A 144179-nucleotide genomic window follows, 5' to 3' on the forward strand; every position below is an offset into this window, starting at 1 on the left:
ATTAATAGTAAAGCAGCAACAATAATACTAATAACAATAATAATAGATGAGCACTCTTTAGGTTTGGGTTGGTTTCCCTTTTAACTATTCTAGGGGAAATACTGGTGAACGCTCAGAGCGCCTGATTTTTTCATCAAGGCATCTTTCCTGGTAAAATGGTTCATGTGTGAGAGGAGCTGTGGGGGAGGAGAGAAGACAAAGACTGGGGAGGTAATGAATATAGAAAATAAAAGTATGGTTGTTACAAACAAACAAACAAACATAGACTTCAAATCCAGAATGAGCTGTGACCCAAGCCCAAATTTAAATGTGTGAGAATTGGCATCATAGAAAAATGCTCTCTTGTGAGTTGTGGGCAGGCTGAATCCCCCCTCCCCCAGCCAAATACTGTATCAAAGAGCTGAAAAAAGAAATGTACAGGAAAAAGCACAAACACGCCTAAAGCTGCAAACTTCAGGTAACTACTTTAAATTACAAATGATGAAAAATGGAATGTTTGGAGGATCTGGTAAGATCGCCATTTAGAAATGGGGGAAAAGGTGAGTACAGGTGTCATAAAAAACAAACAAACATTTACAAAGAAATAGGCATTAACTGGGAGCCCAGTGGTAGTCTCTGAAAATCAAATGTTTGAGTCACTTGGAAGGACACATGTTATCTTAGAAAGAACACAGCAAAGGCACCCCATGCTTCTCTTGGTAATGAGAGGATTAAGGAGTCCAGAATCAAATCAGGGTTTTGTGTCCCAATTATATAAAGGTAAATATGAATGAATCAATAAATGCAATTATCCCTAATTTATTTATATATGTTTACTTTTCTTTTTAAAAGATTTAGACTTTCCCAATTTTTAAAAACTTTGATTCTAATTTCCATGACTGCTTCCTACATTCTTTAGTTCTTGCCTGAGAAATCCAATGCTGAGTTCTTTTTTGCTAACAAATCAAAGAGGGAGAATTAGGACTTTCAAGTATCCATGAAGGCAGAAACTATTTCTGGATCCCCATGGTAATCATGATGGGGACTGTTCACAAAGCAAGATGTTCACCAGATCCTGATTCATTGCTGTGGTGGAGAGCGATAAGTCAGTCTGTCAGTTACAGCACATAACACTGAGCCCAAAATCAAATCATCAGATTGAGAAAGGCACTAGCCATGTGTTTCCTGGGTGACTCTGGGTGGTGGAACATGTGCTAACTGTCCAACATTTAGCCTGTTAGCCATGATATAACTAATCACAGTTTCCTCTTTCCTGAAACAACTCAGTATTTAAGCCTAGAGAGCATTTGGTGTTCAATCAATATCAGAACAAAGCTGAAACATTGCTGAAGAAGAATCAAACAAGACTCGGGAGGTAGCTCAGCTGATAAAGTGTTTGTCGTGCAAGCACAAGGACCCAAGTTCACTCTACACCACCCACGTTTTAAAAGCCAGGCATAACACTGGGTAAGTGGAGACAGCCAGATCCCTGGAACTCACTGGCTACTCAGCCTAATTTATTTGGAGAGTTCCAGGTCAAGGATGACCCCTAGTCTGGGGGTTGGGGAAATAAAATCTGTACAGTCCCAGAGGAATGGTGCTCAAGGTTGTTCTCCTAAACCCATGCATACATGTCTTCATCTGCAAACATGCCTGTGCACACATGCACTTGCACACACGTATGAAAGTCAAACAAGGAAGAGGCTGCAGATGTAGAGGAAGGAGAGCATGCCTTGTTTGGACTGCTACAGATATCATGAGAAGGCAGGAAAAAACTGTACAATGGAGTCTTTTTATCAGGGTTGAGTGAATGAGCCAAATCAGCTACCACATGGCTGACAGGTTTGGACTCTTTATATCTGTTACAGTAGTAGGGTTAGCCAGGAATGAGAGGTGCAGACTAATTCCATTTGACCTTTAATCTTTCAAATATCATTCATGGCATCTGGCTTTGAACTTAATCTTTGTGTTCATGATGACAGGAATAGACGGTGGTCAGCAGCAGTTGGGGTACAGTAAATAAGACGATTTATATTTAGACCTCAAAACAATGGATATTAATCAGTGCTTGATAACCATTTGTCAAAGTTGGTATTCTGGTGATCCTGTAGCTGCTCCACCATTCTCTGCAGAGCATTGAGTTCCTTGCATGTGGGTAAGAGAGGCCGGAGGCATGCTTAATCTTTCCAGCATGTGAGGACTCTGAGGCCCCCAGTGAGATGCTACTGAATGACTCTGCTTTGTGCAAACTTCAGTTCATCCGAGTTAAAATGAGCAATGTAGCAGGGGACTGGCTGTTCCCTTCTCCTCAGCAGCATTCTCTAACCAAGATCACAATCAATATTCCTTATCTCAGAATGACCTATCAATAACTGAAATGGAAAAAAAAATAGTTTGTTTCTGACTTGTCTTTCAAGCACCCATCCCAGAACTGGGGATCATGATATCGAAGAGGAGTAAACATTCTTGCTGTGGTGAGACTGTAAGAAGACAAACACCGCTCTTTTTCAGTCTGTTAGGAGGGAAAACAAAAGCCTGTTGCAGAAGCAATATGTCTGTGCAATCCTTTCTGATCATTTCCACCAGGGTCTGCTCAGCTTAAAAGGCATGCCACTTAAAAAGAAAGAAGGAGGGGCAGGAGCAGTCCTGCGGATAATGTGAGCATGCAAAGGGAAGGGCGCGGGAGAATAAGTCGGAGAGATAGCGTTAAAGCCCCTTTCACACTCGACACAGAAGAAGCCTTATCTTCCAAAGCAGAAAAAAAAAAATGCCTGATGAATACATGAGCTGCTAATGCTACCAGAGCTGAGATCTTGGAGGCAAGAGGAATGATCTCATCGCGATGCTTTGAAAAAAAAGCCTCCGGAGAGTAGAGAGCAACTGTCCTCACTCTAAGATGAGCCAGAGTGATACCTCACTCCGAGCTATCTCCGTTAACGGCTCTCAAAGCATCTTAGAGTTTTAAGGGGTCTGACAGAAACAGTAGCTTCTAGAGATTGCAAGCTTGTGCTTGTTCTTTTCATAAACCCGTTTGAATTTTTAAAAAATATGAAGATGTTACCTCTCTCGGAAAATGGTTAGCTATTTTGAGTGAGTAGTCAAAGCCATGTCATGATGATCAGGGAAGAGTGAAGGAAGACAGACTCCTGAAAAGTCTGGATCTATTGTTTAATTAGCCATCGTTGACCCATCATAAATGATTAAGCTGGAAACTGTTCCATTTGCATCAAACTAACTTGAATACAACTCCTTAAAAATAGTTCAGTGGGGTCTTGGGTAAAGGTTCAGTGAAGCATTTGCTGCTCAAGCCTGTAATAAGATGGAAAGAGAGAACTAACCCTACAGAATTGTCCTGTGAACTCCACACACTCACTGAGCACTCTAGCATATGTACACTCCCCCCTCAGTCTCTCTCTCTCTCTGTCTCTCTCTTTCTCTCGCTCTCTCTCTCACACACACACATGTTAAGAATCCATACAAAACAAAGATCCTTGATCCCACAAGAAAGTATCAGTGCAGTGAAATGTGCCGACTACCTCTCACTTAGATACCTTGACATCTCCCTTGCCTAGTTTCTGCACTATTTATGCTTGGGGTTTGATGATTCCTTGTTGTTGAGAAGAGGGACTAACTTGAACAGAATGGAGTGCTCACAACCATTTCCAAAGACTTAACCACTAGCAATTTGATGTCACTACCCACACACCTTATGATAAAGATGTCACAAAGATGTCTCTAGAGTTGTCTATGTTTTCCAGAGACAGGGATATATATATAAAATCAATCCTAGTTCAGAACCATTGAGGCTCCAACCACTTTCCACTGAGCAGCAAACTACTCTCTACAGTGCTGGTAACACCACTAATTTTTCTAGTATCTCAGGACTTACTTCCAGTGGGCCAACTCACCTTTTCCCTAGCTCGTGACTCTACTCATTGAGTCCCCTTAAATGGACCATGTTCAAACCACTTCTGTTTTCTTAAGCATATGACTGACAACTCCAGTACCATCCTTTGAGCTTTGGTGTCTCTCCCGGAATTCACAGGTTGAAACCTAACTCAATGGTATGAGTGCGTGTCCAGGAAATGGTAAATGGTGTGTGCACATGTTTCTGCAGGTACCCACAAAGGACAGAAGAAAGGGTTTCATCCCCTGAGACTGGAGATAAAGGTGGTTGTATCCTCTCAGACGTGGGTACTAGGGATCAAACTCAGGTCTTGTGAGAGTGGCGAGTGCTATTACCTGCTGATCCATCTCTCCAGTCTCTCCTTCTCTGACATTTTTTTAAGTCTGAAAACAATATCTTAGATGGAATAATCACAATATCCTACAGTAACATTGCTGATTAATTGAGGTCAGGAGACACTAAGTTCATGAGAAATGGAAGCATGTTGCTTACAGTTTAAGGTTTAAACAAAGGTCCATTTTGAGAGCATTTGATGAACTAGGATGGGAATCAAAATCATCACAGCTGAGAAGTGAAGAGTGGTCAGGAAAAGTAAACAAACTCAGACTACCTGGGCATCTGCAGGCAGCTTAGTAGTTATACTGAGGGCTGAAGATACTGCTCTGGGATTAAGAGAATATATTGATCTTACAAAGGACCAGAGTTTGGATCCCAGAAACCAAGTTAGATGTTTCAGAACAGTTTATAACTCCAAGTCCTAGAGATGTGCTTCCCTCTCCTGGTTTCCATACATACTTGCATTCACAGACACATATATATATATGCATGTATATTTACACATTCATGTACATATGCACATACACATACATGCACACATGAACATACACATAAGCACTCATACATATACATACAAATAATTCAAAAATTAATTTAAAGATTACAAGGGTCTGACTCAGAAAACAAAAAAATATATATCAATGTGCAAGGATGAAAATCTAAGTGGCCAAATTGAAAGTCATGAGCTCCAGATAGATGCAAATTAATCACACAGTAGATTGGCGGTCAACCTTTCTCTGTTTCATTGTTTCCCGGCTAAGTATTTTCACCTCATTGATTTTCTCACTAGTTTTTAATTGTTTATGTGTTTGTGAAAGAACTCTCCATTTCCATTACATGCGTGCTGATTGGCCCGCCATTTCAGAATCAGAGTACACTATTGAAATCTCACCTTTCCATTGCATCTATCATTGTAACACATGAAAAAGAGAAGACGCTTAGAGACAACTCTTCACTGCATGAAAAGCCCATGTCATCAAAGGAGAATAAGTATTAAAAACTAGTTTAAAGAATTAGATTTCCCAAAATATGCATCTTGCATCATTAATCTCATTTACAAAGTACAATTCTTTATGTCTGCAATAGTAAACACTTAAAGTAAGAAGGTGAAATTTGATAAGCACCTTAGCCAGTGTGTCCGTTTAACATGGTATGAGTATGAAATTTGTTATTTAACTGGGGCTTGAGGTAGTAGGCCAACATATGCTTTTACCGTAACAATGGTCGTGAAAAAGATTATTGTATGGCATCGGAATTATAAAGAATTAGCTGACAAGTGAGTTTCTCTCTCTCATGCATACCTAATACAAGCACTATTAGACCAGGCTTCCGTGAGGAGTGTTGGGGAAATTAAAGCAGACAGCCATCTCTTTAAAGCACTTGGTACAATTTAGTTTGACTTAATAGGATCTTTCTCTGGGAGTTTGTGTGGCCACAGAAACAGTTTCACTGAGCTTCAGCACAGGTTAGAGTGAGAAATGTTGGCTGTTCTGGTCCACGCAGGCTGCTGGGATGCTGAATTTGCCTTGGCATGAGGCTGCACTCTTACCTGGCAATGTTACATTTCTCTATTCATAAGGGCTCCCGAGTTTGGAAACTGAGTCCTGGTTTCAACAAATCGGTATCTGACAGTGACTTCCTCTGTTGGTGCTTCGCTGCTCACTTCTCTTCCACAGTTCTTCCTCTCCTGGGCATCTCTGTATGTATCCCACAATACCCACTGTTAGGTGTCACTCTGTTTCCAAACACCTACAGAAGAGATCTCATCCCTATAAAAATTCTGCGATTGGCTCAACGTCTTTGATATCTCAGTAGAGTAGAAACCCTGTGCTTTCTGTTTCAAAGGCCACCATCACTTTAAATGTTAGGAATTGTAATGGTTTTCATTTTTGCTGGATTGTCTATTCCATTTTGAAAACAGATGAGGGTGCATATACAAACTGTAGGATGCTCCATGACAACAAGATATAGGGGAAGATATGGCTTTCTTTTTCATTTTCTAGGATAAGTGGCCATGAGATACTTTGATGCTTGTGCTTTAATGCATTCCTGTGCATTTAAACACTCAGAAGACATACCTCTCAAACCTTCTCAAAACCTCTAAGTAAGTGATTTCTACTTAAGTGTTGTAATTTGAATTATCAGTGTTAAATATTAAATTTTACGGAGGCAAATTACTTTTTTATAATGTGCTAGCATGAGGCATGGAATTCATTTATTTTTACAAAATTTTAGAGGTAGACATAGAGAAGTTATGTGGTTAATGAAGGAACTTGGTCACACAGGCAGAGTTGTGTGACTCCAGACTGTCAACCATAGAAGAACTTTGGTGAAGAGGAAAGCAACTGTATATCTGTATATGCACAAACATGGTACCATTGTTAGTGCTGAGTAACCCCTTAGAGTAAGAGGAAGATGTGCAACTGTGAAAATCCCAGAGATCATTGCTTTGCTGTTGGTGATAATGATGTTAATGATATCTCCATGTTCCTGGACATTTTATCTCCCACGGACCTAACTGACTGCCCAGCTTCAGTGAAGGAATCACTTTAGGATTCAAAACTACTAAGCTATTGGCAGGAGTTTGCTAGTTTCAACATTATAACCATGAAAGCTAGACTCAACTTTTTTTTTTATCTTCTGGAGGTTTTTTGTTTGTTCGTTTTTAAGTTTTTGCAAAATAGTTTATGGATAATGATTTTTTTATTTTTCAACACTAAATATTGACATTAAGGTCATATACATGTTAAACAGGTGCTCAGTCTGCCACCGAGCTACATCTCAGTCTTTGGACTTTTGAAATAAAATCATGTTATAAAACTCAATGTACTGGCCTTGAACTTGTAACCAACCTAGCCTACACTGGCCTCAGATTCGCATCCTTTTGTCTCATCCTCATAAGTGTCAGGATTGCAGGCATGCACCACTATGCCCCACCCCAGAATATACTGTTAAAGGAGTTACATTCATGATCCAGGAAAAGAGAATAAATACACCCTTGTTTCTAATACTGTAAAGAAAAATAAATTGTGTCTTTCGAATATAGGAACTAATAAAAGCATTTGAACGTGGTACCATGGAAATCTGGCATTAATATTCACTGTTTGCATAAATGCATACCTTCAAGAACCATTGCTTATGTCATTCTGGCTTGCTTTAGGAAAGGTGCCTATTACATATTTGATGGTATTCTCTTACCTTGTGCTGTTCGTGTTATTTTGTTTTGTAAAGGAAGAACCACTAAAGTAGGACATTCTCTTCCTGTTGCTTTCAAAGCATCTATTAAAGACTGACAGAGGCTCTGGGGAGAAGGGTGGCTTAGTAAGGTGCTTGCTATGCAAGCATGAATACCTGAGCTCGGAGCTCCAGAAACCTTGTAAAAACCTGGGCATGGCTGCATGTGCCTGCAACCGTAGTGCTAGGGAAGGAGGCACAAAAGGATGCCTTAAGCTCATTGGCCAAGCAGCCTAGCTGAACCGATCAGATTCAGTGAGACACCCTGCCTCAAAACTAAAGGTTCTGAGCACCAGACCCATAACACCAACATTTGGAAGATTGAGCAAGAGGATCTGGATTTCAAGACTGACTTCAGCCATAAAAAGAGCCCGAGGCCAGCCTGGGCTACATATATGAGACTGTGTCTCAAAAAACAAACTACCATAAGATAAATGTGAGTGGTAACTGAAGAAAGCCCCCATCCCCTGTGTCAGCCTCTGGTGTCTACATACCCACATGCACATGTGTGCACACCAACTCTAGGAGTGTGCATATACACACAAACTGGATGAAAGCAAAAATATATATAACATGTCTAATGTACAGTAAGTTAAAAAATTAAAACTTTGTGTCCATCATCCAGGATAAAAAAGTATTCTGGGTACCACTGGCAGTAACCGAGGCATCTTTTGGTGTATATGATAATAGGATATCACTTGCCTCTGCACTGTGGCATACCTGTCCTCCACAGAAGAAAGCACTGCTCTGAATTTTGGTCTGTTGTTCTCCTGTAGCTTGGTGCAAATGTTGGCTGATTTCAGTTGACATAAATGGAACCACTGTTTGAATTCTTCTGCAACTTGATCTTTTTTTTCACACAATACTGTTTCCTGTTTCCTGACATGCGGCCACTAATGATGTGTGTAGCTTTTTTTTTTTATTATTATTGTTTTGTAGTATTTTTGCTGTCTTAAATGTTTGTGTGTGTGTGTGCGCGCGCGAGCCTTTGTGCTTACATGTGCTTGGACATGTGTGCCAGTGTGGTATCTGCGGGTATGTGTGCATGTGTGTGTATGTGCCTGCGTGTGTGATGAGCTGGTTTCTCCTTGAACCTTTACATGGGCTCTAGGTGTTGAACTCAGGTCCCTGGGCCTCACAGCCAGTGCTTTTCACACTGAGCTATCTTTCCGGCCCATATAGTTACACTTCTATTTTAAGAAAGGAGATTTAATTAAATCAATGGGACATGTGCTCAAAGAGAGAGCACATGAAGTTAGGAGAGGATGAGGAGTGAGTAGTTCATCTGGGTGGGGTCAGGGGAAAAGCAGAGGATGAAACATTGTACAGACACATGAAATTCTCAGAACAGTAAAAAGAGTCTTTTATTTTTAAAGAAAGAAAGAATATTTTAAAGAAGAGAGATTGGCTGACTCTTTATTGCTGTTTCAGGAAATCTCCAGCTTCACTTGTTTTCACTTTAGCTTCTGATTTCATTCCATGCTCTCCCTAGAAAACCCAATGGTGTGCTGATTATTATCATTGAAACGGAATCTGAGGATACTTTTGCTCATTCATTTCCCACGTGTGTGAGCAAATGGCTGTCCTGATCCTTGAAGGAATTTGGAGAAGGTTCTAGAGCAAACAAACCTTGGAGTATCTACAAGCCCCCACTTCACATGACCTCAAAGGGAAGAAGAGGTCACCCTCTGCCACTCTCTGGGACCTTCTTTATTTCTCAGGAACAGCTAAGAGAAGAGCCTTGTGCAGGCTCATGTCAAAGTCACTTTGGCCCCAAGTTCTTAAGATGAAAAAAAAATTCACAAGAAACTTTATTGCACGATGAATTTTTATGCTTTTGATTAGTTACTTTGTCCTTGCTCTTGTAGATTTCCAATGTTTGCTTTCTCCCATTTGCTCAGAGAGAAACAAGTTGTAAAAGCATGTTAAAGGAAGAAAAGTAGAATCTCTCCAGCCTAGGTTTGTCTGAGAATCTCCTAGAAATCCAGAGTTGGAAATCAGACCTCCTGAGAGAGTGACACTTTTAAACAACTTGATGATAGAGGGGAACCACTTGTTCAGCCACCTCCTTGGAGAAAATGTACAAAGAAAATAAAATTACTTTGTAAATTGTGTGGGGAACTGAAGTCCAAGAATGGTCTTTAGAAGCTGTGAGTAGGACTTTAAAAAAAAAAAAAAAAAAAACAAGTCAAAGTATTCTTGTACTTGCTTGTAATCTTGGCACTTATGAGACTAAGGAATGAATACTGAGAGTTCAGGACTAGCCTGCTCTACATAATGAATTCAAAGCCATCCCGAATTATATGTCTAGGTGCCATCTCAACTAAAATGAAGGAGGAGAGGGTGTGGGCTAGAGTGAGAAAATGGGGGGGGGGTGCAGAGTAAGGGTGAAGAGCAAAAGAGGAGTCGAGAGAGAAAAAGGGGGGAAAGAAAATAAAGAATTTTTAACGGAAGCAATTACAGATATAGCTCAGTGGCTAATAACACTTAACTGTTCTTCCATAGCACTCAAATTTGGTTCCTAGAATCTCCATCTGGTAGCTCATAACCACCAGCTCCACGGGAACCCAAGCCCTCTGCCCTCCATGGGCACTGATATTTACATACACATACCCAGTATTACCACACATAATTAATAATAAAATTAAAACTTTTAATAAAAGAGTAGGAGAAATGTACTCCCAAAGCAAGACTGAAATGATATTAAAAGCATGTGTACTGAGGATAGAAAACAGAAAACATCATAAAAATGTAAAACATCATGTTTACGATGGTAACAAACTAATGTCTTCTGGTGAGAGTGGTAAAAGAAAGTTATTCAATACCCAAATGCAAACCAATAGCTCACAATAACTCACAATTCTATTTTTTTTAATGTGGATGACTACAGGAGAGTTGTCTTGTCACCTTGATTTGACTTGGTTTTGAATACCCAGCATCTAGACCCTTTCTTGTGTTTGGGCAGTATTCAGTCATTAGGGATTGGTGTGACTCCAAGTCTACCTCTTACTACTGAAGTGAAAATGGCAAATACTTGACTTCACAGCCTCCCTTGCAACTAGGCATCGGTTCTATGCATCTTTCATCTGCCAGTACATAAAATCTTAATTAGAATTGAAATTATTGTTATTCCAGAAACAATAATGACTGAGTTGAAGAACACATATAAAAATGCAAAATCAGTGAATTCACAAGACAAAAGTCTCCAAGCTTTCATTTGTAACTGTGGGACACATCACATGAAACCACAGGGACAGTACCCTTAGGAACGTAAGTCAGAATACAAACCTAAGCATCAAAAGGAATGCTCAGCACTGATGAGGCGTGTAATTTCTCAATGAAAGAATACTTCAAGGGATCAAGAAGTCAATTTTCTCTTTGTATTTATCTAGTTGTTGCTAAAATTCTGTCTGTCCCTGGAAGCCCTTGTCCATCTCTTGGGTTGGCAAGGATGCTTCCCATAGATATCCACAGTGTTAGCTCTTGTCTTTTGCTTTCTCTCAAAGACACGGAGCAAGAGAGATAGAGAGGTGTTTTCCTGGAGCTTGGATGAGTTTGTCTCTGAAACAGATGCTTTGGATTATATCAAATGATGCCAGCACTAGGGCCAGATTCTAAATATCAAACATGGCCCAGTGTGTATGTATGTAGGTCTTCTAAAAGGGCAGGACCCTGGCCTCGACTGAAGAGTATCAGAAGGCAACTTGTCTCAGAAACATCCGTGGCAACAATGCCTGCTCCAAACGAGTGAAGAAGTTCAGATACTCTGTGGTCTTCCTTCTGTTTCTCTATCATCTTCCTCCTGTTCTCCTGACTACTGGATGTTTTTCCATGTTAATGGATGCTTTACTACTTAAATTCATTACAGTTTTACACAGTCAAGTTCCTTAACAATCTTTGCACAACACAGGTCCTATAGACATGACTAAGCAGCTAAACTGTGAAGCTTAAATGACAGGATTATTAGATTAAAACTTAGATTGTCTACAAAATTTCTCTTTCTTTCTCTTGAATAGTTTGAAATTGTCTGTGTTTTTATATAAACTCTTCACCCCATGGTTATTTCTGTCCCACTTTGCAATCCATCAAAAGCCTATTTCTAGATGACAGAGGAAAGCACAGTTAGATAAAGAGTACTGTGTACTTTGCATTCTAGAAGCAAAGGTTTGAAAGCTTGGCACCCTTTCCTCTAGATTAGTATTCCTCTAGATAAACCTCCACCAGCAGGTACAAAGTTCTTCTGAACATCCTTGCTAATTTGTTAACTATAAACTTTTGATTAGGGAGAAAACAGTTTTTATTTCAACTCTTATTGATGAATACCTTTGTGAAATGCATTTTTGTAGTTTTCATATGAAATGCCCCTTAAAGGTTCATATGTTTGGTCCCCAGCTGTTGGGATGCTCCTGGATGGCATTGGCTGTGTCTTCACATGATGGAAGGGCCGAGCTAACATTCTGTGGTTTCTTTTATAAAAGCACTAAATCTCGATAGAAGGGTCCCTTGTGACCTAATCACATTTAAAAGTCCCCACCAGTGTATGTGATTGGGCACATCATGAAGAAATGTTTAGTGCTTGAATTTCTGTGTGACACAAATATTCACAGCATAAAAATTTGCAAATATCTTGGTGTGAGCATATGTATGATCACGGGGGAGTTATGCATCTGCAAATATCACAGAATGAGTCCTGAGGCCATGATTGCACATAAGCACTTGGGTGTGGACTTTCTTCCTTTCTTTTTTCCTTCCTTCCTTCCTTCCTCCTTCCCTCCCTCCCTCCCTCCCTCCCTCCCTCCCTCCCTTCCTTCCTTCCTTGCTTTCTTCCTTTCTTTTATCAAAATACCTTGCTTTGAAGAAATAAGGAATTTTGCTTTGTTTGAGCAAATATTGAAAAATACTATTTATAGGTGTGCAGAGGAAAAGCAAGGAGTACTGTTGAGCACTGAGCTCCAAAGCAGCAATGTTGAGTAGGTTACAAGACATCTCACCATGAGGCTGGAGTGGTAGCTTAGCAGCTAAGAGCACCAGGAGCCTCATGGTGGCTCACAACCATCTTCAAATGCAATTGCAGGGGATCTAGCATTTGTGTGGTACACAGACAAACATGTACACAAACCGCCCATATACATAAACTAACTTAAACTTTTTAAGTAATCTTTACAGTGAGGGACGAGTATATAATAGAGATTCCCAAGTATGTGCTTGAAAATCACAAAAAAAAAGACCAAAATAAAGGTAAAGGCATGAATGGGAGTCAGTAAAGGCAATTTTTATTCATGAAAATCTTTTGCCTTTGAACAACCTAGCCAGAAGAAAATACTATTTCTTATTTCAGTGAGCCATTACAGAGATGTTGAAGAATACCGTCTAACACCCAACACACTATGACTCTCCAAATGTGTTCATTTGGTGTGTGTGTGTGTGTGTGTGTGTCTGTGTGTCTGTGTGTCTGTGTCTGTGTCTGTGTCTGTGTCTGTGTCTGTGTCTGTGTCTGTGTCTGTGTCTGTGTCTGTGTCTGTGTCTGTGTCTGTGTCTGTGTCTGTGTGTGTGTTGTGTGAGCATACATGTGCAGGTGTGCACCCCTTGCATGCACAGGTAGAAGCCGGAAGCCGGAACAGGATGATCAGTATCTTCCATTAAATACTCTACATTTATGACATTAAGACAGGACAGGGTCTCTCGGTGGACTGAAAACTTGCTAATTTTTGTCCTGGCAGACCAGCTGCTGCAGACTCTTGTCCTCCCCACATCCTCATGCTAGGGTTGCAGGTACACACAGCCAGGCCTGATTTTTTAAGCAGCTGCTTGGGAACCAGAACTCATGCACGCAGAGCAGGTGCTCTTCAGCACTGAGCTATGTTTTCAGCCCCCTTCCCCCCCCCCCCATCAAACCTTCTTTCCAGAAAACAGATTAAGTTTTGTGGTTTTCAAAACCACTGCTCAAATGCACACAAGATTAAATTCTCTACTCTGATTTTACACCTATAATGAGTGTTTGAAGATTTTTTTTTCCTTTGAGTAGCTTCCAAAGCAGCCCCGCCACAGACTATTAATTTGTTCTGTTAAGGAGAGCTTCAGTCAAGACTGAATGCATATGTACAAATAACCACTGTAATTTTAAAAATTAAATGTGTTGGCTTTAAGCATTTAGGGGTTCACTTGATGCTGAGAACACTCGGAGCATCCGCTCTCACTATAATGGGAGCGGTGATGGGTTTGCTTGGGTGGGCAGCGCATCATGTCAGCACTGAGATTCAACAAAGCCTCCATATGTATTTGTGCTTTTAAATCACATCCCTTTCTGACTGAAGGGGCAATAGGTCCCGATTTAATCAATTTTCTTTTCTTTTCTTTTTCTTTCTTTTTTTTTTTTTGGCTTTAGTTTTCTTCTTCCCACGTACAGTCATGTTTTCTACTCTAACACTCACATTCAAGGAAATATTTCACAATAAGTTTCTACTACCTGTCAAAAGGTGCAATCTGCCCCTTAGATGACGCATTAAAACATTTGTACCTTATCAAGTGTTAATTAACACGACAGCTTGCAACTTTTTCTTCTTCTTCTTCTTTTATTTATTTATTTTTTTTTTATAATTTACTGAAGCTACTGGTTTCTGGGCTTAGGTTAAAAGCCTGGGCTGACACAGTCATTATTCTTTTACACTTACTCCATGTTCTCTAGATGCTGACAGAAATCTTATTTATGCTGATAAGTCAGGCTGTCCTGTTATCTGAAAGAGGAAAGGAGGCAAGTGAAAAGTTGGGGAAATGAACATTTCCAGGAGTCTACCCTTGCCAAAAGGAAATAATAACCCTATTACAGAGGGGTCTTTTTGAAATCTTACTATTGCAAATTACTGAACTTTGTCTTGTCCCAGTGTTCAGAAGTGTTCTATTTACTCTAATTAATGGCATGAGTGGAAGGAGCTGGTCTTTTCTAATATACCCTGATTTTCTCAAACTGCATCTTTCCAACCTGTTTGCTTTTCTATCTGCACCCTGTCTCCACTGGTGAAGAAGGCATATTTAGATAGTGCCTTCTGAGGGTCCTGAACCTGAACAAGAATTCCTCAGTTCACGTGTGAGCACAGATTATGCATGAACAATAAACAGACATGTAATGTCTCCATGAAGCTCTGAGCAGGAGCCTATGCTTAAGCAAGGCAGAGACTTTTCTCCATCCTGCTGGTCAGGTAGAAGAATGTGGTGGCTACTCTTTTGCTAGCACATGGCTGCTTCAAAGCACAGTGTTCCCTGTTGGGGAAGACATAGTGCAGCCACCTGGATCTTCACTCGGAGAACTCTGCCAGTGTTGTCCCTGGGACTCTGAGTCTAGAACACACACTCAGAGGCAGAGAAAGATGTGTCAAATTTAAGCTGAAAAATCAGAGTCAACATTACTTTCAGACCCTGGATGTTAAAACCCTTGTCCACTCAAAATAGTAAACAGGTTATGTAACATTGTTGTCTTTATTGAGTTAATTAGGAGAGGGACGGGCAAAGGCAGCACTTCCTTATGTCATTCCTTTATTAAGTTCATTCCTTTCCACTGTCTGGCAACGCCGCACACCTTCTTATCATGAAATACAATTGGCTCTATCAGGTCTCTAGTACCCGCGACTGAGGTTAACCCATTTCCTTTGGAGAACTCAAGCCCTACGCAGATGGAGGACCTGATAACCACAGGCTTCCTTGCATTCCACAGGGTTAACAAAGGTCATAAAGACCATGTGACAATGTCATCTCAGTTATATTTTTTACATGTATGAAAAATGCTATTAGTTGATGCGTATGTCTGTGTGTGTCCATGTATGTGGGTAACAAACCACTATACTTAGAAGACTAGAGAAGGGTGATTGGTGTCCTGTCTAATGACTCTTTTATTTGCTTCCTGGAAACAATCTCTTATTGAACCTGGAGCCAGGCTGATGTGTTTGGGGGGGTGAGGGGTTATTGTTTGTCTGGTTGGTTGGTTGGTTGGTTTTTGTCAGCTTGACTCAAGATAGTCATTTGAGCAGAAGGAACATCAACTGAGAAAATGCTCAAAATCAGATTAGCCCGTGGGGTAGTTTCTTGATTGATGTGGACGGGCCCTTTGTGCTGTCCATGGTGCTACCCCTAAGCAAGATGCCCTGAAATGTATAAGAAAGCAAATTGAGCAAGCCAGGAGGAGCAAACCAGTTAGCAGTGTTTCTCCATGTCTCTGTTTCCATTCCTGGCTCCAGGTTCCTGCCTTCAATTCCTGCCCTGACTTCCCTCCATGGTGGACTGTAGGTTGTAAGATAAAGTAAACCCCTTCCACCACAAGTTAATTTCAGTCATGGTTTTTAGCACAGTGATAGAAATTGGACTATGACAGCTAGTGATTAGCAGGCCCCAGATCCTCCTGACTCTGTCCCCCACAGTTCTGGGGTTACAGATCATGTTTAGTGGCTGTACCTGAGAATTTCATCCCAGGTCTCTATGCTGACAGGCCAAGTGCTCTCACCCACTGAATCATCTCCCATTAATCTATTTTAAAGAGAAGCTAAATATGAGCAAGATGATGCTAAAGACTACACAGTTGCTGTCATTCTGCTGCTTTACTTTCTAATGGCAGCAATTTTCTCCTTCATACAGGCACATGGTAAGGGGTGTGGAAGTGCCTGAAGTGCAGAGATGTCTTTAAGCATCATAAAAGAACGCTCTTCCTGTAAGGGCGAAAGGTGACCCGTGAAGATGGTTCGCTACTCTCTTGACCCAGAAAACCCCACGAAATCTTGTAAATCATGAGGCTCAAACCTTCGTGTTCACTTTAAGAACTCGCGGGAAACTGCTCAGGCAATCAAGGGCATGCACATCCGCAAAGCTACCAAGTACCTGAAGGATGTCACTTTAAAAAAGCAGTGTGTGCCCTTCCGTCGGTATAATGGTGGAGTTGGTAGGTGCGCCCAGGCGAAACAGTGGGGCTGGACACAGGGACGGTGGCCGAAGAAGAGTGCAGAGTTTTTGCTGCACATGCTTAAAAACGCAGAGAGTAATGCTGAGCTTAAGGGTTTAGATGTAGATTCTCTAGTCATTGAACACATCCAGGTGAACAAGGCACCTAAGATGCGCCGACGAACCTACAGAGCTCATGGCCGGATTAATCCATACATGAGCTCCCCCTGCCACAGTGAGATGATCCTCACTGAGAAGGAGCAGATTGTTCCAAAGCCAGAAGAGGAGGTTGCACAGAAGAAAAAGATATCCCAGAAGAAACTGAAGAAACAAAAGCTCATGGCACGGGAATAAATTCAGCATAAAATAAATGCAGATAAAAGTAAAAAAACAAACAAAAAACCAAAAACAACAACAACAACAAAAAGAACAATTGACACTGTGCTCATAAGAGTTATCACCTCCCGTGGCAAGTGTAGAGTGGGGACAAGAGCAGAGTGAGGCAGGCCACGGGTGTCAGTGATATCAATGAGATTAGCAGAAGTTTCATGTCACTACTGGACTTTGTAACACACTTACTAAGCATTTGATATATTCTTCTGTATCATATCAAACATAGGATTGTCCAATAATTAGAGGTGATTGGCTATCAAAGCATTCATATACTTATATGTCTTATATTAAAACAAACAGTACTTTATGAAAATTCCCAAACCATCCTCACATTAAATTACTATCTAAATATTACAATAGCAAACAAACAAAACAAACAAACAGAACACACACACACACACACACATTTGTTTAAAAGTGGTTTAAAGAATCTTCAGAAAAAATAACATTAAAATCTTTCAGTTTTCCTAGCACTCTGGTTACTATTGACAGACATGCTAAGTTCACTCTTGATTACAAAGTGCCTTCTGGCTCATCCTGCTTCTCCAAGATCAACGCCTTTTGCTGAGGCTCCAGACTCCTTGAGCTAAAAGTCCTGTAGAGTCTGCCTTAGTTGTTTTGTTTGTTTTGTTTTGTTTTAAATCCCAAAGATGTTTTTTGCCTTCTGCCATGAGGAGAAGATCAGATACTAGAGGTTTTTGTTGTTGTTGTTTGGTTGGTTGGTTGGTTTTGGTTTTGGTTTTGGTTTTTAATCTTCTGGCTCTAAAAGTGACCAATTCTGAAACAATCAAGGAAAGTGTTAGAAATATTAGAGTGTTAGTGCCTTCCCAACATCTTTGTTGTTGAAGCCTCCAGATTCTGCTCTACAGTATTGAAGAGGAAGAAGAATGCTTTTGATGCTAAAATTGCTTGGCTACTTGACTCCTCAATTCTGTAATGTGAGTCAACCTTCCTTTTTTGTTTTGTTTTTTATTTTGTTTTTGCTTTTGTTTTTGTATTTTTTTTTGGGGGGGGGGGGGGACATGGTTTCTCTGTATAGCCCTGGCTGTCCTGGAGCTCACTCTGTAGACCAGGCTGGCCTCAAACTCAGAAATCTGCCTGCCTCTGCTTCCCAAGTGCTGGGGTTAAATGCATGTGCCACCACTGCCTGGCTGAGTCAACCTTTCTTACTCCTCATCTCCCTGCTTCCTCTACACACCCGGTACCTCACAAACTGTGTATCAAGAGCCTGACCTCACTGTGTCTCCAGCTTAACTCTTACCTTGCTTCTGGCCTTCTCTACCAGATATTCAAACCCTTGTCTAAATAATAGCATATTTTTAGTAAACCCTCTGCTGTGCACTGTACTGAACACATTACTAGAATTGCTGACTAGCTCTTGGAGTTTTAACTGTAGCTTCAGCAAATCCTACATTGAAACCTCAATTTAATTACAAGATTTTAAAGCAAAAAAAAGTTCACATCTCTGAGAATCTGAAAAAGACAAGTCTTAATAGTAGTTGTGAGATACCCACAAAGGCTATGGTTTTTAGAATAGGGAGTGGCATACAGACAGCCAATAAATTATATTTTTGTTACTGTCATTGTCATTATGCAAATGCCACTGCACTGAAAACATGTTGGCCAGTATTCCTAAACCCTTACACCTGTATTCTTGGTCTAGAATCTGTAATTTCTCTGTGTATGGTCCAGGGGTCAGACCCCTTCTCATGTGTCTTGGACCCTGGGCTTCTGTCTGGTGCTCCTTGCATGGTATTTTCTTGGAATGCTGTATCCCAAGGATGGCCCACTTGCTCCTCTTATGCAACCCTGCTTGATCTTTTCAACTTCTCTAAATTTAAATTGTAATTACCCTACTTATTTACCAGACCTCAGAATATAGACCTGAAGATTCTGGATAAGTTGCTTGCATACAGCTTATCACTTAATTTATGCACCAATCTTTAATGGGATAAGCTCTTGTCCAGCTTCACCATGTAAAGTTTCTCTGTTGCCCCAGGCAGCTTCTTAGATTCTCATCATCTCCCCTGAGCTGGAGCACACATTAAATCTTTCTCATTGTGTGGCATGGCCAGGTCTAAATGGACAAAGGCTGGGAAATAGAATCTTTAACTGAGTGGTCATGAACTCCACTGTATTATGATAGAACAGAAGAATGAATCTGAATGACAACCAGAAATTGTCCCAAATGACTTAATAATACTTCCATTTTATAAGGTTATTAGGAATTTGGGGAGTCTCAGAAGAGTTAAAACACTTTATTGGGGAAATTGCTGTCCCTTCTTTGGGTTCTTAATTTCATTAATAAAGGAATTTGAGAAAAGATTCACAAGAAAGTTCTAAGACAATTTTATTAGAGTTTAAAAGGAAAACTCCATGGCAGACAATTGATAAATCTCTGCAGCTACCTAGAGAAGGAAGATGGAGAAGAGAATGTAAAAAAGGTCCGGTTGTTGAGTTAAGCCAACATGGAGTTTATCCACATGGCAGACAAGCAGCTGAAAGGTGGGAGGAATGCATTATCCAAAGGATGGAAAAGTTCAAATATGGAATCTCTGGCCAGCACATAAGAGAAAAAGACAGAAGAGAAGAATAAAAAGTTACACCTTTCTGTGTCAGGATTCAGGAAGGAAGAGGGGCCCTGTAGAGCTTCTGAAGCAACTTTACTGACGGTGCATATTTGCTGATACAAATATTAATTATTCCTTCCAGTTTGTTCTCACATTTTAAGGTGAACCTGCTTTCCTGAGGCGTGGTCCCTTTGCCAGGTAACTGACTGGTCCAGGCCCAACTCCCTTAACTTTAAATAGGAAACAATAATGTGTCTACTTCTAGAGGTGGATTCTATTCTTAACTGTAACATTATGAGGGTACTATATCAAGAAAAGGTAAGGTCCTACAGCAAGCAAATAGAGGAGCCAGGCATTGAAACCAGGTTCTGCCAAGTGTGGCACCATCTGTAAATGGGCCACATAGTACTGTATGAGTCCCTGCATTCACCAAGAATGTAGCTGCCTCCAACACAACCTTCCAAATGAGAGGTTATGACTTTCCACTTTCTGCTATAAATCAAAGCAAACTCTTTAGTTATTTTAGCTATAAATTATTTTCCTGTACTCTGTAGAGGAATTTTAATCCAGCAATAAAGCTACTCTGGGAAAAAATTACATCCAAAGACCCCCATCCAAAGACCCTCTAGGTCTATATGATTGGGTTGTGGGCTCAAATGACACACATTTAATCCCTCTCCATGGAATAAAGATACTCCCTTAGTACACACCGTTAATCCCAAACTATGAATGTTAAGTTAGTTAGTAAAAGGAAGCAAAGCCATGTTTGAAAATGAAGTCTCCTTGAGGAGCAAAGTGACAAATCAGAGAAAGATTTGACAGAATGAGTCAGAGGTTAGATACTCCCAACTCTCATAAGATAGACAGGAAAGAGAGGCTACTTAAGAGAAGCGAGGAGTGAGTGAGGGGTGATGGGCAGTTCAGTTGAGTTCAGGCAATGCAGTGAAGTTCAACTGAGCTCAATTGCATTAGACTTCACTTTCAAACACGGCTTTGCTTCCTAACTAACTTAACCTTCATAATTTGGGATTAAAAGTATATACTAAGTATATAGTATATATACTATATACTAAGGGCATGCCAATATTCTAGCCAGAGGGACTAAAGGTGTGTCATTCTGGCCCAATCACACAGACCTAGAAGGTCTTTGGATGTTGAGTTCAGTTTAATAAAGTGTGGTGCAGTTCAGTTGAATGCAGTTGAGTTCAGTTGAATTCATACAGTTCTGTTCAGTTCCATTCATTCCGTACAGTCAGTGTAGTCAGTACAGTTCAGTTCATGGAATCTAGAGACAGTTTTTACAAGTAGAGCAATTTCGTGAAAAGCCAAGAGAAATCAGTTTGAATCAGTCAGCTTGGAGAGGAGTTTTGAGCCAGAACAGCTGAATTGAACCAGCCAGCCAGAGTTCAGAAAGAACTAGAAAGGGTGAACTTATTTAGCAGTAAGCCTCTGAGATGACAATTGTATCTGGTGAATAAAAGCTACTTTTACAATGCCCCATTATTACTCTTAATAATATTAACTAGGTAAGCAATATAGACAACTGCAATGGAAGGTCAGGAATGTAACACAGTGTAAGGAAGAGATAGAGAAATGAGTAGTGATCACATAGTCATATAATAAAACTACATCATTCTTACAAACTCCAAAAGGAGTTTTCAGACAAAAACATCTAAATCCATCTAATCTAATTAACAAACATATTTTTAAATAATGAGACATGATTTAAAATTATGGTCTTTAAACTACATACTTTAAATTTGTATGTGTATAACTGTTTACCTGTTAGAAAGTGTGTACACTAAAAGCCTGTATTGCTTTCAGAGACTAGAAAAAGGTATCAAATCGTTTGTAACTAGAGTTGTAAATTTCCATGTGCATGCTGGGTATAGAACACAGGTGTTCTATAAGAATAGTGCATGTTCAACTGCTGAACTACCTCTCTACCCCTAAAAAAGACCTTTTATTTGACACCAGAAGAAAGAGACAAGTGAGGGGAGGTTTTCTAATTAATAGGTTATCTACAAACAACCATTTAAGGTCAAATATGCTTGCTGAAACAAAATAATATTTCCTCACTTTAGCCTTTTAAAGTGTAATTCAGAGGCATAGAGAATAATCATGCTGCTGAGAAGCTAAGATCATTGCTCATCTCTCTGAGTATCTCACCATTCAAACTGAAACTCTATACCCAATAAGTAATTTCTCCTCTTCTGTCCCTTTTCTCCTATTACCTGGCAACCACCATCCTACCTTCTATTCCTATGAATTTAAGTATTCCAAGTAAATCATTCATGCAACATTATATAGTATCTGTCTTTGTGAATCTAGCTTATTTCATCTTGGATAATATTTTATGCTTCAATGTTTAACCTAAGGGTTAATGATATTCCACTATGTGTACACTCCAGTTTGCTATCCACTATGTGCACAAACCAGTGTGCTTATCTGCCCACCTGTCAGTGGACAGTATAGTTACTTTCTTACTTTTAGAGATTATGAATAATGATACCATGGACATGGATTATAAATATCTGCATCAGGTCTTATTTCACCCATTGGATATTGTCTTGTGAGGATTTCTATTGTTGCAAAATGCCATGACCTGAAAACAAGTTGGAGGGAAAGAGTTTATTTGGACTATGCTTCCACACTGCTGGTCATCACTGAAGGAAGTCAGGACAGGAACTCAAACAAGACAGGATCTTTGAGGCAGGAGTTGATGTAGAGGCCCTAGAAGGGTGTTGCTTACTGGTTTGCTTCTCAAGGATAGCTCAATCTGCTTCCTTATAGAACTCAGGATTATCAGCCCAGAGATAGAATCACCCACCATGAGCTGGGTCCTCCCCTATTGATCACCAGTGGAGAAAATGCCTTATACCTGAACTTCATGAAGGCATTTCCTCAACTGAGACTTCTTCCTAACTGATGACCCTAGCTCTGATGACACAAAATCACCCAGTACAGATATATACCATGAAGAGAAATTGCTGGATCATATAGTAATTTTGCTTCTTTTCTTTCTTTTTTAAGGAACTTTTTCACAATAGGGTGTGGTTTGGTTTTCCAATGCGGCCCTGGCTTACCTCAAAATCACTTGTGATTCTCTTTGCCTTGGCCTCTTGAGTGCTGGGATTATATGCATGATTGACATGCCTGGCTGTGCCAAAATATCTTTTAATACAAACTGGCACTGATCCCTAAGAAAAGTTGTCTAATTACCTATAGATATTCTGCTCAGTAAAAATTTCACTCGACTGGAAGATTATATGTTTTCAATTTAATTTTTAATAGCCAAAATGATTTTAATTTATTTTTCCATTATTCCATTATTATGATTATTATTATTTGAAGTGGTGGTGATTGAAATTCAGGATCCTGCACACACAAGCCTTACTTCATTATGAAATAGGAAGATAAAATATGTTAAATACTTACTTTGGGGGAGGTTATATAATGAATAGAAATTGAACATAAAAATTACATGCTGAGAGTTTGGGTCTGGTCCTTTTATGCATTGGTCGCCAGTAAGTTTCCTAAAAATGATGGGACTGGTTCACATGGTTCACCACACTATGATCAAAACTAAGAACTTCTCAAGCCATCGTAGATGCGAATGCCTAATTAACAATTAAGCTCTACAGTAACAGATTTACAGCAGATGTGTTTTAGCTTGGCTGTGTTCCCATTCCTCATCTTCCTGATACTTTTCTTGATTACCCTAGGTTTTGCCTTCTAGAGTGTTTCTAGAAACCGTTTGTGTACATAATTAAAACAACACACCAGGTTTGTGAAAAACCTGGGTATTTCTTGCATGTTAACCCAAAACAGCAAGGGGCTATGAAGGTCTGGGTTTGATTTCATCCTCTCCCTCTCTCTGCCAATTTAGCATGGCTGAGTACTGGTATGGTTGAAATTCAAAGACACAGTGAGAGCAGAAAGCAAACCCTGTAGAAATGAGAATGTGTTTGAACTAAATCCTTAACTGGGAGATTGATTCAAAAACCTTTGGTTCCTTAATAATGTGAGTTTTTTAAACTTCAGTGTTTCATCAGGGGCATTGTTACCCCAGGGTTCAAACATATCTCCAAGGGAAGTTTCCCCCCAGTATAATACTAAATACTGAAGAGAAACCCAAGCTAATGTGAGGTTACTATTGAGTGTTGAACAGTACAGCACTTCCCTGGTTGTTATTCTTGTTTCGTTATATACTAAGCTAATAGGTTCTGAGGTCACCAAAAAAGAGTTTTGGTTTTTAATTCCACATTATTAAAAAGGTTCAGGATAGCTTCTGTGACATAGCATCTTTTACACATGCAAGGAAGTAGCACTCAACCATAAAATGTCACCAACATGGCTGCCTAAACAAGACCCGATAATGACATTACCAAGGGTCCAGGTGGGTGTGAGCATTCTCACATGGTCCTACTCATAGGTGAAACATTCAAATGAATGGATATTGAGAGAGGAAGAACTGGTCTTTTCAGGAAAGAGATCCCAAACAATTGATGCATGCCAAGTGGTCATCCCTACACACATGTATGAGTGAGACCAAGTGAACTTTAGCAGGTTGTATTTATGATGTATATGTATATATGACAATAATAATTAAAGACTCAGAAGCCATGGATTTGAGAAGAAAAGGGGAGTACATGGGTGAAGTTGTAGGAAGAACAAGACAAGGGAAATAATGTAAATGTAATACTTATCTATGAAATCATAATAAATAACCGTCTTATTACTTACACATATATGTCTGTATGTGGGCCTGCAAGTGTTAGTACAGGTGCCTAAGGAAGCCAGAGAATGATGTTGGAGCCTCTGGGACTGGAGTTCCATGAAGTTGTGAGCTGCCCAACCTGGGTGCTGGAAACTGAACTGGGGTCCTCTACAAGAGCAATAGTTGAGTCATCTCTCCAGCCACTATTTTATTTATTTTTAAACTTCGATGGTATATGTTATTTAACTAGCAGCAGCATACAAATGACTTACAATAACGCATCAAGACAACAATATACAGTCAGACCCAACATGCTAGAGTGTTTCCACAGTTGTCTCGGGTCTCACTTTGCTGGGGGAAGGGGTATTTAAGTATAAATAAATAGTTTACATATTAATTTGCAATTGCATGGGAGCCATTTCCCTCAACGAAAAAGAAAGCCTGTGGTCATTTTGCTTTAACATGATCCCTTTAAAGTGTAAAAGCCACCGAAATAAGAGTCTGCATGTGAAATCTGAATGCTGCTCAATGGATTTAATGGGGGCAGTGGACAACGTCATAATTTCCATAAAGGAAAAACTGAAGTCAGTTTCTAACATGAACCTTGTGCATAATTTCATCCCTGGCAGCATGGACTGCTAAAATATGGAACATTATAAATAATGGACTCTTAGGCCTCTTTTTAAAAAACCATTGTCAGGTCCACATTTATGCGGCTTCATGGTTACTGTGTGCACAATGAACAGTGGTAGCCAACACTGAAATCACTGCAGAAGCCCCCTTCTACCCATCTATTCATTATACAGTCTCAGTGTGAACCCCACTATAGGAGCAATATTCAAGTCTCCCGGTACTCGTAGGCAAGACTAACTCATGCGAGGGCATTCTGCCCTTCCGAACTATCAGACATTTATTCTTGTCTCTCTTAGTTTGAAGCCCTATCTTTATTCTAGGATTTGCCTAGAATGCATTTTTCTCAATATCTGCCCCTTATTAACCCCTTTCTCAAGGGCTTCTCCTACTGTAGCACTGCTTAGAAAGAAAAATAATCAAGGAAAGGAAAAGGGAACCCTGTAAGCTTATTGTCTGCCCTCCAATCAGAGTTTCTTAAGAAGATATGATACCATGGTTGATATAAAGCAAGCTAGAGTTTAGTCCTGGCCTCGAACTTGAAGAGCATTGTCTAAGTCTGTTTCCTTGTCTGTAATCAGAGAAAAATGTCATATATGGGTTGTTCAAAAATTAAGCACAAGGACCTGCAGAATGGTTTAGCAGATAAGGGTGACTTGCCGGGCACATCAGGTCAAGTGACCTGAATTCCATTCGAGGACCCATATAGTAAAAGGAAATCTGACGAAAACCGTTTTCAACTACACACACAAATAAATACAATGTAACAACTTTTAAACAAATAAAAACCTACTTTTAAACGTTAAGCAGAAAACATGCTGCTTTCGAAGCAAAACAGAGCTAACTGCCTTCATAAGCCATCGGTTCTTAGCACTAGCCCTGTCTTCCTTAGAAATGACTGTTCTAAGTTCGTCTCTTTTCCTCGGATTTCAGATTAAAATGAACTGCGAGTTCAATGCAGAAAGGTATTACTTTCTATGGTGACGGCGGCTCCTAGGACCATGATTTGCAGACTAGTGCATATTGACTAAGCCTGGTTCAGTGAGGCAAAGTACTAAGGTTGCTTCAAGTGCTCTAGTTTTAAATGCATCAAGCAGGTCCAGGAAAACGAAAGACAAAAACAAAACGAAAAATCAACAAGGAAGACAAAACCAGAACTCTGTATGTCAATCATAGGGATGCAGAACGCAGCATGACATCAAATTGGCAGTGCTTGTCTTGGAGGACACAGAAAAAAATTACTCAAGGAGTCCGTATTTCCAGGCTGGTTTACAGAGAATTAAGACCTGGGAAAAAATCTAGTAGCTTCCTTTCTCCTTGGGGATTTCACATCAGCTGAGCCAAAGACAAATGGGATAATTAGGGTGTAGACTGAGTGGGCTCTTAACTCAGCCTCTGATTGCAGTTTAGCTGCAAACTTCAGGCTTGCTCAGGAGTAGGGCCTCCAGCTGGTGGGAGCTCAGCTAAGACCTTCAGCCTGCCTAGCAGAGGAAACCTAATAGGCGTTATCTCAGAGCTGGCAAGGGCTCGCGGGGAGAGGCTTTGAGCCTGAGTGGGCGTGACTTAGGGTCAGTAGGCGGGGAAAAGGCTAGTGGAAAGGCAAAATGGGCGGGCCGGAGGGAGGGGACGGCGGTAGGGTAAGGCGGGGGTTGGGTGGGGGTGGGGGTTGAAGAGAGACAGCAGAAAGGGAGGGGAAGCGGACCTAGCTCAAGTTTCCAGGGGAGAAGGCGGCGCACAGCGCGGGAGGAAGGAAGCCCCGGAGCTGGTTAAGTAGCTGTGGACCCGGTAGGAAAGGTGGGGACTTAGGCCTGAAATTCAGGGCTTGTCACCTAAGCATCCACGTGGAGCCCCACCCTGGGAAAGGGAAAGCTGCACGGTGGCCCCGCCACCTTTCTCTGAAAGTCCCCGAGTTGCAAAGACTATGGGGCCTCGCTACAGGAGCTCGGGCCTTGGAGAACTGGCCTGGGCTCAGAGGGCGTTGATCTTCCCCCGAATTCAGGTCTCCCAAAGTCTGACTTGAAAGCTCGAGGACCTGAGCGGGTCCCCTTGCTTTACTTGCTCGATTCTGCTTGATTGTCGAGCTCTAGTGACCTGTTGGAGCAGCCGTGCTCTCCCCACATGGGGGGAAATGGAAGGTGGAGGCGTCTGTTCCATGTTGGGTTTCTTTAACAAACTTTAACATCAGAATCCTCCTTCTCCTGGAGCATTTACCTTCCTGTAGCTGTATTCCAACACAAGTGTGTCTTCTTAGATATCTGAGTAAAGTTTGTACAGCCCTAGTACTGAGTGGTGGCTGTAAAGATGCCTTAGATAGAGTGATACCTGCCAGGGCAGACATCTTCAACTCTCCTCCGAAGTGGAGGTGACTGACAAGCATTTACTTTTTGTCCTCAAGGATCCTGCTTTGTTGCCACAGAGAAGGAATCAAAGTAGTCCCGGGGACTAGACACCCACTTGGGCCATTTCTTTTTAGTTTACATAGACACAAGGGATGTCCAACAGCATCCTCGAGGCCTGGTGCCATTTTGAAGGGAAGAAGAAAGGAGAGAAGGGGGAGGGAGAAATGGAAAGAAGGGGAAGGAGAGAGAGGAAGGGCGAGAGAGGGAGGGAGGAAGAAGGAAAGAGAATCACAGTGCACATCGAAAAGAAAAAGATAAGACTATTTCTGACTGTCAATCGGTCAGATAATAGTCTTTCAAAAGGTAATTTGAACATCAGATTCAGCAAATGTGTCTTTATGAGATTATGTTTTTATTTGCGGAGGCTGGATGTTACTTTAGAGTTAGCAAAGTAACTAAAACATTATATGTAGTTTTGGGATCAAAGAGCAAACAAATTTTATTTCTGTTTCTGGTTTCTGAATCCTAGGAATGTCCAGGTACTTATTTTTAGAAATTTAGTGAAAGTTAGCTGCCAAGGATGGTACCTAAACTCTACACTCTAATTCATTACAGTCTTGACAGATAACTTCGTGGTACAGAGTTACCTGTACCTGTAGATCGGTACCTGTAGATCAGGTACAGAGTATTCAAGTCGTACTGCTGGAAGGGTTAGGAGGACGGTGTTTTGTTTTGTTTTGTTTTGTTTTGTTTTTCTGACTCCAAAGCCTGTCCTCTTATGTCTTAGACTATCTTCATCTTGAATATTACTGGCCTGTCCTATCTCCAACATATACATCAAGAACTGGGATACAGGATAAAAATAATTTCTGGCTTGGTACACCTACACCAACTACTCAGGGGGCTAAGGAGGGAGAATTTCAAGTCCTCAGGCAGCTTGGGCTACAGAGTAAGACCCTGTATCAGAAGAGAAAATTAAAAAAGAGTCTCAGGTGCAGTATCTGCCTAGCATGCACAGAGCCCTGTGTCCAACCCCCAGCAATAAAAAGGTAAAATAATCTTATTTTCAAGAGAAAGGATGGCTGCTGGTTTGAAGAACTCGGACCTATGATGGCGCTCTCTGGTTCCAGCTCTGTAGTCACAGAGCTCTGAACAAGTTGCTTATCTTTCCTAGGCACATAGATGTCATTGATCCTTAAGTCTTTACTCAACCTAATACTCTATGGATTTATGAAAATAAGGTACTGCTTTTAGTTAATGATAAAACTTTTATTTTGGTCACATCTGGTGTAAATTACAAGGTGGCCAGGAAGGGTTACTTTATTCAATCAATAAATATGTACTCTCTGCCTGAATACTCTCGAGGGTTATAATGAGAGCAAGACAAATAAAGGCAGCAGAGTCTTGAGTTTATATTCTGTTTAGGAGTGAAGGAGCCACCAAACAAATATAGATAATAATATTAGATTAAATTAATATACAGCTACAACCTGTAAGTAGGAGGCTGAAATGGGTAACATTGAAGGCTGTGTGCTTTGGATTTGGTGATGGAATCGTCTCACCAATTTAGATTCTGATATAGGAAGTAGCTTAGAGATATCCCTTTTACTGGGACCTATGAGGGCAGGACAGGCATGAAAAAAATTGAGGAATTCTAGGAACTGCTGGAAGGTTTCAGCATCTGGCTCAAGATAAATTTGGAGATCTGGGTGGGATCAGTGTTTGTCATGGCACAAGGGAGTGACATAAAGGTGGGTATGATGAAGTCAGTGGTGGTGGAGGCAGCCTGTTACATAATTGCTACAGCTTCTCCATGTTTACCTTAACCCTACTGTGCCCTCAACTGACTTAGTATTCATTGTCTTCAGGCTCACCCCCTCCCCCTATGTTGCTAACTCCCAAATAACTATATTTATAACCTTGTTTATTTATTTCCTCTTATAAGAACGGACTGAAGTATGTGTGAGGGAGATGGGATCTCTCTATAGCCCCTTGATGTTTGGTACTTTACTATGTAGCCCAAGCTGGCCTCAAGCTCCAATCTCCTTGTGCTTTTTATGAGCTGGGATTTCAGATATGTGTCACCACAGGTAGCCAAGGGACTGCATCTTTTTTTTTTTTTTTTTTTTTTTTTTTTTTTTTTTTTTTTTTTTTTGCAGGTTGCCTTTACTGCTGATTCCTCCTGGCAGGATGTTGTGCCATATGTAAATTAGGCTCTTAAGGATTTACTGAATGAGTGCTTTGTTGAGTACTTTAGATCTTGAACTTGCTCTTGAGTGTGGTTGTGAAAGAAAAGGGGGTTGGGAATCAAAGATTACTTTCAGTTTGCTACCTTGAAAACCAAGATGCCCAGGCTAATAAGCTGGACCAATAGGGGGAAAAAATAGAAGACACGTGGTTCACAGTAAGCCTGTAATGTGTAGGTTTCATTTTTTTTTCTTGTCTCTTTGACCAAAAATGCCTGACAAGAAGCGATTTAAAGGAGGACGCTTTTCTTTTTCCTTCTTGGCTCATAGTTTGAGGGTGCCGTTCATCGAGACAGAGAAGGCACGGCAATAGAAACATGCGGTAACTGGTTATGTTGGAGTCAGTCAGGAAGCACACAGATGAATACTGTTGCTCGGCTGGCTTTCCCCTTTCTTCTCCTTTTCTAGCTCAGTGAGTAAGGCATGGCGGAAGGATCCCAGGTCACATTACAACTAGAGATAGGATGCAGAAATTCAGGATGCTGGTGCTGAGCCAGCATCTCAGCCAAAGAATTTTTAAAACTTCAAGGGAGGGTCATCAAAATAATCCCATATAGGCGTGCGCAACAGCTAATAGAGTCAAGACCATCCCTCACAAAAGTGCCTGGAGCCTTATCTTCTAAGCAATTCTAGATCTTTGTCAAGTTGACAACCTCACATAGCATTAAATATATGAAGTGGCTTCCGGAATACACTCTTGTTGCCTTTGGCCTCTGGGATTAGAGAATTTGTTGCCAAACCCTCACCTAAATAGCCCTGCCCTTCAGACTGTGGGAGGTCTGAGCCCCATGCTTGCAGGAATTTCTGTATCCAATTTACCAGGTACCAGAGAGCTTCGTGGAAGGTGCTGTTCAAGGCTTTTCTTACAACAGTTGTTCATTTCAGTGTTGAGAGAATGACGGGTGCACTGGATCCCACAGTGCCCTAGTCACCTTCATGATTGTAAACCACGGTAGAAGGAACAGCATTTAGATGCTTAGTTATATTCTGTAAGCACAGCCAGGGTTGAAGTAAAAATATATGCAGACTCAATACCCAGAAAGGGTGGAAATCAAGTCTCTCATTTTTATTTGAACACACACACACATGCATGCACACACACGCGCACACACACACACACACACGCACATGTGTACACAATACATACATACATACATACATACATACATACATATATACATACATACAATGTTTAGCATACTGCCAAGTTTTCCAAAATGGATGAGTTTTTAATCATGGCTGAATTATGAAGAACAAGTCCTTCCCAAATGTAATTATCAGTGGATGCATTTCCAAAACTGATTCATCACCAAAGGACATTTGAAATGAATCATGTGTACTCACCATTGACTAATATTATTTTTCCCATGCAGTTTAAATGGCATTTAAAATATAATTTCCTAACTATCTTTACTTCGATATGAGAGCATTAGGTCTGGGCTTTGCTCTCTGAATTCTGTAGGCATTGTGGGACTTAAACAGAAGTGAAGCAAAAACAGTTTGCTTTGGGCAGAGCCTGGCTGTGTTCTGAGGGGTGACAGCTATAAATCCAGCCTCCCTAGGGGTCAAAAATCAACACTCCCCCCTTCTTGTGCTCAAACGAGTGATATGACGGTGATAAATTGCTTGGGCGTGAGTGCCCTGAGCACTGGTATGATGAATTATGTTGTTCAGGGCATGACCAAAGATTCTCTATTGTCAGTCTGTGACATCCAGTATTGACAATATTCATAAATAGCCTTCTACCAATTTTGATCTCTTCTTTGCATATTAAATTCTCTGCCTACAGGCCATGACTCTTGGTTCTTAGGCAACTCTGTTTTTTTTTTTTTTTTTTTTTACTAAGTTCATGTAGATAATCAGCCTTTTGTTTCTTCTGCTTCTGCCTCATTAAGATGGTGTGAGGTGTGCTTAGTTATTCACAATAAACACTGTCTTACTTCACAGAAACTGTTAAAATAATAATTATTAGTCTTTTTCACTAAATCTGCAGTAATAACAGCTTATCCTACAGTGGCTTAATTGGGTAATTATTTGGTGTTTGAAAGGCATTTTGAACAGAATATTGGTAAATATTGTTGTTAATTTAATGCTCTTTTGTGTAATTAAAAGCCATGCCTCCACAAAATCTTCAGTATTATTGAGAATCAACTAAAATTCCTATCCTGATGTTGCTAACTCTTAACTCTGTATAAAAACTATGCATGTATTGATCTTTAAAATATTCTAAGTATTTTCCTGAATTCTCAAGTCTATCTCTCGCTCACCCCATCACACTGCTAGCATCTCCTTTTCCTTTGTAGCTCACAGATCTGGAAAGCTAAATGCTGTCAGTCATGTCTCTAAAAGCCTATAGTCCTCGCCCCTCTTCTGGTCATTTCCCCTCATACCACTGATCCTCACATTATGTGATAGCTGTTTAACTTGCGAATTAGCTTCCTGGTTTGTTTTGTCTAAGGCTATGCCTTCAACTCCCACCCGATGCCATCAAAATCTGTCACATTGCGTTATGTTAAGGAATGCAGTCTGGCCTGCCTTTCCTACAGCATCACCACTCCATTTATAGAACCCTGGACCTCCAGGATTAGCTAAAGGGCTTTTCTGTAGTTTAGATTTTATGCCCCTCCCCCCACTATTGGACAACATTTATTTGTTCATTCTACCATAACAAAATATCACAAACTGGGTGGCTTAGAAAACAAAAATGGATTTTCTCACAGTCAAGAGATTGGAAGTTCAAGATCCAAGTGTCAGCTGGGTTGTCTTCTCCTGAGGCCCCTCTCTTTGGCTGGCAGATGGCCGTCTTCTTCCTGTATCTGTACATTGCACCCCTCCCCCTCTGTGTGTCTGTGTTCTGATATCTTCTTATGAAAACATCCAGTCCTGTTGGGTTAGTGCTACCTTGGCTACCTTGTTTAGCAAAGTTCCTCTGTAAGACCCTTTCATCAAGCAGTCTTGTTCTGAGGCACTGCAGGTCAGAAATTCAAATGCCAAATGCATGGATCCTGGGGGACAGGATAATTCCAGTGTACTATGGTAATGGTTTCCTGAAATGACCACTTTTAGAGTAATTTTCTTTATCAAATGTGAGCTGCTAAGTGATGAATATAAGTCCCTGGGTAAGTTCTTTATTCAAGAATTTCTCTTGAATGTTATTTGAAAAGAAACCTTATGCCTGTGACTTAACATTGAAATAATTAGACAAAAATGAAGCAACATCATTCAGTTAATTAGGCAGAATTTATTAGACAGCCAATATATATAGTCAACTTTATACATTAGCAACCATTCATATATTTCCTTAGTAATTTGCAAGCATTTTTTAAATCAAAGAATTTTCACTAATTCAAATGTGCTGTTGGATGTATAGTAAATTCTAGGCCAGGTTGGCCCTAAGTAAATAAATAGAAAACAAAAGGAGGGAAAAGAAAAAGGATGATATATGTAGCCCTCAGTGATTCAACATGTGATGCTTACAAGCCTGAAAGAGATTAAGTTTACATGTATATGTTAGATAGTTCTTAAGTAAGAAGAATGGCTTTAGTTCTGTGACTGTCAATTGTCATGTTTAACCTGATTGAATCTGCGATCACCTAGTAGGCATACAAGCATGTTTTTCTCTGAGGGAATTTCTGAAGAGGTTTAAGTGGGGAAGACTCACCCTGAATACTGTCTCCTGGGCTGGGGTCCTAGATTGAATAAACAGAGGCAAAGGAGAAAGTGAGCTGAGCACCAGCATTCATCTCTCTTTGCTTCCTGATTGTGACGCTGCCTCATGCTTTTCCTGGCATGCCTTCTCCCCTCTGATGGGCTGCACCCTCAAACCGTGAGCCGGAGTAGTTTCTTCCTCCTTTTCATTGCTTCTGGTCAGCTCACAAGAATGAAGACTGTAACTAGTACACACCAACCAACTACTTCACCTAGAAAGCACCACTGGAACCCTTATGTAAGGAGGCTCTGAGAATGTCTTTCCTAGCTAAATGTGTTGGCTATGTCCATGACTTCCACAACTCAGTACTCTTCTGGCTTTCTAGAGTCTTGGGATGTGGTTTCTGGAATTCAGACTTTGACTTAGCAGCCTGTTCATTCACCACCATCCCAACCATTGTTTCTGCCCAGGGCTTTGTCTAAAAACTACCATCTGCTATAGCAAGAGCAGTCTTAGAGGTTGACATTAGGCAAGAGTATGTTCTTCAGAGGGATGACTTTCTGAAGCCCAGTTCCCATCTGTCATTTGCATTGTATTCCGAGTTCTCCCCCTGGACCTCACTGGCCTCCCATTTGTTTCTCATGCCTGATGTAGGGTTCCATTGATTTCTATGCTGCTTTGAACTTGACTCATTACCACTCAGTCAAGCATGATTTTAAGAATGGTCCTCTTTCTCCTCTCTACTAAATATCTTGTAGCGACTCAGTTCCTCCATAATGTCAGATCTTCAACTTCAATTACTGGCATTACTGAGACTTTGCTGTGCTATTGATGAGGCAAAACAGAAGGGGAAGGCTCGTGTGCTCAGCGTTACAGTGCCACCCAGCTTAGTCATCCTTCATTTCTCCTCAGCAGGATCTTCCCATCTTTGTTTATAAGTCTGTTGGGGTAGACAGAGGAAAATAGTTCAAAGTAACAGTTCCAGGTGTAAAATGCTTTTCTCAAAGATTCTGTAGATTTTTCTTGCTCTGTTAAATTTCTTTTAACCATTAGACTTGTGCCATGTGTAAGAACATCCTCAATTTTCTTACAATGGGGATATGAGTCTATGTTACTACTTGTCTTTTCTATAATATGCTTAACAAACACATGGAATTTTGTAATATGTTATTGAAAATACAATATAATGACATTGTAGGGTGTGTGTGTGTGTGTGTGTGTGTGTATGTGTATGTATGTATGTATGTAAGAATGTTTCCATTTTGATACATTTTTGTTTGTAACACCCTATCCAAAATAAGCTTATATTATTTATTATTTTCAATGCGATAGTTTCACAGCATTTTTATATTTTGTTTGACTTTTTTCTCTTTGATTTTGTTTTTGGTGCTAGGGATCAAGTCCCAGACTATGGCTACCACTGTGTTATACTCCCACCCTCAGACACTATGGAGAATTCTTGTGTGTAGTTTCTGTACAGAGAATGATAGACAAAACTTTGGAGTTTTAGTCTATAAATATTACAAAGCTTAATAAGTAACTCTATTGTGTCTGACAATAATGTCTTAATCCATATTTGTTAAACCATATATCATATTTATGTCTTTAAACAAACATCATTTAAAATAATGTCCACAATTATAGGATCAATAAACAGGTCTGAGAGTTGAAATTGCGTAATAGCTTTCTCTGCCTAGATAGAAGTCAAGATTATATTTTCTGATGAGTTATGGGTAATGTTGGTAGTTACTTCTGTAACAGGCTTGAAGATGAACCTTATAAGATGTTGTTGATATGTTGACAGTCTGACAATGCAAGTTTTACCCATTCCAAACTGGGTTCATTGCCCTATCATCTTCAAGAGAATTTACTATTCCTATATGTTGTCAGCCAATCTACTATTTATATATAGCTGTATCTTAAAATATATGAAATTCCATAACTAAGATGGAAGCAGATTTTAGTAACATTCAAGATACCTTATAACTATTGTTTAATATGTGTTATATACGATAACTTCTTGGTTGGGGGAATTCACCTAATACATCAAGAATTATTCCCATTGTTTTCAGGATTCTAGAATGAGAGGACAAAATCGAATATTTTTCTAAATGGTAAGATATACATAATAAATATGATTTCTCTTCTTACATCAAATATATATAATTTTAAACATCCTAAATTCTTGGTTTGAAAAATTATACTTATTTATTACGTATGCATATCTGTGTGTGAGCAAGGCACCCAGTGGACATCAGAGAACAGCTTCAATAGTCAGCTTTGTTCTACCATGCAGATCCTGGGAGTCAAATTCATGTCCTCAGGCTTGGTGGCAAGGACCCTGACTCACTCAGCCATCTCACTAGTCCCCAAAATTATTGATTTTTTTTTAAAACCTGCGGTCATATCTAGTAGTAGAGTAAATGATAAAAACTGATAACCAAATGTAATAAAGGCACAATTTATACCAGTACATCATGGAAAAAGCATGAGATAAATTTGCCGGAAATAATAGGCCAGGAAATGAAATTTAATTTCATAGGAAGCTTAAACAAGACCCAAAGCAGTCTAGAGTGGCGAGCGCTGTAAAGACTTTACCTATGAAGTTAAAAATAACTTCAAAGAAAGGACAGCTAATTCTGTTTATGTAATCGGTTTATATTGCTCTACAGCTTGTTGGTAAAAGTAGCTTTGAGTACTTAGAGAATATATCTTTATCCTTTCTGTGTTCCAATTAAAAAAGTGTTATTGCTTCTTTTTGGAAACTAGAGCCTTGGAGCAATTTTGAGGTCTTCCGGGTGTCCACAGTCCCAGAAAGGGAAGATTAGATACCACTGTCTGTCAGAATGCTGCACTGTTCCATGACCAAGAAGACAAGCAATACTCTGAGGCACTGACAGTTGGTAACTCCTCTACTGTTAATGTCATCAGAGAATACATATCTCAAATCTGTTCCCTGTGTTTTCAGACCCACAGCGGCTCTGAAACCCAGCACATCCTTTCCAGTCAAGCTAATTTATTCATCCATCCATAAACATTTATAGAATGCCTGCTTTGGGCCAGGCATGGTGCTAAGTGCTGCTATGACGTTGTTCTCACTTCAACATTGAGCAGGGAAGATTCTTCATGAGTTATGAGAATCTGTTTGCAATTCTACTGTGGGATCCCCGGAGTATACTAGGAGATTAGAGGCCCCTCCAATGAACACAATATCCTGCCAGTCCCTGCCATGTGTGCCATTTGTCATTGACACAATGACAGTCATTTTACACTGTGGTTTCAGCTGTAGAAACCAAGGAGACTACTGGGGGATGGGCAGCATTTTTCTCCAGGAGACTTTATTTTTCCTGGTGCTTGATCTGAAGCTACATGAGGAAAGCTGTTTCTTCTTCACCTAACAATCCAGAACAGTGGATTTTCATTCCCTACATGGAAAACACTAAAGAAAGAAAAGATTAACAAGTTTATTTGGCCTAGGACACTGGTTACTAATAGCAAGGTTACACCATTTGGAGAGGGAAGGCATCATGGCTGGGTAGCCAGGGGTGTGTGTGTGTGTGTGTGTGTGTGTGTGTGTGTGTGTGTGTGTGTGTCTGTGTCTGTGTGTGTCTGTGTCTGTGTCTATCTCTGCATGTGTGTGTATAACATAAAATAAAAGTAAAAAATGAGGGAGAGACTAGCTTACTTAATTAATTTTTTAAAATGTGTTTGTATGTAGATGTCTTTGACTATTTTGTGGGTTCTTCTTTCTTCCACCCTTCTCTACCCTTTTCTTCTACCTTTCAAACCCCTAACATGAGATAGGAGAGAAAAAGGGAGAGAGGTGAAAGGGAGTGACTATAGTTAGACTACTTCCTGTTGATTAGGGGCATCAAGTTCCTTGGGCCAAATTTGATCTTAGCTGTCAGAATATCTAATTTCTTCTTTTTCTTCTTTGTGCGTGACTACTTAACCACTACTAACAACAACCAACCAACAACCTATACCACCTCTGGAGTCACAGCATTGATACACCCTATGAAAAGTCCCCAAAATGTCAAACATCACAGAAACTATCTACAGGTGGCAGAACCATGCCTCTGCTAGAGCACGAGGCAAATCATAGTCAGGTGCTGCAGACAGTCCGAAGCAGCCCTGTATCCCCATAACTGAGATTAAAATGGAAGCATATTCCTATAACTATAACATTATGATAACTACAGTGTAAAATATAATTATAAAACACACTACTCTGTGTTTTTTAAATAAACCAAAACTCCCACTACATATGTGTATGGCCCTGAGTGTTTGAATATGCATCATGTGTGTGCAGAAGCCTGTGGAGGTCAGAAGTGGGAAATAGGAGTTACTGTCAATTATGAGCTTCTTGTGGATGCTGAGACCCAAAACTGGGCCCTCAGTAAGAGTAGTGCATCTTCTTCACCATTGAGCCACTTCTCCAGCCCAAGCTTGCCTCTTTTAAACAACCCATCCTCTTAGAAAATAACCTACTCCTGGGACGTCCAGCCTCTAAGCTCAACCATCATTAGTTCCCTCGTAAAACTGTCCTGATCCAGTCACTCCAACAAGGACCCTACTCTTCAAGGTCTCAAGCACCCTTTTATACTGTTAAATGTGGGGATATGCCTCAGTACGAGTCTTCAGCCCATGACACTCCTTAGGTGCCCTGGAGTATGTATTCTGCTAGAGTTCTTTTCTCTTCCTGAAATTAATAAATACAGAGACCATCCAGACACTCCATTTCCTGCCATGATGCTTGTGCTTACTACACTCAACTCTTCCTAGTTATTAGCCATTTCTTTTAGTTGGGGATGTACCTTCATGATGGAGCCGTTGCCTAGCATGCCTACTACGGCCTTGGGCTCCATCATCACTGCAAACAACAGCAACAGATTCTGTGAATCTCAGTCAGTCACTTCAAAGTACTTCCTTTTGAAAGCATGCATTGGGAACCTGATTAAATTGCAAACTCCTTGTAGACAGGAACCATGTTTACTTTTACTTTGTCTGCCAGAAAAGTACTGATTCAGTTTATTACTGCTGAGTCCTGACAAACAAACCCAAATTTTAACATTTTAGGAAATGACAAATAATCAAGGATTGTCTGACGGCCTTACTGTGGAATGCACTGACCTTTGGAGAAGGCAGGTTCCATGATGCCGGGTGACACCCTTTTCTTTTCATGCTCTTATATCACAGCAACTTGGCTCCATCACAATTAATCTTGTGTGGCAGTGCAGTGACGATGGGATGATTTCTCTAGAGGATCTATGGTAATACTATTAAAATGCTCTTACAATGTCAGAGTGATTGCCACGGAGCATGCGGGGACTGTGCTTATGTGATTATGATATTATAGCGATGGGCGATTACCATAGGAAACTACTAATTCAACCCTGCAGGGACTTGCATTATGAAGCCATTATAACATGAGATTATAATGACACAATAACTTGGATGCACATTCGTGATGTGAAAACTAAAAGCTAATTGGAATGCAAGTACCATTTCCATTAAATTGTAATTAAACACTGAGAGCAGTGCTTGTTTAAATTTGAGATGGAGACATACAATTCAGAAAGGAAAACTGCAGGCTTTTATAAAAAAAAAAAAAAGTATGCATGTTGAGCATAAGCTTAAAAAATGTTTAGGAGCTGTTTTCAACTGTACCTCTTAGTACTAACTGCATGGAGTGGCTTCTCTCAGAAAGCATCATCAAGAACTGAGACCAAGCATCCAATCCAAGGTATTGGCTCCAGTTGCCATGGTGTCACTACCAGCAGCTCACATTCCCAACTCCCTTGTTTCATTTCTCCTGTGGACATCATACTTTATTTTGGCAAGTAGGAGAGAGTGAAGCTATCTATTTTTTTTTTCACAGAAAATTACGTAGTGCATATGTACATATGTATATGAACTCAAAACTAACCCACGTTTGTTTGTTTACTGATACTTACTTTTTCTGATCCTGGTGGTTGAACCCAGGATCTCACGCATGCTAGGTAGGTGATCTCTAGCCCCCCAAATAATCCATGTTTGAAAGAGGTAAGAACAAAGGAGAAAAGGAGTTGTTGGGTTTCTTTTTAAATTGCTTTTTAAAAAAATCCCATCCTGAGGCTGGAAATATAATTCAGTGGTTAAGAGTGGTTAAGAGTACTGTCTGCACTTCCAGGTTCAATTCCCAGCACCCTCATGGCAGCTCACAACTGTCTGTAACTCCAAGATCTGACACATTCACACTGACATAGACACAAGCAAGACAACAATGCACATAAAATAAATATATTGTTTGAATAAACGAGACTTGAAATTGTAGCTCAGTGATAGTGTAAACTTAGCTTGGAAAATTGGTCTCCTGCTTTTCTGGAGCTGAGGCCTGAACCCAGGACCTTGCACTTCCTAGGCAAGTACTCTCCCACTGAGCTAACACCCCAACCTCTAAATAACTATTAAGGACTGAAGGAGCTGAAGGGGTTTGCAACCCCATGGGAAGAACAACAGTATCAACCAACCAGACCCCCCAGAGCTCCCAGGGACTAAACCACCAACCAAGGAGTACACATGGAGGGAGCCATGACTCCAGCTGGTATGTGGCAGAGGATGGGCCTTGGTGGGCATCAGGTGGAGAAGCAGCCCTTGTTCCTGTGAAGGCTTAATGTCCCAGTGTAGGGGAATGCCAGGGTGGGGAGGCAGGAGTGGGTGGGTGGGTAGGGGAACACCCTCATAGAAGCAGGGGGTGGGGAATACGATAGGGGGATTAAGGGGGAGAACCAGGAAAGGGGATGACATTTAAAATGGAAATAAAATATCTAATAAAAATCCCACCCCAGCGATGACTAAAAATTCCCACCCCTAGTGATGACTCCCACCCACCCTGCTGCTGGAGATGGAATCCAGGAATGTTTTGCATGCTAGACATGCATTTTATACAGACATTCCCTCAGGGTCCTGTTTTCTGTGCCCAATATCCTCACCTTTGTTCAGAAATTTGCATTTGTAACACTTTTATAATTTATTCCTCCCCACCCTTTCCTGTTGTGAAGTCTATTTCTTATCCAAGAGAACTCAGTAGATAGGTTCATGTTTGTTTGTTTTTTTAAAGGTCAGCTCAAGCTAGACAATTTTGCATGTCACCTGGGAAGCCATATTTTACTATTAGCAAATGATTTTTGGCGGAGCTTCTGCTCTGTGACAGGAGAAATGCAAGGCGGATTCTTCGGGGTGCATCAGCAACAACAAAGGTACTTACTTAAATCTGCCAAAGGTACTTACTTAACAGTGCCTCCTGCATCTGTGAGGAGGCACTGACTTCTAATTTGGTCTCAATCCACACTTGTTACGTGGTTTAGGTAAACACAAAACTGGAGCAGGGGAAAGCAGGAAAATTGAGGAGCTCCAGAGCCTTTCAGACGCTCAGCTGTGTTAGCTTGTACTGATGTTATTAGGACATAGAGATGCTTCTTGCTACTCATTCCTAATTATGACTCCAACTGGTTATTGCTTCTTGGTTTAAATATAGTTGAGATGGGCTTTTGTTGTTAAGCATTTAGTTTGCATTTAGCTATGCTGTATGCTTTAGGGTTATTTTTATTATTGCTTCTTGCAACAACCAAATTAAATAGGTGAGTCTAAATTACTAAAGTCCTTGTTTTTATAATTAGGAAAAGGATAACACAGCTATCCAGTGGCTGCTTCATGGCACCCCAAGAGCAGTGCAGTTGGGATTTGGTTGTCCTAGCAGTGTTTCTAGAACAATAAATGATATTTTCTTTGGAGTAGCACTTCCATATTAAAGAAGACCATGGGAGCTCATTGTGATGGTCATAGCAGATGTTCCTATGGCTTAATAAAAAGATTATGAGGCCGAGAGACTGGGAGACTCAGTTCTGGTTCAGATTATTGGATCTTTGAAAGAGCAAGGATCCAGTTATCATATATGTAAAACAAAGACATGGAATTGAAATACCCTCGTAGTCCCTTTCAGCCTAAAAACTCTTGAGCACATAACATTTAACGTTGATTGAAACTCAGACATCATCATTGTAAACACAGATTTTTTAATACATAATAAAAATATCCAATATTTTTGTTACTTTAAAATCATTGATCTAAATTCAAAACCATACTTTGCTTGGATGGCATTTCAGCATCTGACATGTTTTGGCAGTGCATTTGTGATTTGACTTAAAATAACATTTTTTTTTATCCAAGAAACATAGTAAAATTCTTAAAGTTACAGACATAAATCAAATCCAAAAGAAAAAAAAAGATTAAAATTATAGGCCTTAGGCATTTTGGTAATTTTGATAAAGTGAATTTTAAGCTAAAACTAAAGGAACTTTCTGTTTAACAATCATTTAAGAATATAGCTAAATAATTATGTTCAATAATAAAAATAAATAAATATATGAGTCTACAACATCTTAGGAAGCAGTAATAAAAATGCACAAGATAAAATATTGTGCTTAACAAACCTTTTAAGATTGGGGTTTGTGTGTGTATGTGTGTGTGTGTGTGTGTGTGTGTGCATGCGTGTGAGCATTTGTCTCTGTGTATATGTGTGAATCTGTATGTATGTCTTGTGTGCATGTATCTGTGTGTATGCATGTATGTCTGTGTATATGTGAATGTGTTTGTGTATGTCTTGTGTGCATGTGTGTCTATTATGTGTGTATGTCTTATGTATTTTTATGCATATGTGCACATGTGTCTCTGTGTGTATATGTGTATGTGTGTATGTCTTGTATGTGTTTCTGTGTGTACACATGTGTCTCTGTGTGTATAAGTGTCTCTGTGTGTACATGTGTCTCTGTGTGTATATGTGTGTCTGTGTGTGAACTTTGTGTGGATGTGTCTATGTGTGTCTGTATATATGTGTGTGCCTATGCATCTGTTGCCTCTGTTCCAGGGGAACAGAGGAAGGTGCTGGATCCCATGACTGGAGTTACAGGTGGTTGTAAGCCACCAAGCTTGGATGCTGGGAACCAAACTTTGGTTTTTTGGAGGAACAAGGAAGCATTCTTAACTACCGAGCCATCTCTACCCCATAGACAAACCTTTTTAAGAGACTTGGTATCCTTCATGTTTATGGGGAAGAGCTCACACTTTTCTCTTGGGACATTAAGGGAGCGTTGAGTGAATGCTATCAGTCTGATAAAGCATTTAGGGTCCTTAATTTTCTAAATAAGAAACTGAGTTGATTTATACAAGATTATATATGAGAGTTGCACATAAGTGTTCTCTTCAGAACCTGAATTAGGGCTGATACCAGCACAGCAGGGGAAGAAGTAAAAGAAAGGACTTGTTCAGTTTTCTAGTCTGCAATATGCCATTTTCTGTTGCTATAGCAAAATACATGAAGGTGGGTGATTTGCACAGAAAATAAATCTACATAGCTTGTAGGTTTGGAGGTTCAGGAGCATGACCCCAGGGTCTGCTGGGTTTGGGTGTGGGTCCCCATGACTGTTACATTATCATGTGTGCTATCATGACATCATTGTAACCGGAAAAGATCCCTGGTGAGAGAGAAAACCAGAGAGACTAGGAAGACACCAGGTTTACTCATTGACACAACCAACATATACCAACTAACCTAGATCCTAAAAGAACTCTCCACAATGAGCCAATCATTTTCACTAGGCTCCATCTCTTAAAGGCCATGCTTTTGACATTAGCATAATGAGGACCAGGTTCCCAGTTCATGAACCTTAGGGGGATGTATTTAAACAATAGCCAAACCATGCCATAGTCTTTCCAATGTCTAGCCCTATAATCTGCACTGTATGTGCAACAAAAACCAACCCTACCCCTAACACACCCCCTTGAGACCAGGGAGTACACACTCCTTTCCCTGGAGCTGAAGTTAACATGAGATATAAGAAAGATAAGAGCCTCTCTAGACAGATGAAGTCACACAAGCTACCTGTGCTATGTAGTCTTGGCTGACAAGTTGACTGGATTGAAGATTGTTTCGGTGGTGGGTAGAGCACACTGTTGGGGTGTCTGCATGGGCCTTTTTGGGGGATGATACAGCTTAAGGGCCTTGACATTGTGAGTGGATTGATCCTTTGTTGGATTCCTACTGTAATGGTATTAATGGGTGGTGGTAAAATGTAGGAAGTAGAACCTAATGGGAAGAAGTTATAGTCTAGTCTGCCCTGCTCTGTTCATGCTCCCCCGCCACCCCCCGCATTGGGAAGAACAGTCTCTGCCACATGTTCTGTCATGATGATCTACCTAAATGCACAGGACCAGGAAACTATGGAGGGAGTTCTCTGAAATCAGGAGTCAAAATAAATCTCCACTATTGTAAATTCTTCCTGTCTGGTATTTTGTCATACAAAAAAAAAGGGGGGGGGTACTTAAGACACTTTCCATAAGCAATTAATCAAAGCTGATAGGTTGTGTACCACACGTTGGGATTCATGTTCTGTGTTTCTTTGCCAAGAGCAAAATGATGACTATTCTCTTTGGCACACATGTTAAGTCTTTATTAATAAGTGTTGGGCGACTTTCAAAAGACTAGCCTCACAGGTCATGCCTGTGATACTATTTTTGAAGGTCTCCCAGGGGATACTTCCAGAGCTTGCAGCAGTGTGTTCTGCCTTTAGTGAAAATGGACTGTAGCTTCTCATCCTTGTCTGAACAAGAACTCCATTTCCTCATTGCTGAAATGAGAGCAATAATAAGTGGGCTTCATCTCAAAACACATCCTATGGTCTAGTCTTCCACTCTTGGGTACTTTTCCATGACTCATCTTCGTCCCTTGCCTGCTTGCCCTGGACATTAGGAGACTTAATTAAAGTGTACAGGAGCATCTTCAGCTCTTCAGGGAAACCCCTGAAATTATTATTGTAAATAACTGTTTTGATACTCAGTAAGCTCTTAAAGGCAATAAAACTAGCTATATAGAAAGCTGGGGTTATAACATAGTTTTATGAAAATACATTCATTCATGCAATGCCATATTAATGAGTGGGTTTTGAGTTCAGAGTTGAGTTACTGGGAACTTTCTGGCCATTCTAAGTGACTTATCTTCTACCACCACTAAGTCACATGTTTCAGAGATCACTTGAGAAGCCAGGTAATGCTGGTTTGAGTCAGATGTTAAGACTTAGCAGTTTGATCTTATATGATAATCATTTCAACACTTTTCTGTGTTACCAGAAAAAGAAGAGGGTGCCCATCCAAGCCAGTGTGTACACTGAAATGTTGCCCCTGAGGCACACTACAAATCCTTTAGTGTCTTTTCCTAACTTGCCACTCCTGCATTCCTCTTCCCAGCATTCAGTCTATGCCCTACTCTGCCTATTTGGTTGTTATTCCAACACAGGGCTCATCTTTGGGCCATGCCTATGGGCCACCGCTTTTCATAATGAACCAGGCATGTAGTCCATGAGTGAGGCCATCCAGGCTGCTTGCAAGTCCCAATATTCCTTTTCTGCTCTTGCCAGGTTCCCCCTCCTACTTCTGCAAGCCTTCTTGGTTGGTGATTTTTGCCCAGGCACACCCAACAGGGAATCTGCCTTGCATCTCCTTCCTGATGTCAGTGTACTGTACCATTTTGTGGATGTCTTATTAATATAAACAACCAATTAACTTCCCATTGGTGCTTGCCATGTGCCACTCTGTGCCATAGGTTCTGCAGCATCCTAACAGTAAGATTATCACTTTAATGTTCACTTTCCTTAATATCATCTATTGGACATGGGAGATCCTCAGCTCCATGGAGTTGAAACGTATTCAGGTAAAAAATGTTAGTGTCTGGAAATCCTGACTTCCTCATGTTGCCATCTCAGATGGTATAGACTTTGGTGTCAAGGTATCTGCTATAAATTATAGCAAGACTTCTTACTGTCTTAAGACTAGCAATGGCTGGTGATAAGCCTGCAGAGACAACATAATACTAAAGAAAAGCATATGCCTAAAATACATTCCATTGAAATGGAATTGAAAGACAGAAAATATAAGACTAAATATCAGCTCTTTGCTTATTGAGTACCTATTAGTTGCTAATCACAGTTATAGCTCAGCACTGGCATCTACAGATCTGAGAGCAGGAATGGGCGTCTAGTAGTTATCAAAGTAAAGCTAGTTTCAGGTCTATCTCTCCCTCTCATCGAGCATGGCATGATATTTGTCTCACAGTTATCTAGTTAGGAAGCAGTCAAGCTCCCAGACCAAGAGGACAAAGGCTGGAAGAAGGTTGACGGGATCTGTAAGGCTCCCCCAGTGTCTCTTAGATGTTACTCTCTATAACCATGCTAGTTTTTTTTTTTTTTTTTCTTTTTACACCAAACTGGCTTAGCCTGACTACCTAAACCCATGTAGCTGACGCTGATTCTTTATGAAACTCTAAATTAGCTAAACAGAGTAGCAATTCTCAAGCCTTTTCAATCTCATCTTCAAATTAAAGGATATGGGAAGATTTTGTAGGGAGTATCTTTTAATACACAGCTGTGCAGTTGAATCTATGATTCAAGGAAGACGTTTAAAACTAAACTGGCCTTAAAAGACACTAGTGTGCATGGTCTAGGTTCAAGACACTGAAAAACATCAATCTAGGGGCATTTGGGAGATGGCTCAGTCAGTAGAATGCTTGCCATGGAAACATGAGGTCTCAGGTTCAAACCCTAACACCCACATAAAGCATCCAGGCATGGTAGCACAGACTTATAATTCCTATGCTAGAAAGGTAGAGACAGACAGATCCCCAAGGCCTACTGGTCAGCCAGTCTGGCCTATTCAGTAAGTCTCAGGTTCACTGAGAGACCCTGTCTCAAAGGCTAAGGCAAAAAATGACAAAAGATCATCACTGGCATCAACCTGTAAACATACCTAACCCCCACCTGAATGCATACACCAAACGTAAGCCTGAAAGTCAAGGTCCCATTTTTCTCTTTGTAAAATAATCACGGTGGCCAGACAGCACCACTGAGACTTTTCTTGGTTTTTGTGCTTTTCTGGCTTACAGTTGGCTTCCACTAACTTTAGTTGGGAACTAAGATGAAGTCATTTACTGTTATTTTTAAGTGTACAAAAGTCATGTATCCCTATATAGTATTGTGTGGGGCAGAGAAGAATGAGCTAGAAAGTTGTGTTCACTGTCTTCCAAGAACTTAGAGTGTGAAGATACAGGCAAATTAAAGAAACAAACATGATTTTAAGATCTGTCACCCAGAAACTGATAGAAAACATTTTACGTTCTTTTAAATCATGTTCCACATGATTTAAGAGAAGTGATAAAATTCTCCAAAAAAGGAATCTGTTACCTGAGAATTCTCTATTGTCAGAATCATATTAAATACTCATTCTAGGAAAAAGAATAGTCTCTTATTAGCAGTTTTTAACATCTGTGAACTATATATGTTGGAGATTTTGTTTAGTTAGTGCTTTTGTTTTGTCTTAGTTAATTTTGAGACAGAGTCTTGGGTATAGGTATAGATCAGGTTGCCAAGGCTGGCCTCAAACCCAAGACAGTTCTCTTGCCTTGCCAACCCAAGTGTTAGAATTATGAGAACAAGCCACCACAATCAGCTTAAAATACACTTTTCTGATCTTAAGTATGTCTATTTATAATTTTCTTGGTTTTGCTTTACTAAAATTGCCTTTCTTCATTATGTTTTCTTTATGTAAGTCATTTATAGACTACAGCTTGGTTACAACAAAAGCATATAGATAAAAACTGCTCCTGTGAGCCAGGCAATGAAGAGAGCTGAAAGCAGATAAGATAGAGACTTATCTGCAGAGGTCAAAGTCCAATAGAGAAATAAGACAGAAGCGCATTGTAAAGGTGCTACCCGAGCACCTAAAATGAGCACATACTCAGATTGCTTGAACAGTGTGAAGAAATAACAAGAGAGTTTCTTATTAGAAATGATGCCCAAATGCTGTCCTAAAGGCGAGTGAGCCAGGACAGAGCCAAGGGTAGGAGCCATTGAGTTCACAAAGGATTCGAAAGAGGAAGACACCCATTCAAAACCTGGAGCCAGATTTTGCAGAAAGAGCAGGAAGTTTAGAGAGCTTAAGGTTGGTGAACAGAGCTTAGGTATGGGATGTAGGGGAGGGGGATCTTGGGAGACTGCCAAACTCTAGGATAGGATTTAGCTGTGGTCCTGGAGCAATGGATCATTTAAGACACTTCCCACAAAGCCAGAGTCCAATCCCCAGCACCCATATTAAACAGTATAACTGTCTCTAACTCCAGGGGATAGAGTGCCCTCTTCTGGCCTCTGCGATCAATTGCACTCATACAACACACACACACACACACACACACACACACACACACACACACACACGAGAGAGAGAGAGAGAGAGAGAGAGAGAGAGAGAGAGAGGCAGAGACACAGAGAGAAAGAAAGAGAGAGAGAGAGAGAGAGAGAGAGAGAGAGAGAGAGAGAGAGAGAGAGAAGACAATTTTAAAAGACATTTTAAAAGTTAAGAAGACTTGAGCAAAGAACAGTTTGTGTCTGTGATCCAGGTGCTTGGCGAGATGGGTTGCAAAGGAGGGATACCTTACCCTCTATGTGATATAACATGATGATGATGGTGGTGATGATGATGGTGATGATGATGATGCCAGCGGCTTCCACTGGGATAGTAATGACAAGATTAGAAGGACAGGATGAGTTAAAAAACAGTTACCTATGCATTTGTAGATGTAGTATCAGAAAGAATGTAGATAAGAGAACCGATTCAGGACCAACTATCATGTCCCACGTAAGTGATCAAGTGCTGCATTTATCGCGGGGCGACCATGCAGTAAGGCTTCTGTTGCATTCATCAAAGGCTAATCTTCTGTGGTTAACCATGAGCAAACCTCCTGTGCACTAGTGTTCATAATTAATACTGACATTCTTCAATATATTCCCTATTCAGCTTGCCACCCCTTTAGCACATCTCTTAACTTTCCTTGGCTTCTTTTTCCTTCTGTCACCTCAACCCAGAAGCACTGGCAAGATTTTGAGACTGGAGGACAAATGGACTCGTGGGCACTCGGCATGTGGAAGGAACTCAGTAAACATGGCACAGGAAATGACTAAGTACTGCATGGTCTCCTAGCCTCTGAGTGAGGGTGGTGCTTTCCTCTTGCGTTTTGTCACATCTCCCATTATCTGTCTAGTGTAGCACTTAATAGCTGCTAAATAAATTTTATCACATCTGTGACAGCTGTGTGTGTGTGTGTGTGTGTGTGTGTGTGTGTGTGTGTGTGTCACCTTTTTGGTTTTGCTTTTTGCTTGTTTGGTTTGGTTTTTTTTTCCTGATCAACCCATCCCCATCCGTAGGAAGGGCTTCTCTCTGCAGCTACCTTGTTGCATGCTCTGTCTTTACTTGAAATTTCTCTTGCTTGATTTCTATTTCTCACACACACTTGCTCTTTCTAACAATTTTCTTTAACAATGTTTCACCGACAGTGCCATTTGCACTCTTAGCCATGCACAGGAGTGTGTTCAAGTACTCAGAATCGTTGCTCTTGGCTGAGTTGATTGTGATATAAGCAAAAAATATCACGGTGATTAAAATACATCTTCAGAAAAGTGCTGCTGGTCTGTATTACAGAGAGAATTTGATTAAAGTGTATGAGTAACAAGTTAAAACTATTTTGTATAATCAATAAAAAGAATGTTTTATTATTTATACAAGAAAAAAAAAAGACAAAAAATTACTCAGGGCTTTGGCTCTTTCCCAAATCAGTGGTCAGGCTCCAGAATTTCCACCCTGAGTCCCAGATGTTCATGTCAAGGTGACTCCGAGGTCAGTCCACTGAGTATGCAATGAAACCACTGGAATATAATCAGACAGAAGGACAGTCACCAAAAAGGTAGAGATTTGATTTAAAGTATTGCATAAGAGACAACACTGCCCATTAGGGAAGTATGGCTTGAGATAATTAACCTTTGTCTGCTTCTAGGCTTAAAGTGGAAGATTAAAACTGATTTTTACAATGTGATTTTAGTATATGTGTTGACCTTTTGTTCATTTTATTTCTTTTATTGATTATAAATATAAAAGCTAAACATAAAAAAGCTAGGGAAATATATTGTTGTGAAAAATATGAACTATCTTTGTGTATTCTACCAGCCCACAATAAACACAATATTTCAACATGTCTAGTTTTAAGCTCTTGTGCATATGTGTGTATTGTGCATTCATTTATCATACTTAGTATAATTTGTTTTTCTTTTTAATATACTACAATATGAACACCTAAGTCATTTAAGATTCTTTGAAGATGTGAGCTGTGGAGATGGCTCAGTGGTTAAAGTGCTGCCTGTACAAGCATGAGGACCAGAGTCTAGGTCCCCAAAATCCATATAAATGCTGAGTGGGCATGGCAGACCACCCTTACTTTAGAAAAGAGATGGAAAGAGTTAGCTAGGAAGACTAGCCTCATTAGTGAGTTCTGGGTTGATTGAGAGACCTTGTTTTTGCAAATAAGGTAGCAAAGTAATAAGGAATGACTCCTGACATCAACCTTGAGCCTCCACATGTTCACACACACACACACACACACACACACACACACACACACAGGACTATGGAAAAATAGTCTTTGAATATTTTTTCATTGGTTATATAATGTGCCATAGTAGATATCACCATTCTCTTGTAATATATATTTATTAATTTATTGTGTGTGTGTGTGTACTTGAATATGTGCATAATGTTTATGCAATGCCTGGGGGGCCAGAAGACAGCTAGAAATTACAAGCAGTGTTGAGTCTCCATATACTTGTGCTGGAACCTGTACCAGGGTCTTCTTCAAGTGCTCTTAACCACTGTGCCATCACTAGGCCCCCCAAAACTTGGTGCTATTCTAGATAATGACATTTGTGAAATCTTTGTATGTTTTTACATGTACTTAAGTGTCTCCTTAAAACTGATTCCTATCATCGAAGTAACATGTTTCAGACTATGGATAATATTACTGAAGTGTTTTTTTCTTTAAAGCCAAGGAAACCTTCACTTCTGCAGTGTTATTACAGAAAAGGAACGGTGCCATGTCTAGCTTCAAGGTGGTGGTGTTGACTTCCTCAGTGGAATGGCAGACTTTTTATAACTGTCATCCAGGGGATTTTTTTCTGAAGGAACCTTGCAATGCCACAGCTTTGCCAGTGTTTACGGACTGAGTTACCATTTCAAATGGAAAGCTTTGCTCTGAAGCCTGAAATTAGATTTCTATCTGTGAAAATCACCAACAGCCATTTGGTACTGTGGCTGCAGGGGTAACTTAGAGTCTTTAAATGATAGACTTTTTTAAAACTTTGTGTGTTAAGCAGTACATTTTATTATTTGCTATGTGTACATGTGTCACGACATGGACATCTGAGGATAGCTTTTAGAAATATGCTCTCTTCTATGTCAGGAGCCCCAGGTCATGTGGTTTAGCAACAAGTCCCCTTTCTCCCTGAGCCTCCTCACTGCTCCGAATCTTTATTCTTTAGAAATGTTCACACAAAAGTGAAATCTCATGGCCTTTTCTCATCATATTTTGAGGTCTTATCTGGTGACAGCAATCCCAAATCAATGCCCTACTTATCTGTCAATGGGGCCTTTGGACAGCTATTAATATAGGGGATGTCACATTATGTTGTGACCCTCCTTGGAAGTTGTTTTTAATATAACATGCCTTTTATAAGCCGTAGAAAATATTGGTATACATTCATACTACTCAAAATGGTCCAGTCAGTGTAATCCCTTTCAAAGCACCCATGACTTCCTACATAGAGCAAACAAACAAACAAACAAACAACCCTGACAGTACAAACTATTGTAATTACGGTGGCATGTGTTTGTCTAACAGCAGACACATAGACCAGTGTGGTGGGCCAGAGAGCCTGGAAGGAAACCCATGTGTCCACAGCCCCCTGATCTTCAACAAGGCTGCTAAGAATGTGCTCTGTGCAAAGGACAGTCTCCAATGAATGATGCTGTGAAAACCAGGCACAAATATAGAGGACTCAAAAAGAGAGTCAAACAGTAAGACCGGAAATTGTAGGAAAATACAGAAGGTATTCCTCAGGACATTGAAACAGGAGAGCATTATTTTTTTAAAGATACATTCTAAAGGCACAGAACAAAAGCAAAAATTCACAAGTGAGTTGACATCGAGCTAAAAGGCCTTATAGCAAAAGAAACGATCAGCACAATGAAGAGAAACCTCTGAAAGTAAGAGAAAGTATTTTTAAACTCTGTATCTGATAGCAGTTGGTACCCAGAATGTATAAGGAACTAAAGATTTTTAAAATATCTGATTGAAAGTGATCGCAACAGGTGTTTCTTAAAACATGATGTGCAGATTGCTAACAGATTTATGAAAGTTTTTCTCCCTGTCACTGATCATCAGGGAAATGCAAATGAATTACAATAAAATACTACCTACCTCTCTCCAATTAGAATACCTATTATCAAAAAGACAAAGCAGTGCCAGGCAAGGATGGGAAGGAAAGGGAACACTTGTTTAAAGCTGGAAGTGGGAGATACGGAAATTAGTCAGCCATGATGGAAAACACAAGGACAAACCCAAGACTAGAAATTAGCATTTATCTTATGGGTGGGTACACATTCAATTGTTTATGGCAACACTGTTTGCAATAAACAAGAAATAGAAACAACCCAAGTGATTAATGGGCAAAGAAAAGTCATAAATACACATATGCATGTGGGCATATAGTGAAACTCAGATATCCAAACCCAGAGGAATCAGAGTGCTATCCAATCGCTGAAAGGAGCCAGATCCCATCTTTTGTGGTAGCAGAGATAGAATCATTATATTAAAGCCAAAACAAAGATAAATACCACAAGATATCACGCATATGTGGAATATACAGCAGTTGATTTCATGGAAGTTGAGATTAGAAGGATGTCACCAGAAGCTGGGGAAACTAAAGGGGAGCAGAAGGACAGGAAAAACAGATCACTGGGGGCTGGACTGCAGTGACAAAGGAGACAGAAGGTACCGTGTGCCTTTGCACACCAGGGTGAGTAAGACAGCAGTAGTCTGCTGTGTGTTTCGCAAAGCTTGACTACAGGCATCTCAAGAGCTTCACCATACAGAAGTGATAAAATGTTTAACCTGATTTAAATAGCATACAACATATATGTGTATCAGAATGTTTTATGGCGCTGTGTTGTTCTGTATGTTGTACTTTGCTATTTTTAAAAAATCATTTTATGTGTGTGAATGTTTTGCCTGCATGAATGTATGTGTACCACATGTGTGCCTGATCCCCAAGGAGGTCTGAAGAGGGCACCAGATCCCCTAGAACTAGAGTGAGAGTTGATCATGAGCCATCATATAGGTGCTAAGAACTAACCCCAGGTTCTCTGCAAATGTAAAAACTGTTCTTAACTGCTGAGATACCTTTTTGGCCCCCCATTTTTTAAATGTGTCAGTGACAGTATTTAACAATTGACAGGACACAAGCAAACTTTACAAAGCTAACCTTTTTCATCAATGAGCTGCATAAGTTAAGAATTTAACATCATATATATATATATATATATATATATATATATATATATATATATATATCAGAAAAATTATCCCAACCTTCTTTCACATCCAACACTCAACTAATCTTTATTATAACTACATCAAATTTATGATTATAATTTGTTTGGATGGCATTTTTATTCTTCAAATTTGAAATCTTTTTTGAGCCCTTTATTGATTGGTTTTGTTTTCTGTGACAAGTTTTTGCTGTGTAGCTCAGGCTGGCCTCAGTTTTCCCAGAAAGCCTCAGTTTTCCCAGAACTAGGATTCTGGATGCATGGCACCATGCATAGCTTGATTAAAGTTCTTTAAAATTGATGTACTCAACATCGTTCTTCACATGTGTTTATCTCTTGCAGAAAAACATACTACCTGTCTCCATCCATTTGATGTTCAAGTACAAAGTAATACAGATTTTGTGTCTTATCTGATAGGTTTAGAGTCTCACATGAGAATTCATAGTTCTAGAACCCCAGAGTCTAAGACACAGTCCTTTCAGATTTTTATTCTCTTTATGATACATAAAAGGACTATTGTTTTGCTATGTCTTTACATGACCACATTGCTTCTTCAAAGCTTACCATATCATAATTTCACCACTAGTGGTAAGGACTCAAGTGTATCAGTTAGATCTGGAGATCAAATGATTCAAGGTTCAGTCCACAGCACTACCTTAAGACAGAGGCTTCAAACAATAGCCATTTTATCTCTTATAACTCCCTGGGCTTAGTATACTCAACTGAGTCTCAGGGAGACTGCCTGCAGTCAACTGGGATCTTTGTGGAACAAAAGCATCTATGGTGGTCGTGCAACTGTCTGGTACCTCCATAGGGCTGAGTTCACAGGGGGAGAATGTCTGACTGCCTCCTCCTTCCATGTACTCTCAGGACCTCTGTTTCACGTGCAAACATAAACAGACTTCATACACTATAACCCTGTTCCCCAAAACACAAAGGAAGAGGTTGCTTCAGAAGATTTTGCTCTCAGACTGTCATCCAGTCTGCCCATAAGTTCCCCTGTATTGTTTTGGTCACAGTGAGTCTCAGGGCAGCTCAGGTTCAGAGTGTCTGGGGACTGCACAGGCATGGAGATGTCAGAAGGCATGCTCACTGAAGGCCATCTATGGAAACTAACACTGTAGTACACACATTCATTTTTAAAAGGCGTCTCTAGTTGCACTTCCCTGTGGCTAATGAGGACCTCCTGCAGCTCTAATCACTTTGGTGGGCATTTCCAAAAACCTAATGAGGCCTGATGTCAATCGCAGTAGTCAATCTACGTCTAACAATCCGGGTCTCAAGTGCAGGAATTCATTTATAAGCAAATTAGAGCCTTACTTTGATTCATAAACTTCAACCCCCTATTGTTAGTTTTTAAAAAGAATAAGTTCAGGTCCATTTGGCTGTGGATACTAAGCAAATATTTGGGAAATAATTCAAACTTCATACTAATTCCAAACATTTAGATGGTGCTTTATAATTTAAATAGTGCTTTGGGGTATTCTCTTGCTAGCCCTTGCCTTTTGATCTTATGCAGTAGTTCAGAAGAATGAGTTTTTAAGTGAGGAAACTAACTCATCGGAAGCTTGTAGGTTTTCCTCAAGCACACAGAGAAGAAATGCCAAGCCAGAACCCATTCTTCTGGAGTTTTCTTAAATGTTGAAGGACCTAAAGCTGAAATCCATTCTCCTACACTGTGTGTGTATGTATCTGTATGTTTCTATGTGTTTGGATGCGTGCGTGTCTGTGTGTGTGTGTGTCCATATATGTGTGCTTGTGTGTGTGTGTGTGTAAATACATTTTAAAGTCTTCCCCTTAAAGAACAGACTTTGAGGCTTGGGCTGCACTGGGAATTTATCTTTCACAGTTGGGAAAGTAAATTCAGCATACTTATGCCATTCATCCAAAGTGATACCATTGTCTACTGGAACAACCAAGAACTATAGACTCTGAAACCTGCTGTTCTACCTCCATTAGTCCCCTTCAAGAATAGATTTCTAAGTAAAATTGTGTGAACATGCTGGGGAGGCACCTCGTTTCTGTAATCCTGGCACTTAAGACACCAAGACAGGAAGATCTCCATGAGTTCAAAACCAGTCTAGGCATCATAGTGAGTTCCAAGCCAGCATGGGCTCCTAGGATCCTATCTTGTAAAACAAAGAAAAGAAGAGCAAAAAACAGAGGAAGAAATTCAGGTATCTTACACATTTCAGATACCAATTTGTGGTTTTCCAGGATTTAAATGTTTAAGTTTTTTAGTAGCTGAGTTACAATATAAGAACTAAATTCAATGGAGAGATTTCTTTTTCTTTTTTTTTCTCTTTTTTTCCTTTTCTTTGATTCTCTCTTTCCTTGTTTCTTTGGTGTGTGTGTGTGCGTGCGTGCGTGCGTGCGTGCGTGCGTGCGTGTGTGCGTGCGTGTGTGTGTGTGTGTGTGTGTGTGCGCGCGCGTGCGCGCGCGCGCACGCGCATGCGCATGCGCACACCTTATAACCTTCTGCTTGCTAAACAGAAGCCCCGATCCCAGTATGAAGCATGCTCTGCAACAGGAATGAAGTTGTAACTGGCCTGTCTGGCGACTGACGTATGTTTTGCTTTCGGGACTATTGTTAGTGTTGAAATCAAAACATTTTCCCCAAATCTTGTTCCAGCATCCAGGGTGGAGTCTCTTCTTCTAAAGGAAAGGTTGTAAGATGAGTCTGCCAGACAGTGTTTTGACAGACTCCCCAGACTCTAAGATGTCATTGGCATAAGTCATAATTCATTTTGACTTAAGATGCCATTTTCTTCCCCCTCTTTCTCTGCTTTTCTATCCTCCCCTGCCATTCCCCTGGTCATCTTGCTTTCTTCATAAGAGTACCTTTTTAGTTTTTTCACTGAACAGTGAGCTAACAAAATCAACAAGGCAGTTACCACAGTCTAACAACAAGGGACATAGAGGGCTGACCAGATGGCCCATTTTGATAGACTTAGAGTCAGTTAAGACCCAAGCCACATCCTCAGGCATGCATCCTTATATGGTTTCACCCTTTCATAATATTTTTACATTGTCAGCTTTTAAGTCTAAAGGTAATAAAAAGATGAGCTTGTGAGTGAAGTCATTTCCCTCAAGTTACTGCATTTGTTCTGTGGGCCACTTTGTTTTAGTTATCTCTTTGAATAGCACTGGGTTCCATTTATATTCTTGTGTTAGCATTTCTTTCCGGCTCTTTCTCTTTCCCCATTTCCTCCCTTACCTGCTGCACAGGGTATGATACCCAGGTCTCATGCAGACAAAGTGCCTCATGCCTCTATTTCAGCGTCTTGGGAGTCTGAGGCAGGAGGATCACCATGAGTCCAACTTAACATAGGCTACAGAATGAGACCTGGTCTCATAAAACAAAGACAAATTTTTAAAAAGTGTTATGTGTTTGCTATTTGTCCTGTTGCTCTAGCAAAGAACATGACAAAAGCAATCTGAGGAATAAGGATTTATTTGGGTTAGAGTGATACCATCCATCAAGGCGGAAGTACACACACTGGTCATACTGCACCCACAGTAGAGAAGCAGAGAAAACTGAGCACTGGTGTCCAGCTAGTTCATCCTTGAGCTCTATCAACCACTGAGCTACCTCTTTAGCCCTTTTTGATTGTTAGTTTGAGACAAAGTCTCACTAATTAAGCTGGCCTTGAACTCACACTACAGCTCAGGCAGGGCTTGAGTGTAGGACCCTCTTGTCTCAGCCTCTTAAGTAGCTGAGATAGCAGGCTTGAGTCACCATGCCCTGCTAGAGCTTTCCTTACTCAAGCATAAGAGCACGGAATAGAGAAAAGGCAGACTCCCGTGGTCACCATTGTCCAGCAGCCAGATCCATGCTGTTTAAGAGAAGATGTGTCACAGTTTTGAACCTGTACATGATGGAAATATTCAAACAGAGTTTTAAAAAAATATTGTATAGTTGTTAAAATATTTTTATCGCAAATCAAATGTCAGCTTTAAGTGCAGTGTTTATAGAGTAGGGCTGAACTGTGACGTAACACATAAAAAATAGAAATGTTGATATATTTGGGCCATTTATTTGCAGGGTATTTTTTTTTAGTACCAGTGAGTCCAGTTAGAAAGTCCCATCTGCTCTCCTGCTTTTTTGCCATCTCAACTGGTATCATTTCAGACCAATCCACCATCTGATTTTTTTTTTCCTACATTATTGCAAAACCCTACAGGTCTCTGCAGGGACATGGCCTCTTCTTCCTCATCAGTAAAGGTTTATTCATGGAATAAAGTGAGTGAAATTCAGCAGAGGGTTTCATAAAAGGCAACAGACCTTTCACTGTTTGGGGAAGTCGGGGTGGGGAATTTTAAATCATGTCTGTAAAAAATGTCAGTTTGCCAATTTGACCATTATATCTAAGTTGAAGTACTAACAGCTTCAGTCAGCTCTAAGGCTAGCACACTTGTGTCAGATCCAGGGCAAAGTATGATTGCCTACAACATGCAGAGGATGTACCTTAAGAGTTCCCACTTGCACATACAGGGCATTCAGACTTCTAGATATCCTCTCTCCTCTGAAATCCATGTGAGGGCAACTGTGCCCATTACATTTTTCACCAATGTGGCATAACATGACAGAAGCCACCGGGAAGGGGAAGCATTTGTTTCAACACATCGTTTCAGAGAGTTCATGGCTCCAAGGTAATGCTGAACTCCACAGCTGAGGGAAATGTGCTGTTCATCTTATTGTGGTCAGGAAGCAAAGAGAAAGAGTTGCAGGAAGGGGCCAGGTTAAGCTATGGCCTCTAAGAACATGTAGCCAGTAACCTGCTTCTTCCATGTTGACCCCGCCCCTACCAACTCCCCCAAATGCCACCATTTATGAATCCTTTTGGGCTTAATCTGTTCACTGGGCCAGAGCCATTATGATCTAATTATCTCTGGAAAGTTCCTCACAGACACACCCAGGTGTGTGATTTACCAATATCCTAGGTGCTTCAAAGTCCAATTAAGTTGATAAATTAACCATCAGAGTAGCTGGAAAGGATGGTCAACTTGAGTAGACAGAATGTTCTTAATCATAGTCGCCAGAGCAAAATAACTCAAAACACAAGTGAAACTGAATAGAAACTGAAGATACATCCAGACTTTTCCTCCTCGCCAGATATTCAGTCATCATGCAATTTTTTATATAAATCTTATAAAAGATAATATATGCATGCTTGTAAGTAATCAAATCCTGCTTATTGTCTCCAGTTTTCAGCTGTGTGGTACAGCAGTGTCATTCCCTTTTCTAATTCTCTTCTTGTTTTTATTTTTTATTCAGTATTTCCTCTTTATTTTAGGTCCAGCAAGACTAGATGGGCTGGCAGACATAGTGGCTCATATCCATATTTCTTTTTTTTTCTTTCTTTCTTCTTCTTTTTTTTTGTTTTTGTTTTTTTGTTTTTGTTTTTGTTTTGTTTTGTTTTGTTTTTGTTTTTGTTTTTTGAGACAGGGTTTCTCTGTAGACCAGACTGGCCTCGAACTCAGAAATCCGCCTGTCTCTGCCTCCCAAGTGCTGGGATTAAAGGCGTGTGCCACCACCGCCCGGCCCATACCCATATTTCTGAGACTTGGGAGTGTGGGACAGGAGGATCACCATGAGTTCAAGTTAGCATAGGTTGCAGAGTGAGACCTGGTCTCATAAAACAAAAGCAAATTTTTAAAAAAGTTAGAAGTGTTATGTGTTTGCTACTTGTCCTGTTGCTCTGACTAAGAATGTGACAGAAGCAATCTGAGGACTAAGGATTTATCTGGGTTAGAGTGATACCATCCATCAAGGCAGAAGCACTTGCACGGGTCACACTGCACTCACAGTAGAGAAGCAGAGAAAACTAAGTGCTGGTGTCCAGCTAGTTTTCTTCTATTTGTTTTACATGGTATCCTATCTCAGGGGATGTTTCTGCCCACATTTGGGCTTGGTCTTCTCACTTGAGTTTACCTAATCTAGGAGATCCTTCAGACACATGCCCTAAAGCTTGACCCTTCCATGATTCCAGATCTCTGAGTTGAGGACTAACTACTACAGCCTGGTAGTTCTCTCTGGGCTCTTGTAATAATTCCAGACTATCCTTTCACATGTGACGCAGATTTCACAGTTGATGTGGAACAAAGCTTTTGTCAAACGTGTTGATAGCTCCCGCTATCCTTTTCCAATACAGGTTCAATACTGAGCTTTCTGTGGGAAGCTCTGGAAAATGCCAAAGCCTCCTTTTATGTCAGTGTTCATTCCCCTCTGCACAAATGGTCACTACCACTCTCATCCTTTGTCATTGCTGGTTCTACAGGTGCATCCTTATGATGAAGGAGCATGACGTATGGAATGTGACTTCCAGAAAGAACACAGGCAGAAAAGGGGTTCCTAGCCACACTGAAACTACAAGTTCCAGATCTGTATCTCACTTCAGTCAAGGATGCATTCTCCCTTAAAGGGGTGCTGGCTGCTTTTTGTTCCTTAATCTTGTCTTATCCTCTGAGTGTATGCTACATTGTATGTGATCACAGAAGAGCAAGCCAGCCTTGTCTGAGAGCATTAGAGGAGTGTCCCAGGAGGGGTGACATTTCTTAAATAATTTTTTTTACAAAGACTCACAGCTTGTAAGCTTTAAACATACCATGTTGCTCTTTCAAATACACATCAATTAAGTGTGTAGTTTGTTACCTTTCTAGTAGACATGGTAGTGTTTGATCAATTTATCCTAATTTCTGCCCCCATCTGTGACTCTCCAGAACAGATCTGTAATGCTGAAGGGAGGAAACAGAAAACTCACCAAGAGGATTGAATCTATTATTAATGGTGCTGTGATCTCATCTACCAAAGGAGTAACTGCATACTGATTATTTTGAGTAGAAAAGAATAAAGCTTTGAGCAGTAAGTTCCAGTCTATAGCCATACCACCTTAAATGTCCTTCATCTCTTCTGAACAGTGAGATCAACAGTAAAAATTATACTGCCTGTGCAGGGACTGGCAATTGTATGGTGATTCTCTGATCAGGTCCCATTTTGTTCCTCCTGGCCTCCATGTGTCCAACCCAATGTTCAGAGGACGGCTTGTACAAGAACACTGTCAAACGAAGCTCAATAGTCACACTGTTCACAACCCTGGTGTTCTCTGTGAAAAATCTAAGTGAGTCACTTATGACTGTCAGTAAATTATTCCAGACATCTAAGACTAACGGTGTTGAAGTGACTGGAGAAAAATTAACCTATAATTTGTAAACCTTTTCCTTTCCTCCTGACATATTACATACACACACACACACACACACACAAAGAGAGAGAGAAAGAAAGAGAGAGAAAGAGAAAGAGAGAGAGACACAGATATATCTATATATATACAGATATCTGTCCAAAAGGACTTCTTTTTAAATTTTTCTTGTTATTGAAAATAATTTTCATACAATATATTCTGATTATGGTTCCCCTCCCCAAACTGTTCCTAGCTCATCCCTCTCCTTCATCCACAGCCACAGCCTTTCTTTTGTAGAAAGAAGTGATCTAGTCAAAATGCAAAATGATTCTGCTCTTTGTTAACTATAGACTGTGTGCCTCTTTTGACAGTATTTTTATGTGTAGTATTTTATTGCATTTGTCTTAATTCCTAAGTAATGCCTATTCTCTAATTACAAGAGACAAGGTGCTCAGTTAATCAGAGAAAGGGGCTAGAAGATGCTTCAGTTGTTAAAGTGTTCGCCTTGGAGACATGAGAAGCTAAATTCATTGTCTAGAACCCACATACAATAGCCAGGTATGCTAGTAGACACTAGGAATCCCATAATCAGCATTAGTCATAGGCAGATTCCTGCAGCTTGATAGCTAGCCTTCTCTGTGTGCTCCAGTCCAGAGGGAGACTCTCTCTCCAAAGAACACAGTGAATGGCTTCAGAGGACTGATACCTGAGGTTGATCTCTGATCTCCAGATGCACAGGCTCAAAACTGTGCACCACCCCCACACAGACAGAGAAGGCTTCCAAAGATATGGGGGAAATAATTTTAGAATGTCTGTTGTGAAGCACTTTGAAAGCTTTAAAAGCTATGCTGTTCTTCCAGTCTCATGATCATGTCTTCCTGTCCTCTGGGTGGAGCTTCATTTCCGGCGGTGACAGCTACAGTATGTCTATTCACCAAGTCCACTGTCATCTTCTTCATTCAGTCTTCTCTGTTAGGGGCGCACAATGAACATGGAAGTGCTGGAATTGGAGTTCTTGCTTTCCCTGAGAGAAACCTGAGCAGATACTTGATCCTTGTATCTGAAAGGAAACTATATGGGAGATAAAGAGGTTTTTGCTCCTTCTAGAGATGGCAGCTGATTTCTGTTTCAGCAGCATTCTAGGCTCATTTCTGTTGCTGTGATAAAATACCTCAACACAACTTAGAGGAGCAGAGGTTCCTTTTAACTCCATTTCCAAGTGACAGTCCGTCACTGTAGAGGAGTCAGAGAGACAGGAGCTGAGACAGCTTGTCACATCACACCCACAGTTAAGAGCAAAGAGAATAGAGCTTCCAAACATTTGCTTGCTTGCTTGCTTGCTTGCTTGCTTGCTTGTGCTCAACTCAATTTGTCCACTCTGATAAAGTTCAGAATCCCCTGCCTAGGGAATGAGTGTTGCCACCCATAATGGGCTGGGCCATCCCATGCCCATTAATGTAATTAAGATAATTCCCTGTAGACATAACCACAGACTAACTCAGTGGAGACACTCCCTCACTGAGACTCCCTTCCCAAGAGATTCTAGGTTGTCATGTTGACATTTAGTTTTTAACCATCACGGATAACATTGTAGTCACTTTCATTATAACAATGAAGTTTTCCTTTTATGTATTGAAGGGTTACTTTCCATTTGCACTATGCAATAAACCCCCTTGAAAGTGAAAGGGTTCTTTTCTTCTTATTTTTGGCATTAATAAATCTAGTTATGTATTTCTTCTTCTCTCAATTATTTTGTGGCCATCCCCTATGAAGCCAGGCATCTTAGAGGCCTTATGTTATGCTTCAGGTATATAGCAGGCCATCAGCAGAAATTTTCCTCACTAGCAAATGGGTCGTTCCATGAGTAGAAGCCTTTGTGTATTTCATTTGGATAAAAAGGGATGAAATGATATTAATGCGTAACTGGTTTTGATGGAAGTTACTGGTGAAAAAGAGGGGGGATTAAATGATTTTTGTTCAAGTATTCAAAAAGGCATAGCTAAACCTGAGACAAAATTAAATGATATATAAATGTGTTCTGAATTGAAGAAATATTTCCAGTAAATAAGGTTGTGGTTGATCCATTAGAGGAGACCTGATGAAAGTGACTGGGGACATCTTATTCATGTGTACTCCTTGGGGCAGAGAACAAATGAGGTCATATCTCTAGTTTCATTGATTCTTTCGACTGACATCCACAACCCCTGCTCTCTACTGACAAACTACATGTTTGTGTTTGTTGAGGGCCGCACTAGCCCCACATTGGGTGCCAAAAAATATTGAGAACCACACTAGCCCCACGTTCGGGCGGCCAAAATATGTTGAGGCCTAAGCTGGAGTCCCTGTTCAGGTGCCAAAAAATGTCGCGGCCTGAGCAAAATGTTGAGGCCCGGGCTGCCCCGCATTTGGCGGCCACTGTATCCCAGCTCAAGCTGCCGCTCAGGTCCGCGGGTCGGGGTTCAGCAAGAGAGAGGGTGAGGGCGGACTCGAAGAATGGAGACCAGACAGAGTGTGTTTCAATCCCGTTTATTCTTCAGTCTCTTTCTTCCTCTAAGTGTCTGATTCTCTCTCTATAGTCTGATTCTCTGTTCTCCATATTGTTCTGTCTAGAGCAAAGTGTCTTCTACCTAATGTCAAGTAATCTGTTGCTTTCTCTGTCTGCCTCTAGCCTTTTATATGTCTCACTTCTAAGCCACGCCTCTAAGTTACACCTTTAATCATGCCCTTAGGTCTTGTCTCTAAATCTGATCTCTATATCACACTCTTAAGTCACACACCTTTAATCTCACACACCTTTAATCTCACACACCTTTAATCTCAAGGTATCTAAACCAAGATTATCGGAGTGTGCTCAGCTGTTGTAGGCTATTGTAATCCAAGTCTCATGTCAGGGTATATGGCTCAAGATGGCTGCAAAGCTGATAGCCGCTTTCTGCTAAAAGTCGGCCCCCAACATGTGTTAAATTTTCTAATTCCATATTTCTTTTTCCTCTTTAGAGCAAATCCCCAAGACACTATCAGGAATGTCTTCCTTAAGTGGGAAAGTACAAACCGTTCTGGGCCTTGTAGAACCCAGCCAACTGGGCCGCACCTTGACCCATGAGCATCTGACAATGACCTTTGACAATTTTTACTGCCCACCTCCTCCATGCCACGAAGCTACCTCCAAGGAACCTATCATGATGAAAAATTTATTTTGGATTCAGAAGAATCCCTATTCCCATCGAGAGAACCTTCAGTTGAATCAGGAAGTAGAAGCCATAAGAGAAGAACTGTTGTATTTCAAGGCTAAGGGTGGAGGAGCCTTGGTGGAGAACACTACCACTGGGCTCAGCAGGGATGTGCATACACTGAAGAGGCTGGCAGAGCAGACTGGAGTCCATATCATAGCTGGAGCTGGGTTTTACGTTGATGCAACTCACTCTGCAGAGACCAGAGCCATGTCAGTGGAGCAGGTAAAAAGCACTACTTAGAATGTTGTTTGTATATAAATTCAGAACACACTAAATGCGAATGGTTCAGACCAAGCTGGATATGAGAAAAAAAAAAAAAAAATAGCTAGCTCACAAAGACATTTACCGACTGGAACCCAGAGTAGTCAGACTCTGTATCTTTCCAGTGTTGAGGAAGGAGCCCTCGACACACTCGTCATTGACAATTCCAATGTGTTAATGCTTAGTCTGTATGAGTCCTAGCAGAGCTCAGTGGTTCTGTTTCAGTCTCTTTGTAAACCTCGTCTTCCCATCATAAGCTACTTCAGCTTTCCCCTCAGGTTTTATAATAACCAGCAATGAAAATTCACAGTAGGGTGAGACTTGGCAGGCAGAGACTTGGTAGGTTTGCAAATACAGCGTCTTCTCTTATTACAAGCCATGAGGGGCGGGAGAAGATCTGTTCTCTTATTTATAATAGTAAGTGAAAATGGGCAGAAGGGAGCAAAGTTTGCGAGGATCCAAAGAAAGAAGTTTCAGGGCTCTGTTGCCCGTATGTGTATTCTCTTGTTAAACATATGTGTCAGTTTACATGCATTTACATATAGTATGTATTCCTATATATTATTTCCCAAAATTTGTTTCACAGGTACAAAATAGCCCTCAGGCAAACCCTTGGCAAAATATCTGTTAGTATCTAAAGTGACTCTTTAAATATTTTCATCTGCATTATATCCCAATAAGCTTTTAAATATATACATTTGTATTAGTTGGAGACTGAGCTAATGAAAAGGATAATATACTTGTCAAACCATGCTTTGAAGCAAGTAACGTAAATATTGTGTAATGAGTTTTCTAGGTTGAATGAATGATAGAATTAAAGAAGTACTTGGCACAGATGACAGATTCAGTGACATCTACAGGTGTTGTTCCCAGATTAAAATAAAGAGCCCCCCTTTTTTTCATTCTGAGCATACAGACTTTCTACTGTACCTTCAAATTATAAGATTCATAAATCTTATAATAACTTGTTGAATTTGCAATTTAGTCAGAAAAAAATGCTTTGTGAATGCTGGCATTTGTGTGCCTGCGTGTGCATGTGTGTGTGCATGCATGCATGCATGCATGTATGTGTGAGTGTGTGTTGTGTTAATATATGTGCACATGCATGGCAGGGAATATGGACGTGGAAGCTAGAGGACATTATCCTTTGGAAAACTGTACACCTCCTTTGAGGTGGGGTCTCTCATTGGCCTGGAGCTAGTTGGTGATATGCCATACCAGCAGTCCAGTGAGCCTTTGGGACCCAACCATCTCTTGTCTCCCTAGTGCTGGGATTGCTAGTTCACAACACTGAGCTTTCTTCTGTGAGATCTGGGGATGGAAGCAGGATCTTCATGATTGAGAGGCTTCATCCTCCCTCTCCCTTACCCCTACCCAGCTCTGAACACATCCAAAATTTGTATAACATGAGCTTATTTGGAAATATTTCACAATCTATAAAATAGGCTCATTCTCACTCTTCCTTAGCTTACAGAAGTCCTTATTAATGAAATTCTCCATGGAGCTGATGGCACCAGTATCAAGTGTGGAGTTATTGGAGAAATTGGCTGCTCCTGGCCTTTGACTGAAAGCGAGAAAAAGGTACTTCAGGCTACAGCTCACGCCCAGGCTCAGCTTGGCTGTCCTGTCATAATCCATCCTGGACGGAACCCAGGTGCACCATTCCAGATCATCCATATATTGCAAGAAGCAGGGGCGGACATCTCCAAAACAGTCATGTCCCACCTTGACAGGTAAGCGGGTCACCACACAAACTGATGTAGACCACTGTACAACTGAGGGATTGTCAAGTGGGAAAGTCACTGGTGATGAGAGTAATGAAATACTGATCTGACAGGGATCTGCAGTGACTACCTGGAAGATAATTTTTCCCAATGGTGAGTGTTGGACGTTGGGTCTCACACATACAATTATCTCACACTTTACCACTAAATTATACCCACAGCTCCTGGAAGGCAGTGTCTATGAAGCCTGGTGATGGGCATACATCAAAATCAGTGCTGTAGTCTGTCCCTCTTGTGTGTCACATTCTATCTGAGACATTTTATAAAGGCACTTTCTTGATCCTCCATAACTCTTCAGCACAGGTACTCCTGTCTGCTTCAATTATTTGTCTTATAATATGGTATCATGAACATGATGATCCTGCTTGTTCAGTATTTGCCAACAATGGGAGTGTAAATGCGTCTATAAATATAAATACAGAGAGGACAAATGGTTCCACCCTGAAAAGAAACCCAAAATGTAGGTGCTAATGTTTCTGCTGCCTGTTTTTGGTTTCAGAAACTGAAATTATTAATATACTGGTAAATATTGTGTTTCCATTCTGGCACATTGGTATTTATGGCTGCTATAACAATTACAACACACCAAGCAAGTCAAAATGATAGAAGTTTATTCTCTCATGGTTCTGAAGGTGGAAGTCTGAAATCAAGACTCAGACCTCAGAGCTGTGGTGGTCCTCAGCCTGTGGCTGCCTGGCTAGTTTCTGCTTCTGCTTCCCAAGGCCTTGGGTTTATAGCTGTCTTTTCTTTCATCTCTAAGGATATTTGTTGTTGAATCTAAGACCCACTCATGTAATAGAATGAGATTGTATAAAGCTCCTTAATTATATCTATAAAACCCCTTTTCTCAAGTAAGGGTCACTTTCAGAGCTTCCTAGGGTTAAAACTCAGATGTGGTTTTACAGGGTGCCATTCAGCTGACTGTCATATTAGAGGCTTGACTATGTAAACCGATGCTTGGCTGCTGCTGATATGCAAACATGTCACAATGTTGCTAGTGTTAATCCTAAACCTTTACATTCACTGCATTAGGTAGACAAACTTGTTTTTGAAACACTCTCACAGTGTAGCTCAGCTGACTTAAGAACTCCAGACCTTCTCACTTCAGCCTTCTAAGCACTAGACTGCAGGCATGCACATCCGTTCTTGGCCCTTCTTTTTCCTTTTGCGGGGGTTTGCTGCTCCTGCTGCTGCTGATTTGTTTGTTTTACAAATATACATAACATAAAATTTATCATCTTAAATATTTGAAGCATGCAATTTAGGAGACTTTCTCCTCCAGGTTGTAGTGGAGAACATTCTACTTTCCCTCTCCATGAATCTGAACACAAAATACTTCAAATGAGTGGAAACACACGTTGCTTCTCGTGATTACATTTTTTGACAAGAGAGACTGTCAAAAATAACAGACACCAGGAGTGCCCACCCTTGCACTTGCTGGATAAAAGTTATAGATTCTCAAGACTTGTCACTCATCTTTCCTCCTATATCAGCTGCAGCAGAGGCAAGTATATACTCTAGAGAACTCTTTGCCTCAAGCTTTCTCCCTATTCATGGACAATGAGAGATGCTGGTTTTGGTGATGGGGCAGCTTCCTGTGTATCTTCAAATTGATCTCCCTTCCTATTCCTTCCCAAGCTCCTTAGCTCTCAAGGCCCCTCACAGAAGGCTTGTTTGACTCCCTTTGCTGTTCATTTTCTCACCCCACCCCATTTCTTCTGCCCCAGAAAGAGTCTTAACTTTGCCAGTAGCCCCAACCAAGCATTTCAAAACAGAGACTTTTTTCTCTTCAGTTTTATTCAGTGTTTTATATGGACTCTGTTGGAAAGGTTTTCTGTGAACATTTAGTCTGCCACACCGCTTGAAACTGGACCAAGATACTCCTTGAAGCAGACTCTAACTATCCTACATCTCTGCTTTTTCACAGTTAGACATTAAGTTAGAAAATTATGCTTGGCACAAATAGAAAATAAGTTTTTATTGTAAATTGTGAAATAAACCTGTACTACCACAACAATATTTCCTGGCTTATGAAAAACTAAACAATATAAAAAGTACTAGTATTTATTTTCTAGTGATATACACATACGTTTTCACTAGACTTATATATACATTATATATACACACATATATGCATGTATATACTTTTATATTAAATGATACAGATATATTACCTGATATCCATTGGCTACAAATTCAGTATTTCTCTCTTGGATGGCCCCAGGATTGAATGGAATTGTTGACATGACACCACACAAGCCCCAAGCATGCTGACACAGCCTAAGGCAATCCCTAGACAGTTACCCACTCAGCACCCATAGTATAGATCATTTGGGATTCCAGTGTGTGAAAAAAGAAAGAAAGAAAGAAAGAAAGAAAGAAAGAAAGAAAGAAAGAAAGAAAGAAAGAAAGAAAGAAAGGAGAGAGAGAGAGAAAGAAAGAAAGAAAGAAAGAAAGAAAGAAAGAAAGAAAGAAAGAAAAAGAATTTTATGGGGGAAGCAACCAGGGAAAATGGCTTTTGAAAACAAACCAAATAAAGTAACAGGAAAAGATCAGGAGGCAGATGTAGGAAGTGGGAGCTATTTGAAGTGACTGTTCAGAGCAGACGAGTCACCAGGCTGGAGTCTGACTAGGTCAGCTTTCCACAGGCTGTCTGAGCTCAGCTGGGCAGTACATACAATCTGATCTGTGCTCAAAGATCAGGGGCTTCAGCTCTTTGTAATGGGGACAACTCATAAAAGAGCCTGGACACAATGCAATAGACATTTCAAAAGAAAAAGCATTCCCTAAAACACAGCCTCTAACCCCCCTTCCCCCAAATCAAATGATCAAGCATAACACCATGTCACTTCTCCCCATATTTCTGGGCAAAGGCAGAAGGTTCTGAAGCTGTGTTCTGTTAAGTTTGGGAAGTAGTGGCTTCAGGTGGCCGCTTTTGACTCACTTCATAACAAAAATTGCTCTGAAGTGAGCAGGGTGATCTTCAGCTTTGACTACCTGGAAAATTACTTTGACTTTTTTTTCAAATGTAGATTTCACTTCAGAGAACACAAACAATCCTTTGGAAGCAGTCAATTCTTTCAGAAGGTTTATGAAATCTGCATTAGGACTTGCTCAGATAGGCAGGAAGTCAGAGAGACAGACAGACAGACAGACACACACACACACACACACACACACACAACTACATACTCCCACAATAAGAAACTTACACAGTTATCCAAAGGGGGAAGGTGGAATGCTGACAGGAAAGAGTTAATGGATGACCATCTCCTTGAAGACCTCCAAACCACTCTGTTATTACCTGACCACTGGTTACAAGCCTAATGTCATTAAACATGCAACAAATTGATAAGTCTACTATGTCCCAAGCCCTCCCATCTGTTTCCATCTGTTTCCTTTAAGTCACAAGGAGCCTGTTGAAGAACAGGTTGATGGCTGTGAATGTGACCCTTTGGGACACCAATGGAGACTGTCTTGACAACGGTAGCCACCTTGAGTCAACATGTATTAGACAATAACAGCGGCCCCTGTGTTCTTGTTTGGGCTTTTAATGGGAATGGCTTTGCCCAATTTGACTTAACTTTAACCTTTGTAATTATTTTACCATCTTCTAAAACTCTAGCCGCATTTCTAAATGGTAGCACTGCCTTGGGGTGGGTCTATTATAGGTTATGTGTGCTTTAAAGAATGGCCCTCCCCACCCCACCCCCAACTATTTTTTTTTGTCATTTATTTTCAAACATGGCTTATCATGAATGCCATATTAGAGTAGATGTAACTATGCATATACAATAAACTTCTTTCTTTACCAGAGAAAGCTCAGTGGAAAAAAAAAAAAACTTAAAAACAAAACAACAAAACAAAACCATGGTCCAAATAACAAATATTTAGCAACTATTCACCAGTTCAAAATTTGAAATTCCTAGGGGGTGACAGGCAGGTGCTATGTCTAAATCTTTTATCTTTGTGGATATCTATTTAACAAGCCAGAGAATTTTGATGGACATCCAGGGTCTGATTACAGGCATGATAATTAAGGGTATGAAGAGAGTGAATCACTCTCTTTGAAAACTACTCCCTGGGGATGGTAAAGGAACTTGACCCAAGGGTATCTGAAAGACCAGAAGGAAAAACTCAGGAATGGGCCAAAAATATTTTGTTCTCTTTGCCTTTGATCACACATGCCAAATTGGCCCAACTCTTGGAAGGATACAAATCTGACACTTTTTTTCCCCACCATGCTGTTAATTAGATGAAAAGAGTGAAATACCACTTCATTCATTCAACAAATATTTGAGTGACTAATTACCATATGTATATATCAAACATTGGGCTGGAATTCTTTCAAAGTGATTATTTAATTATAATTATGATGACTTTTAACCTTAAGATTTTCTTTGAAAAGGCAAAAAAAATAATAATAATAAAACCTTCTGCAGGATCCATGGAGTGGTACCCATGTAATTCCCATAAGTTCTAATGAATTAATTTGAAGTCATTCAGAAACAGTTCCAAGCAAATGTCTAGCAAATGGGAATTGAACAAAACATCTTTGTATTGCTAAATAGTACCGTAGCATTCTTAAAAAGAATAATTGGAGCTCTGCACACCCACAGAGGTCTGTGGTGTTTAGAGTCTCATAAATACAGCTTCATTTCTTAACCACTTAGAGTGAGCTGGATGCATGTACATGCAATTCAGACATGTTGTACAAAATGCATCAAGAAAAATGAGTGCGCACAGTGTAGCATGTGCGGCCTGCATCTCACACACAGGGAAAAAAGTCCTTCAATCTGGCTTGGATCCAACAGCAAAGGATGAGCAAATGAAAATTTTCATTAATAAATTAATAAATTAAATTGATAAATGAAAATTAATAAAATTTTCATTAATAAATGAAAATATTCATTAATAACACTTTCTTTCCTATAATGACTAATGCTTGCTGACATGTCTGTTTTCATTATGTAATATGTGTGATCTCACTGTGTAATATATGTGTATGTAGATTACATGCATGGCAAACTAGGCACCTTTTAACATGGCTTCTTTGCTGCTGTTATGTGGTATGGATTCCAGTGATATATTTTGCACGAAATAAACATTTTAATGGAGCCTTATACTGATACAAACCTTGAATATATTTTAAGTTAAATTTATGTCATGCTATTGACTACAGATTCTTTCATTCATGTAACACACATCAGACCTTGGAGAGAGGATATGAAGTTGTGTTTCCTGGTTTCATGTTTCATGTCCTTGCTAAGTGACTTTAAGTAAGTTATTTATGCCTCTGCATCTGTTTGTTCCTATGTCAAAGGGGTTAAGAAAAATTATTTATGTATGTGCAGATGCACATATGAGCATGGAGGCCTGGACTCCTTGAGATGGGGTTTCTCACTCAACCTGACGCTAAGATGTTGGTCAGTAAATCTTACCAATTCTTCTGTCTGCAGCCCCCACAGCACCATGGACACAGATAGGTGTGCTGCCACGCCTAGCTCTTTACACGGGTTCTCGGGATTTGAACTCAGCCCCCTCTAGATTCCACAGCAAGTGTTCTGCCCCACTGAGCCATTAACCCCAGACAAGAAAACTATTTTAACTCTTAAAGCGCCATGCAAATGTCTTTTTATTATTCTTTACCATGGATTTCTTTTTAAAGTAGAACCTACTTAAAAGGCATACACAGAAGAAAAGCAGAAATCCAGTTAAGCCTTTCACAAACTAAAAGCCATCTCAACTTCTAAGTACAAATACTGTCTAATAAAATGAAATTATATCACAATGGCATTTGACGATTTTGAGTGTTCTAAATTGCTGTTTGTAGATCTGCCAATATCTGGGCGAAAGGCAGCCCTGGTCATACGCTCTTCCCAGCACATTCTATCCACCCAAACCTTCCACTAGTAATTCTTTTTCCCTGAAGCAATTTGTCATGACTCTGACACCATTCCCATGAAAGGTGACATTTTAACAAATAGGATACCCATGTCTATGAGATTTATCTTTCCTGTCCTCAACACCGTCAACCCCTTAACCATGTACTGCTGCACATGAAAAACGCAGCCTCTTTTGTGCTGGGTGGCAGCTGAAAAGTTCATGGCACAAAGCTCTTGCTGGGGTTTATAAATTGTGAATTGTCTTTTAAAATAAAGTCTTAATTACACTTTGCAATCGAAGCCACTGGTTTTAGTCTATTTTAAGGAAGGGTGTTGTTGTTGTTTTGGTTTTCTGGTTTTGTTTGTTTTCTGCTTTGTTTTGTTTTGTTTTTATGGCCTTCCATTCCTGTTGCTGAAACCTTAAGTCATAACATTTAAAATGTGACATCACTTCTTCCTTGATGTCATCAAAGGGACTCAACCAGTCAGAACTGTTAAGTGTGCTTATTAAAATGTAGATAATGGCAATTGGAACTATTTTTCTCTTGGCTTTTATCCCCAGTTAATCACTAACATTGAACATGCTGGCCCATAATAGAATGCCAAAAAGAATCTCACAAAAACACGTAAATTGATATTTTAAATGCCTCCGAAGATAACCATAAACTAATATATTAATCTAATGTACCATTCTAAATGATACATTTAAATGAAACTAAAATTCTTGGTAAACATTCAGTGGAAATAGAAAATTGTCTTAAAATCTGTTGGCAGTATTTGCTCCTCGTATTCTTTGACATTTACTTTTAATTAGTTAAAATGCATCAACTGACATGTACCCTCTCAGTGGTGGCAGAAGAAAAATACAGTACATGTGTGACTCCCTGGGTTCAGTCCCCAGAACCTTGCCCCAAATTAAAGGTTGTTCCAACTTTCCTTTGAGGTAAGGCTGTCTTTAGCAGTATGGAACATACAGGAGGACAATGTTCGCAAATTGCTTTGAGTTTTTTCATTTTTCTGAGACAGGTCTCACGATGTAGACTACTCAAGCTAGCCTGAAATCAATTGTATAGCCCAGAGAGGCCTTGAAAGCTTTATTCCCCTGCTTCAGCCATCAATGCTCTGGAATTATAGACATGAACCACCAGGCCTGACTTCAGTATTAACTTATTAGATTATTATCATTGGATTACAATAAGTTATATATTTGTTTAAAAATATCACCATAGATGTAAAAATTCATGTTAGGCTATTAAATGAATATTTCTAGTTGAGTTTAGTAATTTAAAGTAGCTACTGAAAATTTTTATAAAATAAGTAAACATTCCACATATTCTATTTGTACAAATATTTCTTGGTTTTAAACTGTTCAAGGGGTCAAGGATAAATAAATTGCTTTTTTGGTAATTAGTGGGCATTCATCAAAACTCAGTTTTTAACAAATAAGTTATAGATACAAATGTCTATCTTTGCATAGGCTTGCTAACTTTTAAATTTTTATTTAATCAATAGTATGTTTTTATAGAAAATGCAGTCCATACTTCCTTATGTGCTGGCTCGGTGAGCAAGACAGAGTTCTTTTCACAGTTCTTAATCTCTAGGCTCAGAAATCCATAGATCTGAATGCCTGGTGTGGAGAGAGCACTGGACTGGGTCCAGGAAGCCCAGGCTTCCCCATGATTTGCAGGATCCAAACTTTAGTTTCTTTTTTTGTATAATGACATCTTCATGTGGCATAATTATAGCTTCAGTGTATTGTGTGCTTCAAAACGTGCTCCTCCCATGTTCTTGGAATGACTTAATTCAACTAATTAGCTGCCCTGAGTTCATCCTCCATCCCTCCATGGTTCACTCCTGCCTTGTGCTGCTATCTGTATTCTGACCAATGGGAGCACTTGTTTGCCCTGAATACTCGTTTGATTGTTTCTCTCTCTGGAGTCTGGACATGCTACTACCTACCCACCTCATGAAGATCTCCAAACATAGCTCTTCCTATCCACTCTTCTCTTGTTGCCTTCTTTTGTCCCCTGAACTACTGTGAGTTTCCCACAATGACTCGATTCCTTAGCTTCCCTCTATAATCTCTTCTCCACAGTCAACTAGACACATCTTCCGAAACCCAAACCTGACTATATTCCTGTACTCTGTGTTAAAAATCTTCAGTGAGGACCCTCTGCTTAGATACAGAACCCAAACATCTTAGTCCCTGGTTCTCACCTCATGCTCTATATGATCTCCCATAATTCTCCACAACTGTTTCAAGACAATAAACAACTGTTTCCTGAGCTCTCATACAAATGTGCACTCTAGGGTACTGTCTTATTCCATTTTTGGTGTCTATTTGGATGAGTATTCCATCAGTATTCAATTCACCAAAGCTTAACCCCAAATCAGTCAAGATGCCTTTTTGCCTTTTTTCTGTTTGCTAACCTCATTCTTAGAAGTACTGTTATCATGATTCTTGGTAAATTCGGCAAAACAATATTTGTTTAGGAATGTTTTTATTTCCTTTATAGATACTAACTTTTCCAAAGTACAGGGCTGTGTGCTATTTGTCTTTGGAGGCTATCAGTTTCTTACTAATTGGTAGATGAATGGATGTTTTACTGGGCCTATGGATAGATGAATAGATTGATGATTGGACAGACAGTTGGATGAATGAATGGATGGATGCATAGATGCATGGATGGATGCATAGATGCATGGATGGATACATGGATGCATGGATGGATGCATGGATGGGTGGATGGATGTACTTTGCATCTAATAAGCTATTGTCTTACAGTCAAGAGCGATAAGCTTTCTTAACTCTCAGCAGATGTTCCTCTGTATTATGCACCTCTTATGCAACACCTGAACCAAGTTTTATGTAAATGAGATACTTCAAGACTCAGCTCAAGTAAATCCCTTCCTTCGCTGTTCTTTCATAATACCTTGTATTTTCTCTGCACTATAAAAACTCTGAAACATTTGACCATTACTTTAAAACATTTGACCATCATTACTTTAAAACATCTGTCTTTTCCACAGACCTTAAGTTACTTCGGCTGACAGGTTTTTATTCATATTCGTACTCCCAACATGAAGAATAACACAAGACAGGTGACATTACATATTTGCTAAGCTAATTCACGAGGCATACTTGGATATTGAAATGACATAGTGTCGTTGGGAGTTCTGTGAACTAGGAAACTCTAGACAAAGAGTAGGTGCTATTGCCATCTTGGTGATGTCCATGAATCACAGCCTTTTCTCTGACCCTTAGCTCTTCTATACAAAGTTTCCAAAACATTGTCCAAATTATTGTTTTATGCAGACATCCCTTCTGTGAAAATGTTATTTTGTAATGTATATGCTATCCATTTACCAGCTGAAGAGCAAAAGTTTAAAGTATGCAGTAGATGAAATTATATCATAGGAGAGACAAGAACTAATACTTGACTGAAACAAGTTTTGATGATCATGCTTGAATTCCCAAGATACTTCATAAATGGCCTGGAAGTCATTTCATTCATCAAAAGATGAAACTTTCTTCACTATTGAATTCAAGACTTCTTTCAACAGTTTTATTACATTTACATATAGGTGATAGGTAGATAGATAGATAGATAGATAGATAGATAGATAGATAGATAGATAATAGATAGATAGGTATGTATGTATGTATGCATGTGTATGGAGATGTCCATGCCATGGTATGTATAGGGAGGTCAGAGGACAACCTCATTTCTACAATGTAGGTTGCTGGGATTGAACTAAGGTTGTCAGTATTGGTGGCAAGTGCCGTTTCCCATGAAGCCATGTTGGAATCCCAGAAGCTCTTTCATATGCCAAGAAAAGGAAAAAAAAACTTTAAAATACTTATCTTAAAATCTTTAAGACTGTTAGCATAGAAAAGAATATAGAGTTATTCATGGATATAAACTATGGGATGAGGAGGACTGGCTGAAGTTAGTACCTCCAGTTCTATGAATTGTCCTTTGTGATTACTGATGGTTGGACGATTTGAGAGCTCACCTGACAGACTTTAAGTAGAGTCCATTTTTCCAGAGAACCATATTGACATTTGGTATCAACCCTTCTCCAAGTGAAAGAAAATCATTTGTGCAAACAAAAATGCAATAGCTAACTCCAGTCACCAGAAATCATCCAACTGAGTATCAGTTTCACACAGGAAAGTGACCTTCAAGGAGCACTAGGTGGGTGAGTCTTTTAGATGCCAATGCCAAGGAGCCTCTTTCTCCACAAAGGAAGAGTCAATGGCATGGAACAGAGCTCCTCTGGTATTGCAGATTTTCTCAGCATTCATGAGGCTGGTAGACCAGGACTCCTGAACACAGAGCAGTCTGAGTTTCTTTACAGCACCCCTGGGCCCTGGTTACTTATCTTTCCTGAGGTTTGTCTTTTCCATCTGTAACATGGAGATGTTTTTATTACATACATGTATATCAAAAGCCTATGTTATAGTTTGGATATACATGTTCCTTCAAAGGGCTCATGTGTTGAAGTTTGATCACCATCTGTTGAAACCATTGGAAAGTGATAGAGTCTCCAGGAGAGGAACTTCATTTATAGTCTATTTATGACTTCACAGCTGAATGGACTGACAGAAGGTGGTAACTGACTGGAAGAAATAAGTTACTGGGACATTTCCTAATGAATATATCTTTTCCCTAGACCCTTTATTTTTATCTCTGCTTCATTCTGTGATGACAGTCAAACAGCACCAATGTGTAATGAATCAAATTATAAAGAATTTGGATCTGCCAGATGTAGTGGCACACAACTTTAATCCCAGCACTTGGGAAGCAGAGGCAGGTCAATCTCTGTGAGTTCAAGACTAGCCTGGCATACCTAGTGAGTTCCAAGACAGCCAGAACTATATAGTGAAATAGTGTCTCAAAAGAAAATTGAAGGAGGAGGAAGAGAAGGAAGAAGAATAAGAGAAGGAAGGGGAGGAGGAGGAGGACCTTAGTTCTGAAGATAGAGTCCACATTCAGGATATATTTCCTTGAAGCTCCTCTTCTGTGAATACTGAATGCCATGGTGGAAGTAGTTGGCAAAAACAAAGATCTTCAACTCATGGCCATGTTGAGAGAGGAAAAGAAGGGACTGACATCCCAGTATACTCCTTTCAAAGGCATCACCACAATGCCTAGAAGACACCCAGTGACTGGAAGACCTCCTGCTGGGTTCTACTTCTCTAGGCCTCTACTGGAGGTCAAGCTCTAACACAGGAGCCTTTGGGGAACATGCCCTTGAATCACCATAGCAGAGTTAACATTGATGGAGGTAGAGAAAAATGTGGAGGCAGCTGATATGCATGGTACATCCATCATGAACAGCCATCTTGTCTGTCCTGGTGAATGTAGATACCTTAGTATCTCAAATGAGCATAAAGCAATGTAAGACTCATGCAAAGAATGAAAGCAATAGTCTTTCATTCTTTCTCCTTCCTTGAGTGCCATTCATTTTGTCTAAGATAACTGGAAAGGGTTAATATTACCTATTATACTTACCATGTTGATTATACTCCTACCTGGGAATTAGAGTTATCTCTAAGCTCATCTTTTCTTCTCTTTCCAGAGCTTTCCCATTCTTATCTATATACCCCCTTTTGGTCCTCATGTTTTCCTCACATAATTTAAGGATGGTGTCAGGGAAAAATGAGATGCCAGGCTTAAAACTTACAAATGTTATGTGTGTACTGAGTCCATATAATTCCTGGGTTTCCCATTGAGTAAATAAATAATGGCAATTTGACAAGATGTGTAGTGGGATGGCTGAGAGAATGGTTTCTAACTTTGAGCTGAGTTTAGTACATTAGTACATTACCTTGACTTCACCTCTTCAGTTCATCAGTGAATTCAAGAACTGTTAGGATTGTGGAAAACATTAAATGAGATTATAAAACAGCACAGCCACTGGGGAATACACATCTGGGTATTCATGTACATGTGTACTCATACCTGTGGAGGCCAGAAGTCAATCTTAGGTGTTATTTCTTAGGGATTGGTCACCTTGCTCTTTGAAACAGGTCTCTCACTGGAATTTGGGGCTTGCCAGTTAGACTAGGCTGGCTGGATGGCAAGCTCCAGACTTCTGTCTACTTCCACCTACAGCCCAGATGCAAGGCTTTTGATGTGGTGCTGGGGATCAGACCCAGGTCCTCATGCTTGCTTATCAAACATGTCCAACTTGAGCTACCTACCCAGCCTGTAGTTTTCTACTTTCAAGTGGAACTAAGGCTAAATATATTTCCTGTGGTTCAAACCTATTGCATTTTTTATCGTTGGTGTTTAAGTATAGTCCTTAACACATCACTTAAAATGTAGAGAACTTCATTTCAGGGCATTGGGCTAAAAGAAAAGAAGGGAAATATTAGCAATGGAAACAAGAGTCTAGTCTGACCTGTCCATGCCTCCATTCTCCTCTGGCTTCCCCATTCAGTAGCTTGCCCATGTTGTATAATTAACAATTCACATTTGACTCAAAAGATAAAATACTAAACTTAATTCTTTCTCCCTCCTGTTATTTTAGTTGTGTATATTTTTTTAAAGCTTGGCTCTTTGGGGGAAAACAGAATATGTTTACTACAAAAAAACATATATTCCTTTAACTTAGTAATTTTGGAAGCATGAGTTTATCTCCATGGTAAGAAGATGGGAAAAGAGAGGTATTTATAAACCTTAGCACAGTGGTGATTCACATTTTAAAGTATAAAGGAAAGTCTCCTTAGCCATGTACCTTCCTAAATCAATACTGTGAATGCTAAGTGTTAAACTGGTGAAAAGAAAGGAAAGGAGACAGCCTATGACATGATAGCAGTCGGGTCTACTCCCTGGAAACACCTAGAAAAGCAGGCACCTCTTGCACATGTGGCTCCTAGAACCTTCCCATTGTTGGGGAGAAAAGTTCTGTAAATACTTCTGACTGCTTAGCAGTAGATTCATAGACATGTAATCATACACTGATCCTTGCAGCCTTAAGTTGCCAGAGTGTGTAAGAATCTACAAGATAAGGATAATCGGGCATTTTTATTTCTTCTCTGGGCCAAGTTTGAGCCTCAAGCAATCACTTCCTTTCTCGGGGATTTTTCTCTAGGCTCTCACACCATGTCGAATGGAGTTTCTCTCCCTGAGTTATTTCCCACACTGCATTCTGTCAGGATGTATTTATTCTTTCCTATTTTTCCACATGTGAATGAATGTCTACAAAGTTATTTGGGGATACTATAATGTATCCCTTCTTAGCTGTTACATCTAAATTTCTTGAGGTGTCTTTTACTGTGTCCTCTGATGCTTTGCCTGTATTCTCTGCTTCTATTTCCTCCTTGCCCTTCATTTACATGGCTGTATCCTAGAATAGAAAGACGTTTAATATACCGATTCATTTAACAAGATATTGATAAGCAATAAATTTTATTTCAAAAGTAATCATAAAAGAACACACACACATATGTGTATGGTATATGTACATGGTCATATGAGTGTGTGCACATGTATGTGCAAGTACTTGTATGGACATGAGCTTGTGACAACCAGAGGTTGATGTTGAGGATTTTCCTCAACTGCTTTCCCATCTTATTTTGTGAGACATGAATTTTCACTGGAACTGGACTTTGTCAATTCGGTCAGGCAGACTGGCCACTGAGATCCAGGAATCTATTCTTGCTCCTTCTCTCCCTACCTCCAGGTCTGGGGTTACAGATCTACTCAGCCTTCTATGTTGCTGGTCATCTGAATCCGAATTCTTCTATTTCAAATACTTCATAGACTGACTCCTCTCTCCAACCCCCTAAACATATTAATCTTAGGAATATTGCCCCTTTGAAATATGTTAGAATGGTACTCACATAGACTTTGAAATTAATTTCAGAACCATTTCTCAAGAAAATCACCCTGCTGCCACCTTGCATCAAGAGCTTCCTGATTCAGCCAGATTGGCATTGGTCTGGTGAGACCTGGTACCAAATACTCTTGATATCTTCCATGGCTCTTAGCAGGGCTACAGGATGAAAAATACAAGCTAGTAATTAAAAGATGGAACATAGCTTAAAAAAAGATATGAGCATTATAAAATACTGCATGGATAATAGCTGAAAAATTAGTGTGAGCATAGAATTCCTAAGGACTTTAGGACAGTAACTTTATTTTGGCTAAATAGATTTCCATATTTCTGGTAACGGATTGACCTTGTTCAATTGAACTTGAACATAATAAAGCCCACTTCATAGGGGTTTTTTGACATTTATTTAGTTATTTAGCTATTTAGTGTCTGTGTGAGCATGCTCATTTCGTGGAGGACAATCAGAGTTCAGAGGGCACTTTGTGCGAATCAGTTCTTTATAATAAACTATAAATAATAGTTTACTATACATTATGCATATCTACAGCATACACACAGAGAATATGCTTTTAATAACAGCAATATGTCTTTTATTGTCTCTAGGTCTATATTTGATAAGAAGGAGTTGCTGGAGTTTGCTCAACTTGGCTCTTACTTGGAATATGACCTCTTTGGTACAGAGCTCCTTAATTACCAGTTAAGCCCAGATATTGATATGCCTGACGATAACAAAAGAATTAGAAGGTAAATATCCCGAGTCTCTCACCACATTCTTTTTTGCCAACTCTTTTGGTGTGTCATAGCTGGGTGAGTATTAGCAAAGATTTAGAAAATAGTAAGCAGTCTGAAGCAGCATTGGCAGAGAAAAATATATCTGAGCTGTTCCAGGGAGAAAATCTCGATATATTATTTCAAGAACAAAATGAGTCATAGTAAGTAGGCTCAAGCTAAGAAGAGCCTTAGAAGTTCAGTGCAGATGGACAGCTGACAAGAAACAGATAACACCCCATGTTTGCCATGAGAAGAACAGAATGAAAGCCATTTCCTCTTTTACCCATAGTGAAATCCACTCTTCCTTCCTCAGGTTGATCACACTAAAGCCAAGATTTTCTACAACTAATATTTAAAATGCTTCATTAAATGTATCCATTAAAGCGGTAATTAAAAAGGAAAATGAAGAAATGCCACATGTGCACACCATACAACACAACTTCCCAACATTGTCTAATGAGTAATGAAAAAAACCATGGTCACGTTCATTCTTTGATGGAGTCAAAGAACCTACGTTATTTGGTCTTGGTAACAGGATGTCATGAAGACTGAAGATTAAATAAACCAAGATGGGAAATCTGAGAGGAGAAATACATCTGAGATTAGCAAAGAAGACTTTAGTTTAGGAGTATCTAAATATTATTTTTCCTAAAATAATAACTAACATTGGAGTGTGAAGTTCAGAGCATCAGCTGGGCTGACACATACAGTTGACATAATCAGTTTCTATGAGACTCTTTAAACCTTGCAAGTAGATAAGAACATTGAGAGAAGAAGGAGAATAGAGACCCAGGGACACAATATTGAATAGACAGAGTCAATAGCAGTGTCGTATGGACAGGTAGAAATGTTTTCAAGCTGATAATGTCAGGGGAAATGTAATGGATCTTAGTGAGAAAACAAGCTTAAAGCCAAAGATGTGAACAGCTATAATACGCAACAGATATCAGGAAGGATCAAGACTGAAGTGTAATGACTAGATTTCAGATTAAGAGACTTATAATCAGGAAGTGTGGTCTCAGTGGAAAGCTTGAGGAAAGAGTAGGAGCTGAGGAAGGGGGTGAGGCGTGTGACGGCTCTACAGTAGAGCCCTGGAAGAAAGAGAGGTGAGGCTGATGCAGGAAGGCAACAGGTGATCCAGGGGAGACTTGTCTAAAGTTGAACAGTTTCTGAAGCTAAGATGGAAGTTGGGAGAGACAGAGACAGAGAGAATGGGTCCGAGAAAGAAAGCTAATTCTCAGAGATTGATACATGTTTTCTATAAAATAGATTATGCAGTTTTTATATGAATGTTTGGTACTGAATATGGAAAGATTAAATGAATATTTACTCGAAAATGTTGGAAAGATAAGCAGTGTTGACCCAGACCCCTAAGGAGACAAATCAGTGGAACCTGGGGAATGCTTAGAAAGGTAGTTGAGACAGTACTTCCCATTTGTGTTGGGAGAACAGAAGGCACACAATATTGTTGGTACAGATAAATACCTTAACAAGAAGATCAAGAACTGAGGCCACATACTACAGGAACGGCTGTTGGGTTAGGTGTGTGTTTCCGAGACCTATGTGAGACTGGAAATCATCACTGCATGACTGTATGATTTACTGACCATTTAACCAAAAGACATTTTTAGTATTGATAATAGTGTCAGTGAAGCATTGTGGGTAGAGCCACCAAATGAGAACTCATAAAGAAATCTAGGATTGGGACTTCGATCTGAAAGGTGAAGTTGATAGCCAGGGGAAGAGAAGAAGGTATGAAATGAAGGTCAGACAGTCAAAGCTGGAGATAAGGTATGCAAAGAAATATGTACATATTTAGGAATAACATAAGTTATGCTAGAAACTTTAAGAAGCGAATGAGTATATGTGTTAGAGCAGGCTAGGTGGAAACAGAGCAAAGAGCTTGTAAGACCAGCATGCGGAATGGAAGGTTAAGATTTCGGGGACAGAGATCCTATTATAACAAGGACAGATGTGTAGGATCTGAGAAGGAAACTATTGGGATGAACGTAAGGAACACTAGACTTGAGAACTGTCGCCCACACACTGAGAAGGGTAACAAGTGTGGGACATGTGCACAACAGAATTGAGGGGACTATCCCAAACCCATGTATATGTCAAAGAACCCGAAGACTGCTCCCTCGGGAAGGTGACCTTTAATAACCCTGTGCTTTCTTAGACTACTACATATTGACATTTACCTACAGTGATCCCAGCAACAGTAAAACGTGATTCCATTTCAGTGCCATTAGGTCAAGTGGGCTGGCTGCTACGTTTTACATTAGTTGTATAAAGTGAAGATTATTCTACATAAGCAATCTGCATTCTTCAATCTGGCCAAGGAAGCTGTCTTATTTGGTTTTGATACTTGAACAACTTCTTTAGCAAACAAATTCTTTTGTCTCTTTTTTCTTTCCTTTGGGTATGTCTGTGTAGTATGCATGCATGCAAGGCACATACGTGCATGCACATATGGAGGCCAAAGGTTAATAATGAGTGTCTTTCCTCCTAGCTCTCCACCTTCTGTACTAAACAGGTCAGTTGCTGATCCCAAAGCTTGCTGATTCAGCTCGTCTAACTAGCCAGCTTGCCCCTGGGATTTCCCAACTCCACTTTCCAAGGTTAGCATTATAAGTAGGCCACCGTACCGGCCTACCTTTCCTATGTGGGTGTTGAAGACCTGAACCTTTGCTCTTCATGCGTATGTAGCAAGCGCATGATTTTAATTTCCATGGTCAGGAACATTATTAGGATGGACAAGCAGGTTTCTCTAAGGGCTTACCAATTTGTGCCATATCCAGAGGTAAACCTTTGTCTACAGACTTGGATTTTAAAATAATGTGCTGCAGTAAGTCATCATTGTTCATTGTCTCAAAACAAAACAAAATGCGGTGCTAGAGCAATGGCTATGCAGGGTTCTGTTGTAGAGGCCTGGGGTTTGTTTCCCATCAGCACATACACAAACACACACACACACACACACACACACACACACACACCACAGTTGTTTTTCAAATAGATCCTCCTTAAATCTTTCATGATGAATATCCTCAATATATCTTTTAATTCAGTTTGGAGATGAGAGTTTTCACTCTGGATCTCCTTTTAATTCCTAAAGCTTAGTGGGGATGGGTCTTCTGCATCACTATGCCTTCTTCTGTGAGGCTCCCAGGCCTTCTGGAACAAAAAAGAGAGTTCGGTAAAGGGGGATATGGTAATAAAAAAAATGGCCAATGGCTTCTCAATTAAGTCCTTTTAACTAGTTTGGGCTATTAATTCAAGAACAAAAATTTAATTTTGGTTATCTCTCATTGCACCAAATGTAAGCATTCTTTATGTATTATATATTGAGTAATGTATAAATATAAAAATATATGTATAGGCTGTAAGCATGCTTATGTATTTCTTGCTTAGTTGTGCTTAAGTCAATACAATACATTTGTTTACTATTCCAAGCTAGTGATAACAACTAAATGACCTTTGGGGCTGTGTGTGCCCGAGCCCTCTGACCCCGTGAGTTGAGCACTTGCTTTACAGTGTTCATCCATAGTCTTTTCTCAGCTATGGGAATCTGCAGTCTCCCAAATGCAGGAATGTAGACACATGCTTCTGCCTACCTCTGGTTCTCAGCACCAGAAATTCTGTGTCTAACACCTGTTTTCAATCTTACGCTCCATTTCTCAAATCTTATTATATCTCTGCCTTTTCACACTTTGTAGTCTCTCTCTAATATTTGTTTGCAAAACACAAACTCATTTGTATTGCTATAATTGCTGTGAATTTTTGTCTTCTCGTCTGTAGTGGTTCCTCCTTTCTGGCAGCTTCTTTGTAACCCCCATTCTTCTGCATGATGCCATGCCTTGAGAGATGAACCCTTGGCATAGGCATGTCCAGGCACATTCCAATCGTGGTCAGCATATGATTGTGTTTCTGGAAAGTTTCATTTCTCCTTTCCTGGGGTAGTGTTACAATTTTTTAGAGTTCTTGTTTTTAATTACAACAACTATATCTGTTATATTCTCTCCTACAACTTCCCAACTTAAGAATATTATGTTTCAAAGTGGAACAAAGGTATATTATAGGACTTTGTCTGAACATATATCATCATAGTAATGATACATCAAAATCCTCAGAGAAGCAAGCACTCTACCACTGAGCTCTACCCTGGGCTTGAAGAGGAATGAGCCCAGCTTTTCTTTTGTTGTTTTGGGGGGAAAAAGAAGTCTGAAATAGTCCAGGTGGTCCCACAGTGACCTGAGGCCGAGGGTGAGCCTGCAGTCCCCCTTTGCTCCAGCTCCTCCAGTGTCAACCTCTGGAGTGAAATTACATCACAGCCTTGCATGCCTCTACCGCTTTTTCTCAGGCAGTGCTGGAGCTAGAGCCCAGTGCCTATGGTACACTCGGCCTTGTTTGCTGAGCTACATTTGCAATCCAGTTCTCAGACAATCAGAGAAGATGTAAAACCTTGAGAATGATCAGGAAACTCAATCAGGCAGCAAGAGCATCCCAAAAGCTGTCCTTCCTGTAACATTCCGTTCCATTCCTGTTATCCCAAGGTTCAGCATTACACATGTATTCTGTGAGGCTTTTCCCTTTGTGTAGTAAATGATCATATAACTTCCTTAGCTAATACCTGAAATACAGTTTGTTGGAAAGTAACTACAGACCAGGACTCCAGGACCAGTTTTAATAAGCCAAATAACCTTAGTGGCATAAATGATGTTATATGTGCCATGCAGCTGTAAAACAGGCATGGCATCCATGTGTGCCTATGAACTCTGGTTTCTTTACTGAGCACCCAAATTGGATCTTCTTTCTGGCACTTACATTCCTTTGACCTTCAAATCAGTCTAGTATTCAATTGCAACTTATTTTAAAGGTTCTCAGAGGGCAGATTTTCCTGCCTTGGATTTTTGTGCGTAGTGTCCCGTGAGTATCACAGTAGTTATTAAATAGGACTTGTGCCTAAGAATACCAAGAAATGTTTTATCTGCCTATTTAAACAAAAGAAGATCTTTCAAGTAGTCAACTCCCAGAAGAAGAACATGATCACATGATCCATCCACCTACATCCATTTGGTACTCTTGACACAAGATTTTGTGTGCAAGCATCCCCCCCCCCAAAAAAAAAACAAAAACAAAAACAAAAAAACATCGCTTGCAAGTTGCACCTCTGACATCAAAGGCCCTCTGTGGTCAGGGGCAGACATTGCTCAGAGTGCAGACACATACAGATGGTGGCTGTCATGAGGTGACTCGTATTGCAGATTACAGCTCTTAACTAGGCAAAGAGGATTACATTTTTTTTTTCAGCCAGGAAGCTGTCTTTTAGCCAACTGACTATGGATTTAAAGGAACAGCTTGCTATTTTAGCAGCCCTTTGACAAGGAAGACAGACTAAAAACTTTTGGTCAGCTTCATCTAATGTTAAGAGATTGCTACTAAGTCAAAATTCCTATAGACTTCAGAGGAGCAGATGGCTTGAATACAGAATACTTTGCCAACCCATTTTCATTGACTGTATAATGACATAGCACATACCCTGCACTTGAAAACCAGCTGACTTAACTCCTATGAAGATCTCTTTTGTTTCTATATTTTAATCATAAATGCCCAGTTACTTGAGGGGGGAGTCAAAATTGAGCCTAAGCATTTTAGAGAGGAGAGTGAAATATAAAATTATTCAGTGAACTGCTATTATGGACATTCATTCAAATGGCCTAAGCCCTGGAAGCTCTCTTTAGTGCAGTATTGCCAGACACTGTCAGAAATATGACTCTGTAGACATTTCTGTGTGCACAGAATAAGGATCTCATTCATACTAAGGTGAAGTAACACCTGTTTGGTATTCACTTAGAATCCCTGGTATATATGCCACAGTGAAAGGCAGAATCTTTACAAGTACAGTATGTTTAGGAGTGAGAGGTAACATCTCAAATGTGAGACCACTGGCATGTAACGGGTTAATATTTTTACACAGGGTCCACTTTCTAGTGGATGAAGGCTATGAAGATCGGATTCTCATGGCGCATGACATACACACAAAGCATCGATTGATGAGGTACGGAGGTCACGGCTACTCACACATCCTCACCAACATCGTTCCTAAGATGCTCCTTAGAGGTCTGACTGAGAGAGTACTTGATAAGATACTCATAGAAAACCCTAAACAATGGCTGACTTTTAAATAGGATGGCTGTTCATGAACCCAACCTAGAGGATAAAATTAGCAGAGAAAAATTAGTCAGTGATTTCAAATCTACTAGAGACATTAATCCAATCTACATAGAACCGGTAACTGGTTACTTCCCTCTATAGAAACTGAATAACAGGAAAATCTCTGGTGGAGAATACTGGGCTCAAGTCTCATTGTCTTTCCTTAATAAGATAAATATAGAAGAGCATGCTTCCCAACAACAGTTTAAAGCTATATCCCGTAAGAGTCATGTTGGATGTCTTCCCCCGCCCTGACTCTATGATCTACACTACTTGAGAAAAATTAAAATGTTTCTAGCTAAGTTGCCCCCTTCTGGAGCAATCTAATGTTTCTTGTGATATTGATGGTCCTACTAATTATCCTGCTGTTCTTTAATTAATGCTTAATGAATAATATGGCATTTTTAAATCACTTTTGCAACCAGGGAAGTTAAATTTTGAGACTTTTTTTCCTCAAAGGAGACTGCAATAAAATAATCAATTCACAACAATAAAAATATTTTGTATGGCTAACTATGTGTTTTCCACCTATTTATGTAAACATAATAAATCAATTTCTCTGACTTTGGCTTTTTAGTCTCCATTTTTACTGTTAACGATGGTGTGTTTTTGAAAAGTTTGTCTAAGAACATGTAACAGTAGTGAATTATAAAAAATGCAATCATAAAAGTAAAACTGTATTACATAATATAGTTTAATGAATCATTACAGTTATTATAACAAAGGCCACAATTTAATTAATTCATGTTATAATGCAAAGGAAAAGGAGAAATGCTTGCCTTATATATAATCCCTTTATTTCATGTACCTTTTATTTCTTTTTTCCTCAGGCCTAAACAGAGAAAATAATGCTTATTTATCTAAAGAAAAGGTCAGGTCTATTGGAAATGACAGTCTGTTTGTAAACACTACTCTTTAGAAGAGATCCAGCCATGAAGTTCTGTGCTAATAAAACCTTTTCAAAATGTTGGTTAAAATGCTTAATTGATGTGCACTATTGTTTATAAGTTAATCCTTTGAATCCTCACCATGTGATTTGGTACCCAAGACAAATCTCTAATCCGTTGCTTCCAACCCATCTTTGATAAATATATGCTGTTAAATAGAAATTAAAATTGTGGCAATTCATTGGTGAGTTATCTTACATATTAGAAGGGACAAATCAAATTAGTCACTATTCTTGATGAATGATCTAAGTGTTTTTATCATATAAATCACGACAGTTACTCAGACCAAGGCATTTAAATACAGCAAACACCACCTTTAGATGGGAACACCATGCATAACTCTTGGAAAATCGAGGTTTGCGAAACTGAAGCTATTTTGGTTGATCATAGCTGATCAAGCTCTCTGTATATTAGAACAAAAAGTACTAAAGTGGAGTGAGCCAGAAGAACAACCCAATTCCTTTAAAGGGAAAAATGCAAATGTCCTTCCCCAGTAAATGAAGCAGATTTTAAAATCTCTGGTTTTGAAATCTACTTGTCAGAGTGTTTAAAGGCAACTGAAAGGGGAACAGATTTTCCACTCTAAGAGGAGAAATTGTGTGCTAGTAGGACGTGTTCACATGGTTTTGATCTTTCCCTTACACTAAAGAGATGGCTCTTGGCAGTGTGTTTTAACTAGAGAGAATGGGTTCGCACTATACTGTCAGCATCAATCCAACAGAAAGAAAAGGAAGAATTGTTTATGTTTCATAAACATTGTGAGAAAGAGATTCTTGCTTCCTAAAGTCCTGTGTTAGTGGTCTGCTAAAGAATACAGTTAAAGTATCAATTGCATATGGGGTACAATAACCGCTGGATCAACTAATTCTCACATGTGTGACATGGGGCATTGGAATCTACTGTGGCTTGATTTTCTGGATAACTCTTAAAGAGAAGTCACTTTTATTATTTTGCTACTCTATGTATTTGTATCATCTAAAATATATTTCGGTCTAAAATAAGTCAAATAATTTGTGCATGGTTCTGTGTGTATACATATATACTTTTTAAATTAGTTTTTTGAGCTGTGCAGCCACCATGCCTAGTGGACTGAAGCCATGTATATATAATATTTTCATCTAACATATATGTATATAAATAAGTGTGTGGCAGATATTTATATAAAATATATACACTTTGTTGTCATGTTGGTTCTATGTGAAACTGTTAATTTTGAAATAACCTCAGGCTACAGATTTGTGGTAACTCTTTGAAGGCCTTACTTCGTGTCCCCTTGGTGACGCATGCAGTAGCTCAAATTAAACTTTTGTGCCTTTGGTTATGAACAATCTTTTGTTCCAAAGAAGGCAGAAACCTCCATCCGACTTCATACCAAAGAATAAATTTCTCTGGCTGTTCAAGAGATTCTAAATGTGTTCTATTGATGAAATGGACACACGGAATTTTTTTCTAAATACCTTACATAATTGTACATTTTCACACTTAGAGGGTAATCCTATGATACAATTTCAATCTCTATTTTTTTTTAAGGACTATCACCAGAAAAGGGAGAGAAAAGAAGAAAAAAAAATCACATGAAAAGAAAAAAATGTGAAAATGATCACAGGCTTGGGAATTCCCACAAATCCAGAAAATTCCAGGTTAAGGCTTCAAGTTGAATCATTCCCAGGTCTAGCTCTAGAGATAATCAGAGTACAAGGCAAACAATATCTTTGGGGACAAGCAGCATTACTTCAATTAGACCTTCTCCTGCAGGGAAAATTGACTCCTCCCTACACTACAGATAGACTCCAAGTACCTTAATAAGCAGGTAAACTCACAAGAACCAAAGCTGACACGTGGATAAAGCAGCAAGATCACAGTACACCAAAGTATCATAGATATCGAAGAAATAATTCAGTGTCTTAGATTTTTCTATAAAAATTTGTGGTCTATATAGGACTTCATTCACATGGACACTAACAATAAGGAGTGTTTGCTTTGGCGGTAGTGGATCACACATCTGCTTATCTTGCATTAAATACTTTTTTACATAATGTGTCTGAGTGATACAGATGTGAGTCAGGTAGCATTTGATCTCCCCACATTTACACAACCAAGATGCCCTGCAATGGGCATCCTCTGGGATCCTTGATTCACTGACGTTAGCCATACGAATCCAGCCTTCAAACTCAGAACAGCAAGCTCAGTCTCTGCATTATCAGTCAGCATAAATAATAAATCCAGAGAATGTGCTGTATTTGTTGTTGTTTCCTCCGTGGGCTTTCCCACCATCTAATTTGATATAGACTTCATCTCCTGGTTCCAGGTGAAGGACCACACTGTTACTGGCATAGTCGTAATTCTGATCAGCATCTTGGGCAATGGCACTAGCCCGCACCTATGTGAAACAGACAAGAGTTAGAGTTTGTAAAAAGAGAATCCTCAAGTAGCCTCTTTTACATAATAGCAGACTTGCAGCCATAGCATACAATGTAGCACACTGATGTTGCTGTTGGTCCCATAGGTTTAGAAGGAATTTCCATAACAACTTCAACTATGTTACTGGAAAGAGAAAAGAGAAAAATGTTGCTTTAATAAGAGACATTGCTAGCATCTTTTCTATCCTTGTAAACAAAGCATGCCGATCTAATTTCCTCTTCAATTGCTGCTTTTTCTGATTCCTTGAATCTCCACATCCAGTCACATTTTGAAATGGAAATGGCAGCATTGTTTTGCATTTTAATTTAAATCAAATAACAGCATCCCAACTAACTGTGTACTTCAATGGATCATCACAATTATTAGAAATCTGACATCTCCAGTAGTAAAAGAAGACCTAGGGAAAATAAAAGAAGAAAGCTTTTTGGTTTAGAGCTTTGGAAATCTGATACATGCAAAGCCCCTTTTGTCCAGGCTACTTCAGAAGCAGCTTGACTCGCTTAAATATATTTGTTTGCATCTTCCATATTTCCAAACTTCTTTTTGCTTTATCCGTGCTTCTTTATCGTTTAATTATATGTGCCTTTAATTTAATTTCACCAGATCTAAAAAGTTATAGAAGGGATTTAATTTGTGACCTGAGACTGCTCAATTTCTAGGACTGCTGGATGATATTGTTGAATAGCTCTTCTTATTTATGTGGTTGTCAATGTGTCTGGCTTTGAGGATGGGAGCAGACACTAATCTGCTTATGTTCTGCCTTTGTCTCATTAGTGGGTTGATCAACATTTGCAAACAGTCAAATCTCCCGCCGTATCATATCATACGGCCATTCTGCCACGATCCCTCGTCAAGCTATGCTTCAGCCTCATTTAGACATATTTTGATTGTGCCATGGGAAAATGTTTCAAAAGGCAGGCTTGTGTGTGGTTTATTTCAGTAACACATCTTCTACTCTGTGGCTTGTTTCACTTCCACTATAATGATATTTCCCTGAATAGCATAGCAAATGATTTAGTGGCTTTTGTAAACCTGCACTATGTAATAATGTATGACTTGGGGTATAATATGTTAGGTTTTATCACTTAGCCAAAAGAAAAAAAAATGAGACATAAGTCAAGAATTTCCATATGTCTTTCAAAATGTAAATGATGAGTTTTCAAATTAAATTTTCATGGGAAGATACGTTCTCACATTAATGCTGAAATGCCATAAAAGGAGAAGGCTCTCTGACACCCCTGAGCTTGGAATGTAATTTGAGTAGTATTTTAACATTTTTTTCTTTCTGGGTATCATATAGCAAAAGAAGAGAAGGGCTTAAAGGATTTTGAATTGCTTATCACTATGCTAACTGGCATTAATATAATGAAACCAATATGCTGTGTGATTACACTCAAAGCTTTAACTCAAATGTGTTTGCCGCTGGTGATGAGATCCATTTTAACCATTACGTAACAATGCCCTTGGACTTCATAATATTTTTTAGGAATTAATCTTTAGTTTATAGAAGCTGAAGGCTTAAAAGTTTACTCAGTCCATCTAGTTATTAATTCTTAGTGAAGAAAATCTACGCAATGAGACTATTATCACTATGGTTTGACTATAACAGCATGTGGATTTTTTAATGGATGTGCAAAAATTAAAATGTAAACTAGCAATTATCTATATTAACAATATGTTGACTTATCATCAAACTGATGTCTTTCTCAGTTATTATTGATGAGGATAGAGTTTATACAGCAGTTTTATTATATGCTTTATGAGTGTTGTCCATTTTCATTGTTTTCTACATGAAAACTTTGGGAGCCAGGACTCCTTGAAATCTTTGATTTAGAGACTGTAACCTTTTGAAAATATGCAATGTGGGTTCTTGTTCTTTAGACTAAATGAAGGAAGTGTTGCCATTTTCAGTCCAGAAAGCACAAGCAGAGAAAGCTGCTAATGCAGTGGTGTGAATCCACACACTAGAAGGTTCTCCTTTGCACTTCTTATTTCCTTTGTTGAATAAAACTATTGTGGTCGCTTTATCACAGAAATCAGTTTCCTAACATTTTAACCTATGCAGCAGCCCAGGACTTTCCCAATTAAATACCCACCATCTGCCAGTGTCCGTGATGTCAGTAGCCTGTCCACCCATCACATTCTAAGAGTATAATGGGACGTGAAATTTCAAGCTCTGATATCTATCCCACTGACTTCAGCAATTCTTCCTCAAAGCCATCAAACTATTGAGGAAGGTAATGTGTTCGCCCTGAAGGCTATTTTCGGATTCCTAAATGTGCACTGATTTCAGCATTTTGTCGGGGGAGTATAATGCATCCTTCTCAGTCCAATATACCTGCTTCTGCCTAAATTCACTTTACTATCTTTTCTCAGTATGTTAACTATAGAGTTCCTTGGCTTTATCTTTAGCATGCATTTCTCTGCTTTTAAAGAGAGAAGTAATTTGGACTAATTTGGCATGGCACATCATTACTCTTTATAAAAAATAAATATAAAACCCCCACAGTGTTCACTCTTTCCAATGTAGTTCATGTCCGTTGCTACCATAACTAATAAATTCTTGTAAGTGAAAGGCTTATCTCTAATTCTTTTATATGACTAATTTTCTGGCAATTTAGTTTTTATTATGGTGGCTTACTATAATGACATTATAGTAGCTGTGCTCAGAAACTATTTTTTTTTTCAGATTTTTAACAAGTATATGAGCATTACAAATTTCCCCTGTCTCTATATAAAGCTATTTGAGCTTTACCTTTCATATGCACTGGGATGGGCTTTCACCAGATGAGATGATTAACTGTAGGCTAATGGTTTCGTGGGAAATATGAGAACTTTGGTCCTTTATAGTGAGTGATATGTTTGTAGGAATATAATAGGCTATATAGTTTTAGCATTGCCTTATTATTGAGGGATTATCATTATACAAAGTATTTACGGCAACATTTGCTAATTGAGTTAATCATCGCTGATGTTCTGGTAATTCGATTTTCATTGTACTCTCGTGGAACCATAAACAAAAGGTTAAGTGGTACATCAGGCTAATTTATTGGCCTTTGATGTCTCCATCTGTGACCCTGTGTTTAACACAAAGCATAAATAAGATGGCCCTCGTATGGCTGTGGTCCAGAGACATTGCTCCCTCCCACAGTGAAACACTGCATCCTTCCCTCATTGTTAATTTTTGTGCTTCTCAAAATCCACTTCATCTAAGAGAGCGTCACTCTGATATGGATCTCTGAGCTGATGTTCTATAAAAACAAATTAGGTCATCTCAGAGGGGAAACTGTGACACTAACAAACGAGCATACGGACTATGATCGAAAATCAGGAATAAAGTATTTATTTTAAAATTAATGAAAAATATTTGTTTCACAAGATTTCCCACTTGGCACCGGCTGTAGCCAGATTTTACGAAAGTGTTTTATTCTAAAGACAAAACTCCTTAGCTGTAATATCGCAATCATCACTCTCTAAGATGATCCACGCTGAACTCAGAAGCATGCTGTTTACCACAAGTCATATATTTTTCTGAATTACCTGTTACCCACTTTCTGAAGAAGCAGCAACTTGACAAGCAGCCATCAGAGAGCATGAGAGGTGCTTTACCCAGTTGCTTTCCTGATCCCCATAGACCTGAATGTTCAGGTGATACAGGAAACAGCTTATCCCCCAATGAAATGGTTTAAAAAAAAAATAAAGCATGCACATTTTAATTTTAGAACTCGTATACCGAAGGCTTTTCTTCTACTCATTGGTATATGCATAGACACTATCATCTAGCCACCAACATCTCAAATCACTATTGTGCTACTTCCTAGGGCTTCCTACATTCACAGTCACCAGATTTTTTTTTTTTAATTACCGTTCTATATTGTTGACGAAATGGGACTGTTTGTATATTATAATGGGTGGCTCTAAAAATATATCTGAGTTGATGTCTTATAAAAACAAATATTTAGTGTTTTACATTTAGTATTTAGTGCTTTACAGACCTAACTTTTGAGTCTGAGAGCTGCCTACTGGGGGCAGGTTCCTAAGTCTTTTGGTCAGCCAGACACAGCACGTCTATTTTGGTGTAGTGAGCCATGCCCTTTGTAGCCATGATCCTGCAACTGCCTAACCCACTGTTGAGGGAACAATTTTTATTTCCCTTAATATTGTTTTCATGCACAATAACTGTAATGAACAACCCTGTCAGTGCCTCCTGGTGGCCATGTTTCCTTTTTTTAATTTTTAAATATATTTTATTATTATTATTATTCCTAGTGTCCTGGAGGATCTTAAAGGGATTTGCAGAAAAGAAGAAGCTCCTTTTAAAAGTGTATCATACTTTTAGGACATTCATCTTTTACCTTTGGGGAAAAAAAAATCTGACACTAAAATGAGTCTTGAGAAAAAGAAAGAAAACAAAGAAAGAAAAGAGGCAGAAGGAAAAGCCCTAAAGGTGTTCAGTAGAAAATTGGGTTTAAATAATATCTGATTTTTCAGGGGACCAAAGACCTAGAGCACACCAGCCCTTGCTAAGTCAAAATCACTGCATGAAATGAGATATCTTGAAGGTGATGACAGGGACGCGGGATCTTTCTTCTTGTCGGTGGTCAGTAAACAAAGTTCAGGACACAGGAACTCAACTGCACCGCTGGCTACCAGTAGGAAGGCCTCACCACCGGGTGCCTGCTACTTGGAGTGTGCAGAAGGTCCGATTACACTTTTAGGCAGTTAGACGTGTATTTCCCCCTGTGGCTAAAAGATCAAAGACGCTTCTGCTTTGCACTGACTTGACTCTAACAAAGGCACAGTCCTGGCCGGCACTGCAGGCCAGTGGCCCCTGTGGCACCACCTACCAGCTCTGAAGAGCAGGTCCTGATTCTGAGGCTATTTTGCAGCTAAGGCAAGGCAAGGCAGCTGTGGTCAAGAAACCTAGGGTTAGGGAGAGCCTCTCTCTACCTTGGTGCCCTGGAGATATATAGAAGGTGCTGAAAGGGCTGAGCTCTGACTGGCCACCTTCCCGGACCACCTCCTTGTTCATTTTCCTACTCCAAAGCATAGAGTGGGGGTTCCTGTGTTTGCATGCCAGCTGCTATACTTTTACAGTGTAAACGCAACTTTTTCTGTTCCCAGCAGTTCTTCCTTTGGAAACTAACTGGAGTGTAAAGTGACTCTTGAGTTTCACCGCCCAAGACCTCTCAAAGGCCACTCCATTACATGCGCGCAGCAGAGTGCGGTCTAAGACCTGGGTGGCCTTGTCTGAGACTCCCTCTTGGGGGTCTTTCCTTTCTCCCCGGAGTGCAGGTCTATCTCCTCTGAGTCTGGAGCCCTGACACGCCCATTTCGGGCTTCTGAAGCCTTCTACACTCTCCTAGAAAGGCTGTAAGCGACCCTAAACTGAAGATGATGCCACCGAACAGGGATTCCCGCCCTGCTCCAAGACTCCCTTAGTCCACGAGTTGGCCCCAAGGCCAAGATCCCAGTTTCTCCCCCTTCTAGGTTCATGCTCATAATTGAGCGCCCCGAGCACGGGTCTGGCACCCTAAAACTACCCTGTCTGGGTTGTGAGGTGCCCTTCTCCGCATACGACCCCCGCCTCTCCAGCATGTCACAGAGTCCCCCTCGCCTTAGCTCCGGGGAGCCGGGTTGCCGCGCCCTTCCTCCGCGGGCTCCCACCCCCATTTCCGGGGTCTCCTCCCTCTTGTCAGCACCTTCCCGCACTTACTCTCCGCCCTCCCCACTGCCTGCCCGCGCTCACCTGGTTGTTTTTGCAGAGATCAGCCCACATGCTGGTGCCATCCCCTCCGCGCATCAGGACGTGGTAGGTGAAGAAGTAGATACCCGGGATGGAGCAGGTGAACTTGCCCGTGGTAGGATCGTAGTGGTTTCCGAGGTTGGTAACCACGTCGTCGAACTTGAGCACCTCGTAGCCTTCGTGCTGCCGTTTGAGGCCAGCATAGAAGGCGATCTTGGGCACCGTGCTGTAGGTGGCCGCACTGATAGCCCCGGCCGCATTCAGGCCGGGCGCCCCAGGAGGACCGGGCAAGCCTTGGCGGCCCGGTTCTCCCTTCTCACCCGGGGGCCCCACGGGGCCCGGTGGTCCAGGCTCTCCCGGGGGCCCACGCGGGCCTGCCTTCCCCGGCCTGCCGGCCTCGCCTTTGGGACCCTGGATGAAAGTGGGCAGGGACTGCATAAGGCCCCGGTCCGGAGTGGCGGCGGTGCTGGGAGCCTTGGTGCCCCCGTAGGGGTCGCAGACCATGCGGCAGGTGCCCAGCATCTCGTAGTGCGCCGACGTGCCGGCCGAGCTCACCAGCACCGGGATGAGGATGACCAGCAGAAGCACCATCACCACCCCCAGCGCCCCGGCGGCAATCAGGCGCCTCCTGCTGCCCACGAGCCGGCTCAACGCGGGCCGATCCTCTTGTCTGCTTTTGGACAAAATTTTGAAGGTTGGGCGGGGACCTCCTCAGAGCCGAAAACAATCCCCCTTCGAACCCCAACTCCCCGGGGCGGGCGCGCGCCAGTCGCTCTTCACCGGCTCCTGCTCCCCCCCGCTGAGGCTGCGGCTAGGGAGGGAGCTGGGGCGCCAAGTGACTTGAGCTGAAGTCCCGAGCTGGGGGTGGGGGTTGGGGGAGGGGTGCTCAGGGCGCCCTCTCGCCTCTTACCAGCCCCTTCGCACCTGTGGCTGCGGCGGGTGCCCGAGCGGCCACCCGGAGGGCAGAGGCAGCGGCCGCCTGCTGCGCTCTCCTGGAGCAGCTCACACTTTTATGCCGCTGCTGCCGGCGATCGACTTTTCCTTTTTTTTTTTTTTTTCCTTTTTTGCAGACTGCGCCAGTTCTCACCAACTTTCCGTCAGAAGTTGCCTTTTTTTTTCCTGCTTCTTGCTTCTTTTCTTTCGCTGGCTGGGTTCGTCTGCCCTTGCCTTTTTTCCTTTCTTTTTCTTTTGCAGCCACCACAACTCTAATAGAAGCGCACCCCCAAAGCCCCAGAGGGCTGCGGAAGCTCGGGTCGGGCGGCCCCCGAGATGCGCGGAGCAGCGGCGACTTGCAGGATCCGCGCCTCAGAGAAGCTCAGGGACGGAGATAAGAGCTAGCCAGCAGCAGCGAAAGCCTCACTGCCGAAAGCTGAACGAGAGAGGCTGAACGCAGAATTCTGCCTGGGTACCACCTGCCAGGAGAAGAGGAGGCTGACAAACGCGCGCCGGAGCAATTTATAGGAACCCAAGGCACAGAGGAAGGGGAGCCGCTTTGGCATCTCTCTGCAGCATCTGCTCTGCTCATCCCACTCACACAGAGTTTGGCATTACTCTGACAATGTGGGATTTTTTTTTTTTTCGGCCTCTCTTCTTCCCCCCACCTCTCTGCAAGGGATGAACAGTGAAATCCTGAATACTTCCTTGTCTAACCCAGAGGATGGCAGCGCCCTAGCTGGTCATACTAGGGGGAGGGAGACAGCTGTGCACCTGCTCTCAGGACTCAAGGGTCACACCTAAATCTATTTCCCCAGTGCCAACAGCTCTTAGAGGTGGAAGTGAAGGTTGAAAGGAGGGAGGTTTGATGACAACATTTCTCCCCTGGCTCATCCACAATCAGTGCTTCAGGTGTTGTTCAAAATGCCACTTTTAACATAAGGAGGGCTCTCTCCAATTTTACAGACAGTGGATGTGCGTGTTTTTTTTTTTAAACCTTAGCATTTGCTTCCACAGCCTCCTAGATGAAATAAGATGAGAAGAGTGACGTGTGTTTTAAAAAACCAAAGTACATTTCTTGATTGAAATGAGCTTGCCCACCTCCCAAAAGGAGGAGGGCTGGTTCTTTTTTAACAAGTGCCACACGATGAGGAGAGCATACAGGAGCATTTGACTTACAGACTTCCAATTGCAGAGCCCTTCAGGAGATACCGTCATTGGACCTGAAGTTGTCTTTGCTTAAAAATGCAACATACAGGAGAAGCCACCACTTGTCCAAATGCCTTTGAAGGTCTTACAATAAGGCAAGCGGTATTTGCAAAAGTGCTGGTTTTCATAAGATACAGAGTTCTGTAGGTGCCATAGCAGAATCCCCAGATGTGCATTGGAGAAGGGAAAATAGGGAAATTGTGACAAAGGAAAGCCACCTCTCCTAATAGTGGAAGAGCTGGAAGAAGAAACCACTTGAATTTACAATATTCAAGGGCCCCCAGAGTGAGTATTAGGAGAGTTATCCCACCTGCAAATACATTTGACATATAAGAATGTTTTTAAATAAATAAGTAGAATTGATTCCTAAATCACATTTCTGCATTCAGGAGCAATAGATGTCAATCAAACGTGGATGACATTTACTTGTCAATACAGAGTGATGGCTGGGAAGACAGTAACTTATTACAACAGAGTGAGAAATTGAAATAAAAAGCAGGAATAAATAATAATATAACAAGCAGGTAGTACATCCTAGGTGACTATGCTATAGGCTCTACAGCAAGGTATCTCCTTCAAGATTCCAAAGGGCCCTCCCCACTGTGCCCCACCCCAACAGTTAAGTTCCTCTTTCTCTGATTCAAAACAAAGTCAAGAAAGCAGACAGATAGAAACATTCATTGATTCCCTGCAGAGGACTGTCAGCAGCTGAGAGAGTCAACATTACAGGGCTGAGCTTACTTCCCATGGTCTTCACAGGGTCTCATGGTACAGCAGCCTGCCTGCTTATGGGGCTGAAGCCACTGGTAATGAGGAATGACTCTTCCATCCCTCAAAACCTTAACTTTTGTTTTAGGATAAAGGATTTTAAAAAAAATAATAAATGTGCATCAATACATTTGACATATGTATTCTGTACATTTTTGTTCATGTGAGCTACCTGGTTTCTGTATTTTTTTTTTCTCTAGCAAACACTAAGAACAATCACTCCCAGATCATAATACCAGCACCCACCCTCCCAACACCTTTCTCAAAGATCTTCCTCTAAGGTGAGAAAATGGTAAGCTGTGATGTCCATAATGGAAGGAAATACACTAATGCAACAAAGTCTTCCCTCGTGTTCCAGGATATCTCAATCCATAAAGCCCTTTCATTACTGAGAAGGGTTTGGTGGAAGGGAATAAAAAGGTTTTTATTTTTTAACAGCAATAAATAAACTCTCATCAAACGTCCAGGACACAAAGAGCTTTCCTATTAAAGACTCTCATTTTATGAGTGAACCCATCGATGGGAATGTGAAATATTAGAGTCAAGATCAACCCGAAGACATTAGTTTTCACCTTGCTCATGCAGGCAGGAAGACCCAGAGATGTACAGCGAATCAGGGCCATTGAGTGACCCTGCTGGGATAAGCTCTACAAAATATTAATGCATCCAGCACTGCCTGAGAAAAGGGATAATATGGGAGGCTCTCCTCCACCAACCTCTTCTCAGAGCAGTGCAAAGTTTGACGTTTCAGGCAAGTGCCCTGACATCCTGGAAGATGCTAGGGTTTTTGATGTCTAGTGCTGCTTGCTCAGAATGACAGAACCCTCTCCAGAGTCCCAAGGCTGACCCCAGACTCTGTCAAAAGCCCATTTCTGAGGGCTCACATGAGCACTTGGGCTATTCATGAAGTAAGTTGGAATTGTTGCCCTCCTTCCTCACTTCTAGAAATATCCCACCATGTACTTTGGTGGGGAAGTGGCTTTTGTTTCTGCAAGATTCTCAAGCGTGACTCGGTAGTAAACGAACGTATGGCTGCTGGCTGCCATTTTCTACTGCTCCAGTTCACAGACGCTTCTCTGGAGAGTTACTCATGCTTCATCCTTTCTTCTGACAGTTTGAATAAACCATCTGATGTGGCTTATTACTCATCTTCTTTATATATATATATAATAATAGAAAATGTGTCAATTAAAAAATATTTAGTTTTCTTTAGTGCTCATCAGAGAAGCAAATTTTCTCTCATATTTGATATTAGTCTTGGAAATGGAAATGGAGTCTCTTTTGCACAGCATCCTTCTGCTGTTTCTGAAGAGAAAACAAAACAACAACAACAACAACAACAACAACAACATGCATGGAATTCTTACTAACGAATCCCCTTAGGGATGCTTTGGCTGAAAGCCCAGTCCAGAAACCCATGACTGTGGTGGGGTGGTGACCTGTGACTTTCATCTTTCCACATCTTTTGTGCTGCTTTCGAAGAGCTGGGCAGATCCTAAGTGCAAGATGCCCACATAGACATACACAGCCATCCATTAATCTTTATTGAGCACCCAGTGGCAGCAAAGCCCTAGCCTGGATTCTTACAGGCAAATAAATATTTAGTCATGAAAATGACTTCCAAATCTAGAAACACTTACCCAGAAATATCATTTCTTTAATAAGGAAAAATAGCAAATTAATAGATCTAAGCTAAAAAAGCAAGCATAAGAATTTTTTTTTAATTGGAACTAGACCAGCTATTTACCTTGAATGTTGAATCTCCAAATTGTGTTTGACAACAGATGCTCTTTTTTCCTGAAAACTATTAAGTTTCTACCTCCAAAGGGTCTGTTTAGACATATATAAGGAAGCAGTATATTCTTATGGTTTGAAAACCAGTTGGGAATTTGGACCCTATGTAGCTGTGAAGATTGCTTAGTGACTCTGGGCTTCAATTTCCTGTTCCATAAAATAAGAAAAACACTATTATCCAAATCACAGAATTGTGGATATTGAAGAATTAACACAGATAATCACAGTGGTACCCAATTTGTGAGAGCTAAACAAATATAAATTTGCATACTTCTGTATTGTAGGGAGTCTGAGCAGTACATGCATCCATACATTGGATGATAGAATACATGGCATTGATGGGGTATAAGTACAACTTAAGAGAAATGGCATACAATGGACATCTAGTGTTATAGATTTAGTTAAGTCAGAAAGAATGTTGATGTTCTCCAGTAGAGTCACTATGAGCCATCTTCTCTCATCTAAGACAAAGGGAGACAAAACTCAAAATGAGGATGGCTTCTCTGGGTAAGAAAAATAAAGCTTCATATCAGGGTTACTTAAACTCATTGCAGATATCAGATGGAGAGTGAAGAGGTGGCCCTTTGATCCTATAGGAAGACCCACAGTGAAGCCAACAAGTCAAGATCCTATTTTATTGAGGTAATTATTTGGGAACTACTTCTATTTATGATCATTCTCACACGTGCTAACTGGGAGTGCTTGTACAATAACTAGAAGATCAATCACTTTGAAGGACTTAAGTCAGTATCATATCATCAGGTTGAGAATTTTTAATACACAGGAAAATGAATTGGGAAAGTTGTTTGACAGATCAGTTGTGACCAAATTAATAAATAGGTGGCTGGAAGCAGCAACTGGCTCATTGCAGAAGACTTACCTATAACCCATGTATTCAAACTGGTCTCAGATCCTAATTGTTAATAAGAGGGTACAATCTCCAGCATGAATATGCTGCTTTATGCTTGTCGTGAATATAGTGCTTGATCCCTATTACCCTGCTGATGTAGAATGAAGGGAAAGTTACCAAGGATGAGCTATGAATCATTCTACTGTGATTTCTCATCTTCAGTGTCAAATTGGCTAGATTTAGAATCACCCAGGATATGATAAGGCACATCTCTGGATCTATCTATGTTTTCAGAAAGAATTAGCTGAGTGAGAAGACCAACCCTGGATGTAGGTGGCATCATCCCATGGGTTAGAAGCCCAAAAAAAAAAAAAAAAAAAAAAAAAAAAGCCAGCAAAGCATCTCTCTGTCCTCTGCCTCCTAGCTCAACAGGATGTAAACAGCTTTTATCACACATTTCCACCACTATGAACAGAGCTGCTCTGCCATGCCTTCCCCACTATTCTGGGCTGAAATCAAGATCCAAAGCAAATAATTCTTCCTTTTAGGTTATCCTGGTATTTTGATTTCAGCAATTCAAAAGCAACTAATATATGCTCTTCAGCCGTGATCACATGAATACGGTCATCAAAAGACCATGGGTCAGTTCAAGAAAGTAAAATTAGGTGACTATCAAAGCAAAAAAGATACTACAGAGACAATTTGCACAGCCTCAGACTGGTTCAGTGGGAACCCAGTGATGAAGATTGTAGTGGCCTTTCCCTTTTGTTTAATAATCCAGGGATGCCATGCATTTTGAAAGAAGAGGTCATAGAAGGCTTTCCATGGAGCTACATCATTATTTGAGCACCTGATATTCTAGAATCTGATCAACAGAGTGTTCAACCCAGAGAACTTAGGAACTCCAATGGTGGATGTAATCAGTTTTGCACCTATATGAGTGTAATCTTAGAACAATGCATGAGACAATTCATGTGTAACCTCAGAACAATGCATGTAAACAACATGGCCTGTGAACATATAACACGCTTGGGAGTACCCACATGCCAAATAGACATAACAGCTTTTCCTAATGCAGGGAGAGTTCTCAGCTATATACAAGCAGTCTACTTGTAAACCTTAATCCTAAAACATAAATTGTCAAGGTATTTTAGATTTGTAGTAAGTTGCAGAGTGAAGTAGGGACAGAAGTGACCCATTGCAAGTAGCTTGGCTTTCAAGAGAAGTAGTTGTAAATTTACTGTGGTGTTTGCCATTGAAAGTAGTCAAGCGGTTTATTATGTAATCATCTAATTCATGAATAACTTTATTTTGGGCTCTGGATTATGTGAAAAATTTGTAAAAATTATACATTTTTAAGTCACAACCTTGCGTTTTTGTTTTGGTTTTGATTTTTTTTTCTGTTGTGATGGTAATGGTTGTTTTTGATTTTTGGTTTTTGTGTGTTTTTTTTAAACTGGAGTCAAATGGTAATTCTTCCATTTGTTGTCATACACACACAGAAGTGATTGGCTCTCAATCAGACCCTTCTAACATGTCTGTAGCTTGGCTTTTCAGTATGAGCCTTATCTGATATGCAAATGGGCCCAGGGGTTTCTGCCTGATATTGCATTTGTATCTCTGTGTGTTGTATGTGCATTTGTGTGTACATTTTTGCAGGTATGTGGGCACATGTACATACAGGTTCACATGTGTACATGTCTATGTGTGCCAGAAATTGATATGTCTTTCTTTACAGTTCTCCACCTTACATATTGAGTCAAAGTTTCTGACTTAACTCAGAGGTGCTATTTTGGCTAATCCAGCTAGCCAGCTTGTTTGTGGGATTCCTTGTCTCTGCTACTTTGTGCTGGGATTACCGGTGGGCCAACATCCATTCATCTTTTTTTGTGTGGGTTTGGGGGATCTGAACCAAGGTTCCTAGTAATTGTGTAATAAGTACTTAGGAGCCACCGCCTAAGCCCTATTTCTGCCTTTTCTACCTTTCTATGTTTGGACCACTTCGGTGAAACAGCAACTTCCCAAGGGAAGAGGCACAGGTTTCTGTTATCTATAGATTCTTTTGTGAAAAACTATTAAGATTGTCTATTAAATTAGGGTTTGCCTAAATATATCCATTACTCAGTAACCATTATGTATATATTTATGTCTCCCATTATATATTATCTAATTGTGTAAATCAATATGTAAATATGCATTAGTATATATATATATATATATATATGTTTTTTTTATATCTAACCTTAATTATTTGTGATGGACAGATGGTCCAAATAGCCCTATAAAGCAAGCCAAATACTGAATATCTATGATGGCATCTCTTGGTTGATATCCCATAATTTTGCCATGTCAAATGAGTGTGTGTGTGCTGCCATAACAACACAGACCGCTGACTACCCCTGCTTGTCCACTGTCCCAGGGCCAAGGATGTTGTCCACATACATGTTGGTTTAAAGTCCTAGAATAGAACAAAGGGGGAAAGGGAACCAACTAAAAGGAATTTTACGAAAAGTATATTTCTCAGGAAAAAAAAAAATAAGTTGAGTCTGAACTACATGTCAGCTTTTCCTTCTGAAATTACAACTGGCTCAGAGGCCATAATCTAATGTTTTATCCAGTGTTTGACTGCACAGGAAAGAATGAGTTGTCTGGATAAATCAGTTCTATTATCTTCTCATTAATACATTCCATTTAATTTAATTCAATTCAATTTAGTCTAAAACACATGGAAAGGGAATGAAACACGGTCCATGTCGCCCTCATCTCCTTCAGCAATCCTTCACTGCCTATCACCACTGCTGAGAAATAGGGACTTCCCATTGTCCTGGAGGTCAGAGACTCTAATTCCCTAAGCTCTGATGACTGGTGCAAAGCTTCTTTAAATTCCCAGGCTTGATTTGCATAAGTGGCCCTGTCTTGCACGTCATTGGCCAATTATCGGTTCATCAATCCTGAAATAGACTGGTAGTTCCGGACTTTCTTGACTACCCTTTCAATGCCTTCTCTCCTTTCTCCTCTTCTTCACACCTGTTCCATCTCTAGTTGCCCAGGCTCCTTCCCTCAGTAGGCCATTCTCCCTCTGGATTTCTCAAGCACTGTTTCTCCTCTTAAAACACCCGCCTCACTGTGCTTAGTTCTAATCCTCCCCACCCCCACCCCACCTCTCTCCTTCTCCTGCTATCTCAAGACCCACAAGGTCTTTTCATCTCTGGCTTCCTGCTATGTTTTTGTCCACTTTGCATTGGCCTGAAAGAACGCTACCTGCTAGGTAATATATGGAGAAAATAAATTTATTTAATCACAGTTCTAAACACTCGGAAATCTATGGCATAATGCTGCCATCTGTTTAGTATCTAGTGAGGGTCTTCCTGTAGCATTATCCCATGGTAGAAGACAGAGAGAAAAGGGAAGGAAGCCAAGTGTAGACTTTTAGGGAGGGAGGGAGGGAAGGAGGGAGGAAGGAGAAAGGAAGGAAGTTAGTTAAAGCAGTTGACAGATGTATTCGAATGTCGTGCCTACAAATATCTGAACCTATAAGTCACTGCAGACATGGATGCATTACTACGTACGTTTTGTTTTTTTTGTTTTTTGTTTTTTTTTTAAATCTTTGAGGAAATAAGGAGTCATGCCAAAATATCCAATTTTTCAAACAGAAATCGAGGACTGGGAAGATGGCTCAGTGGATAAGCAGTTGCTATCCAAGCATAAGGAAGGACCTGACTTTGAATCTAAGCACCAAGGGGAAAGGCTGGTGGTGAAGACTGGAGGATCCCTGGAGCTGCTGTTGCCATGGTTGTGAAGTGGTGAGCAACCCTATGTGGGTGCTGGGAATAGAGCCCAGGTCCTCTGGAAGAGCAGTAAAAGCGTCTAACTACTGAGCCCCCATGAGGGTTAGTATTAAAAGTCAACTTGATATGATCTAGAATCAGCTAGGAGGAGAGTCTCAGTGGGAAACTGTCTGGATTGTGTTAGCCTGTGGGCGCACCTGTGAGAGATTTACTTAATCGGCTTAATTATGGTGAGAAAACTCACTCTGAATATGGGTGACACAGTTTCAGAGGCTGGATGAAAAGGGAGAGCCAGCTAAACTCAGGCATGTAGTCATTCATGTTTCTCTCTCTCTCTCTCTCTCTCTCTCTCTCTCTCTCTCTCTCTCTCTCTCTCTCTCTCTCTCTGACCTTGGGTGCAGATGTGACTGCTGTTTCAGTTCCAGTCTCCTTGATTTGCCTGGTAATATGAACTGCAACCTGGAACAAACCCTTTGACTGGGGTCATTTATCATGGTAACGGGAAAGGAAACGAAATCACATGGAGAGCAAGAGAGGACATTTGACATCAACCCCAGGCCTGCATAGGCATGCACATATACCATCAAGGATATGTAGATACCTCTCTCTCTCCCTCCTGCTCCCTCTCTCCCTCTTCCTTCCTCTCCTTCTCTCCCTCCCCCATCCTCTTCCCCCACCCTCCATTTCTCCCCCTCAGAAATCATTTCATTCATTATTTGGTATCAATATTTGTAAACCCACAACTACTCAGTTACCCAAAGTTGCTCTCACAAGTGTGGGCAAGTGTATTCCTAAGTGTATTCCTAAGCACAGATCCACTCACTATGCATATATATGAATGTCACATTTCCCCCTTCACATCTTAATCCATTATTTATAATTAGAGCATTTGTTTCAAACCCAGTTAATTCTTATGTTAGTCTACGGTGCGTTATAGCATAACTACTCACTGACTCCAGAAATACAGACAATGCATTCAAGGTAAGATACCACAGCACACTTGAGACAGTCGGTGAATTTTCTGAAGTTTTAAGCATGGAGTATAGCTTGAATTTTAATGAGTTTCAGCTCTTCTTAGCTCCACACAAATATAGAAATACATATTGTACAATGCAAATGAACTTGAAGTGGCTTCAGTGGATGATAAAGCCATCCTGATGATGGCTGCATTAATACCCACGACTAGAAACCACTCAAAAGGTACCACTTTCCCGTCCATGAAAGATAACAGGCAACTGCTCTTCCTAAGCAATAAAGAGGACATAATTCAGCGGCAGAAATAAATACTTTTACATGACACAAAAGAGAAGAAAGCCGGGGAGATAAAAATGCAAGAATAAATACAGGTGGTTTAAACTAGTGAAAGGGGACCATGAATGAGAGAGAAAAATGATTTGCCAGTTTCCTTTCTTTGAATGCTTCACACACCAGCCAGTCTCAGTATAACTAGGGTTTTAAATATGGCGGGGCGTTAAGTTCAGCCCTTGGGTAGCCTCATCGTCGGGGGATGATTTTAAAGCACTGTGGGAGAATCTATCGGACTGCAGGCTCTTTGAAGCAACAATTACCTCTTTTTCAACACAGTTAGGAATGACCAGTGGGCACGGGGAAGAGGAACAGCGAGGATCTGCCAGACTGTGGCGGCTCTTTCCTTCTACCTGGTGAGAAAATGCCGGCAGCCTCACTCAGTGCTGGGCTGGAATGCTAAACCTGCCCCTCATCTTCATTGAAACTTGATGGATGCATGCTATCACCGCAAACCTGGGTGGGACACAATTCCAAATTAAAACCTGCTCTATTTTGTCATCTGGGAGATTTATTTTGGGCTGTCACCCCTCCATATATCTTGCCCTTTGTCTCCTGACTATTAATTCTGGGATTATTGGCAACTGATTTTTTTTTAAAACTGCTAATGTGATCATTTTAATCATTCATTTGTTAAACCTCTTTAAAATGTAACAAGCGCCTTTAATTGAAAGCGAGTTCTCTGAAATGAAGTGTCCTCTTTGTGGGAGATGGTGTGTTTTAAAAGGATTTCAGGTGTTTGTGTGGCCTTTACCTGCAATCCCAGATCTCGGGGTTAGGGGATGATTGAGGGGTATATACATGGATTCAAATGGAATGTGCAAGATTGAAATCGAAAAACTCTTTTTAGATGAACTGTTCATAAAAGTGGAAAATTACAGGATTTGTTTCAGTAACATAACAGTTGGGGCTATGAGAAGACACTTTCATGTTTTATCTTAGCAGTAGGAGCTTGTTACAGAAAATAAGACGGCTGGTTTGAAGAGAGGGTCTCAAACTTGAAGCCTATTTGTTTTGTTTTGTTTTCCTTACTGCTAAAGTAGGAATATCTTTAAAATTATTAAGGAGGTTAAAGTAAGGACCAAGGCTAACGTAAGGAACTCACACCCTTTTCAGTCCTCAGACTGCTTTTTTTTTTGGATGAGATAAGCCTGCTTAAAAGGCTGGGGTACTTTGAACAAGGCACATCTTACTCTCTTACATCTTCCACGGCATCTAATACCAGTACCTGTGTGCCCAGGTAGTCCCCAGGAACTACTTACTTTAATAAGTAAAAAGAAAGGCATTTGCTGATTATGCCACACTAAAAGCAAAGGTCAGAGCATATTCTTTAGTTGTTGTTCATTGGAACATTCTGGATCAGCCACTAAAGCAACACCTATAAGCTGCAACATGAGAACCTGTAAAGGAAAGTGGTTCTTCTTTGGGAAGACCCTGGGATAGGAAACTTGTAGTTCTTTGTCTCTGAGGCTCTAACTCCCAACTTTTCTTCAGCTCCCATCTGGCTGGGTAGATTCTTTTCTTCACATAGGCCACTCCCATTGGGTTCTCTTCCTTGATTTTCAAACGTTTAATGTAAAGGTCATGAGCTAGCCATTGACCCTAACATTTTGGAGGCAGAGACCAGAGGATGTACAAGTTTAAGATTAGGCTGGTCTCTGCACTTTAAATGCTAGGCTAGCCAGAGCTACATATCGAGATCTGATATAAATAAATAAATAAATAAATAAATAAATAATAAATATGTGGACCATTAGCTGCTCCAAAGAGAAATGACCACAAAGGCTTTCTACTAACAGGGAGCTCTCACCTGTCCTTCAGCCCCTGTGGGATGTGCTGATAAGGCCCACCACCACTTCTTTATTCCATCTCCTTTATTATACTACCTTAAATAGTAATATGTTGCTTACAAATGTAGACCCTAACAACACCCCAGCCATGATGGGACTTTCAGGGTATTGTATGGCTTTTATGCTTTTTTCTATACTGGCACAATACTATCTATTAGAACTTTCTAGTAGATATGATGAGACTGTTCTGTACTTGCTGTGACCATTAAGGCAGTGTCTAGTCACAAGAGACTGTTCAGCGCTTCAAATATAACTAGTACAAACGGGAAAGTAAATCTATCATTTTACTTCATCTAATAGTGTTAGATTTAAAGAGGTAACTAGTAGCCCTCTGTTCTATGGCATGGTGTGTTCAGTTAGTAAGGTTTCCTTGTCTTGAGGAAAGATAGAATAAGAAACAAATGCACATAAACTGAAACAGCAAGTCATTACTTGGCTGTGAGCAAAAATCTCAAGAAATGGGGATCTAAAAGGCCTCCTAGAAACACTGCATGCTCAGAAGCAGACATGAGTAGAGCCGTATGTGGTTTAGCTGAAGCCTTTATAACACAGTGTAGCTTAATGGAACTTGGTTTTCTCATAGTTATAGACACTAGAAGCCTGTCACCCAAATAACAGTAGATTGATTCACATCTAAGGTTTTTTTTTTTCCCCCCCTCTGGCTTGTGAGAGCTACTCTGATAGCTTCAATCCAGAATGTTCCCCCAAAGGCCCATGTGCTAAAGGCTTGGTCCTCAGCTTGGTACTATTGAGAAGAAATGGAAGCTTTTATGATGTGGGTAATGATGGGAAGATTTTAAGTCTTGGGAGCATGCCAAAAGAGGAGGTTGCCGGACCTGTTCTCTTTTTTTCCCTCTCTCTCTTTCCTGGTCTTGGCCATGAGGTGAGTGACTTCTTGCTCCATCATGGCAGATGTGGTGATTTGGGTGAGTTGAAATGGTTCTTATATTATCTCTGACATTTGGAATTTGGTTCCCAGTTGATGATACTTTTTAGATGGTTTAGGACGTGTAGCCAGATTGGAGGAAACACATCACTGAAGGTAGGCTTTGAGAGTAAAGAGAGAGGCACCACTTTCCAGTATGTGATCTCTGATTGGCACTTGTGTTTCAGGATGTGACTCCTGGGCTTCAACTTCATCCACTCTGTGGCTGCTTGCTGTCATGCCTCCCCACCATGATGAACTTTTAATCTTCTGGAACTGGATGACAAATAAACCCTTTCTTCTATAAGTCACATTGGTCATAGTGTTTTATCACAGCAACAGAAAAGTCACTAATACAGTGGGCATACCCCTTCTTTCATGACATGTTCCCTCATCATATACTCAAAGCAATAGCACTAATTGCTTATGGACTGGAACTTCCAGAATTAGGAGCCAAAATAAGCCTTATCATTTTATAAGCCTGCCAGCTCAGTGACTGTGTCACAGTAGAGGAAAGCTAGCACATTTTCCTTCGCCTTGGGTGTTCCCATAATTTCGCTCCATATCAATATCGTATCCCACTCCTACACACTACCAGACCTGTCAGATTAGACTTCACTCCGATGGAATCATCATATTGTAGCTACTTCAAGTGTAGTCATGTTTTATGAGTTAGGATTAGAGTTTCAACATAGTGGGTTTGCAGCAACAGGATACAACCGAGCTAAAAGAAACAGTGACTTAGACAAGGATAGGCCTGAGAGACAAAGGCAAAGAAGAATGTTCTAGTTGCTAGCACAGCTAGAGACACGCCATCCACTGAGGCCAAAGCATTCCATCAGCATTTCCAGTCCAAGTTTGGCCCCACCTCGTGCATTTTAATTGCAGTATAAGCTGGAGATACGGCATAGCTCTCCGCCAGGTTACCATGTCCAAGGCGTTTAATGAGCTTGACTTACTTCTTGTAACTAAGAGATTTCAACAGTTACTCTTTTGGATTCTTCTTTTGAAAGGATCTCCACTTTGTCTTTTCCTCCTTCAAAATGCTTTCTAGAGCATGTCTGTGGCGACATGACGGGGCATTCATAAAAGCTTCCAGGTTCCTAGCTTCCAGCTTGGTCTCCTGGCCTCCAGCTTGTCCCAGTTCTCATTTTACATACCAAACTGAGATTCCTCACCCAGAGAGATGCTAATAATTGTTCTTCCCACTTTCTAGAGATTTTTTAAAGGCCTCGTTTTGTCTCAGAGTCTCAAAATAAATCTCTAATTCATAATGTCACACTAATTATACTTTATGCTTACTTAAGACTTTAATTCTTATTACCGCAGTCATGACTAGGTTCAATTTCTGTTCCTTCTACAGACTCATCTAAGATATGTTTCTAGACATGGGTCCTTGCTAGTGTTACACTACTGAGCATGTCTTCAGAGCCCACCAGCTCTGATGATTATCTATCTATCTATCATCTATCTATCTATCCATCTATCCATCTATCTATCCATCTATCTATCTCTGTCTTTTAGCAAAACTTTCATTTAAAATGTATGCGTCCTCAGAATCCTCTTTTCTGACTGTTGTTTTGTCTGGATCAGTGTTGTTTCATAGATCAAGAACCTTTAACCTGAACCTGGTCTGGCGTGGGCCTATAATTCCAGATACTTAGAAGGCTGAGTCAAGGTGATCTGAAGTTCAAGATCAGCCTGGGCAACTTAATTAGCTGGTGTCCACAAAAGGAAAAGCAGAGCCAGCAAGATGGCTCAGTGGACCCAGGAGCCTGCCACTGAACCCAGTGGTCTGAGTTCAATCCCTGGGTCCCAGATGGTGGAAGGAGAGAATCAGCTCCCATAAGTTGCCCTTCATTCCTCACTCCCCTGCACATATACAAACAAAATAAATAAAATGTAATTTAAAAATAAATAAATAAATAAACAAAGATTGTAGTTGCTTTCTCAGCATGTAGGAGGCCCTAAACCTAAGACCTAACACTAAGAAAGAAAAGTGTGTGTTTGGGGTTGCAGTTCTGTTGTATCTTCTTTATTTTTGGTGGTGTTACTGGCTGAGTTGAATTATGTTGAAGTCTTAATTCCAGTCCTTAAGACTGTTTCCTTATTTATAGATTCTTTAGAGAAGTGATTAAATTGAAATATCATCATTTTGATGGATTCCAATCCATAAGGTCTAGATTGTCCTTATGAAGAAAAAAAGATTAGGGTACACAGATATACTGGGAAGTCAAAGAAACGTATCTGAAAACTGGAAAGAAGATGCCCATATATACACCAAAAGAATGATCTAGAATAGATCCTTCTCTAGATATCCAGAAGAATTCCACAGGGCTCACTCATCTCAGACTTCCTGTTTCCAAAACTGGACAAAAATCAACTTCTGTTGTTTTTAACCTATGTGTTCCATGGTACCTTGTTATGGCAGGTTAACATTTCATATTTCTTTCTTTATATGACTTGTTCCCCTGAGGACAGAAAATTAGTTCATTTAAAGCTAGTAGAGAAGTAGCTGTCACATGATGGATATTCAATAGTTGGGATGTCATTCTGATATTCTTTGCTCCATTAATGCTAGCACTTCAGTATCATAATTTCTACAATTGTCCTGCATATAAAATCTGCAGCTCAGAATCCACCCTTTGCTGGTAATGAAGGATGTGCTTTGGTCTCCCTTGTGTTGTTAGTAAGGAGGAGAGATGCTGGGTTTGAACACTTGTGATTTCTGACATCACCCTGGAGCATCTTGGAAGTGGTTGAGACTCAGTAAATATTCTACTAGATCAGATCTTATTTACATGTTTGCTGAATTTTTCACGATGCATTTTGAAAACTTGCATTTGTTCCTTGAGGATTCATAGGTGTATATGGTTACTTTTATCCACTACTCTCTCATACCTACCACATACCTGTATCAACACCCCCCTCCTCTCTACAGCTCCATTTCCCATGTTAACGTCTTTTGTTTTGACTTATGATAGACTGAGTTTAACCCTCTGTGTGACCCTGGGTATGGAACTGTCTAATGGAACCGGGTGGGCTCACTGGTGGGTACTCATTGGAAGATATGACTCTCCACCCCCCAATTCCAGTAGTTTGCTTATAGTTCAACTGGCAAGGATAGGGTCCATGAACCTCTCTTTTATCTGTGACTGGCTATTGACTACTCTAGTTTGCTGCAGGATCAGTGAAGATAACCACGGCTGGTGTGTGTTCATGATTGCATAATTGTTACTGTGATCTCCAGTTGGAGTGCAGGCTTCTAGAGGGCAGGGTTTTCCTAAGTGACTGAAATTCTGCCCTCTTGTAGTAGAGGTTAAGTAAGCATTTAATGAATGAGTGTCCATGTTCTGTGGCACTCGGGTAGAGTGTGAATTTAGCTGCCGACAGTTCCCCTTGTCTGAGGACCCTCTCCCTTTCCCATCCTCTTGTGCCTCCCATGCAGTACACAGAGCACCAGCATGGAAATAGGGAAATTTGTACCATATGCTTTTGCCTCCTTCTCTTGGTTGCATCCTGGGCCACAGGTGAACATATACCTTGCAGAGTACTTCTTCTGGGAGCCTGGATTGTGACTGAGAGAATCGCGACAGCATCTTCTGCTGCAAGATTGATATGCATCGTTCTTGGCAATGGCTGGAGACAACCAGTGCTCACTTTGTGGAAAAGTGAAAAAGAACAATTGGTAGAGAAAGAAGAGGTGTGGCCGGACTGATGGGAGCAGCCCTGGGAACCTTCTAGAAGTTTCTAGGGAGCCAGCTTTCAGGCCCACTTTGCTTCCCTGGTCATAAATTCCCCCTTCTTGTTCGAATGGTTTGGTTACATTTAATTTCTAAAAATGAAACAAACTTGACATAAAAACAGAACAAAAAGCAAACATAAAGCCATGGCATCTCTCCTTTGGTTCTTTTGGTTGGTTTGGTCTGGGTTTTGTTTTGTTTGTTTTGTTTTGTTTTGTTTTTCTTGGCTATTGTGGTGATTTCCTTCAACACAAAAAGAAACATCAAAGCCTTACCCCATGGCTCCCCTCTCAGATCACCAATTAAAACCTGTTTACTTTGAGGTAATTGAGAAGCCATCCCCTGCACTATCTAATCTACAGCTTTGGATGGCATCTCTTTGCAATTCTTTCCAAATGGAAGGTTCTACACCTGTGCTCCAAATTCTACCAGGAGCACTAAACGCTTTCAAACCTCTCTTCTAAATCACCTCCTAAAGGATCACTTTTCTCAACTCTCCCAGCTGAGATGAACTCAGGTGGTTACCCAACCAATTCCAGGATGCTAAATCTGAAACAGAGGTCTCTATGGAAAGAGGGTGTTCGCATGTTTCCTGTGTTTAAAGCAACATTGCTCAGGAAGAGGAGATGTTGGTGAAAAGAATAGCATAGCCACTCTGTATGAGGTTTAGTTATAGCTTCTACTTGGTACCATTTGATTTTATCCAGAACAGCTGCCTCTGTCTGACTATGAGGATGAAGTCAAGCAGCAGCAGAGCCCAGGTCTCAGGGGAGATGATAAGAGGTGGTCAATTCGGAATCAGTGAGAGGAAGAATTAGGGGTTCAAAAAGGGAAGGTATTGATGGTGGAAATATAAACAACCACACAACTAGGAGAGCAGGGGCTAATATATCACCTTTTCTGTGGGTGTGTCACATAAACTGAAAACTTGGAAAAAGTAAGAAGGAAAAAAAAAGGTTCTAGGCTGTGGAAGCAACTTGCACAAAAGTACCCACACTGGAGGAGATAGGATGGCCCCAGAGTCAAAGGAAGCTTGGAATGATTGGCACAGGGTAGGGTCAGGGGCTGAACATGTCTCAGAGGCAGGCAGTTGGGTGACTCTGGGCTCTGGTTATGTGCAGACATCAAAGGTCTTTTATCCTGTTTATGTATGATTTGCCTTTCTAAAAGATAAAAATAAAAGGGAAATTAGTAAAATAAAATTATTTTATTTACTGAGCAAGGATGCCTCAGTTGGCAAAGGATGTATCTTGCAAACAAGGATAGGGTTTAATCACTACAACAAAGCAAAAAAAAAAAAAAAAAAAAAAAAAAAAAAAAAAAAATCTGCTGTGGCCTGCACTTGTAATCCTAGGCAGGGGAAACAAAGATGGGTGGATTTTTGACACTCCATGACCAATCAGCATACTCTTATTGCCAGTAAGAGAACCTGAGCCCTACTCTGCTCCTCAAAAAGATGAGATGACACTTGAGAAATGACACTTATGGTTGTCTTTTGGTATGTCTATTTGCACTTACACATGCATCCACACACACATAAACATACATTTATGCACATGCAGACATGTTAAAAGACCAGGTTTAGAAACAGTTTATACAACAAAATATAGGACAGAAAACACAGACTTCCAAGATACTTCTTAGTCCTCAAATAATTTCCCTTTTACTAACATCTTGTCATTTGTGGGTTACATTTGTTATATCAACATTGGTGAATCATTACACTAATTGGACTAGGTAGGTTATGATGTATGCATGTGTGTGTGTGTATGTGTGTGTAAATGATGAATTAGAGAGGGAAATGTGATAGAGGGAACATAGGAGGAGTTGGTGAATGAAAGGTTGGAAATCATGTAAATACAGTGTTCTCATTACAAAAATTCTCAAAAATGGTTTATGAAGAAAAATAAAAATATGAGGTCATACTAGATGCTCATATATTCAATAGGTCTGAAAAAATACTATGTGCTTTTTGGTGTTTCTTTGCCTTTAATTTTGTCAAATTATGCATTTTGCAAAGCTATAGAGAAAAACAAAGCAAGAAGTTCCATTGTATGCAAACACACCTAGGCTTCCCTTCCATCACCGCTACTTCTAAAGAAATCCCTAGGGCATCTGATGCTCTCGAAGCGGACGTAGCTGGTGATATATTCCCTACATACCTGTTTAATCATCTGTGGCATGCACTCTGTCAGGCGGGCTCTGCTTCTAAAAATCAAGCCTACAGATTATTACAGGACAATTAAACGTGGTCATTTTTATATGCATTATTTAAAAGCAGATTTATGAGATGTTTAGATACAAGCAATATTTGTCCATGTCTGTGTGTCTATATGTGTGCATGCTAGTGTGCGTGCATGCGTGCGTGCGTGTGTGTGTGTGTGTCCTGCTGTGAGGAACCCTGAGACCTATATACACTACAACACCAGCTCTATTCTTGCTCTTCAATTAGACTGTATTATTCTCCACTTCTGGTTCTAGAATTATTGAGAAACAGTCTCTCAAGCACTGTCATAAGTAAAAAGGTGTGTATCTTAAACACCTACAAGGCTATAGAGAAATCTTTCAGAAAGCCTGGTGTCTTCTGAGGTTTGCTGGTTTTGTTGATGAGTTTGCCCTTCCTTCCTTCCTTCCTTCCTTCCTTCCTTCCTTCCTTCCTTCCTTCCTTCCTTCCTTCCTTCTGTTCTTTCTTTCTCTCTCCCCTCTTCTTTTCTGAGACATGGCTCTGGCTGTCCTGGAACTCACTCTGTAGACCAGGCTGGCCTGAATTCACAGAGATATGCCTGCCTCTGCCTCCTGAGTGCTGGATTTAAGGAGTGCACCTCTATGCCCTGCCAAATAGTCATTCTTAAGTGTAGTTGAACCCACTTTGTTTTGTTCTCTGAATTTTCAGTTACTGCACTCAACTGTAGACTGAAAAAATATTAAAAGAAAATTCTAAGAGTAAAATATTCACAAACATCAAATAACTTATGGTACCATGATAATGTTGCTCAATTTTATTGTTAGGTATTATTAACCTAAAAGAATATCTAACGTATAAACTAAACTTTGTCACAGATAAGCATATATTTAATATGATATAGTTTCAGGCATCAGACGGGAACTGGGAAAGTGTTCCACAGCCCCCAGAAAGGGAATGGTTGCTCTCTTGCTCATTCTAAGAATATCTCCAGACATGGGCTCCTTTCTCCTCTGAGTCCTAAGTGACCATGCCATTACAGATGCTCAGGTTCTAAAGGTAACATGTCTTCTTTGGTTAGTAAATTACAGTAGTAGCTTGGGGTGGGAGCCTTCCCATGGAATCAATAGACAGACTTGGGGACCATGTTGCCTGGGACTTTACTTGGAGTTTCACAGGTTGTATTCAGAGCTGAGGCTACCTCTCAGCCAGCAATCATCTTGCAGAAGTGTTGTTGACCATGATATTCACAGGCAGGGTGTCTGCTCTTTGCAGTCCCTCCACATGACTCTCAGTGATCACAGAAGACTCATCTTCAAGCTCTTCAGTGAAATAACATGAAGACACGGGCACAAACTTAAAGCAACCATGGAAATCTCTCTATTGGTTCTTTTGGAGTCCATTCCTCTTCTTTACCAGGCTTTGAAAATTATTTTCTATTTGCATGCAATATTTGACACACAAAAGGAAATTTTCATGGAGCTTCAAATTTGATAACTAGAAGTATTCAAATAATTTGAATGCAATATCTGGAGTGTGCTTTTTAAATATAGATATCTTGTAAATAAAAGTCTGATAGTCATTATAAAACATAACAGGAAACACATGGTTAAAACATTGTAAGGAAAACCATCTGCTAGGAAATTATACTAAAAGGAACATCCCTATTTCCCTTGCCACATCAGTGAGAGCCGTGTGGTAGCTCACAGGACTGGAAGAAAATGGAAAGTTTCCAGGGCAGTAAGCACGACTCTCTGGCCCAATCCTGTCCTTTCTACTGCAGAAGGGCACACTGTCACTGTTGTATCTCAGACAAATGTTCTCATCCCAGTCCCTTGGCTTCATCTGGAGCTAGCCAAGAAGGGATAAACCTGTCTCCTGATAAACAAAGGCAGAGAGTTTACAAAGATGTCCCAAAGCAATACATCTGTTACCCCACAACCTTTCTTAAAGTCAAGGGCTTCGTGAAGCCCCATGACAAAGCACAGGAATTTTTTTTAAAATGCAAAATATTTCCTATTTAGAAAAACTGATGCTGACAGTATTCTACAGACACACACATGCCTTCTCCATGAGATCATCTTAGTTATTGGAAAGGAAAAGGTGGCAAGTTTGGGAAATGGCAGCTTCCACCAAATGTGTGAACAAGAGAAAAGCTGGTTTCTTCTCCCTCCTCTCTGAATCCTGTTCCCACCAGGAAAAGGCTGTCCTGTTTCACTTTTCGCTGAACACTTAGCAGTTCCTACAGCCAGATTTCTTGCAGAGAAATGAGGGAGAAGGGTGAGAGGCAAATTGTGGGATTTCCAGTCATGTGGTTGGCACAGTGCTTGTTAAATTGGATGGTTGTGTTACTCTTTATTTTCCTAGCTTCCTGCAACATCTATTTAAAAAGAAAGAAAGATAACACAGCAACCAAGTATTTGTTCTATCAGTAGACACCAGAAAGGCTTGTTTATCTCAGCAGGTTTCATGGTGACCAAGTCATGGAATCAGCCCAGGTATGCCTCAACAGATGAATGAATGAAGAACATGTGGAGCTTTTTGTTTCTATCGCATATAATGAATAAATGAGCCAAGCATACTGGTTTCTATCTGTAATCCCAGAACCTAGAAGGCAGAGACAAATGGATCAGTAGATCAGGGTATTCTCAGCTGTATACCAAGTTCAAAACTACCCTGGCTATTATAAGACACTGGAAATAACAACATGAACAACAATAAAGTGGGATTGTGGCATTTGCTAGAAAATAGAAGATCAGCAGAAGGAAAAGGGATTGTGGGAGGAAGGAGAGGTTACCGTGTGAGTGTGGGTGTTGATAAAACTCAGCACTGTGTGTGCAGTGAGCACACCTCAATAAAAAAATAAGGAAATAGACAACCCATGTAGGCAAAAGGCTCTGTGCCCAAGCCTAGTAACCTGAGTCTCTTCTCTAGAGGCCTTGCAAAGAACCAATTCTAGCCAGGTGGTAGCAGCACACTCCTTTAATCTCAACACTCTGGAGACAGAGGCAGGCAGATCTCTGTGAGTTTGAGGCCACTCTGGTCTATAAAGCAAGTTCCAGGACAGTCAAGTTTACATAGAGAAACCCTGTCTCAAAAACAAAACAAGAACAAAGGAAAGAAAGAAAGAAAGAAAGAAAGAAAGAAAGAAAGAAAGAAAGAAAGAAATGTTTACAAAGTTGTCCTTTGAACTTCACACTCATGCCATGCCAGTTTGTATACACACCCATCCTAAATAGAGGATCAGACATGAGGGAAAGAGGGAGAGAGGGAAGGAGGGAGGGAGAGAGGGAGACAGAGTCTAAAGGAGAAAGAGACAGAAAGAGAGAGGAAGGGAGACAGAGACAGAAAGATTCACACATATGGTAGCCAATAAAAACATCCTTTAAAAAGGAGAACCATTCTGATTTAATAAACAAGACCGATGCCAGGAAGTAGTTGGCTTATATCTTTGAGTCTTGGACTTTGATCTTACCCATCTTTTACTGGGACCAGGAACTGAACATTGGACCATATACCTTGCTAGGGTTGGGGTTTGTTTGTTTGTTTGTTTTGTTTATACCACCGAGCTCCATTCTCCACCAATGATGAATAGAGACAGTGTTGCATCATGTAGCTAAGGCACTCCCCAAACTCACTATCCTCCTGCCTCTCCCTCTCCCTCTCGAGCACTGGAATTACAGGAATGTATCCAGATTATTTTAAGGTCACTTTCTTTGTTGTAGTTCTGGGGATCAAAGTGACAACTCTCATCACAGCCTTACCTGCACAGTGTGAGTAATCCACCATCTCAACCACAATTCCTGGCCAGATACCCATGCTGAAAGAAAGAAAGAAAGAAAGAAAGAAAGAAAGAAAGAAAGAAAGAAAGAAAGAAAGAAAGAAAGAAAGAAAGAAGAGAAAAAACAAGTAAGATACAAACCGCCCAGTATAGGGGAGGACTCATGGTTTCCTCTCCTTCCTATTCAGCCTGAGTCCCTTTGGTAAGCAGTTGTCTATTTCCCATAGCTCCTGTGACAACCAATGCCAACTATGGCATTCCCAGTGCATCTCCTGGTTGTCAGAGTGATTGATCCTGGTTGGTAGACAGGATCTTTAAGCAGCAATATTGTGTTAAGAAAAAGGGTTGTGGATGGCAAAAAGAAAGCTCCCTCTGCCGGGAGTGGGCTCCTTCTGCAGGAAGCAAAGACAAAACTTCCACTCAGTGGCTGACACTTTTTTACTGACTTGCCCCAGCAGTCTTTGTTTCTCACAGTGGACAAGGAGGCGATGTTGGGGTCTAACACCTCCAAAAACACAGGGAGAAAATGCTAGAGCAGGGCCCTCTGAGGTTGTGTTCTGAGGTTGAATATCCAAAGCCTAGGACTCAGGACAGAGTTAAATTACAGTGCTCATCACCCTGAAAGGGACAGATGGCAGGCCTACCCTGAAATAGCTTTTCTGGAAGGCTAACACATGGTAAATTGCATTAATTGTAATAATTGCTTTTGATGCCTTGATAAAAAACTGGCAAAGACCTTCAAAGATCTTCTAATCAGGGCAAATTAGCAGAGCACCCTCAGTAGTGACAGGGCTCTGGAGCTGTGTTTTGACTTTTGTTCAGAGACTAAAAAGAGCATAGAGACCACTTGCTTTGGAAAGAAGAGGACAGCTGAGGCCTCAGACACAGCACCAGCTAGACAAGTACCATGTGCTTTTGTAGTCAAGTTGTGGGTATTTCTTTAGGAACTAACTAACTTTAGGAACTTTATTAATTCAGTAATTAACGTGCTTGAAGATTTAGATGTTTGTCCCATGAATATATACTGTAAAAAAAAAAAATTATGTTTCCCTTATGGTCTCTTTACTTTCAACTCAGAGAAGCCAAGGTACTGGAGGGTCAGACTTTCTACAAGATACTTATGATTTTCCTATGATAAAAAGAGATCTGTGCTGGAGTTTGGATACTGATTTTTCCCCTGAAGATCTATGTTATAGGTTACAAACCCAGCCCACTGCTATTAGGGCAGGGTGGAGGATCTAAGGGGCAAAAATATAGTGGAGGAGGAGGATGCTGGGTTACTAGCAGTTACTTCCTGGAGGGATATATGAATCCTGGTCCCCCTCCTTTCTCTTTTGCTTCCTGGCTGCACTAAGCTAGACCACCATTTGCCAACCACAAGTTCCCATTGGGATGCTCTGCACTGCTCAGGCCCAAAACAGTGGGGCCAGGGGAGCTGGGGCAAAATCTCGGAAACTTGAACCAAAACCAATCTATCCTTTTTTTTTTTTTTTTTTTAATTTTAGTTGGCTACCTCAGGTATTTTGCTATAGTAAGGGAAAGATGACTAACGCAGGGACTGTGGAACACAAGGAGAATTTACATTACCTAAAAAAAGCTTACTTCTCTTTCCCTTTCCCACTTTTCCATGAAGATGTTTATGTTTTGCTTTATTGTACCTCCTGTAAGTATGTTGAGCCAAACTTTTGCTTTATGCATGGGATCTGTCTACAACTTTGGATACTTGCCATTATTTTAATCTTCTAGGAATATGCATTTTTTCCACTTCAGCTATTCTGCCAAAATTGCAAGAAACCTTTATGGAGAAGGCATAGATTCCAGGTACTATGACAGTATGGAAGACTTTAGTGGCATACGGGAAGAAAAAATCCCTAGTAACTAACACTATTTGATCCAAACACTACTGTAAGCCCATTTATAATAACTCATTTAATTCACAGTAACATAGAGGTCATTATTATCCAATGCTATGCAAATGAGAAACCTGTGGTCTGGGCATAAATTATTTCCTCAAGATCATACAGTATATGAGTAACAGATCTGAACTTTGTAACTAGGTAGTCTACCACTGGAGGCCTTGTTCTTTGTAATCTATATCATGAAGACCTAAGACTATGATTTATGTGGGTGTCTTAATTAGAGTTTACATTGCTATGATAAAACACAATAACCAAAAGCAACTGGAGGAAAAGGGGGTTTATTTTAGTTTACAACTCTCAGGTTACACGATATCCCTGAGCAAAGTCAGGGCAGGAACTCAAGCAAGAATCTGGAGGCAAAAAAAAAATGATCCAGAGGCTGTTGAGGAATGTTGCTTACTAGTTTGCTGCCCATAGTTTGCTCAGTGTGCTTTTTTATACTACCACCTATAATGAGCTGGACACCCCCCCACCATTTATCAATCAAGAAAATGGCCCATAGGTTTGCTCATAGGCCAATCTTGTGGGGCGTTTTCTCAATTGAAATTTTCTCCTTTTAGATAACCCTTTTCTTGTGTCAAACTGACAAAATACTAACAAGGCTAGTGAGTGAGTCAGTTAAGCACAATCTCAATCCAATATCCAGATTCCATTGAACAGGACCACATGCTTTAGAGCAGTGGTCAGCAAAGTCTTTGTGTCATGGATATCTAGGTTTTGTGGACTATACTGGCTGATTTTGTGTGTTAACTTTACACAAACTAGAGTCATCAGAGAGGAAGGAGTCTCCGTGAGGAAATGCCTCCATGAGATCCAACTATAAGGCATTTTCTCTATTAGAAATCAATGAGGATCACTGATGTGAGTGGTGCTATTCCCAGGATGGTGGTCCTGTGTTCTATAAGAAAACAGACCAAGCAAATCATCCCAGGGAGCAAGCAGAACTCCTCCGTGGTCTCTGCATCAGCTCATGCCTCCAGGTTACCAATCTGTATAAAATCCGGTCCTTTCTTTGGTGATCAACAGCAATGTGAAAGTGTAAGTTCTTCTCAAACTAGCCTTTTGGTCATGACGTCTCATCACGATAATAGAAACCCTGAAGTGGAAGGGGCATGCCTCGTTTACTCTTAACTTTCTAAAACTGAAAGTTCATGGCAAATCTGCTGCTGATTGCCTCTGGCATCGCTGAGACCAATAAAAACTAAGCCACAACTATGTGGAAGGACCCTTTTACTCTTAAATGGAATGGCCAGGACCCAGTTCCTACATGGGGCTGAGGACTGATATGCATGTTTGATACCACAGAAGGCACAGCTAAATGGCCACCAAAAGGATTAATGAACTAAATAGATACCCCGACAAAACCAGGCCCAATTATAAATAAGATGAATAACAACTGACATCCAGGGAAGAGAAATTTCCCTGAGAATTCCCTTCTTTTTTCCTTTCCAGATAAAAAATTAATCACTGGTGATGTCTGCTGTTAGGAGTTCTAATCCTGATGCTGGCTTCTGGACTTATACTACTCAGACCTTCATTGGGCCAATGACAAGGACATCAAATAGCTAGAGATTGCCATTACTAATTTGAAGAAATCCCTTGTTTTGTTGTCTGAAGTGATCGTCAAAAATTGTGAAGGACTTTATAGGACCTGATTTACTCTTTTACAATTGAAAAGACGTGTACAGCTTTAGACTGTGTACAGCCCTTAAAGAAGAATGTTGCTTTTACATAGACAAGACAGAGGATGGTTAAAGAGAGCATGAAAAAGGCCAGAGGAGGTCTTGAGAAAAGACAGAGAGAGAAAGAGAAAGATGAGAGCTGGTACAAGAATTGGTTTTCAACCTCTCCATGATTGTCAACCCTACTTCCTTCCATCTTGGGACCATTAATTGGGTTATTTTTGTTTATTTCTTTTGGTCCCTGGGCCTCAAATAGGCTGACTAACTTTGTGAAACAAAAGATAGATAATCTGATAGCAAAATCTATTCAGATACATTGTTATAAGTTAGCTATGGGGGACCATGAGACTCAAGATGAGGTTGTTACTCTATCCAGGGTGTTCCCAAATCCCATCTCCACCCAACCTAAAAGAGGGGACTTCCACCCCTAGACCAAGCAGAGAGGGGACACCCAGAACCCCCTCTGTCTGGCGATCTGAATTTTTGCTAAGGCTGCGAGGCTAAGCACTGCAAGGGAATATAAAAAAAAAAAGTTAAAAATATGTTTCTGGGTTCCCTGAGGGACAAGCCTGACTGCATAGGGGTTGGTGTCAAAAGTATCCCCTCTCCAGGAAAAAGACATCGGGACGGGTATGGCCCTCATGCCTCACTGAACAATGACAGGAGGACTGGAGCCATTACAAGGACCCCTTTAATTACTGGAAGTCAGGCCTCTATCCCCGCCTTGGCAAGATTAGAATCGCCATAGCCCTTTTATACTTGGAGAAGGGAAGAGATGTCAGGGGCAGCCCTGCTTATATACTGAAGGTCTAAAAGCAGCCATAAGCCTAAAATCAGCAATAGGCCTGACTTACATGCCTGCTAACACAAAGTCTTGGGTCTCTATGGAAAAAACACTGAAACAGAGGGCTATAAACTGTTGTAAACAGGCAGCTTTTGTGGAAATCTACCAGCCTGAGTAGTCATAGACCTTGTAAATAGGCAGCCTTTGGCAGATAGTACCAAATTAGATAAGGACAATAGACAATATGAATCATAGGCAGAGTCATAGTGACCTGACCCCTGAACCTTCACCCAGCTGATACCCTGTTCTGAAAGATATCTGTACTCCCCCTGATCACCTATGCTTCTGTGTCATCCCCTTTCCCACATCTTGTATTTTTGTATTTATAACCCCCATGTTAAAAAGTAAAAATTATGATTTGATAAACACACACACACACACACACACACACACACACACACACACACACACACACAGTGTTCTCTGGTTTTGCTGACTTAGCTCCTGACAATCTATTTTCTTGTTCTCAGAAATACTTTGAATTATAGAACGTTATTGTAGTTTTTGATAGTATGCTGGGTAAAATAATCTTTATTGATCTCATTTTAAACATCAAAGTTTGTAGTGAGTTAAAATGTCCTTTAACATAATTATAGGTCATATTTATTTTCATATTGTAAAATGTTAGCTAATCTGTTGAACATTTTAAAAAACTGGATTCCTTTTTGAGAATTTCATATATGAACACTGTATTTACATAATTTTCCCCTTTCTCTTCTTCCTCCCACTTTTCCCAACCCCCCATACTTTTTGAATATATCTTATTGCTTAATTATTGTTTGTATATGTATACGTGTATATGTATATATGTTTATACAAATATTGATAAATAAAGCATTTTGGAAAAAAAAAGAAAAAAAGAAACCCTGACTAGGAAATGGATCAGACTCTGTGTTGCAACTACTCTACATATTAGCAAGAAAGCCCACACAGACAATGTGCAATCATTGAGAAGGCTGTGTTCCAATAAAACTTTATTCATAAGAATAGATATCCTTTGTTTCCTGACAGCTTAGTTTGTTTAGGGAGACTATGGTTTGAGGACAGCCATTAAGAGTAATGTAATATTAGCTCTAAATAAAGATATTTATTTATTTAAACTAAATTTGAATACTTGAACTGAATTTTGTATAGCAGGCAACCACGGGTCGACTATGCCTAGACTATGACTAGACTATGTGTCTAGGATAGACACAAAGGAATGTGGAATTTCAGAGATGACACACTGAAACATTCTAGAAGATACGCAGGAGATGAGGATAAATTTTTATCTTTTGCAACACCCTGTGGGTGTAATTCCGCCATTAGTTGAGATGGATGTTTCTATGTTGAGACATGAGAAATCTTTGCAGCAGCATAACAAGAAGGCTGCAGGGAAATATCATGGCTGGTGTCATTCTTTTTCTTGGCCTAGAAGTCAACTAAAGCTGCTCATGACAGCTTTCTGATGAAACAGGATTTATTTATAATGTTCCTAGGCACTTGTCCAGGTTATTAAGTTTATTGGGAAGGCTATATAGGTGTGAGGAATATTGAATGTGTTGATAGATTGGACTCCCTAAAGTCAGATGACATTCCCAGGGGTGTGTCTGAAACTGGAGAAGAAAGTGGGGGGCTGAGGACACAGCAGATTCCTTCAAAGCATGACTAAGGTCTCTAAATAATCAGGGTGTTGCCTTAATTTGAGAACCCTCTATATAAAAGAAAAAATAGAAGTTTCATGTCAAGGTTTTTTTGTTTGTTTGTTTTGTTTTTTTTTTTTTTTTTAGGTAAAACAGATAAAATTCTTAAGTCAAATTCCAAGTCAAGATATGAGTTTGTGTGTATGTGTGTGTAAGTATGAGCATGTGCCCGTGTGTGTATTTGTAGTGTATTTGTGTGTGTGGTGTATTAGTTTGTATGTGTGAGTGTGCATACACTCATTACATGCATTAGTGTATGCATGAGTGTGTGCCCATGTACATGTTTTGTGTGTGTGTTTGTATGTGTGTTTGTGTGTGTGGTGTGTATGAGTGTATGAATTAGTGTGTGCATCCACGTACATGTGTGTTAAAATGTTATTTTTTTAACATTCAACTATTGTCTCCCTTCCTGGTCTTCCTGCCCCTTTTCCTCCTCTTTGCCTCTATGAAGGTGCTCCCTCTGGACTTCTCTCCTGTCTCTTCCTTTATCTGATCCTACCCCGCCTTTTTTTCCTCCCTTTGCCTCCTATGATTATTTTGTTCCCTCTTCTAAGTGAGATTGAAGCATTTACACTTTGGTCTTCCTTCTTCTAGAGCTTCATGTGGTCTGTGAGTTGTACCGTGGGTATTCCTAGCTTTTGGGATAATATCCACTTATCAGTGAGTACATAGCATGTATGTCCTTTTGGGTCTGAGTTACCTCACTCAGGATGATATTTTCTAGTTCCAACCATTTGACTGCAAAATTTGTGAAGTCCTCATTTTTAATAATTGAGTAGTACTCAGTTATCAAACTGAGTACTATTATTATGGGTAAATGTACCATATTTTCTGAATCTATTCTTTTGTTGAGGGACATCTGGGTTGTTTCCAGCTCTGGCTATTATAAATAAGGGTGCTATGAACATAGTTGAGTATGTGCCCTTGTGATATGGAGGAGAATCTTTTGGATATGTGTTACCATAATAAGCTTTGTTTCCCAGAGTTCTAGGGATTAAGCTCAAGTCCTTCTGTTTGCAAGGTAAGCTCCTTCCAATCGATCATCAGTTATAGATTGGGCTAACCCACTCCTTTCATTTAAGATCATATCCTTTAAATGTTTCAAAGAAAGCAATCACAAGGGGGGAAGGGAGGGACCTGGGAGGGAAAGTGGATGCAGTATGGGGGAGAGGGGGACCTGATCTTGTATTGGGTGAGGGAAAAAGACTGAAGCCCTGAGGGCCAGCAGAAAGAATGGAAACAGGTAACCTCAGGAGGTAGGAGGTTTGGGGGACCCTCTAGAATGTACTAGAGACCTGAGAGGTGAGAGACTCTCAGGACTCAAAGGGAGGGACCTTAGATGAAATGCCCAACAGTAGAGAGAGGGAACTTATAGAGTCCACCTCCAGCAGGAAGACAGGGCATCAAATGAGGGAGGGGGTTGCCATCCCACAGGCAAAACTCTGACCCATAATTGTTCCTGTTTGAAAACTGCAGAGATGAAAATGGAGAGAAGGCTGAGGAAAAGAAGTTCCAGTGACAGGCCCAAAGTGGGATCCAGCTCCAGGGGAGGTCCCAAGGTCTGACACTATTACTGAGGCTATGGAGTGCCTCATAAAATGGACCTATCATTACTTCACTGCAGAAGACCCAACAAGCAGCTGAGAGAGTCAGATACAGATATATGCACCCAACCAATGGACAGAAGCTGCTGACCCCTGTGGTTGAATTATAGAAAAGCTGAAGAGGAGGGCAATCCTATAGGAGGACCAGCAGTCTCAATTAACCTGGATCCCCAAGATCTCTCAAACACTGAACCACCAACCAGGCAGCATACACCAGCTGATATGAGGCCCACAATACATATACAGCAGAGGACTTCTGGGTCTGGATTCAGTGAAGATGCATCTTAAGAGACTGGAGGCCTCAGGAGTTTAGAAGTATGATAGGGTGGGTGGTGGTGGTGGGGACATCTTCGTGGAGACAGGGGGATGAGGAGGAGGTACGGGATATGGAAAAGTTGGAGGGTGGACATGGAGGGGAATACAATCTGAAGTGTAAATAAATAAATAAGTATTAAATGAAAAAAGTTTCATATCATTTCTGAATCTTGGTTTGACCTCTAGGTCTTGGTTGATAAAGCATCCTACAGATTTTGTGTGTGACATACTCATGTGCACATGTGTTCTATTTAAATATATGAAATCGTAAAATATGACCCAAATCATAACCACCAGGCTATTAACCATATTGTTTAGTAATTCCGGGTTAGTAATGAACTTCTGAGATGTTACATTCAGCAAAATAGCACATTGAGAGCTTTGATATGCAAATATATATAATTGGAAACTTCCAGCAAAATTTAACTATTTAATCTACAACAACATAAATCTTTGGTGTCATGAGTTCTCAGCACTGGATGCTGAGCCAGTTTTGGAACCCTGAAGGAGAAGTCTGCATCTTCATCAGTCTCCCTTATCTTCACTAGGAACTTGCACCAGTGGCTTAAATCCACCCATCTTAGTGTAAACAAGCAGAGACACATGCATGTCCTGCATCTCATACAATAGAGATAAGGCATTACAAAAGCCAACCAACTGTCCATGCTGTCGAATCCTGCATCAAAGAGGCAATTCCTCAAAGGAACTACATTCTAAGATTGTGAGGAAAATGTCAACTTTATTGTCCCTTGATGGTAGGCTTTGATGGCAGGCTTAAACTCACACATAAAAAAAATGCTTAAATGCAGAGGTTCAATAACCCAACTAGAAGGAAACTGTTGCCTTGACCTTTTATTTAATCTCTCTCTCTCTCTCTCTCTCTCTCTCTCTCTCTCTCTCTCTCTCTCTCTCTCTCTCTCTCTGTGTGTGTGTGTGTGTGTGTAATAAAAATAGTCACCTGGACTTTAGGTTAATATTTCTGGTAAACTCTTTGTTTCTCACAAAGCAAACTAGAATGCAACAGGATCACAAGAACTAGCTGGCTACCTTACCCATTAGTAGCCATGGCCAGACAGGTGATGAGAGACTTATCAGTAATTATGCACCTTATAATCAGAAGCTAGAAATCAACAGTGTCTGACGATGGACAGCAGGTCAGTAGACTTGTCCTCACCAGCGAGTTCTAATGTACACAGGGTGCCTTTCTTGGTGTTGCTAGGGAAAAATCATTAGTACTGTTTTGTAAAGAAGCATCTGCCACGGCTCAGCTTGGGACAGGAGCAAGACGACCACTTGAAAAAAAAAGTTCTGTTACAAACCAACATGTGATACAGAATATCTGCCATTTGATACTGAGTGCATAATAACTCTATGAGGGGATGCGATCCGAACTCAGGCCAAGTGATTCTCTATGTTGCTGCTGATGGAGCCCTCTGTCTACGAATGCCAAGAGAAGACCATGACAAGCAAGTGAGCATAGTTCTGACACAAATGCCAGCTAATATTTTCATTCACGTCAGTGAGTAAGCAGAGCAGCAAACAAAAGGTATATTAGAATTTTATTCATTTGTCAATGGCAGGTGTGGTGTGTTTGCTCAATCAGTTCATAATTTTTTAATCCAATGTTATTCCTTCAACTTTTTGAGCTGTTTGGAGTGTGTATTGTAGTGGCCAAAACCAAGTGAGATACACCTTGTTTAATCAAAGGAATGAGGAGGGACTGGGGGAAAGCTCAGTCAGTAAAGTGTTTGATGTATTATAAGCATAGGTACCTGAGTTCCATGCTTAGCATGCATGTTTAAAAGCAAACAAAGAAAAACTCCAAACAAACAAAACAGTAATATAACTACAAAAAAAAAAAAAAAAAAGAGGAAGGATGATGCATAGGAGGGTGAGTAGCTGTTAGCTCCCTCACTGACAGCAAGGAGTTAACAGGCTTTGTTGAAAACAAATGTATAGTTTAAAAGTTATGATGACTCACTTCTTACTGAATTTTGGGAAATCTATATTTTCTTGATGAGTCTTGTCATCAAATATATGCTTTCTGTGTGTGTATATGTGAGTATGTATGTATATATTTTTTCTTGATGAAGTCTTTTTATCAACTATCTGCCATATTATATATATATTCTCCCAGGTCTGATCTTAAAACAACTCCAGTAATCATCTGATATGATAAACAGACTGTGGCATATCAGTGCAATGGATGTAGCACTGTAGCACTGAAGTGGATGCTGGCCTCTGCTTTTGGCTCTACAACCACCAAGAGATTGTACCTAAGCAAATGTAGCTTACCTGTGCAACTTGAAAATCAGCTTCAGCTAATGGTAAAAGTCAGAGAGAGGGAAGGGAGGAAGAAAAGAGGGCGGGAGAAGAGGAAAAGGAAGAAGATGGAGAGAGCAAGAACTAACTGCAAACCAAACACACCTGAATGAAGACTCACAGAGACAAAGAAGCCAGTGAGGGAGCGCAGATGACAAAGGAAGCAAAGTAAAATAAAGAGAGTCAATAGCAGTGGACCTGGGTTAATCCCTTCAGGCCCCAGCTTTTCTGTAATTATTTAGCTCAGTGGGCTTGAGCAATTGGCAAGGACCCCAAAGGGCTTGGATTAGACCCATCACTGTGACCAATTAGTCTCACCATGTTCCTTCTAGGCCCTGGCCATTTTCATCACCTCAGGCCACACAGTCTTCGGCTTTTGACCCCTCCAATTATTTGCCGATAAAATGGGAACAGCAATTTTTTTCTAATGTTTTTTACCTCATGGCCTGCTTTTACGTATTTGCATAATTTACTTGGAGGGATCAGAGTGTCAGCATGTAAAACAGTCCCAAGTTCAGAGATAATGTGTTTTCTCCCCCTTCTCTGTTTGTTTATAAAATGAGGACTCACTATGGGGTTGACTTTCGTGTTCAAAAAGCTGTGTTCAAAGCTTGAAGCTGTGAGACAGATAAAGAAATAGACATTAAAAAAAAAAAAAAACCTTTCCCTTAAAATGCACTAACATTGGCCTTCAAATGACAATGTTTAAAAAAACAAAAAGGCAAAACTCAGCCTGAAGAAAAAAAAATGCACTGTATAATATATAGCTGACGTAGTTGACTATATCTATTCTTCTAAAAGCAAGAGCTGAAGACAGGAACATGTAGAAGGTGTATGCATGATAAGTAAGCACATGAAAAGACGCACAATGTCATTCATTGTTACCCATGGTCAGGTACCACTACACTGCAGTGAGAATGACCAAAATTAAAAAAAAAAAAATGGCAGCATCAAGTACAGTCAAATGTATATAAAATAACTGGAGTTCTGTTCACTGATGGTGAGATTGTAAAACTGTTCAACTTGAAATTTGGAAGTGTCTTATGAAATTAAATCCATGGTTATGCTGCACCCAACTATGTTCATTGCTTTAATGTCTCTGTGTCCAAATTACTTGACAGAAACAACTAAAGGATGGAAAGCTCACTGGAACTTAAGGATAGAGTTAAAGGCCATAATGGAAGGTGTAAACTGGAGCCATACGAAGTCTGCCTCAAGTTCCATCAGCCAGAACCATCCTCCAAGGACTCTTCGGTGTCTTCTAAAAGCCTAGAGGAACGAGTGTTTAAAACATGTACATAGCAGGCATTTCAGTACAAAGTGTAATTCCACCACACTAGTTCTATGCATGTGCCCTAGAGAAGTAGAAACATGTGTCCATGCAAAAACTCACCCACGATGGGTGTGATCAAGCATGCCTGTACTCCTAGCACTTGCAAGGCCGATGTGAGAATATCTCAAGTTCAAGGCCAGCCCAGGCTACTTAGTGGGATTCTTTCTCAAGCAGAAAATAAAAAAAAAAAAAAATCTGTGGTCACAAAAGACTTACTGATGGATATATAAAGTAATTTCATTTATATTCCACTTGCAAACAAACAAAACATAGTGATAATTGCACAGTGTGTATCTAATATAAACTAAAAGCCCTCATGCCTCACCAAGAAAACCCTACTGATACATGCAGTAATGTGGATGAGTCTCAAGAGGATTTTTCTCAGTCAAATAAGCCAGACATCTTTGTATAAAACTCAAGAAAAGAAAAACCCAATTTATGGTGATAGAATAGTATAGTACTTGGGTGGTTATGGTGAAGGGAGCGTGGGAGCTGAGGCTAAAGAGAACTTTTGGGGTAATAAAATGTTTTATACTTTGATTCTGATGGTGGTGGCATAGTTATATAAATTTGTCTAAAGTTATTGAGATGTACACTTAAAATGGTCACATTTAATTGTATATGAAGAAAACTTCAATAAAACCGATTTAACTTTTTCTTTCTTTCTTTCTTTCTTTCTTTCTTTCTTTCTTTCTTCCTTTCTTTCTCTCTCTCACTCTTTTTTTTTTTAAACAACACTGACATCAATGGAGTTAACAAGTCTCAGAAGCATTGCATCCTTAGGGCATCTTATTACAAATTATAGCAATTTGAGGAGGGGGAGAATCCTCTGGTAGGTAATCTTAAAGCCTATTCTAATATTAACATACTTTCTATATTAATGTTGTCATCAATCAAACATCAATCTATAAAGTGACAATGATGTTAAGTAAATCAAGTTGCATACCAAGTCCCTTTCCTGACATCCTGACTATACTTTATAATGTCACCTACCTTCAAGCAAATCAAATCTGTCCTACGAGGCACTACTCATAATCTTTGTGCCATCGGTTTTACATTTACCGTGTGGGCCGTTTGATGGCAAGGCTTTTAAGCTTAAGAGGCTTAAGTGATGTTTGAAAAATATCTGAGATGAAAAATATAGCACATGAATAATTTTCTTAATCAGTATAATCACCAAGAAATTGATGATCACAGTTTAAAACCAGCTCATAGGGCCATTCTTAAAGTCCTGGACTACTGTCAAAATATACCTATGTTACAAGTGAACATTTACATTATAAAAGGAAGAAATTAATAATAAAAGCCACTTTTTCATACCCTTTCTACTTGTTACTTCCAATTATGGTCACTCATTCAACTGTAGAATTTCTTGCCATTTTATTTTTATGACCCACAAATGCTCAAGGGTACCCACAGGTGCAGGGATTATATTGCTGTAAAGATTCCTGTATAGCCAACCACTGTGTTCTTTGTTTATCCAGAAATAACAACATATTTGCTGCTTTAAGTTTTCCTAGCTGGTTTATCTTAAAGGTACATTGGGGCAATGTAAATCACCACTTTGTTGAAAGATCCCTTTCTGTCTCCTCTTAGACCTGGTTGCAAGGCAGGGGAATCCAGAAATATCATTTCCAATTGTTCTTATGTTCAGCTATTAGGGTAATATCCTAGTCACTGTCCTATTGCTGTGAAAAGACACCATGACCAAGGCAACTCTTACCAAAGAAAACATTTAATTGGGAGCTTGCTTACAGATTTAGAAGCTTAGTCCATTATCATTATGGTAAGGGGCACGGCACTGGAGCAATAGCTGAAAGCTACATCCTGATCCAGCTTGGCAAGGACTTCTGAAATCTCAAAGCCCACCCCAGTGACATACTCCATCCAATGAGGCCAATGAAGGATTCAATGAAGGATTGGATCCTTCTAATCCTTTCAAATAGTGCCACTCCCTGTTAACTAAACATTCAAATAAATGAGCCTATGGAGTGATTTTTTTATTCAAACCACCACTAATACCAATAGTCAGGATGAAATGAAAGTCTTGTGCTGTTAGCCAAACTCAAGGGTGGTGGAGGTCAGAGGATATCTTTCAGGAGTTAGTCTTCTCCGCCCACCAGGTCGATCACAGAGATCGAAGGCTATCAAATTTGGTGGCAGGCCTCTCTACCCACTGAGCTGTCTCACCAGCCGTACTTTAAAAATTTACTACACTTTTCCCCCAGTGGAATTAGAGTATTTAGTTGAAAGGAAAGTATTCAAGGTGCTGTGGCCCCTTCCATTACCTAATACAGGAGTTCAGCTATCAGCTTTTCTCCCACAGGTTTTATTTCATTCTTTCTTCTCTTTTACTGTTTCCTTTCCCCTTTCTTTCATTCTTTTTTTTTTCTCTCCTTGCCCCCTTTCCCTTTGCTTTTGGTTTTTTTGAGTTCAGGCTAACCTTAAACTTCTTGTGTAGCTGAGGATGGCCTTGAACTCACAATCCTTTGGCCTCTGCTTTCCAGATGCTGGACTTACAGGTATGTGTCACCACATATGACTTTGACCAAAGCTTATTTTATTTATTTTTAATAGGCTAGGGCTTTCTATTTATGGAAGCATTAACATTTTGGGGCCAATAATTCTTTGTTGTTCAAAGCTGCCTCAAACCTCAAGCAATACAGCCAAATCTCTAGGTTCAAGTCCTATGAGAGATCACTTATCTTTTACTATCTGTCCCACCGAGCTGTGCTAAGAAAATGTTACTGCCAAGCATTTCCTGGGAGACAGCATGTCTTCCACTATAGTGACTATTACAAAGTCATGCTGCTATAGCAGCCCAGGCTGATTTCAGTAGGCCACGAGGACAAATGGGATCATCAATCAGGGGCTCATAAAGGCAAACTAAGCTATTTATTTTGGGGAGATGACCAGGAAACCAGCCAGTCTGAGGGAAATATGTAATGGTGAAAACTAGAAAATATGTTTACATAGACAAATTAAGGTGACCCTGGAAATGTGATATACTTAGGCATAAAAGGAATTAGGGGGGTTGCATACCAAAGGGGAATATTTGGGAAGTGATCAGATCACAAGGATAGGAGGGTATTAAAATCTCATGAGTATTTTTCATGAAGCAATCCCAGGGACACCCACCACCCTTCCAACAAGTGAGGTTACAGGAACAGACACTGGCTATAGACCAGACTGCGGCCTAAGTATGCCTGCATCTTAATCAGACATTGTACTTCTTGGCTTCCACAAATGGAAAAAAACTTACTTTTATTGTTTATAACCAACTCAGCCCACAGTGTTTTGTTTGAGCACTTGAACAGATTAAGACCATCCTTGCAAAGATTGTTTTCAAAGGAGACTACCTCAAATATAATGCAAGGGTAGATTTCTTGGGAGAAAGATTGAGTTGGGAGAAAGATGGGGTGGGGTGAAGCAGTGACAGCAGCAGGAAAGTGTTGGCAGACAGAATGCACTTCACAGGGAGCAGGACAGGATTCAACTTGGTAAGAGAAACAAAGGCAAGGAATGAGTGAGTTAAAGTGTTAAAGTGTTTTACATGACCTCACAGATGCAAGTAAAGGCCATGGTGATCTGGAAGGTCAGGAAAGGAGCCCAGTGTTATTCAGATGTGATCACAAATGTCCTCAGGAACATGTTGAATTTATGGTCCCAATGAGACATCCCCAAATTGATGGTGCTAGGGAACTGGAGATGATAGCCAGAGTTTTACACACACACACACACACACACACACACAACATGTACGCGCACACAAACACGTGTGTGCGTACATATATATACAGACATGTATATAGAGTATGTGGTTTTCATTTGTGAATATTTGTTGTCTGAAATAGTGAATTTCATACCTCCATTTTTAATTATGCATCGCATCCCTATTTATTCCCTGTAGTCTTCTGTCCTTCCCTCTCCCTCCAATTTCTGCCATTCCTCATTCCAGATAGTTCTTTTTCTACTTTTGCCATATGCACATATGGATATTTGATATATGTATGCATTAATACATGTAAAATTATAAAATTTAAATTTCACATATAAGAGAAACATTTTCTTTCTGAGCTTGGCTTAGTTGCTTAACCTGATGGTCTCCAGTTGCATCCATTTTCCTACAAATACCATAAATTTGTTTTCTTTGTAGATGAACAAAATTCTCTCTATATATCTGTACCCTCTTTTTTTGTCCACCTAACTGTTGGTGAATAGTTGGACTGTTTCAAAGTCAGGTAGTACTCATGTGTGGGTACCTCTGTAGAATTCTGCCTCTGAGACCTTTGCATACATTTCCAGGAATGATACTGCTAGATCATATTAGGCCAGAGTTTTGAGATAAGCATTCTATCCTGACTTGTCCCAGCTGTGTAGATATGAACTTGAAATGGTGGTCCCAAGCATAGGTGTCTACGGTTCCCTTCTTTACACCCACACTTGTATTGTAGAAACTGAACTTACAGATTTAAAGGGGATGGGGAACAGGCAGTGTTTGGTGATATGGCTTTGTGGTTAAGAGTGCATACTGCTCCCACATAGGATCTCAGTTTTGATCCCAGCATTTACATTGGGTGGTTCTCAGCCACTGTAACTCCAGGTCTAGGGGATCCAATGACTGCTTCTAACCTCCTAAGGTACATACATTCATATACACATCTCCTTCCATCACACAAACAGATACACACAAACAGACAGACAGACAGACAGACAGACACACACACACACACACACACACAGTTACAAGGTAAAGCTTTGAAAAGGGGGGAGGTTTTTTATGTGTTTTGGACTATATGTTTGAAGTATGTCAAATCCCATTAATTTTCCTTCTAGAAGTAGACATAGGCTATGGGCTGAGAGGATAAGCTTGCTTCTTAGTGGAGTTCCTTTATAAGTTCCAATATCATTGTAAAGTTGAGGATATTTTTAATGCCAAATTACACCTGAGCTATATCAGATTCTGCATAGAAATGTCAGCTCAGATAGGGTCTCTGCTTCTAGGATCACCCTTACACACATATTTATAGACAAACTAAAAATTCTGAAGGATACACAGACAGGGAGTGTGCATATCAGAAGCAGGTTGACAGGACCTCGGAGGATGATGGGGAATGCACATCATCATTACACCAAGTGCAGAAGTGATGCATGGAAATGGGGCCGGGGCTCCATCACACCACTGACTCACTGTGTGATCTTCAGCAAATCATTCCAACTCATAGTTTTCATCTCTCCATCTGTTAAATGCCATTGGTATCTGTTGGGGAGAGAGTCACCTAGTTGCTTATCCAACAAACTCTGGTTTTGACGTTTTACCTTCATCTGTTGGCCCCTGTGGCCAGAACTACAACTGTAAAAACAAAAATCACACAATCTTCACTTTCTGGGGAAGCTGCTCAGAAATCACAGACATTAACAGGAGGGGAAGGTGTCCATTAACACATTAATGATGGCAACTTACAAAACTTTAAAAAAAAAGTGTGGGTTAATTATCAATAAGACAGTATTTTAAGGGACATCTCATGAGAGAAGTTCCTGGGGTCAGTTATCTCAGTGGTTGTTATGCTGATGTTATGCTAAACACCTTTTTTTTTCAACTCTGATATGCTTATCATGTTGGTTTAAGGTTCAGGTTTGTCCCCACTCATAGATAAGATGGCAGCAATAATTCCAGCCATCATGTCTTAATTCAACTAAAGGTAGAGATGATACAAGTAAATGTAGAGCAGGAGAGATAGCTCACTTGTTAAGGTGCTTGACCTCCTCCACTTCACTTCCCTGGGCAACGGGACACATATTTCCAATCTGAGTGTTGTGAGGCAGCCTGGACTCCATGGAGAAAGTTCTGTCTTGAAAGAAAGGTTAGGATGACACTTGAGGTTGACCTCTGCCCTCTATCTGGATTCTCACTTAAATATACATATGCACCCATTCCTACACGTGGTAGGAGTTGTGAGAATTTGGGAAGTAAGGTGGGATGGACTCTGGTACAAGGAACCAGCTCAGTAGACATTAGCTTTAATTAGATTTTTAAGTAGTATGCAATGCTAACTCATTCCAAAGAACCGCTTGTATTTGTTTGCTAGAGGTGCTGTAAAAAAATCTTTAGAGATTAGAGGAATTAAAACAACAAATGTATTGTCTTACAACTCTGGAGGCTACAGATCTGAAGTCAAGGTATCAGATGGCAGGGCTGGCTTCTGCGGGTTGTGAAGACTCTTCCAATGGATCTTTGGGCATCTCCTTGATATATATCTTCACTGTATCTCCCCTCCTCCTCCTCCTCCTCCTCCTCCTCTTCCTCCTCCTCCCTCCTTCCTCTTCCTCCCCCACCTCCCTCTCTCTCTCTCTCTCTCTCTCTCTCTCTCTCTCTCTCTCTCTCTCTCTCTCTCACACACACACACACCTTCATTAGTGTTCAATTCATAACAATGACAATGATGTTGGATTGTAACCCAGTCCTTTATGATCTCATGAACAGGTGACAACCACAATCACCCTATTTCCAAATATGGTCATCCTAAGGGTCTCCTGGTCAAGACGGTAATTTATGAATTTTGAGAAGTGGTTAGAACTTTAACAACAAAATTTACTCATCGCTCTGCCCATCATTGATCAGGTATCTTCGCTGACAAATCTTTCCAGTGTGAAAGTAAGGAAGGAAATGAAAATCTTGTGCTTCTTGTTCTGTGCAGTAGCTTTTAGATGTCCCCTGCACATAGTAAATTCCTTTCTTTTACAATGTATGAGATTTACCAACCCCAATGGAGGTAAAAGCTATAGGAGTTACAGGACGCCTAAGCAATCTGCCTGCGTTCAATTGGAGGTTAATGTCACAGATAAAGTCGGAAAACAAAGAGCGTGAAAAACCTGAGAAAAACTTTGTGATGTTTACATATGCAAAGATTTCGTAGAAGAACTAGCAGTCATAATGGAAATATTAATGCCTGCATATGGAAGTCAGAGAAAGTTCTGTCCTTCTACAGTGTTTTGTAGGTAGGGTCTCTCTGTGTCTTTGCTGCTCTGCTCCCCGAAGTCCTTCTATAAAGAATGAATTTCTACCAGATTTTGCGTTTGTTGCCCCTCCCCATCATTTATTTTCTTGTTCCTTTTAGCATGAGGGAAATGAAAATTCTCTTGCATTCATTTACATTTTGTTCCCATTGGGGAGAACAGCAGTGCCTATAACCTGGGAACTTGATCTTGTCTCCAGCCTTTAGGCCAGTGATTATCAACCTGTGGGCCACGGACCCATTGAGTGTTGAGTGACCCTTTCACAGGGGTCACCTATGACCAAGAGAAAGCACAGGGGTTTACATTATAATTTATAACAGTATCACAATTACAGTTATGAAGTAGAAACAAAATTAGTTTAGTGGTTGGGTGTTACCACAGCATGAGGAACTGTATTAAAGGGTAGTAGCACTAGGAAGGTAGTGAACAAGATGTTGGGCCTTGGCTGTGTTTTATAGAGAGCACAGCAAAACAAAGCATGGTGTCTCTCACCAACTCACACTTTCTCTTAAGTCCAGAAGGGCTTCCTAGACTGTTCAGAAGCAAGTGAATATTTTTCAGCTGCCTGGAGAAACACCAGGACCATCCCAGCCCATCCTGGGGATGCTCTTTCACCTATAGGCACAGTCATTCTGTCCTTGGCTCGGAGAGAAACTGGATGCAAAGAAAACAACCTGAGTTTCATCACTAGAAGGAGATGGAAACAGAGAGGGGCCAAAAGAGGAGCTGTCCTCTGCTATTGCTAATGAGCACACATGCTGGCTCCCTTCCTCATGCCAAGCCAAGCTTTCTCTTCTCAGCTCTTTTTTCTCTCTGCCGTCCTCACCCACCAGACACCAGACCTCCTTCTGTTTGAGAGCCACAGCTTTTTAATTTTGTCAGTCTGAGCCATCCCACCCAAATCCTATGGCACTTGTGCAGGGCGGCACCTTCCTTGCACCCACTCTGTGGGATGAAGAACCTGACACCGACCCTGCTACTCACGGAGGCTCTGCTCATACCTTCAGTCACAGGTACAGGTACAACAGTTGATTTCTAGCTCTGCTTTCTGAAAGGCAAATGAGACGCATCTCCTTCCTTTTTAATGCTCACCATTAATATTTTTAAAAAAAGAAAATGGAGAAAACTTTCAGCATCTCCGACAGTGTGTTCCGTGAGTTTCCTGGTGGGAGGTGATGAAGGCATTTTTTAACTGACTAAAAATGGTTAGCCACAACACCATGAAAATATCCCAGAATGTTTTAAAATGAAGGGGAAAAAAATCCTCTGGGCCATGGAAATAGCAGTTGAGAGGGGATTCAGGGGCTGCTGGCAGCGCTGAGTGGCTGATTTTGTTTTCTCTAGACCTCTTCAGTGATTTCCACGCCGATTTCCATCTACTTCAAAAAAAAAAAAAAAAAATCAAGCTCCCCGAAGTTCAGAGGGGAAAAAGTATGGGCCATTTGTTATTTTGGACACAGATGATTGCAACCCAGGTAGAACATTAAACTGTTTCACAAAGCACAGCCTTTGAACTATCCCTATAGTTCTCATCTGTCACCAACTTCCCAGATGTGAACCCTCTCTACTGAGAGCAGAACCCTTTTGTGGCTCTGCATGCTTCAGGGAGCCCTCCCTGGATACCTTTTTAATGGTGGGATTTAGCCAGGCCTTGTTAGTAATGCTTAAGGACTACTTATACCACACACACACACACACACACACACACACACACACACACACACACCTAAGCTTCAAATTATGGCAGACAACATCATTCTAAAATCATCCACCATTTCCAACTTTTCTGTCTCAAAGAGTATAGATGCCCACTGCTTTGTTCTGTACTCCTGACTGGAGGGGCTGGAGTGAGGGGTGGAGATCAATACCATGCTTGTTACCATGCTTCTCATCCCTGAGGAGGGCAACTTCAGATCATATGTTTGGAGGCCAAAGGTACACTAAAAGTAATTTGTATACCACAAATGGAAGTGTGAGGGAGACTTCAACATTATTAATTATCCCTTCAAATAGCACTGGGTGCACATGCGAACCGGATTGTTCCGGTTATTAATGACTTGAACTATTATATTGATTTGAATTTCAATAGTGAGCATTTCTGTTACTCGCCACTTAGATGCCCCTGAAGTAGCCTGTTCCAGACCTTTTCCTCAAATATCTCCACACACTCTTAGGGTGGCCATTCTTCTTTCATTAACTCAAGATCCCTCCTACTTAGGGAGAGGCTCTTGGAGGAGCCTGCAACCTTGACTTGGAAGTTGAGGATGTCAAGAGCTGAAAAGAGATAGCAGAGGAAGGAACGTGAAGTTCAGCTCAAACTAGGAGAGTGGAAAGGAGGAGAAAACTCTTCTCTTCTAAACTCACAGGTCAGCATTTCCGTGGTGCTGGCACTGAACTGCGGTGGAATGGCACAGAAGCGCCAAGCCCATATGCACGTCCAGGCATGTACACATTCTCTTGGTTTTCTCCCTCCCTCACGGTTAGTTTGTCAGGGAGATCTTGTTTCAAATGCACAGGGACTTGATTTATAGAGAACTACTAACTCTGTATTTCTGTTATATTTGTTGGCCAAGACAGACTTTTGAAACTCAAACGTAGATCTCTGCTGCCTCTGAAATGCATGTACAACCAACCAGTTCCATTTCACCTGATCTTGGCTTCATTTGATCTTTTCCCGAATTGTTTGAGAACAGAAATATGCTCCTGTTTGGTTGGGATTTTTACTTTGGTTCGCCCAGACAACTAACAGAAGGGTTTGTGGGTTTTGCTTTGAGGTGTTATATGCCTTTCCCCCTCTGGCTAACCCCTGTGAGAACCCAAATAAGCCTCTTCTGGAGCACATTTGAGCTGTCAGGGACTGTGCTTTTGTGAGTCAGTTTGAAGTGATGCTGGACATCTGTTCCTTCCATCTAATGGTGAGGCTAATTGCTTTACACTGTGGCTAAGTAGCCATTATACTATATTCTTGGGCTCTGATGCTTATCTTTGATGACTCTAATCACTCCTCAAATATCAGATTTCCTAAATCACTTAATTCCCCATCAAAGAGAGGGGAGAAGCAGATATTATCTCCTCTCATTTAGGATAAAGAGCCAACAAGACATGAGTATAATGATTTATGTGGTTTAGGGGATGGACCACATCTGCAGACATTGAACTGGTTTGTTTCATCGTCTCCCCAAGTATTTCATGTAAATGATCATTGGTATCATGCTTGGATACCTAAATTCTACTCTTGATTTTGTGATTCCCTTGCAGTATGACTCTTGGAGGTGAAGGAATCCCTCTATCTCTTAGAGCTTCTTTTTCTTGTCTACCAAACGAATGGGTTGGTCCAGATATGCCAGAGCTATTCCTCAAGATTTTCCAGCATCTGGATTTAATGATGACCTTTCTGAAGACAATGGGGGACAAGGATGAGGCAGTGACATTATTTTATTTTCCAAAGTTCTAAATAAAGTGGATTGACTGAAGAGGTAACTTGTATCTATTTACAGAATCTTCATCTTCTATGTTGCATAATAGGTTGGTACCTACTTTTATTTCAGTCTTATTGGACAGTCCTGATTTTCTTGTTTGTTTGTTTGTTTGTTTGTTTGTTTGTTTTAAACGTGTCTTTATGTTATGTGTGGTGGGCCAGAGAGGTACAGAAAGGACATTGGGTCCTGTAGGGCTGGAGTCATAGGTAGCTGTGTGCTGCCTAATACGGATGTTTTGAAACAACTCTGTCTTCTGGAAGAGCAGCAAGAGTTCGTAACTGTTACTTACTTCTCTAGCTCCAGTAGTTCTGCTCTTGTGACAATTTCTTAATGTTGGCACAATGGTGAATGTAATCTGTGCCAACTACTTTTTGTGGAGAAATACAGTTTATTACTTTTTTTTAAAGTAGTGGTTAAGGGCTGAATAAATGGTTCAGTGATGAAGTGCATTTAATGCTCTTCCAGAGGACCTCGGCTAACAAGCAACCACACAGCCGTGCATAACCCTCTACAATTCCAGTTCCAGGGGGATCCAATGGTCTCTCTTCTGTGGGCACCAGGCACACATATGAGACACACAGACATACATGCAGTGAAAATACCCATATACATTAAATAAAAATAGATAAATCTTTTTTTAATAGTTAGTGGTTAAAACAAACAAACAAACAAACAAACAAACAAACAAACCCTTCCAAAAAGTCCAATTAAACGCTGCCTTTCTAATTAAACACTGCCTTTCTAGCTCCTGAGTTTCTTCAAGCTTCTCCAGTATGACTATATCATTGCTGTGAGATATAACAGGTATCAGTTTGCTATCAGAGGTGAACACTGGGACTGCTGACTGAGGTATCCACATAGCACAGTGGATTGTGGAAGCTTATAATCCATGTGCTGGTCAGTTCCACCTCTCCCGAGTAGCCTTTTAAGTATCTATATGAGGTTTTACTCCTCTTGTTCTTTGGATGCTTCAAGGGATTCCTCTTGGGTTTGTGATAAATTCCCAACCCTGTAAGTTTGTTGAGGAAACCCTGTGTTTATTCATCACTGTTCTATATACCTGAGAAGAAAACCAGGCATGTTAGTAAGTGGCAGGTACTGATGTGCTTTGGAGCTTCCTTTCCTCTCTGGCTAGTCTCCTTCTTCTCCAGCCTCTCTTCTTTGGGTTTTGATGTCATACACATACTTGCGGGGGTGGGGGTTAGAAGAAGATGGAGATAAAAAGAGATTCATATATCTACATAAAATCTAGGATTCAGAAATGAAAGACATTACACAATATTTATCTTTATGAGTCTGGCTTATTTTGCTTAATGTGATGATCTCAACTTGCATGCAATTCTAATCTTATTTAGTCCTTCTTATTATTGCTCATTACATTACCAAGTTTTTTCTTTTGGAGAAGTTTAGAATTTTTAATTCTGTAGTTATTTGTGTGAATATTAGTTTCTGGGTGGTTTCTTGCATTGGACTAGATTCTATGTTACAGAAGGGCAAGGCCGCTCCCGCTTCATTTAAATGGTTCTCTCCATAGTTAGGAGAGCATCTGCATACATGTGTTCAGTAAGAATTCTTAAAAAAAATATTTCAGAGAATAAATTGACAAAGTTCTAGAAGCAGGTTTCTCATGGTTTACTAAGCTGAGAGAGCATGCACTGTTTTCTAAATACCTATGCTTTTACCCACAGACAAAAGAGAAGTCTGTCCTTCTAGCCTGTCACAATGCATTATGATAAAAATATCTCTTACATTCTAAGAGACTGGAACTTTTGCTGGATCGCATAGTCAGAGTTAATAATAATATACCTTGAGGTTACTTAAGACTTAAGATGCTATCCTACTGTGAACTTAGCCTATTTGTTTAACCTGCCTTTAAGAGAATAATGTAACAAGCCAACTTTACTTGCCTTGGGTTTTCTATGTAATCAACTTATACAACTTAAGCTAATGGATAGTTCTGATCAGAAGTTAGGTACTCTTTTATGCCCCTGACCCAAGAGTGATGCATGTGCTATGATAATCATTTTCTGGAAACAGAAAATACACTAAAAATAGCCTTATAAATGAGTATCCACCCTACATACTAAAAGCAGCATATGGATATTGTTTGAGGCACAATGAGATTTGTAATACTTCTGGTTATTTGCATAAGTTGGGACCAGTTGGTGTTAGTGATGTAAACACTTGTAAAACTGTTAAAGATTTCTGTAAAGTAGCACTCATTTCTCCCTATGTGATGCTTTCCCTGTTGTTCAGTGGAAGAGAGAGCAACACAACAGACATACAGACATGTAGGGACAGAGACAGACATAGGACAGGGACAAATTCACAAGACAGCCACAGATTAAGATTCATACAGCACAGAGAGATGTAGACACAAAGTGAAGCAGAGATTTTATATCTGGGCTTACTCTTGGTTAAAAACACCAAGGGGGTATGCTTTGACTTTTTTTCTTAATATGACACCCACGCATGGCCGGTGACTCCAAGTTCATTACTGATTCATTCAAACGGAGAGTAAAAATGAACAGTGGTGAACACAGCCGATCATGGCTGCCCAAGATGTAGCAAATAAGCAATGGCTATGGGTGCATCCTTAAACAAGTCACCTATGCCACTCCCTCTAAGGCTCGGGGGATCATCGGAGCTATGTAAGAGCCAGAAGACTGGGTGAAGGGCTAGGAACACTATTATATCACTGAATATTAAAAAGAAAATTGAAGTTTTAGGTGTTTACTTATCCTAAATATGTCATGTCAGTTTTTACAAGGGAATATAACACCAGGTATTTACTCAATCTAAATGTTTCATCCATGTCAATTTTTTAAAAAGGGTATAACACTGAAAAACAACCCCCAGCCACCATCCCCAGCGGCAAGCTCTGCTGTGCCGCTCACATACATGTTCTTGTTGAGGCCACTTGAGACCACATAAGCACGCATTTAACATGTTCTCAACAAGTACTTTTTTCTGGTGAACATCACGATGGATTGGACCTATTGTTGTAAATCTGTGGTACAAACTAGAGGGGGCTACAAGACAGAAGCTTCTTGCTGTTCATAAAAACTGTATAAATTAAGCCTTTCCCAGCTGACAGCAAAAAATAATTTAGGCAGCTATTGATTCTTTTTGTCTTTGTTTATAGCTCTGGATCAGAAAATTAATATGAATGCGGACTGTCACCCAACGCCTATAAAGAAATGAGAGTTCTTTAATGAGGTAACAGAAAAGTTATTATTTTCTTGAAAGATGTAATTCCATTCTTAAGACTGCTGTAGCAATGGCAGCTGCCTGGTGAAACAGGAATTTTTCAGGTTCTTAAGGAAGAAGCTACATGCCTAAGCTGGAGCTGGATGAGGAATCCCCTTAAGGTGCTCCTGACAGAAGCCATCCAGACTAGTAGACTCATCCATGGAAGTTGGCTGCACCCAACAATAGAATGAAGAGGGCAGGCAGTTTTGGGTGCCTCTGCTTCTCTATTCTGAGACACAGGGCAGTCACAGCTGGTTGCATGTTTCTTGGTCTGCTTTGCGCTGCATATAACTGCTGGTATTTGTTCCCTATGACCGTAACTACCACTGCTGGTAGTTTAAAACAGAAGATACTTACTCTCTAGGTTTGGGAGATAGTCAGATAGTCTTAAAGTTTGGATCTAAAGTGTGCCTCTAAAAGATCCATTTTGGAAATTTGGTCCCAGCTGATATGTCAAATCACTGATTGGTGACAGTACCATGAGATATTTATTTAACCACGGATGGATTCATTATTGAATGGTGTTGTTGGGATGTGTCATAATTATCTGTAGCTATCAATGTGACACAACCCAGAATCACTTGGTTAAAAAGAAACCCAAAATAAAGAACTGTCTGGATATGGTTGGGCTGTGGCCATGCCCATAAGGTATCTTGTTCATTACTGATCGATGTCGGAGAGTTTAGCCCACTGTGACTAGAGCCATACCTAGGTAGGGGGTTCTGGACTGTATAAGAAATATGTTTGAGCAAGCCAGTAAGCACTGTTTTTCCCCAGTTTCTGCTTGGCTTTATTTGAAGATAGATTCTAACTGTAAGCCAAATAAACCCCTTACTCCCCTAAGTTGCTTTTGGTGATGGTGTTTT

At 40.3% G+C, this 144179-nt stretch overlaps 2 protein-coding genes and 1 pseudogene across 17 annotated transcripts; 2 read left to right on the forward strand and 1 right to left on the reverse strand.

The window, feature by feature from the left end:
* Positions 1-16162: 16162 nt before the first annotated feature.
* Positions 16163-16764, forward strand: LOC117713888 (large ribosomal subunit protein uL22 pseudogene; annotated as a pseudogene).
* A 9585-nt stretch (positions 16765-26349) lies between these two features.
* Positions 26350-108471, forward strand: Pter (phosphotriesterase related). 16 transcript variants are annotated; one of them, XR_013112296.1, is made up of 9 exons: positions 26350-26476; positions 62622-63079; positions 64586-64851; positions 79239-79379; positions 85387-85467; positions 103944-104093; positions 104480-104645; positions 105663-105739; positions 108347-108471. XR_013112296.1 is itself a non-coding variant. In XM_076939506.1 (6 exons), exons 2-6 carry the CDS (start codon positions 62648-62650, stop codon positions 86469-86471), a joined length of 939 nt encoding a protein of 312 aa, XP_076795621.1. In that variant the 5' UTR covers positions 26350-26476; positions 62622-62647; the 3' UTR covers positions 86472-86606. The 16 variants fall into 16 exon arrangements, 9 of the variants coding, with proteins under 9 accessions (XP_076795621.1, XP_076795623.1, XP_034366199.1 ...); XR_013112293.1 differs by adding an exon at positions 99995-100082 and having other exon boundaries at positions 103944-104180; positions 104480-108471; XR_013112292.1 differs by having other exon boundaries at positions 104480-105739.
* Positions 86206-96281, reverse strand: C1ql3 (complement C1q like 3). Its single transcript, XM_034510310.2, has 2 exons — positions 94740-96281; positions 86206-88949 (listed from the first exon to the last, which is right to left on the reverse strand). Exons 1-2 carry the CDS (start codon positions 95325-95327, stop codon positions 88770-88772), a joined length of 768 nt encoding a protein of 255 aa, XP_034366201.1. The 5' UTR covers positions 95328-96281; the 3' UTR covers positions 86206-88769.
* Positions 108472-144179: the final 35708 nt, after the last annotated feature.

Source organism: Arvicanthis niloticus, chromosome 8 (genome assembly GCF_011762505.2).
Source record: "Arvicanthis niloticus isolate mArvNil1 chromosome 8, mArvNil1.pat.X, whole genome shotgun sequence".
Classification (NCBI taxonomy): Eukaryota; Metazoa; Chordata; class Mammalia; order Rodentia; family Muridae; genus Arvicanthis; species Arvicanthis niloticus.

Excerpts from the sequence above, each read along its gene's own strand:
- C1ql3 (XM_034510310.2), bottom strand. The coding sequence starts at position 95,327 with ATGGTGCTTCTGCTGGTCATCCTCATCCCGGTGCTGGTGAGCTCGGCC. Across the intron at positions 88,950-94,739 it reads ATCTCTGCAAAAACAACCAG|GTGCGGGCTAGTGCCATTGC; the intron begins GTGAGCGCGGGC and ends TGTTTCACATAG.
- Pter (XM_034510308.2), top strand. The coding sequence starts at position 62,648 with ATGTCTTCCTTAAGTGGGAAAGTACAAACCGTTCTGGGCCTTGTAGAA. Across the intron at positions 64,852-79,238 it reads GTCATGTCCCACCTTGACAG|GTCTATATTTGATAAGAAGG; the intron begins GTAAGCGGGTCA and ends TATTGTCTCTAG. Across the intron at positions 79,380-85,386 it reads GATAACAAAAGAATTAGAAG|GGTCCACTTTCTAGTGGATG; the intron begins GTAAATATCCCG and ends ATTTTTACACAG.